The sequence below is a fragment of the Thalassophryne amazonica genome, chromosome 20 (genome assembly GCF_902500255.1).
Source record: "Thalassophryne amazonica chromosome 20, fThaAma1.1, whole genome shotgun sequence".
NCBI classification, from domain to species: Eukaryota; Metazoa; Chordata; class Actinopteri; order Batrachoidiformes; family Batrachoididae; genus Thalassophryne; species Thalassophryne amazonica.
Window position 1 is genome coordinate 6,204,076 of NC_047122.1, and position 136,199 is coordinate 6,340,274.

General features: G+C 41.7%; 2 protein-coding genes and 1 long non-coding RNA gene across 4 annotated transcripts; 2 read left to right on the forward strand and 1 right to left on the reverse strand.

The window, feature by feature from the left end:
- The first annotated feature begins 10,685 nt into the window (after positions 1-10,685).
- On the forward strand, positions 10,686-75,248 carry pdik1l (PDLIM1 interacting kinase 1 like). Of its 2 annotated transcripts, none has more exons than XM_034160559.1 (3): positions 10,686-10,779; positions 39,942-40,227; positions 72,188-75,248. In XM_034160559.1, the coding sequence occupies exons 2-3, from the start codon at positions 39,943-39,945 to the stop codon at positions 72,926-72,928; spliced, it is 1,026 nt and encodes a 341-aa protein (XP_034016450.1). In that variant the 5' UTR covers positions 10,686-10,779; position 39,942; the 3' UTR covers positions 72,929-75,248. The 2 variants fall into 2 exon arrangements, with proteins under 2 accessions (XP_034016450.1, XP_034016451.1); XM_034160560.1 differs by having other exon boundaries at positions 10,692-10,779; positions 39,936-40,227.
- Positions 75,249-85,775: 10,527 nt separating this feature from the next.
- LOC117501638 (replication protein A 32 kDa subunit-A-like) lies at positions 85,776-112,443 on the forward strand. Its single transcript, XM_034160561.1, has 8 exons — positions 85,776-85,825; positions 85,924-86,025; positions 94,358-94,471; positions 94,550-94,618; positions 95,895-96,002; positions 99,020-99,142; positions 111,257-111,351; positions 112,362-112,443. Exons 1-8 carry the CDS (start codon positions 85,796-85,798, stop codon positions 112,441-112,443), a joined length of 723 nt encoding a protein of 240 aa, XP_034016452.1. The 5' UTR covers positions 85,776-85,795.
- A 3,453-nt stretch (positions 112,444-115,896) lies between these two features.
- Positions 115,897-120,606, reverse strand: LOC117501639. Its single transcript, XR_004558056.1, has 3 exons — positions 120,580-120,606; positions 116,971-117,169; positions 115,897-116,903 (listed from the first exon to the last, which is right to left on the reverse strand). It is a non-coding gene; the product is annotated as an uncharacterized LOC117501639 (long non-coding RNA).
- Between the last annotated feature and the right edge of the window lie 15,593 nt (positions 120,607-136,199).

Below are 136,199 nucleotides of genomic sequence, written 5' to 3' on the forward strand. Positions count from 1 at the left end.
CTTGTTCTTTCAGGAGCTTTTTGATGGGGTGGTATTCTTTCCTTTTTTTCCATAACAGCTGTTGCATAATTGTGATTAAAAAAAAAAAACACTTTCCTTCCTTCAGCAGTGATGGTCTTGTTCCATGCAGTGAAAAGGATCTTTTCTTTAATGGCAAATTTCAAAAATTTCACCACAATTGACTGGGGGGCGTTTTCAACGGGCTTCGGCCCCAGGGCTCTGTGTGCTCTTTCAATACCGAGCTCAGTCAAGTCGACACTCTCCGCCAGCTCCTCAGACATTTTCAGTGTATCCTGAAAAGTGCTGTAAGATATTCATATTTCGTAATATATATCACTATGGACAAAAGAAATTGCAATGTCCTATGCCCTAGTGTTGCATATCAAAATGTTCAAAATATTCTCAGCATTCTGGATGTGAGACATATTTTGCCTAGAATACTGTGGCAGGAGGTTGGGATGAGTTGACCAGCCAGAAAAAACTCATCTGCCAACACACAGCACTCCGTGATGTAGGTGTTGGCCATAACTGCATGTACCTGAGGGGGGAGTTGCCAAAAGAAGAGGTGAATGAAGAGGAAATCGGGCTAGTTGTCCCCCAGGAGCTGTAGCATTCTGTCTATAATAATCTGTCAAATATGATCTATTAATAGAAAATTATGAAAAATTGACCAGGACACAGAAGAACATCACGAGGACTCTGAGAGTTAAAGTGTTTATTCAGATAATTCTTAAAACTGTTGACACTGTCTGCCATCACCACATCTTCTGGGAGGCTGTTCCACCAATTTGTGACACACTACATGAAGATGTGAGCGTGTCAGTACATGCAATCGTCAGTTTTACCTTGTGGCTCTGGCTTCTGGTCTGTTTGTTTCCATCTGTGGGAAATGTGTTCGTTCCTGTTTCATAAATTCTATTAACATATTTAAATGCATTGATTAGGTCATGTCTTAACATCCTGTATATCAGGGATGTCAACTACATTTTCTGAAGTATTTTTTTCTCAAGTAAGATTTGCAAGAGATATGGTTGGTAAGCCGTTGCACCTTTAACAGTTCTGCCAATTTCACATATGGCACCATCCTGGTGCGGTATATGAAGAGTTAAGAAGCAAAACCAGTATCTTCAAAACCACAAATTTTGCAGTCAACATGCTGCTTAGCTAACTATTAATGTGCAAAATATTAAAGAATCTGAACATACCACTTTCATTTTATTTATGGATATCCAAGCATTTTCCTTAAATTCCTATTTTAAATTGTGTTCTTGTCCCATTTACAAAAATGGAAAAATTGCGTTTTGCATCTGAACCCTTCATGTTCAGAGTGAGATCAACCCATTCGTTGTCTTTTATACAGTAGTGCTGTGAACATTTCTTCATCCATGTATTGAACCATTTGCCATAATAAGCCAGACATTTGGTTCCTTTTTCTTAGCAATGGTCTGGATGTGATAATCAGTTTTCAAAAGACTGTCCATGTACACTGAAGATCATTTTCTAATTCTGACTTCTTACTTCTTTGGCCTGACTTGAGTTTTACCTTTTATCATGATATATTCAAAATCAGGATGAATTCTAGCAAGTTGAAGAACAGTGTGTTTTTGTGTGAATGTTCAGTTTCCACACTCAGGCCCACTCTGAGGTCCTCTTCACACATAGTACGAATAAATACAAATCAAGGTGAATCGCAGTGGAACAGCTTGTAGGAGTGAACCACGAAAACATGGACCCACATTTAGCATAGTAGAAACACAAGCTGGTTTCAGGATGCTGCTGAGGGAAAACAGGTGCCATTGCCATCAGTGTTGCAGCACCTAGGAGCAGTGCAGGCATATGAAAGGCTGGGGCAGATGTGGCGGTGTGGGTTGGGATGAGTGCCACAGCAGCCATGCCGTGGTGTTGACCAGCCAGAAAAAATTTGTCCGCTTCATCTGCCGGCACACAGCAGTCCGTGATGTAGGTGTTGGCCATAACTGCAATAAGCTCAGAGGGTTTGTCTCCTAAGCCGTGCAGAGAAAAAAGCCTACTGGCCGTCTCAGCATCAGAAAGTTCAAATGTCTTTAAAAGGTGAGCCTTGAGAGCTGCATATTTATTCACTGCAGGGGGAGTATGCAGGAGACTAACCAGCCTTGTCGCTGTGGAACTGCTGAGGGCCTACATGATATAATAGAACTTGGTGTCCTCTGCAGTGATCTCCCACAGTGAAAACTGCACCTCCGTTTGGGTGAACCAAACTGAAGCTGATGACTCTGGTCTATTTGAAGAGTTTCAGTCAGGTTTTAGAATTCATCATAGTACAGAAACAGCATTAGTGAAGGTTACAAATGATCTTCTTATGGCCTCGGACAGTGGACTCATCTCTGTGCTTGTTCTGTTAGACCTCAGTGCTGCTTTTGATACTGTTGACCATAAAATTTTATTACAGAGATTAGAGCATGCCATAGGTATTAAAGGCACTGCGCTGCGGTGGTTTGAATCATATTTGTCTAATAGATTACAATTTGTTCATGTAAATGGGGAATCTTCTTCACAGACTAAAGTTAATTATGGAGTTCCACAAGGTTCTGTGCTAGGACCAGTTTTATTCACTTTATACATGCTTCCCTTAGGCAGTATTATTAGACGGTATTGCTTAAATTTTCATTGTTACGCAGATGATACCCAGCTTTATCTATCCATGAAGCCAGAGGACACACACCAATTAGCTAAACTACAGGATTGTCTTACAGACATAAAGACATGGATGACCTCTAATTTCCTGCTTTTAAACTCAGATAGAACTGAAGTTATTGTACTTGGCCCCACAAATCTTAGAAACATGGTGTCTAACCAGATCCTTACTCTGGATGGCATTACCCTGACCTCTAGTAATACTGTGAGAAATCTTGGAGTCATTTTTGATCAGGATATGTCATTCAAAGCGTATATTAAACAAATATGTAGGACTGCTTTTTTGCATTTACGCAATATCTCTAAAATCAGAAAGGTCTTGTCTCAGAGTGATGCTGAAAAACTAATTCATGCATTTATTTCCTCTAGGCTGGACTATTGTAATTCATTATTATCAGGTTGCCCTAAAAGTTCCCTAAAAAGCCTTCAGTTAATTCAAAATGCTGCAGCTAGAGTACTGACGGGGACTAGAAGGAGAGAGCATATCTCACCCATATTGGCCTCTCTTCATTGGCTTCCTGTTAATTCTAGAATAGAATTTAAAATTCTTCTTCTTACTTATAAGGTTTTGAATAATCAGGTCCCATCTTATCTTAGGGACCTCGTAGTACCATATCACCCCAATAGAGCGCTTCGCTCTCAGACTGCAGGCTTACTTGTAGTTCCTAGGGTTTGTAAGAGTAGAATGGGAGGCAGAGCCTTCAGCTTTCAGGCTCCTCTCCTGTGGAACCAGCTCCCAATTCAGATCAGGGAGACAGACACCCTCTCTACTTTTAAGATTAGGCTTAAAACTTTCCTTTTTGCTAAAGCTTATAGTTAGGGCTGGATCAGGTGACCCTGAACCATCCCTTAGTTATGCTGCTATAGACGTAGACTGCTGGGGGTTCCCATGATGCACTGTTTCTTTCTCTTTTTGCTCTATATGCACCACTCTGCATTTAATCATTAGTGATCGATCTCTGCTCCCCTCCACAGCATGTCTTTTTCCTGGTTCTCTCCCTCAGCCCCAACCAGTCCCAGCAGAAGACTGCCCCTCCCTGAGCCTGGTTCTGCTGGAGGTTTCTTCCTGTTAAAAGGGAGTTTTTCCTTCCCACTGTAGCCAAGTGTTTGCTCACAGGGGGTCGTTTTGACTGTTGGGGTTTTACATAATTATTGTATGGCCTTGCCTTACAATATAAATTTTGATTTGGCGCTATATAAAAAAATTGATTGATTGATTGATTGACTCCAAAACTCAAGAAGCTTCAAAGCCACAGCATTTGCCATCATGCTCACGTTGGAATGTCCTTTAAAGACATTTAAAAGACAGATGTAGGTGCAGTGTTGCCACAGTTACTTTGATAAAGTAATCCAATTACTGATTACTCCTTGAAAAAGTAACTTAGTTACTTTACTGATTACTCAATTGTAAAAGTAACTAAGTTAAATTACTAGTTACTTTTTTAGTTATTTTCCCCAGCTGTCGCCAACAACCCTCTGCCACCTCAACATGACAATGATACCTGTTTTGCTAAAACTCACTTTATAGTCACCCTTTTTTGACTTAGAGTAACGCGTTACTTAGTAACTAGCATCACTGCGTAGGTGTCAACCTGACTCCAGAAAGGATAGTGGGTGCAGGTTTCTTTGTAACCACCAACTCCACCAGGTGTTTGCTACGTGCATACTGTGTATGCACGTAGCATGACAAAGGCTTCATGACAGCCTTTGTCATGACAAGCTTCATGACAAAGACTGTGAATACAAATGTACATGTGATTTCGTAGGGTTTTTTTTATTTTTCATATAAATTTGCAAAAATTTCAAGTAAACTTTTTCACATTGTCATTATGGGGAATGTGTGTAGAATTATGGGGTACTGTGTGTAGAATTTTGAGGGGAAAAATTATTTCATCCATTTTGGAATAAGGGTGTAACATAACCAGTGTTGTCAAAGTAACTTTGTAAAGTTACTTTTTTAGTTACTGTTTTAGTTGCTTTATACAGTTACTTTATGCAGTTACTTCATTAGCAGCTTTATGCAATTACTTTATTAGAAGCTGCTGAAAACTTGCAGCAAATAAGTAATGTAACTAATAAGGTAACTAGTAATCTAACTTGGTTCTTCTTAAGATTGAGCAATCAGCAACTAATCAGCAAGGTAACTAATAGTTACTTTTTTGAGTACTAAAACTTAAAAATAACCAAGTTAGGTTATTAGACTTTATTAATTACATTCAGCAGCTGACGACAATTTGTCCACAGCTGCTAATGAAGTAACTGTATAAAGTAACTGTAAAATATAACTGTATAAAGTAACTAATGAAGGAACTTTTCAAAGTTACTTTAACAACACGAACATAACAAAATGTGGAAAAAATGAAGCGCTGCGAATGCTTTCTGGATGCACCGTAGATGAACCTAAATAGCTTCAAGAGAGAGAGAGAGAGAGAGAGAGAGAGAGAGAGAGAGAGAGAGAGAGAGAGAGAGAGAGAGAGAGAGAGAGTGAGAGTAGAGCCACTTAGGTGTCTGGTCTTGAGAACCAGGGATGTTCGGTTGAAAAGCTTTTTTATCCCATGGGAACTCTCACTACCCACCCAAATGGCTCAAGAATTTGGACAGCATGTATACGTATAAGTGACATTTACATGACAATTTATATGACAATATTGAGATATGATAATTTTGGCCATATTGTACAGCCCTAATGTCAACTAGCTGAAAAAGTGTCAGGGGGTTAAGAGGGCTGTAATTGGGGGGTCAGCTGAAAAGCAAAAAAGAAAAATGCTTAAAAAGGTGGGAAGCATGGTGGGGGGTGGGGTGGGGAGGGAGCAGAGCTCCCCAGAAGCTGAAAGGCAAAATAAGGAAAATGCTTAAAAAGGCGGGGAGTCGGGGGGGCGGAGCTCCCCCAGAAGCTGAAAGGTTGTAGTCATGCTCATGCTCCCAAGAACAATTTTACTGAAAAAAGTCTGAAGGAGCTAAAGGACATAGTTAGGAGATGAGGAGCTTTTCCAGGCATGTGAGAGGCAAAGAAAGGATTAAAAAGACGGGGGGGGGGGTCTACGGAGTGCGCAGCCCCCCCAGAAGCTGAAAGGTTTTTGCCATACTAATGCTCCCCTGAAGCATTTACTCAAAATAAAGTCTGAAGGACATAAATGACATGGTGAGATGCTGACAAGCTTCGTTGATTCATGTCCGCAACATATGCATATTATTAATCTTTTATACAAATTTACTCTCTCATCTAGTCTCACCTCTTGTTTTGTGTGAGCAATGAGTCTGGGTCTTTAATGCGCACAGGCGGCTGATGCGAGGATGTACTGTGGAGAGGAGCAAATGAAGCTCGTCCTCTACTTCCCTCTTTTTTGGTTGTCCCAAACTCTGTCTTCTCACTGGTAGATTTACGCACTAAAAATGTATCCATTTTGCTCCTGGCATGTTAGCTATCAATGTTTTGTTTTTCCTTTTTTCCCCTTCTTTTTTGTTGGTTAACAGTGTTTACTTATTTTTTGTGCTCCCCCCTGAAGAACTCTGGCGCCCCCTAGGGGGAGACAAATAAATGTTGTTGTTGGCAGTTTCCTCGTTTGCGAGGATAGTGGGAAGGCCTTTTTTTTTTTTTTTTTTTTTTTTTTTTAGTTTATTTTCTACAAGCCCTCTGGTGGCTGAAAAGTCCGATGCGGGATGCACAAGACCTGTTACACTTGGGGCAAATGAACACTTGAGTAGGCTGGGCATGTGCTACTGCCCGCTCTTTCTGTCTTTGACGCTTCTGGCGTGAGGCCTCACTTCTTTCTGCCTCAAACTTCAGGCTGGCGGATTTGATGCTGGAACACCAGCTGAGTCTATCTGTAGCTAGATGCTGCCATGACTGATGCTGAATGCTTCCAAGGGAGAGCTGTTTCTTCAGCTGGTCCTTATAGCGCTTTTTGGGGGCCCCTTGGTTTCATCTCCCTTCCTTGAGCTCACCAAAGAGAATTAATTTCGGCATGCGTGTATCATCCATCCTGGCTACGTGACCTGCCCAACAAAGCTGTTGTTTGAGTATAATAGACTCCATGCTGGGCAATTTGGCTCTGGTAAGGATGTCCTCATTTGAGACGCAGTCCTGCCACTTGATCCCGAAGATGTTTCGGAGACAACGCTGATGAAAGCGTTCCAGTAATCTGATCTGCTGGTGATACAGAACCCAGGTTTCAGCTCCATACAGGAGGGTAGGGACCACAATGGCTCTGTAGACCTGTACTTTTGTGGAAAGGCATGATTCTGCCAGACTTTCTTTGAGAGTCGACCAAAAGAACTGCTGGCCTTGGCAAGGTGACTATCTAGGTCCTTGGCAACAGATGCGTCGTTTGAGATAACACTACCGAGATACGTGAAGTGCTCTACTGCATTCAGGCTGGTACCCTCGATGTTGATTTGGGGTGGGGTATATGCTGTATGGGGGACCAGTTGATATAGCACTTCTGTCTTTCTCAGGCTGATGGTGAGGCCGAAGGCTCTTGCTGCTTCAGCAAAACAGTTGACAATGTGCTGCAAGGCTTGCTCCGTATGGGCGACGAGGGCGCAGTCATCTGCGAAGAGCAGCTCCATGATTAGGTGTTCTGTGATCTTAGTGTGGGACAGAAGGCACCGCAAGTTAAACAAACTTCCGTCGGTTCTGAAGCAGATATAGATGCCGTCTGTCAAGTCTTCTTTGGCCTCACGAAGCATCATGCTGAAGAAGATGGAGAACAGAGTGGGCACGAGGATGCAACCTTGTTTGATGCCATTTGAGATGGGGAAGCTGCCGGACAGAGTCCCATTGTACTTCACTTGTCCCATCTGGCCTTCATGCAGCTGGCGGATGATGGTGAGGAGCTTTGGAGGGCAGCCAAGGCGTGCAAGAATCTTCCACAAACCCTCACGACTGACCCTGTCAAAAGCCTTGGTTAGGTCTATGAAGGCTGCATAAATGGCCATGTTCTGTTCTCTGCACTTCTTCTGGATCTGTCTCAGGACGAAGATCATGTCGGTGGTTCCCCTGTTGGCCCGAAATCCGCACTGACTCTCGGGAGTATTTTCATGCGCTATGGTAGGGGTAAGTCTGGTGAGCAGCACTTGAGCCAAAATCTTACCTGCTATTGAGAGGAGAGTGATGCCCCGGTAATTAGAACAGTCAGACTTGTTGCCCTTGTTCTTGTACAGGGAGATAATGACCGCATCCCGAAGTTCATGTGGAACCATTATCTTTTCCCAGCAACTGGAGAAGAGAATCTGAAGCTTGTCGAGGACTGCCTCACCTCCATTTTGGTACACCTCTGCTGGGATGCCATCTATGCCAGGAGACTTCCCTGGATTCAGCTGCGTGGTGGCCTTTCAGATCTCTTCAAGTGTTGGGGGGTCATCAAGTTCCCATTTCACCTCCACCTGGGGAATCTTCTCGATTGATGACTCTTGCACAGTGCACTTGTCACTGAAAAGGTTTTCAACGTGTTCTGACCAACGCTGCATAATGGTTTCCTTGTCCGTCAGAAGGGTGGAGCCATCTGAGGAGCACAGGGGTGCTTGCACTTGATGTGCTGGCCCACGGATGGTCTTAAGGGCTTCATAAAAGGAGCGCATGTCTCCGGCATCGGCATGTTGTTGTGTCTTCTCCACAAAAGCTAGCCACCAGTCGTTCTGCAGTATGCGGAGCTTGCTTTGCAGTGTGGAGCAGGCATTTCTGTAAGCTGTCTTGGTAGAGTGGTCATCAGGTTTAGCTAAAAGAGTCTTGTGGCATGCACGTTTCTTTTCTAGTAGTTCCTGGATCTGTGCATCAGACTCATCAAACCAGTCTTTATTTTTCCTGGCTGAGAAGCCCACTACTTCTGCTGCCGTCTCCTGAAGGATGGTCTTTAATCTCATCCACTGTTGTTCAGGGTTGTCAGGCAGTCCTTCTTCTCCACCCAGTCTCTTCTCTAGTTTGGCCTGGAACTCCATTTTTGTGTCTATGTCTTGCAGCTTGTGGACTTGTAGCTTCTTAAACTGTGGGCCTTTCTTCTTAGGAGGGGGCTTGAACGTGAAAGCAATCTTGGAACGGACCAAGCGATGATCCGTATAGCAATCCAAACTAGGCATCACCCTGGTATGTAGTACGTCTCTTCTATCACGCTGTCGCGTCAGAATGTAGTCCAGAAGGTGCCAGTGTTTGGAGCGTGGGTGTCTCCAGGTTGCTTTGAATCTCTCTTTCTGTTGGAACAGGCTGTTGGTGATCGTCAAGTCATGTGCAGAGCAGAACTCCAGCAGCAGGCGGTTATTGTCATTACAGTTGCCTATGCCATGTTTCCCTAGCACGTCCTTCCATACATCAGAGTCGCGGCCCACTCTGGCGTTGAAATCTCCCATGATGAGGAGCTTGTCCTGGGTGTCGACGCGCTATAGAAGGTTGTGCAGATTGCTATAGAAAGCCTCCTTAACTCCGATGTCGGCCTGCATGGTTGGGGCATACACACTAACAATAGTGGCGAAATCCTTGTTGTTGATGGGGAGCCGGAGTGACATGAGTCGGTCAGAATGTCCAACTGGCAAACTGTGTAACCTATGTGCTATGGCACTCTTAATCATGAACCCGACCCCTGAGAGTCGACGATCTTCTTTAGCCTTCCCAGACCAGAACAGTGTGTAGCCTGTGCCTTCCTCTGTGAGTGACCCTTGGTCTGCAAAGCGCACCTCGCTGAGTGCAGCAATGTCTATGTCAAGCCTTGCTAGCTCTTTGGTGACTAAGGCTGAGCGTCTTCGAGGACGATCGCTGTTGTCTGAGTCTATCATTGTGCGTACATTCCAGCACACAATTTTCAGGTTCTTTGTTTTTCTTTTTGCACCGCGTGTAGTGATGCCCGTTGGCAGCGGTGAGCCAACCAAGTCTAGTGAGACAAGCCATGTTTAGACCACCTTTTCTAGGTCTGTCTCCATGTGGAGCAAGCAGGGCTATCCCTAAACAGGGCTGCTTGGTCACCCAGGGCCCTGCCGGATGATGCTGTTGTCTCGGGTCAGCAATCAAACGACCATAGCTCCTGAGCTGCCTGCATGCAGGCTCAAGACTGCAGCTCCCAGTGCCATCATGCACCTGCTGTTTTCGCCTCTTCCCATCGCTGCAGGGCTTTCCTTCCCGCCTGCGCTCGTTGCTTAAAGTGGGGATCAGCTCGCGCACACCAGTTCCACTCTTTAGGCAAGGTGGCACTCCACAGTGGCACAGACAAGCTGAGGCGGCTGTGGCGACCACCAGGCTGTAGGTTTTACATCAGAGTGACCTTCTCCTAGCCTCTGGCTAAAGAACCTTCCTCGGCGGCACGGGGGCAGTAACCCAGGCTGGGGGTTTAACATCAGGGTTTTCCTTCCCCTAGGTGGACCACCTTAACAGGGATAATGAGTCCCATCTACCCACTGCTATAACCCAGTCAGCTGGGAGGCTCGTGATGGCGGGAGCGCCTAGATCCCGTATAGGTCATGGACCTACCACTGCCATACTTGAATAAACAATATCTGTGTTGTAAAACAACAACAACAAAAACACAAAGCCAACCTAGTCAAAACCAAAGTGAGTGTAGCTCCAGGAAAACCTACCTGAAACAATCTAAAACTGACTGAAAATAAATCTTACTCAATCTAAACCGAAAACAATTCAGTTTTGTCAAAGTTGACAATAATAATAACAAAAAATATTTGTTTATTATGTAAAGAAGAAAACAGAGAAGACTGGGAATAAAAGAGAAAACTACTCTGGTTGCATTAAAATAAAATAATTTTTAATTTTTTAAAACTAAAACTTAAAAATGAGACTTGATCTGGGTACCATATTTGGTCGCTTTATATCAAAACGTTGTTTTAAAAGATTTGAGGGGAAAAAATGAAGTAGAAATACATAAAAACTTCTCTGTCATCTTGCCTTGAAAACGCAACACCACCGGAAGTCGTTGTGTCTGTGCGTGCAGTGTTTCATTTCTGTCCGGCTGCACTTTATTTTGAAGGGTAACGGCTGTGTCCGCCGCTGCAGCAGCTGCACGTCCATAGTTTGACACACCTCTGATGGACTGCTGAACGTGTGCGGCGGTAATGGCTGCCAGGGAGAGTGAGGAAGACAACAAATGAACCCTGAGACACGATTCAAAGGTGAGAGACGCTTTAAGGGTGACAGTTTGTCCTTGTGCTCCAGTCTTTGTCATGTGTCTGTGTTGGTGCGGTTTGTGCGCTGCGGGGGCTGCGCTTGCGGGTCCGCAAGGTGTGTGTGTGTGTTTTCATGGATCTGCCTCACGCAGGACAATAAACTGTCAAAACCTGGTGTGTGTGTCACACGCCTCTCCCGTGTCCCACTCGGAGTTCTGACGGCGCCGACACTTGTTTTACGTCAGAGGTGTGTGAGCGGAATGGCGAACTTAGTGTGGGTTGTGCTGTTGGTGTCTGTGCTCTTTGTTAGCTGGTGTTAACGTCATTAGCCGCTGTTAGCAACAACACGGTTAATGCTGTTGGTCAGGCCACATAGCTGTTAGCTTGTTAGCCAATCAGCTAATTAGCCTATTAGCGCGGTCGCTCAGTCCGTGTTCATCCCTTTTGTAATTGTGTGACAGTGGCCTTTATCGTTACCCCCAAAGAGAACGTATTAATAACAGTTATTTCTGGCAAAACATGCGTAGTCACTCAATAAATGCAACTTATTGACAAGCAGCTACGTGACTTAATATATGACTTGAGGTTTTCTGAATTCGTTCATCAGTTTGCACTTTACGCTATGTTCTGTTCAGTAAACATGTCATTACTGTGTTACTGAAGCAGGCAGTTTTTCTAAAGTGCAGCTTTAACAGTTTGGCAGATGGTTTGATGTCTGACAGCTTGACTCTTTGAAGGACAACAGGCAGCCCTCCGCTTCTTTAGTGCTACTTCATATTTTATTGCATTGTTATAGGGTTCAACAATAAACTGTAAAACCAAAAATCCACAATAATTTGCATGCATTCAACTGGGGCTGCAACATTGACTACGAATTATATTGTCCAAATGTTTGTTTTTAATGTGATGACACAAAACGCAATGTACAAACATTAGGTGCAACAGTAAGGATGTGGAGACTTTATATTCTCAAGCCAATTTTTGAAGATTTCAAGTGGTATTGTTACAGCTGTGATGTGGGCTGTCTGATAGTGTATCACAATATGTATTGAATGTCAGCAGCATCATAAGAATACAGAACACTTGTTGAGCTCATTTTTACCTGATTCCATCAAATATAGCCATCAGGTATTGCGAGGACTTTGCGTCCAACCGTCCATCTGTTCATCCATCCATCTGTCTGTATTCAGCATAAACACAGTCCTATTACTGCCAGTCTTCAAATTGACAGGGAACATTCTTGGGACAGAGACCTTTGACAAGTTCAAAGATGGCTAACCTTGACCTATTTTAAGAAGTTAAAAGGTCACGTTGTTTTATTCTGTTCAGTTTTTTTTTTTTTTTTTTTTGAGGGGTGGGGGTGAGAGTCATTCAGAGTAGAGTGGCACCATGATGTCAGTGGCTGGTCTAACTTGTGCACACTGTTTCGTTTGTGTGTAAATATAACCTTTTTGTCATATATTATGTGAGAAATAAACTAGCTTGTGAGAAATAAACACTTCTAAAACTGAAAACACTTTTTGGAACCTGATAATAGGTCTGGAATGATTTGCAAGACATTCGCAGACGTCAGCGTGCACGCTAACGTCCTCTAACTCAAAGCTTACTTTCACTCTTGTCAGAAGCACAAGGCACGCCCTTCTACAGTCGCAGTTAAAATAGAAATATTGTTTGATTGACTGATTGAGGGGCTTTATTGAACTTGTACAAATTGTATGCAAGACAATAGGATCTTAGTAATTAATGTAAATAGCGAATGTATAATATATATATATATATATATATATATATATACACACACACACACAGAGTGAGGAAAATAAGTATTTGAACACCCTGCAAGTTTGCAAGTTCTCCCACTTAGAAATCATGGAGGGGTCTGAAATTTTCATCTTAGGTGCATGTCCACTGTGAGAGACATAATCTAAAAAAAAAAAAAAAAATCCGGAAATCGCAGTGCGATCGCAGTGCGACCTGTGAAAATCAGAGTTAATATTTGGTACAGTAGCCTTTGTTTGCAATTACAGAGGTCAAACGTTTTCTGTAGTTTTTTTTATACCAGGTTTGCACACACTGCAGCAGGGATTTTGGTCCACTCCTCCATACAGATCTTCTCCAAATCTTTCAGGTTTGGAGTTTCAGCTCCCTCCAAAGATTTTCTATTGAGTTCAGGTCTGGAGACTGGCCAGGCCACTCCAGGACCTTGAAATGCTTCTTACGGAGCCCCTCCTTAGTTGCGCTGGCTGTGTGTTTGGGGTCATTGTCATGCTGGAAGAGCCAGCCATGACCCACCTTCAATGCTCTTACTGAGGGAAGGGGGTTGTTTGCCAAAATCTCACAATACATGACCCCATCCATCCTCCCTTCAATACGGTGCAGTCGTCCTGTCCCCTTTGCAGAAGAGCACCCCCAGAGTATGATGTTTCCACCCCCATGCTTCACAGTTGGGATGGTTTTCTTGGGGTTGTTCTCATCCTCTAAACATGGTAAGTGGAGTTGATTCCAAAAAGCTCTATTTTGGTCTCATCTGACTAGATGACCTTCTCCCATGCTTCCTCTGGATCATCCAGATGGTCACTGGTGAACTTCAAACGGGCCTGGACATGTGCTGGCTTGAGCAGGGGGACCTTGCTGCCCTGCATGATTTTAAACCATGACAGCATCATGTGTTACTAATGTAATCTTTGTGACTGTGGTCCCAGCTCTCTTCAGGTCATTGACCAGGTCCTCCTGTGTAGTTCTGAGCTTTCTCAGAATCATCCTTACCCCACAAAGTGAGATTTTGCATGGAATCCCAGACCGAGGGAGATTGACAGTCATCTTGTGTTTCTTCCACTTTCTAATAAATAATCATAACAGTTGTTGTCTTCTACCAAGCTGCTTGCCTGTTGTCCTGTAGTCCATCCCAGCCTTGTGCAGGTCTACAGTTTTGTCCCTGGTGTCCTTAGACAGCTCTTTGGTCTTGGCTATGGTGGACAGGTTGGAGTGTGATTGATTTTAGTGTGAACAGGTGTCTTTTATACAGGTAACAAGTTCAAACAGGTGCAATTAATACAGGTAAAGAGTGCAGAATAAGAGGTCTTCTTAAAGAAAAATTAACAGGTCTGTGTGAGCCAGAGTTCTTGCTGGTTGGTAGGTGTTCAAATACTTATTTGCAGCAGGGCGATTCTATGGTAACGGAATTATAATCTGAGCACGTTTTTAATGGGGAGCTAAAATATGGCCAGATTTTCCCGTTGTCGTACTTCCGTTACCATAGAATCACCCAGCAGTAACATACAAATAAATTATTAAAAAAAATCATACATTGTGATTTCCGGATTTTTTTTTTTTTTAGATTATGTCTATCACAGTGGAGATGCACCTAAGATGAAAATTTCAGACCCCTCCATGATTTCTAAGTGGGAGAACTTGCAAAAACGCAGGGTGTTCAAATACTTATTTTCCTAACTGTGTATACATATATATATATATATATATATATGTGTGTGTGTGTGTGTGTGTATGTATGTATACGAGGTCTGTTAGAAAAGTATCCGACCTTTTTATTTTTTGCAAAAACCTGATGGATTTGAATCACGTGTGCTTGCATGAGCCAACCTTGAACCTTTGTGTGCATGCGTGAATTTTTTTCACGCCAGTCGATTGCATCATTTGCTGGTAAGCAGCCTTTGTGTGAGGATGGGTGTAGTCTCTCGTCGGATTTTCTTTGCAAGGAAAATGGCGGAATGACTGGAGCGGCGCGACTGCATCAAATTTTGCCAGAAACTGGGCGACAGCCAGGTGGAAACCATTCGGATTATTCAGACGGCTTTCGGTGACGATCCTCTGGGCGTCACACAGATTAAGGAGCGGTACAACCGGTTTAAAGACGTCCGCACAACGGTGGAGAGCGAGCCACGCTCCGGTCGGTCATCAACATGCTGAAATTACTGGATCATTTCCAAAGTGAACGCTGTGGTGATGTGGGACCGTCGTGTGACTATCCGAGAAATTGCGGAAGAGGTGGACATCAGCACTTTTTCAGCACATTCCGCTGTGAAAGAAGATTTGGCCATGAAAAGAGTTGCAGCGAAATTCATGCAGATGGCTTCGGCACGAAGCTGCTGACGGAGCAAAAGCATCTCCGTGTTGAAGTCTCACAGGACATGCTGGACTCCGAAAAATGATGCCCACCTCCTCCACCATTCGGAAGATTCAGACGGCTTTCGGTGGCTTTTCAGTCGTGTGACTGACTATCCAAGAAATTGTGGAAGAGGTGGGCATGTCACAGCATGTAGCCCAGTTTCTGGCAAAATTTGATGCAGTCGCGCCGCTCCAGTCATTCCGCCATTTTCCTTGCAAAGAAAATCCGACGAGAGACTACACCCATCCTCACACAAAGGCTGCTTACCAGCAAATGATGCAATCGACTGGCATGAAAAAAATTCACGCATGCACACGAAGGTTCAAGGTTGGCTCATGCAAGCACACGTGATTCAAATCCATCAGGTTTTTGAAAAAATAAAAAGGTTGAATACTTTTCTAACAGACCTGTGTGTGTGTGTGTGTGTGTGTATATATATATATATATATATATATATATATATACGTGGTCTATTAGATAATAAACCAACCCTTTTATTTTTTAACTATATGGATTTGAATGACGTGCGATTACACCAATCATGCTTGAACCCTCGTGCGCATGTGTGAGTTTTTTCATGCGTGTCGGTGACGTCATTTCCCTGTGGGCAGGCCTTGAGTGAGATGTGGTCCCGCCCTCTCGGCTGAATTCCTTTGTTTCACACGCTGCTCGAGACGGCGCGCGTTGCTTTATCAACATTTTTTCTGGACCTGTGAGGAATATCCGAGTGGACACTATTCGAGAAATTAAGCTGGTTTTCGGTGAAAAGTTTAACGGCTGATGAGAGATTATGGGGTGTTTCTGTCGGTGTAAGGACTTCCCACAGAGCAGGATGTCGTGCAGCGCTTCCAGGCTCCATCGTCGGCCTGTTTCGACCTGAAAACATCCTAATTTAAGGCTTAATTCACCCAGGACGTCGTGAGAGAACAGAGAAGATTCAGAAGAGGCCGGCATGAGGACTTTATGCGGACATTCCACTGTTTAAGGACATTTTTTTAATGAAAGACGTGCGCACAAATTCGCCGAGTCGTTTCCGTGACGACTCTGCAAATCTGTGTGCGCCGCGACAGGAAAAACACCTCCGTGTTGAAAACCATTTGTAAAATTCAGGCGGCTTTTGATGGCTTTCAACAAGTGAGTAACTGAGAAATTGTTTAACAGCTTGAGCATGTTCCAACTTGCCCGTTAAGGATTCCAACGGAGGTGTTTTTCCTGTCGCGACCCCCCGCGGTCGGGTCCGGCCCGACACGCGACTCTGCCCGCACGTTCTTTCATTACAAAATGTCCGTTAACAATGGAATGTCCGAATAAACTCCTCATGCCGACTTCTTCTGAAAGTTCTCTGTTCTCTGACGACTTCCTGGATCAACAGAGCCTGAAATGTGGAAGCTTTCAAGTTGAAACGGTGAGACGCTGCCGCCTCGAAGCGCAGATTGCCGTCAGGCACCGTGGGCCGTCCTTAAAGCAACGCTACTGGACCAAAATCTCTCATCAGCCGTTAAAATTTTTACCGAAAACCAGCTGAATTCATCGAATGGTGTCCACTCAGTTGTGCCTTACAGTTTTGAAAAAAATTTTATCAAACAAACAGCAGTCTCTGAGCCATTCCTAAACAATGAAAAAATGACGAGGGGGTGGGCCGCTCCTCACTCAAAGACTGCCCACAGGCGAATGACATAACCGACAGGCGTGAAGAAACTCTCGCATGCCCACAAAGGTTCAAGCATGTCTGATGTAATCACACGTGATTCAAATCCATATGGTTTTGAAAAAATAATAAGGTGGGATACTTTTCTAATAGACCTTGTGTGTGTGTATATATATATATATGTGTATATGTATATATGTGTGTATGTATATGTATGTGTATATATACTCAACAAAAATATAAACGCAACACTTTTGGTTTTGCTCCCATTTTGCATGAGATTAACTCAAAGATCTAAAACTTTTTCCACATACACAATATCACCATTTCCCTCAAATATTGTTCACAAACCAGTCTAAATCTGTGATAGTGAGCACTTCTCCTTTGCTGAGATAATCCATCCCACCTCACAGGTGTGCCATATCAAGATGCTGATGAGACACCATGATTAGTGCACAGGTGTGCCTTAGACTGCCCACAATAAAAGGCCACTCTGAAAGGTGCAGTTTTGTTTTACTGGGGGGGGGGAAACCAGTCAGTATCTGGTGTGACCACCATTTGCCTCATGCAGTGCAACACATCTCCTTCGCATCATCCGTGAAGAGAACACCTCTCCAACGTGCCAAATGGCAGCGAATGTGAGCATTTGCCCACTCAAATCGGTTACAACGACGAACTGGAGTCAGGTCGAGACCCAGATGAGGACGACGAGCATGCAGATGAGCTTCCCTGAGACAGTTTCTGACAGTTTGTGCAGAAATTCTTTGGTTATGCAAACCGATTGTTCCAGCAGCTGTCCGAGTGGCTGGTCTCAGACGATCTTGGAGGTGAACATGCTGGATGTGGAGGTTCTGGGCTGGTGTGGTTACACGTGGTCTGCGGTTGTGAGGCTGGTTGGATGTACTGCCAAATTCTCTGAAACGCCTTTGGAGACGGCTTATGGTAGAGAAATGAACATTCAATACACGAGCAACAGCTCTGGTTGACATTCCTGCTGTCAGCATGCCAATTGCACGCTCCCTCAAATCTTGCGACATCTGTGGCATTGTGCTGCGTGATAAAACTGCACCTTTCAGAGTGGCCTTTTATTGTGGGCAATCTAAGGCACACCTGTGCACTAATCATGGTGTCTAATCAGCATCTTGATATGGCACACCTGTGAGGTGGGATGGATTATCTCAGCAAAGGAGATGTGCTCACTATCACAGATTTAGACTGGTTTGTGAACAATATTTGAGAGAAATGGTGATATTGTATATGTGGAAAAAGTTTTAGATCTTTGAGTTCATCTCATACAAAATGGGAGCAAAACCAAAAGTGTTGCGTTTATATTTTTGTTGAGTGTATATATATAATATGTGTGTGTGTGTGTGCGCGTAGATTAGGCCTGGATGATATGGCCTACAATTCATATTAATGTGTTTCTGAATGGGTCCCTTTGCAAAAGTAAATTGATCAAAATAAATTAATAACAATGACAAAAAACAAAACAAAACCCAGACATAATGTAATTTTCAAAACATCTATTGTGCAGATCTCATAAAAAAACAGGTACATTTTGCTGGAAATGGTAAATGGACTGCATTTATACAAGGTCTATTAGAAAAGAAACCGACAGTTTTATTTAAAAAAAAAAAAACATATGGATTTGAATCAAGTGTGATTACATCAGCCAAGCTTGAACCCTCGTGCGCATGCGTGAGTTTTTTCACGCCTGTCGGTGACATCATTCGCCTGTGAGCACGCCTTGTGGAAGGAGTGGTCCAGCCCCCTCGTCGTATTTTCATTGTCTGAGAAGTTGCTGAGAGACTGGCGCTGTGCTTGATCAAAATTTTTTCAAAAACTGTGAGGCACATCCGAGTGGACACCATTAGAGAAATTCAGCTGGTTTTCGGTGAAAATTGTAACGGCTGATGAGAGATTTTGGATTGTTTCTATCGCTGTAAGGACTTCCCACAGAGCGGGACATCGCACAGTGCTCCGAGGCGCCGTCGTCAGCCTGTTTCGAGCTGAAAACCTCCAGATTTAAGCCTCTGTTGACCCAGGACGTCGTGAGAGAACAGAGAACTTTCAGAAGAGGTCAGAATCAGCAGTTTATCCGGACATTCCACTGTTAAAGGAGATTTTTTTAATGAAAGACGTGCGGACAGATTGGAGCCGACGTGGTGCGCCTGCCACAGGAAAAACACCTCCGTGTTGATAACCATTTGTAAAATCCAGGCGGCTTTTGGTTGCTTTCTGTTGAGTGAGTATCTGAGAAATTGTTTAACAGCAGGGCATGTTCCAACTTGTCCTTAAGGCTTCCAACGGAGGTGTCTTTCCTGTGGTGGGCACACCGCGCCGGCTGTGAGCCGACGCGCCAATCCGTCTGCACGTCTTTCATTAAAAAAAATCTCCTTTAACAGTGGAATGTCCGGATAAACTGCTGATTCCGACCTCAACAAATTTGGAGGTTTTCAGCTTGAAACAGGATGACGACGTCGCCTCGGAGCACTGCACGACGTCCCGCTCCGTGGGAAGTCCTTACAGCGATAGAAATAATCCAAAATCTCTCATCAGCCGTTAAAATTTTCACCAAAAACCAGCTGAATTTCTCGAATGGTGTCCACTCGGATGTGCCTCACAGTTTTTGAAAAAATTTTGATCAAGCACAGCACCAGTCTCTCAGCAACTTCTCAGACAATGAAAATCCGACGAGGCGGCTGGACCACTCCTTCCACAAGGCGTGCTCACAGGCGAATGACGTCACCGACAGGCGTGAAAAAACTCTTGCATGCCCACGAGGGTTCAAGCTTGGCTGATGTAATCACACGTGATTCAAATCCATATGGTTTTTTAAAAAAATAATAAGGTCGGATACTTTTCTCACAGACCTCGTATAGCGTTTTTCCATCTGCATCAGACGCTCAATGCACTTTACAAATAATGCCTTACATTCACACCGATGTGAGGATGCTGCCATACAAGGCGCTCACTAAAAACAGGGAGCAAAGGTGGATTAAAGACCTTGCCCAAGGGCTCTTAGTGATTTTCCAGTCAGGCTGGGATTTGAACCGAGGATCTTCTGGTCTCAAGCCCAACACCTTAACCACTAAACCAGTGATTCTCAACCGATTCTCAATCGATCGTCAGGGGTGCCGTGGGCAATTATCAAATATCACCATTATCGGGTGTATGTGCTGTAATAGTGTGGCAGATGATGTAATGCTCTTTTATTCCAGTAGATGGCAGCAAAGCGCGCAGTAGCGCTGAGCCGTGTGCTGACAAGAAGGAGTGATCGCCATTTTAATTCCGGGCAAGTTAATGATTTGCGTGCATAGAAGTTCACTTAGTTTCGTCAAGAAACAGGTGGAATATGCCGGAAAGCTGCTCATGTTGGCAAAGTCACAAACGGAGGAACAAGGGAGAAAATATTTCCTTCTGTAAGTAAGTGGTTTTGGTTATTGTTGTCACTTTGACCGTGATATTTGGATGATAAACAGCTGTATGTCTCCTGCCGTACCTGTGTCGCCCGATGACACGGATCATTAATTTCACTTATGTCTAGTTGATATTTTCCACTGCTAGACCAATGTCTAGTTAAAATTATTGTCGTTAGTGACTAAAAATTGTTCGACAAGACTGGGGAGTTTTTTTTTTATTTGCACCTTAAAATAATGAGATTATAGTGACCCGCGCTGTGCCGCCACACACATAGAGATGTGCACACACACCGCTGACTTCATGAATGAACTCGGTCAATAAAGGATAATTGTGTAAAAATATAATATATAAATGTGTTGTAATGGTTTTTGGAGCCGCGCTGCGAACACAGCAGCAGCTCAACCCAGCAGCGTAGCTTATCAGCGCAGCTCCGTGTAACTTTCAACACTAATATTTGTGAATGTGTGTGTGTCAGAGTAAGTTTAATACTTTCCTGACATAATTTAATGTAATTTAATTTTACTGGCTCGATATCCAGGACAAAATGGCATTTTAACACGTATTTTGCGAGCATTTTTCTGAGTGTGTTCAGTCGAGAATCTCCATTGAAAATGCATTAACATCCGGGTACTTCATCAGTATTTTGCCCGGTTAGGAGGCGTCATGTGGCTGTCCATGAAGGGACATTTTTGCGTTTAGTGTGCAGCAATGGGACTGCGCTCTCTATTTCTTATATACAGCTCCATGACTATAGTATACTATGTTATGTCATATCTGTACCGCACGTGTTGCTAACGTGCTAATTCACCGTGTAGAGACAGTCGAGTTAGTCCTGCGTGACAACGTGACACATGACAGTGGTGTGCCGCAGGATTTTGTAAATATAAAAAGGGTGCCGCGGCTCAAAAAAGGTTGAAAATCACTGCACTAGACCATCACCTCCCCTGCCGGAAGGTACATCTAAGATCCGAGCTTAGATTTAATGTTTTGGTGAAAGAATTCAATTTATTTATTGTTAGGTCAGTGGCTGAATTTTGATCTCTTGTACACCGGCTCTGAATACATGAAGCATTTTCAGGATGGTGACTGGCGTGTTTCCTCATTTACAAAACTCAAAATGAAACCACTAAAACGTTTTCTAAAAAATACTTAATTTACTTATACATATGATTTTTGAAAAAAATAAAAAGGTCCGATACTTTTCTAACAGACCTCGTATTTGAAGTCAGTCTGGGTAAATTGACGTTACCTGGCTGATTTTGTCTTTCTAATCTGGTTAAAAAAATCCTTGCATTATTTAATGTGGCGCTTTCTCAAATGTTTGATTCAGGTCGTGAAGGAGCCGTCCGCCTTCTCCCAGTGCGTCCGCTGAAATAAATAAACAACGGTTTTGCAAATATCAGCAACAGAAGAGGCGTCTCACAAACTTCCATGAACAGCAGTGAGATTCACCTCAGCTCAGAGGAGTTTTCCTGGATCAAAAAACTCTGCTCGTGTTATCACAATTAGTTGGTGACATCCTAATAATGGATGGTAAGGAGTCCAACAATAGAGAAATATTGGATGAAGAAAAGTTATATTGGACGAGGCGTAGCTGAGTCCAATGTGTGTGTGTGTGTGTGTGTGTGTGTGTGTGTTGGCACTGAACAGTAGAAAATTAGGTAATAATTATTGGGGATGTCCCGATCCGATCACGTGGTTTCAGACTTGATCGAAATTGGACGTTGCATCCCTATCAGGAATCCGATACAGATTTTATCCTCATTATTTTGATCAGCGCTGTTTCAAGCTCATTATTACAGATTAATGGGCCTTTCACGCGTCGGAAGCATCAGAGGCGTTAAGAATCGGTCTAAAAAGCATTTTCAATGAGACGCGTTGCTTTTTAGAGGCGTCAGAAGCGTCATGTCAAAAGCTGAGCTAAAGCGACTCTTCTGACGGGAGCGCGGATTGCTGCTTGTCAGCAGGCTGACGCGGTCAAAGTTCAACCCAATCTTTTTTTTTTTTTATTGAACAAAAGAAAAAACATAAGTTCAACCCAATCCAGCTTTCGCTGCTCTGAGCTGTGACATAGCTTCGCGCTGTCCAATAGGAACGACGCGTCGGGCCAAAACACGGAAGACTAGTGGCAGAAACCACTGATCTCTACAAAACAGTGCAGTGCAGAAACCACTGATCTATACAAAACAGAAACATGTCACAGGACTGCTCATTTTTAGAGCAGTTTTCTGAAGAAAAAACCTTGGAAATGTTTTTTTGTTGTTGTTTGTTACCTCAAAATTTCTGATTACTGTTTTAAAAAGTTTAGAACACTTATAATTAAAATAGCTAAATCAATAAATGGTTCTTTAGAAACCTTTCATCTGTAAATTAAAACCACCTGTTATTTCAGATTAGATAATTTCTTGTTTAACGTAAGGAACCTTGGACATTTATTTTTAGACAAAATAATACAGAAATTTGTACATTTTTTAAGTCTGGTAGATTATTACTTGATTGTTCAAGATACCTCAAGGAGAAGTGCACTGTTTAAGCGATAAATAATAAAATAAGGTGATTAAAATGAAAATATTATATACTTACCATTTGTTCATTGTAGAGCCCGACCGATATATTGGCCGGCCGATATAAGCCCTCTTCAAAGTACTCACTATCGGCCGAAATTTTGCCGATAGAACGCTGATAATTTCTCATAAACAGAACAGTTACTGAAATAATGTTTGTGTCGGCAATGTAAAATGTTTGTCCAGTAGATAGAGCTCTGACTCCATTCAACTGAGAGCTGCTTACACCCCTGCTTAAATGTATTCATCACTGGCCCTGTAGTTCGCCGTCACACTGCACTGATCGGTTGACAAAAGCATACAAGTAAGTTTATAAGGATGTTGTTTGTAATAACGTTGCGATTACATTCACCCTACATTTCTCCCGTTTCAGTTTAACTAAGTTTGATTAACTCAGTTTATGTTGTAATGTGTCAAATGTGCTTCATTGCGTCGGTCACACTTTTTATTAAGCCCACGTTGTGTAGACCTTATTTCTAGCATGAAAAACTTTTGTTTACTGCTAAGAGGTTGAAACATTCAGATTCACTGGTCGTCCGGAAGGGTTCTGGGAATTACTGCCATTCGCCATTAACCCTCTGGGGCCGATGCTGTCGTATATGACGGCTGGGACCAAGCTTTACTAAATTGTAAATAACTTTTTAATGATTTGAGATAGAAACTTACTCTTTTTTTTTTTTTTTTGCTGAAAAGTTAACTCCGCGGACTTTCGATCCACTGTCGGCCATCTTGGTAACTCCTCATAGAAGACGTGTGATGACGTGCGCAATGTGAGTGTCCAATCGGAATTGGTTCTCCGTCACATGGTTTTCCAAAATCCAATCGTAGTGTTGGGAAAGTGTAGTGACACGGACCCACAACAGGGGGCGCAAATGAACGGTCAATAGATGAGCCAAAAAGTAACAATTTAATGTTGTGAATGTGCACAACGAACATACAGACAATCACAGAATATCATTACAGTCAATACACAGAGGTGACGTGTGGGCAGGCTCGAGGATAGAAGACGTCTGTCCTGAGAAGAGCCGGAACCACACGATTTCCGCCGCCCCAGAACCTGGTGAATACTGGAGCCGCCGAGTCCCGAATTCCCAGGTGATCACCATCCCCGACTGTCGGATCTGGTACTGCTGGCGAAGAACAAAGACAGTCAAGTGTGGGTGTGTGTACACCCAGTAACAACAACGGTGGGAATGCCACCTCCACCTCTCATTCAATATGTTGCAGCGGTCTCAGCTGAAAAGGAGCGCCGTCTTGCACAGCCTCCTCACAAACGACCGGTTGTCCTGCAAATTCTCACAATAACAGAGTTACAAATCTCACAAAAAGGCTGAGAGTATTACCTCCTATGAAGTATGATATCTCGGCAACGAGGTGGAGATGACGTCTGGTCTTTATGGAGTGAGATGATGTTGAGTAGATGGGTGACAGCTGTCAAGAGGTAATGAGCAACAGCTGTCACCCCCGGCTGTGTCCATGGCGGCAGCGCCCTCTCGTGCCTGAAGCCCGCACTTCAGGCAGGGCGCCCTCTGGTGGTGGGCCAGCAGTACCTCCTCTTCTGGCGGCCCACACAACACGTAGGGCAGATTTACCTCACATGATATGGCAAAGATCATTTTCAGGAATGATATCTTACTAGTTGGCCCGTTTGAGTAGCCCCCTAACTGCTCCAATTGCATTTTTGCATTTTTTGAACTTCAAAATTCTTCTCTGTTATAAATTTAATCAATATGAGGACAAAGCTTCAGCTTTTAGCTCATACCTTTTTGTTAAGGGTCCAAAAAAGAACATTTTATTCATTAAAAAAAATATCGGCTGATTTATTGGCTATCGGCTGATTTATCGGCTATCGGCAAATCAGCCGATTTATCGATTATCGGCATTTCTTTCATCCAAATATCGTTATCGGCATCGGCCTCAAAAAATCCAGATCGGTCGGGCTCTAGTTCATTGTTCATTTAGTTTTTTAAAGTATCGGATCGGGACTAGGTATCGGCAAATACTCAAAATCAGATGACTCGGAATTGGATCAGGGCCAAAAAACCTGATTGGAACATCCCTAATAATTATGTTTGGCTGTTTGCTTGTTTAGTGCTTTGAACGTGGAAGTGATTTAATTATTTGCAAAATCAACAAAAATTCTAAACTTTTGTCAAGCAGCCTGGTTCTAGTGCACATAGGTGTGCCTCACAGAGCCAGCAGATTTCAGATATGCACGAGAAGTTTGCAGATGTTTTTGTTTGTAGCAGTGGACTTCCTGCATCCAAAGTTGTAGAACTGTGAGACTTTGAGTGTTTAACATAAAATTCCAATTACATTTAACTGTAAAATGAAATGTTACCTACATAAATCATTTTTGCGCAGTAGATGTGACCCCTTTGCATGAACATCTACAAAAACTCAGTTGTCATTTATATCTATTATTAATTTTGTATAATTTTTTGTTCACTTTTGGGGGCTAATACAACCCCAGTTCCAGTGAAGTTGGGATGTTGTGATGTTGTGTGAAATGTAAATTAAAAACAGAATACAATGATTTGCAAATCCTCTTGAACCTATATTAAATTGAATACATGACAAAGCCAAGATAAATTGTTCAAACTGTTAAACTTTATTGTTTTTGTGCAAATATTTGCTCATTTTGAAATGGATGCCTGCAACACGTTTCAAAAAAGCTGGGACCTTGGTATGTTTACCACTGTGTTACATCACCTTTCCTTCTAACAACACTCAGTAAGTGTTCGGGAACTGAGGACACTAATTGTGAGTGTCATGATTAGGGCTGAAATGATTAGTCGAGTAATTCGAATAATTCAATTACAAAAAATTTTCGAGGCAAATTCTGTGCCTCGAAGCTTCGTTTAACATTGTAGTACATATGCCAGGCCTGTGTGTGACGCTGCAACGTCCCAAGAAAAACAAACAGAAGAAGACTAGAGCACAAGCACAGACTGTGTAAGAGCTAATCAAATTAGTACAAAAGCTACAGCTTTCCAACTCGACATACAGAGTAAATTAAAGCCTTTTAGGAGAAAGAGGGTCCACACTGATTATCTGAAATAGTTTATTGCACGTTTAAAGCGAAGCAGTGTTTGTCTGTTTTTAAAAGCACACCATTTCATCCGCTGCCTGCTCTCTGCTGTACGTGAGGAGTGGCTATTTGCACGGCTGCTGCCTCTCTCTGCCCGGTGTGAGAGGCTTACACCAGCGCCGGTCACACTGACAGTCTCTGAAAGAAAGAAGTCCACTGTTTCTTCTGTGTTTTGCTCAGACTCGCACTGAGTTTTTCACTTTTTAATTTTTGCTTTTTGGGCAACACACAATGCTTCACAAACATGGTTAACTTAAATTAAAAAATAAATAAATACATTTTTTAAAAAATGACTGTGAGGCATCTGCTGAATCGCAGAGAAAGGGGGATTTAAAAAAAAAAAAACACGCAGGAACCCAGTCCACCAACCTAAAAAAAGAACTTAAAAATGGTTCAATTTTACAAGTTGGGGGAAACAAAAACAAAGTCACATCCCATTGCAATTTCAGCAAAATGTCAAGACTTTGGCTGAGCTCCTGACACCGGGAAAGGTCCAAAACTTGTAAAGATGTGAAAAAATAATTACCCAGGAAAACAAAAAGGGATAGACTAAATTTGACAATTTGTGTGATGGCGCAGCAACATTGTCCCATTTCTTAGGGAGAACCCTGGACTGTTGATTTTTAAAAATGCAGAAGTACTTTTCATCCGATTACTTGAATAATCGCCAGAATAATCAGTAGAATACTAGATTACTAAAATAATCAATAGCTGCAGCCCTAGTCATGATAGAGTATAAAAGGAACATCCCCAAAAGGTTCAGCCGTTCACAAGCAAAGATGGAGTGAGGATCACCACTTTGTGAACAGCTGCGTGAAAAAATAGTCCAGCTGTTTAAGAACAATGTTTTTCAATGTTCATTTGCAAAGAATTTAGGGATTCCATCATCTACAGGCCATAATATAATCAGAAGACTCAGAGAATCTGGAGAACTTTCTACACATAAGCAGCAAGGCCAAAAACCAACATTGAATGCCTGTGACTTTCAATCCCTCAGGCGGGCACTGCATTAAAAACGGACATCATTATGTAAAGGATCTTACCGCGTGGGCTCAGGAACACTTCAGAAAACCATTGTCAGTTAACACAGTTCGTCGCTACATCTACAAGTGCAAGTTAAAACTCTACTGTGAAAAGCGAAAGCCAAACATCAACAACATCCAGAAACGCCGCCGCCTTCTCTGGGCCCGAGCTCATTTGAAATGGACAGACGCAAAGTGGAAAAGTGTTCACATTTCAAATTGTTTTTGGAAATCATGGACGTTGTGTCATCCGGACAAAAGACGAAAAAGGCCATCCAGATTGTTACCAGTGCAAAGTTCAAAAGCCAGCATCTGTGATGGTATGGGGTGTGTTAGTGCCCATGGCATTTGCAACTTACTAGGGATGTCCCGATCCGATCACGTGATTGGAAATCGGGCTCGATCACGTGGTTTCAAACTTGATCGAAATCGGACGTTGCATCCCGATCAGGACTCCGATATAGATTTTATCCTCATTATTTTGATCACTGTTTCAGGCTCATTATTGCAGATTAATGGGCCTTTCACACGTCGGAAGCATCAGAGGCGTGAGACACGTTGCTTTTTAGAGGCATCAGAAGCGTCACTTTAGCTCGGCTTTTGACGTGACGCTTCTGACGGGAGCGCGCATTGCCGCTTGTTGGCAGGCTGACGCGGTCAAAGTTCAACCCAATCTCTTTTTTTTTTTTTTTTTTTATTGAACAAAAGAAAAAACATAAGTTCAACCGGACAGAGGTGGGGGGAGTTACGCGCGCAAAGTTTCTTTTGCAGAACTGCTGTTTGTGTGTTTACATGCTCAACCTGACGCCTCAGAAAAAGCATCAGAGGGGTACACTGAGGACTGTCAGGACACAAATGTAAGTTGTTTTTTTTCCTTTTACTTTTCAAGTTGACTTTTGAACTTTCGACGCTCTGAGCTGTGACGTAGCTTCACGCTGTCCAATAGGAACGACACGTCCGGCCAAAACATGGAAGACTAGTGGCAGAAACCACTGATCTGTACAAATGGTAAATGGACTGCATTTATATAGCTCTTTTCCATCTGCATCAGACACTCAAAGGGCTTTACAATTATGCCTCACATTCACCCCGATGTCAGGGTGCTGCCATACAAGGCGCTCACTACACACCAGGAGCAATAGGGGATTAAAGACCTTGCCCAAGGGCCCTTAGTGATTTTCCAGTCAGGCTGGGATTTGAACCACAGATCAGTGCAGAAACCACGTGTCTGAAGAAAAATCCTTGGAAATGTTTGTTGTTGTTTGTTACCTCAAAATTTCTGATTGCTGTTTAAAAAAAGTTTAGAACACTTGTAATTAAAATAGCTAAATCAATAAATGGTTCTTTAGAAACCTTTCATCTATAAATTAAAACCACCTGTTATTTCAGATTAGATAATTTCTTGATTAACACCTTTGACATTTATTTTTAGACAAATAAAATAACATGGAAATTTGTACATTTTTTAAGTCTGGTAGATTATTACTTGATTGTTCAAGCTACCTCAAGGAGAAATGCACTGTTAATCAATCAATTCAATCAATTTTTTTTTTTATATAGCGCCAAATCACAACAAACAGTTGCCCCAAGGCGCTTTATATTGTAAGGCAAGGCCATACAATAATGATGTAAAACCCCAACGGTCAAAACGACCCCCTGTGAGCAAGCACTTGGCTACAGTGGGAAGGAAAAACTCCCTTTTAACAGGAAGAAACCTCCAGCAGAACCAGGCTCAGGGAGGGGCAGTCTTCTGCTGGGACTGGTTGGGGCTGAGGGAGAGAACCAGGAAAAAGACATGCTGTGGAGGGGAGCAGAGATCGATCACTAATGATTAAATGCAGAGTGGTGCATACAGAGCAAAAAGAGAAAGAAACAGTGCATCATGGGAACCCCCCAGCAGTCTACGTCTATAGCAGCATAACTAAGGGATGGTTCAGGGTCACCTGATCCAGCCCTAACTATAAGCTTTAGCAAAAAGGAAAGTTTTAAGCCTAATCTTAAAAGTAGAGAGGGTGTCTGTCTCCCTGATCTGAATTGGGAGCTGGTTCCACAGGAGAGGAGCCTGAAAGCTGAAGGCTCTGCCTCCCATTCTACTCTTACAAACCCTAGGAACTACAAGTAAGCCTGCAGTCTGAGAGCGAAGCGCTCTATTGGGGTGATATGGTACTACGAGGTCCCTAAGATAAGAAGGGACCTGATTATTCAAAACCTTATAAGTAAGAAGAAGAATTTTAAATTCTATTCTAGAATTAACAGGAAGCCAATGAAGAGAGGCCAATATGGGTGAGATATGCTCTCTCCTTCTAGTCCCCGTCAGCACTCTAGCTGCAGCATTTTGAATTAACTGAAGGCTTTTTAGGGAACTTTTAGGACAACCTGATAATAATGAATTACAATAGTCCAGCCTAGAGGAAATAAATGCATGAATTAGTTTTTCAGCATCACTCTGAGACAAGACCTTTCTGATTTTAGAGATATTGCGTAAATGCAAAAAAGCAGTCCTACATATTTGTTTAATATGCGCTTTGAATGACATATCCTGATCAAAAATGACTCCAAGATTTCTCACAGTATTACTAGAGGTCAGGGTAATGCCATCCAGAGTAAGAATCTGGTTAGACACCATGTTTCTAAGATTTGTGGGGCCAAGTACAATAACTTCAGTTTTATCTGAGTTTAAAAGCAGGAAATTAGAGGTCATCCATGTCTTTATGTCTGTAAGACAATCCTGCAGTTTAGCTAATTGGTGTGTGTCGTCTGGCTTCATGGATAGATAAAGCTGGGTATCATCTGCGTAACAATGAAAATTTAAGCAATACCGTCTAATAATACTGCCTAAGGGAAGCATATATAAAGTGAATAAAATTGGTCCTAGCACAGAACCTTGTGGAACTCCATAATTAACTTTAGTCTGTGAAGAAGATTCCCCATTTACATGAACAAATTGTAATCTATTAGACAAATATGATTCAAACCACCGCAGCGCAGTGCCTTTAATACCTATGGCATGCTCTAATCTCTGTAATAAATTTTATGGTCAACAGTATCAAAAGCAGCACTGAGGTCTAACAGAACAAGCACAGAGATGAGTCCACTGTCCGAGGTCATAAGAAGATCATTTGTAACCTTCACTAATGCTGTTTCTGTACTATGATGAATTCTAAAACCTGACTGAAACTCTTCAAATAGACCATTCCTCTGCAGATGATCAGTTAGCTGTTTTACAACTACCCTTTCAAGAATTTTTGAGAGAAAAGGAAGGTTGGAGATTGGCCTATAATTAGCTAAGATAGCTGGGTCAAGTGATGGCTTTTTAAGTAATGGTTTAATTACTGCCACCTTAAAAGCCTGTGGTACATAGCCAACTAACAAAGATAGATTGATCATATTTAAGATCGAAGCATTAAATAATGGTAGGGCTTCCTTGAGCAGCCTGGTAGGAATGGGGTCTAATAAACATGTTGATGGTTTGGATGAAGTAACTAATGAAAATAACTCAGACAGAACAATCGGAGAGAAAGAGTCTAACCAAATACCGGCATCACTGAAAGCAGCCAAAGATAACGATACGTCTTTGGGATGGTTATGAGTAATTTTTTCTCTAATAGTTAAAATTTTGTTAGCAAAGAAAGTCATGAACTCATTACTAGTTAAAGTTAATGGAATACTCAGCTCATAGAGCTCTGACTCTTTGTCAGCCTGGCTACAGTGCTGAAAAGAAACCTGGGGTTGTTCTTATTTTCTTCAATTAGTGATGAGTAGAAAGATGTCCTAGCTTTACGGAGGGCTTTTTTATAGAGCAACAGACTCTTTTTCCAGGCTAAGTGAAGATCTTCCAAATTAGTGAGACGCCATTTCCTCTCCAACTTACGGGTTATCTGCTTTAAGCTACGAGTTTGAGAGTTATACCATGGAGTCAGACACTTCTGATTTAAAGCTCTCTTTTTCAGAGGAGCTACAGCATCCAAAGCTGTCTTCAATGAGGATGTAAAACTATTGACGAGATACTCTATCTCCCTTACAGAGTTTAGGTAGCTATTCTGCACTGTGTTGTTATATGGCATTAGAGAACATAAAGAAGGAATCATATCCTTAAACCTAGTTACAGCGCTTTCTGAAAGACTTCTAGTGTAATGAAACTTATTCCCTACTGCTGGGTAGTCCATCAGAGTAAATGTAAATGTTATTAAAAAATGATCAGACAGAAGGGAGTTTTCAGGGAATACTGTTAAGTCTTCTATTTCCATACCATAAGTCAGAACAAGATCTAAGATATGATTAAAGTGGTGGGTGGACTCATTTACTTTTTGAGCAAAGCCAATAGAGTCTAATAATAGATTAAATGCAGTGTTGAGGCTGTCATTCTCAGCATCTGTGTGGATGTTAAAATCGCCCACTATAATTATCTTATCTGAGCTAAGCACTAAGTCAGACAAAAGGTCTGAAAATTCACAGAGAAACTCACAGTAACGACCAGGTGGACGATAGATAATAACAAATAAAACTGTTTTTTGGGACTTCCAATTTGGATGGACAAGACTAAGAGACAAGCTTTCAAATGAATTAAAGCTCTGTCTGGGTTTTTGATTAATTAATAAGCTGGAATGGAAGATTGCTGCTAATCCACCGCCCCGGCCCGTGCTACGAGCATTCTGACAGTTAGTGTGACTCGGGGGTGTTGACTCATTTAAACTACATATTCATCCTGCTGTAACCAGGTTTCTGTTAGGCAGAATAAATCAATATGTTGATCAATTATTATATCATTTACCAACAGGGACTTAGAAGAGAGAGACCTAATGTTTAATAGACCACATTTAACTGTTTTAGTCTGTGGTGCAGTAGAAGGTGCTATATTATTTTTTCTTTTTGAATTTTTATGCTTAAATAGATTTTTGCTGGTTATTGGTAGTCTGGGAGCAGGCACCGTCTCTACGGGGATGGGGTAATGAGGGGATGGCAGGGGGAGTGAAGCTGCAGAGAGGTGTGTAAGACTACAACTCTGCTTCCTGGTCCCAACCCTGGATAGTCACTGTTTGGAGGATTTAAGAAAATTAGCCAGATTTCTAGAAATGAGAGCTGCTCCATCCAAAGTGGGATGGATGCCGTCTCTCCTAACAAGACCAGGTTTTCCCCAGAAGCTTTGCCAATTATCTATGAAGCCCACCTCATTTTTGGACACCACTCAGACAGCCAGCAATTCAAGGAGAACATGCGGCTAAACATGTCACTCCCGGTCTGATTGGGGAGGGGCCCAGAGAAAACTACAGAGTCCGACATTGTTTTTGCAAAGTTACACACCGATTTAATGTTAATTTTAGTGACCTCCGATTGGCGTAACCGGGTGTCATTACTGCCGACGTGAATTACAATCTTACCAAATTTACGCTTAGCCTTAACCAGCAGTTTCAAATTTCCTTCAATGTCGCCTGCTCTGGCCCCCGGAAGACAATTGACTATGGTTGCTGGTGTCGCTAACTTCACATTTCTCAAAACAGAGTCGCCAATAACCAGAGTTTGATCCTCGGCGGGTGTGTCGTCGAGTGGGGAAAAACGGTTAGAGATGTGAACGGGTTGACGGTGTACACGGGGCTTCTGTTTAGGGCTACGCTTCCTCCTCACAGTCACCCAGTCAGCCTGCTTTCCCGGCTGCTCGGGATCTGCCAGGGGGGAACTAACGGCGGCTAAGCTACCTTGGTCCACACCGACTACAGGGGCCTGGCTAGCTGTAGAATTTTCCACGGTGCGGAGCCGAGTCTCCAATTCGCCCAGCCTGGCCTCCAAAGCTACGAATAAGCTACACTTATTACAAGTACCATTACTGCTAAAGGAGGCCGAGGAATAACTAAACATTTCACACCCAGAGCAGAAAAGTGCGGGAGAGACAGGAGAAGCCGCCATGCTAAATCGGCTAAGAGCTAGTAGCTACGCTAAGCTAGCGGATTCCTAAAAACACGCAAAGTGAATAATGTGTAAATAATTTAGAGGTGATTCAGCAGAAGGAGTGCTTTAGTTAAGGCATGTAAAGATTACACTGGGAAACAAATCGTAATCTAGATAACTAGATCAATCTAACTGCGCAGATTAAACAGCTAACAGATACAGAAAAACACCGCTGTGCTCCGGAACAGGAAGTGATACAATACCGCAGTGAGAGCCAACCACCAGTAGAGGCAAGCAAGCCAATTGTGGACTGTCATGTTAAGTGATAAATAATAAAATAAGGTGATTAAAATGAAATTATTATATATTTAGCATTTGTTCATTGTTCATTCAGTTTTTTAAAGTATCGAATCGGGACTCGGTATCGGCAGATACTCAAAATTACATGACTTGGAATCAGCTTGGGACCAAAAAACCTGATCGGGACATCCCTACAACTTACACATCTGTGATGGCACCATCAATGCTGAAAAGTACATCCAGGTTTTGGAGCAACACATGCTGTCATCCAAGCAACATCTTTTTCAGGGACGTCCCTGCTTATTTCAACAAGACAATGCCAAACCACTTTCTGCACATGTTACAACAGCGAGGCTTCATAGTAAGAGTGCGGGTACTAGACTGGCCTGCCTGCAGTCCAGACCTGTCACTCATTGAAACTGTGTGGCGCATTATGAAGCACAAAATACGACAACAGAGACCCCGGACTCAAGCAAGAAGGGAAAGAATTCCACCTACAAAGCTTCAGCAGTTAGTGTCCTCAGTTCCCAAACTCTTATTGTTATTGTTGTTAGAAGGAAAGGTGATGTAACACAGTGGTAAACATACCACTGTCCCAGCTTTTTTGAAACATGTTGCAGGCATCCATTTCAGAATGAGAAAATATTTGCACAAAAACAATAAAGTTTATCAGTTTGAACATTAAATATCTTGACTTTGTGGTGTATTCAATTGAATATAGGTTCAAGAGGATTTGCAAATCATGTTCTGTTTTTATTTACATTTTACACAGCATCCCAACTTCATTGGAATTGGGGTTGTAATTCCTCAGATAACTGAAGTAGTGTATTAATAATCCGATTTTCATGAAACTTGCAGAATTTGCTCCCATAACAGGGTAAAGGGGCCTCTGTAAGTTTGAGTGCAGTGGGCAAGCCATTCTGGCTGTAGGGTACCATCTGGTGGCCAAATAGGAACAAAACTGCAAACATAAACACTTTCAAATAACCATATATCTAATGAACCGTTTGTCCTATTCTCATCAAATTTTTATACATTTTTCACAAGAACCATGATTATAAACTCTGCTTTTGTTTCTTTTTTATTATGTGTTCAACTGTTTTCCCAATGAAGTCAAAAGGTTTGTCTAATTTGTAAAAACAGTGTTGGTTTGAGTTAGTGATGGGGCCGATCCAATCCTGGATTGGTATCAGGTTCTGATACCGACGTAATTCATGTATTGGAAAATACCGATCCAACCCGCAACATTTTCCGATATCGGAGAAGCGCGACTGTGAATCCTCTCAACTGCTGCTGTTTGCTCTCTACTTGTTTACTGCTGAGCGGGAGGAGGGGAGGTTTTCTGAAGCTGAGCTGTTTGAGAGAGAGCTCGCTTCTGCAGTGGTCTAGCTGCAGTTTGTGGCAAATTTCTGCCGGCTCTTGGACTCAGATTGTCTGTTCATTGAGCACGGATTTTCTGAAAAATTAACTGAATTGTTGCTGAAAATGTGTGCTAAAAAGTTAGCTGCTTCGCTGTCCTGAGGCTGTAAAATGCTATGAAAAGCCAGCTCAGCGTGCAACCGAGGAGGAGCTGAACAGAGATTCTGTCCCCTGAAAGGGAAAAAAGTCTCCATTAAAATCCTGCATGTGAGCGTCGATGATGATACACCAAAGTTTGTGCAGCATGAACACAGCGAGAGAGAAAGAAAAAGAGACAGAGGGAGAGCGAAAGCGGGAGAGCAAACGAGAGACAGAAAGAGAGGGAGAGAGACAGAGGGAGCTACAGTGTGTTACAGGGGGATTTTTTTACTCTGTAACACTTGCTTTGACAATGTAAACATATGTCTCCCATATCAATAAAGCGCCACTGAAATTGAAAATTGAGAAGGAGAGACAGACAGGCAGAGTGCTGTCTTTTCTCTTTAAGTCTATAAAATAAGGCTATAAAAATCTATAAGAAATAAAAGGACTTAATCCTTTCACCAAAACATCAAATCTAGGCGTTCACCTTGGATACTCCTTCTAGGAAATTGTAGCTGAACTTTCAGGTCTCCTTTTTAAGAAAATTCTGATATAAAACCAACGATAATGATGATAATAATAATAATAATATTAAAGCAATCAGAGCTCTGGTATTGAATCTGAAAAGTATCGGTATCGGCAGATATCCAAATTCAGGTATCGGGATTGGATTGGAAGTGAAAAATTGTGGATCGGTGCATCCCTAGTTTCAGTGATCACCAATAGGTGGCATTCTTGCCTAATCAGCCATTTGCAAGACAATACACTGTGACATGTGAGACCCCTTTACCCTGTTATGGGAGCAGATTCTGCAAGTTTCTTGAAAATCGGTGGAAGTTGCCAATTTACCATATTTGGCCTCTTCGTGAAGTGGTCCAACATAAACTGTGCAAATAGGGTCAATAGCAAAACCAGCCCCCAAACTCTCTTTACCACCTAAACTGGAGATGCTGACTGACAAAAAGAGCCATATTTCATCTCTTTTGACTTAGGGTGCATGGAGAAATCACTTTGCTAAAAAAGTGGTAATTTTGCATTTTGGCAGCAAAAAAAGCGCCCCCTATACTTGTGCACCCAAAGTCAGCTGCCAAAATTTTCATCAAAATTAAAGTAAGAGGTCCTAATCTATCATCACATACATAAAAGACCTTGGCTGACGAAGGACGAAGGCCACACCACCCCTGTCAAAATGTGCACAATTACAAAAAATAGCGAATTGCAGCGCCACCTATGGGCTGCGCCCTGAGTCACCCGCCAAAATTTTCACGTTTTTGGAGAGTCCATATCTGATACACTAACACAGATGAAAGTCAATTTGGCTCAATCAGGGCACACGGAAATATGAGCATTCGAAAACCTAAATTTTGTGATTTTTGCCATTTTGGCTCATTTTGACCGCAAATTTCCAGGACACCCTAAAAAGAAAAGGACCCTGTCAAGGATAAAAAAAAATATGATTTTTGTTCATTTCTAACATATGAGGTCTGTTAGAAAACTATCTGACCTTTTTATTTTTTTAAAAAACTATATGGATTTGAATCATGTGTGCTTGCATCAGCCAAGCTTGAACCTTTGTGCGCATGTGTGAGTTTTTTCACACCTGTCAGTTGCGTCATTCGCCTGTGGGCAGGCTTTGAGTGAGCACTGGTCCACCCCCCTCGTCGGATTTTCATTGTCGGAAATGGCTGAGCGATTGGAGCAGCGCTGAATCAAATTTTTCCAGAAACTGTGAGAGACAGCCAGGTGGAAACCATTCGGAAGATTCAGACGGCTTTCGGTGAGGATACTATGGGCATCACACAGATTAAGGAGCATTACAACCGGATTAAAGACGGCCCACAGCGGTGGAGGGTGCGCCACGCTCCAAGCGGCCATTGACAGGCTGAAACGACCAGATCATTTCCAAAGTGAAGGCTGTGTTGATCCGGGACGTCGTCTGACTACCAGAGAAATTGCAGAAGAGGTGTACATCAGCACTTTTGCGGCACATTCCACTGTTACAGGAGATTTTGTAATGAAAGACGTGCGGAGGAATTCGCGCATCGGGACGGAGCCGCAATGGCGCACAACAAAAAGCACGTCCGTGTTGGAAGTCTCACAGGACAAGTTGTGACATGCTCAGCTGTTACACAATTTCTCAGATACTCACTCGACTGAAAAGCCACCGAAAGCCGTCTGAATCTTCGTCTGTGGGCCGTCTTTAATCTGGTTGTAATGCTCCTTAATCTGTGTGACGCCCAGAGTATACTCACCGAAAGCCGTCTGAATCTTCCGAATGGTTTCCATCTGGCTGTCTATCACAGTTTCTGGAAAAATTTGATTCAGCGCTGCTCCAATTGCTCAGCCATTTCCCTGACAATGAAAATCCGACGACAGGGGTGGACCAGTGCTCACTCAAAGCCTGCCCACAGGTGAATGACGCAACCGACATGCGTGAAAAAACTCATGCATGTGCACGAAGGTTCAAGCTTGGCTGATGCAAGCGCACATGATTCAAATCCATATAGTTTTTGAAAAAAATAAAAAGGTCGGATACTTTTCTAACAGACCTCGTATATCTACCCCCAAAAAATTTGAGGCAAATCTGAAGGGGTCATAAACCACCACCTGCCTCTCATAAAAACTGGCTCTTCATGTTTGTAGTTGTGTATTTGGGCAACTATGGCAGATGGAACGTTATACAATATACAAATAGTGACTGGTTTGGAGGGCACCATAATGGAATGTTGCCCGAAGGCCTCGGGCAACGATGATCCCTCGGGGTGACATTCCATTATGCTGCCCGATAAACCAGTCACCATTTGTTTTATTATACGAGGTCTATTAGATAAGAAACCAACACTTAACTTAAATTAAAAAATAAATAAATACATTTTTTAAAAAGTGACTGCGAGGCTTGCATGTTCAACCTCCAGCTGAAATGCATTTGCTGAATCGCAGAGAAAGGGGGATTTAAAAAAAAAAATCACGCAGGAACCTAGTCCACCAACCTAAAAAAAGAACTTAAAAATGGTTCAATTTTACAAGTTGGGGAAAACAAAAACAAAGTCACATCCCATTGCAATTTCAGCAAAATGTCAAGACTTTGGCTGAGTTCCTGACACCGGGAAAGGTCCAAAACTTGTAAAGATGTGAAAAAATAATTACCCAGGAAAACAAAAAGGGATAGACTAAATTTGACAATTTGTGTGATGGCGCAGCAACATTGTCCCATTTCTTAGGGAGAACCCTGGACTGTTGATTTTTAAAAATGCAAAAGTACTTTTCATCCGATTACTCGATTAATCGCCAGAATAATCAGTAGAATACTAGATTACTAAAATAATCGATAGCTACAGCCCTAGTCATGATTGAGTATAAAAGGAACATCCCCAAAAGGTTCAGCCGTTCACAAGCAAAGATGGAGCGAGGATCACCACTTTGTGAACAACTGTGTGAAAAAATAGTCCAGCTGTTTAAGAACAATGTTTTTCAATGTTCATTTGCAAAGAATTTAGGGATTCCATCATCTACAGGCCATAATATAATCAGAAGACTCAGAGAATCTGGAGAACTTTCTACACGTAAGCAGCAAGGCCAAAAACCAACATTGAATGCCTGTGACTTTCAATCCCTCAGGCGGGCACTGCATTAAAAACGGACATCATTATGTAAAGGATCTTACCGCGTGGGCTCAGGAACACTTCAGAAAACCATTGTCAGTTAACACAGTTCGTCGCTACATCTACAAGTGCAAGTTAATACTCTACTATGCAAAGCAAAAGCCAAACATCAACATCATCCAGAAACGCCGCCGCCTTCTCTGGGCCCGAGCTCATTTGAAATGGACAGACGCAAAGTGGAAAAGTGTTCACATTTCAAATTGTTTTTGGAAATCATGGACGTTGTGTCATCCGGACAAAAGACGAAAAAGGCCATCCAGATTATTACCAGTGCAAAGTTCAAAAGCCAGCATCTGTGATGGTATGGGGTGTGTTAGTGCCCATGGCATTTGCAACTTACTTACGGAGCCGCAATGGCGCACAACAAAAAGCACGTCCGTGTTGGAAGTCTCACAGGACAAGTTGTGACATGCTCAGCTGTTACACAATTTCTCAGATACTCACTCGACTGAAAAGCCACCGAAAGCCGTCTGAATCTTCCGAATGGTTTCCCACACGGACGTGCTTTTTGTTGTGCGCCATTTTGTGTGCGCGGTCGGGTCCGGCCCGACATGCGACTCTGCCCTCACGTTCTTTCATTACAAAATGTCCGTTAACAATGGAATGTCCGAATAAACTCCTCATGCCGACTTCTTCTGAAAGTTCTCTGTTCTCTGACGACTTCCTGGGTCAACAGAGCCTGAAATGTGGAAGTTTTAAACTTGAAACGGCGAGACGCTGCCGCCTCGAAGTGCAGATCAGGCACCGTGGGCCGTCCTTACGGCGACACTACCAGACCAAAATCTCTCATCAGCCGTTAAAATTTTTACCGAAAACCAGCTGAATTTATCGAATGGTGTCCACTCAGTTGTGCCTTACAGTTTTGAAAAAATTTTGATCAAACAAAGCAGCAGTCTCTGAGCCATTCCTAAACAATGAAAAAATCAACGAGAGGGTGGGCCACTCCTCACTCAAAGACTGCCCACAGGCGAATGACGTAACCGACAGGCGTGAAAAAACTCTTGCATGCCCACGAGGGTTCAAGCATGTCTGATGTAATCACACGTGATTCAAATCCATATGGTTTTTGAAAAAAATAATAAGGTCGGATACTTTTCTAATAGACCTCGTACATCTGTGTAGTTAATAAATTTATCTTTACAATTGTGTGAAAAATTTCCTAAGCCATTTCTTTTATTCTTTTTATTTTTGGTTATTTTACTAGAAACAAATAATAAATTTAAATTTACTAGAAACAAATAATTAATTTAAATTTCATTGTTCAAATTCCCCATAATGTCAATACCCTTATCCTTAAGGTACCTCGATATCCCATACCGTAGTGAGTTCATGGTACTGTGTTTCAGCCTCTGGCCAGTCTTGGAGTGCACTGATGCGTAGAACTGTCCCAGTTCATGGTCGAGTGTGGCAGTGGGAAGCTTCTTGAACTCATGTGGTGAAACACCATCCAAATCTTTCCCGTCATCCTTTGCTAAAAACTCCTTGAACAGTGCGGAACATTTCTTGATACTTTTCGCGGTGCTCTCACTGTCTTTCTTGGGTAGAAGAGTGTTTATCTCATCAGTATCCACGGACGCAAACCTTCTGCTCTCTACCATGATGTCATCTGTAACGCATCACCCCTGCGCATGCGCGAAACATTGTTGCCCCGTTATGACAAAATTGGTCCGCAATCACTCATAATGTTGCCCAAAATGGTGCAGAATCAGTCAGTAATGTGGCTATTGTTAACTTTGGATGATTTATTGTGAAAAGTATTGCAATTATTACACGCGAATCAGCCAATCAGAACAAAGGATTTCAGTCAGATGTATAATCATGTAAAATGCACTACATCACCACACTTTAGAGCTTGATTACTAGCTTGCTGAATCTATGCAGTGTTATTGTGCAGAAAACAAAATCTTGCTCTATTAACACTCATATTCTGTGTCCATGGTGAGGAATAGGATGGTAAGCAGCCAGCCGAAGTACGAGCTGATCCAGGAGGTGGGGCGTGGCAGTTATGGTGTGGTCTATGAAGCAGTGGTAAAGCGCACTGGTGCCCGTGTGGCGGTAAAAAAGATCCGCTGCCACTCTCCAGAGAATGTAGAGCTTGCCTTGCGGGAGTTCTGGGCTCTGAGCAGCATCCAAAGCCAGCACCCAAACGTTATTCACCTGGAGGAGTGCATTCTGCAGCGGGACCAGCTGGCCCAGAGGATGAACCATGGTTCCTGTTCACCACTGTACCTCGAGGTGAGGAATTAACCCATCACATGAAAGGAATGTTGGTTTCAGTAAGATACAGTTTGACACCCTCATAAAATGAATCAAAGCTATCAAATAAAATCTTAGATACGAAAGACAGGATTCACACTTGAAAATACTTTCCTCTACTGGACACGTGTTGAATATGTTTTGGGTTCCGGGTGAAACTCTCATTACACCATTCATGTAGGACTCAGGTCTGTCTTTGGCATGCAAACTGTGCGTTTTTTATCTTAATTGCGTATTTACCCTGGGTATTGTAAATGAATGTTATGAGTGATGTTGAACATTTCCATTAATACTGAAAAACAAGTTCAGCCCTGAGAAGAATTATTGGCAATCCTGACATGCAGAATTTAAAATATGTTCTGAAATAAATTAACCCATTTCATATGGTCGCAGTTAGGGCTGTGTAATTTGATGATTTTGTGGTATGCGTTCCATTTTGCAAAACACTTTAATTTTGCCCGGTGGATAAAACAAGTGCACCCGCACACATTCGCCCAGTCCTAACAGGTTCTGTGTCAAGGGCAGCTGCAGATCACAGAGGACTAGAAGCTGAAAACTCAAGTGAAACCTCCAACATCATTCATTTAACAAAAAAATTGTTTTGCACATGGTTTCCAGATGTGGCTGCACATCTGGAAGCCATGTGGAAAACAAGGGCGCAAATTTTTGTTGTGACTCATTTCTGAATGATTCACAACAAAAAATTGTTGTGAATCATTCAGAAATTAACAGTTTTGTGCGGATGTTAACCCCTTCAGGGGCTCTCCCACTCTTTGTAGCTCCAGCAAACCGCAGTGTGCATTCCAGTCATGTGTGTTGGAGGCATGGCCTTAAAGGAGCGGAGTGGAGTAGGAGTTTAAATCTGTTTTAATGGTTAGCAGTTTTAATACAGTGAATGACTAGAGGCCTTGGGGTCGAGACGATCTCAACCTATTTTCAAACTTGTAATGGGTAAGAAGCTCAGATTGCTGGCTTGGAGCCAGGCATGGAATGTAGTCCACTTTTGGTAAGCAGATTTGGTGCTGCGGGATGAACGGAACACTGGATTAAGGCCAGTGTTTCCAGTGATGCCAACACTTATCAGACCCCAGAAAAGGTGTTGGTCGATATAGACCAGGGGTGCCCACCCTTTTTTGAACTGAGATCTGGCACAAAGATAAAATTTTAACAATAATAATGCATTATTGAAGTAAATGTGCAAAGAATAAGCACAAGTAGGATTAGGACTGGCCTGAAACAACACAACAACAAACAACTCAAATTACACAACACCTAATTAAAGTTGGAAAAGTTGTTTCCTACCTTAGTGGGACTTCTGGCACTGAGAGGAGGCAAGAGATAAGAAAGCTAAATCCAAAAGCTGTGCATATTCAGCACATATTCATGGTTTGAACGTTTCATAATTTTTTAGTTTTGGGCAACAATTCATTAAACCGTTCCAAACATTTACCTCTGCTGAGCCACCTAGATAGATAGATAGAAAGATAGCTTTTATTATCATTGTCATTACAACAATGAGATGTCCGCACACACATTCCACATACAACAGCAATTGATCTACAATTATTACTTGTTTACCATAATAATGGCACTCATCAGAATTAGGACAACACATACGAGGTCTGTTAGAAAAGTATCCAACCTTTTTATTTTTTTCAAAAACCTGATGGGTTTGAATCACGTGTGCTTGCATGAGCCAACCTTGAACCTTCGTGCGCATGCGTGATTTTTTTCACGCCTGTCGGTTGCATCATTTGCTTGTAAGCAGCCTTTGTGTGAGGATGGGTGGAGTCTCTCGTTTTTTTCTTTGCAAGGAAATGGTGTAATGACTGGAGCAGTGCGACTGCATCAAATTTTGCCACAAACTGAGCAATAGCCAGGTGGAAACCATTCGGATTATTCAGACGGCTTTCAGTGACAATCCTCTGGGCATCACACAGATAACCGGTTTAAAGACGGCTGCACAACGGTGGAGGGCACGCCGCGCTCCGATCGGCATCAACACGCTGAAACGACCGGATCATTTCCAAAGTGAACGCTGTGATGATGTGGGACCGTCATGTGATTATCCGAGAAATTGTGGAAGAGGTGGACATCAGCATTTTTTCGGCACATTCCACTGTGAAAGAAGATTTTGCAATGAAAAGAGTTGCTGCGAAATTCATCGGCACGAAGCTGATGGCGCAGCAACAGCGCCTCCGTGTTGAAGTCTCACAGGACATGTTGGAACATGCCCAGCTTGTCAACCATTCGGAAGATTCAGACGGCTTTCGGTGGCTTTTCAGTCGTGTGTCTATCCGAGAAATTGTGGACAAGACTTGTGCACTAAACTTGAAACAGTCCATTTCCCAATTGAGGCAATGTAAATGTGTTTGTAGCCGCTGCAACTGTCAAGTCGCGCCGCTAGGCCAGCTTGAGAGGACGAGGCCTGCCGCAGGGAGGGAGGGGCAGGAAGAGTGATAAGAGGAGAGGCTGGAGCATGCTTCAGTCCTTGTCTAAGTCTGTCAGTTTATTGTCCTTGTGGGTTGAGATAAGAATGGAGCCAAATAATCTCACCAGAGCCTGGATAAATTCCTCTGGAGGAAAAACAGTGGGCAATTGACCTTGATGTCTGTAATGTTGCAGCCGAGCAGTGAAAAACACTTTTTACAGTTCCACTCACTCAGCCAAATCCTAATTATGAATTAAGAATATTCCTAATTTTGAATTAAGAATATTCACCGGCCTCTGAAACCTTCAGCTTCAGCTGCAAGGCACGCATCAGCTCCAAGGTGTCATCCAATTTGCGTCTGAGTTCAAGAGTCAACGCAGTCTGAGAATGCACTGCCTTGCCGACCTTGTTAATCATAAAGCATAAGCGAGGGCCCGTGGTTCTTGATGCCGCCATCTTGCCAATTTTCCGGTAGATCAGGGCAGCACATAAGCCAAAAACTACCAGCCCTGCTACCATAAGACCAAAAATGAATAGGTCCTCGACGTCCTCCACAGAGAAAGGCGCCAAACATGCCACACGCCAGGAACTCCAGGAGTCGAGGACATAGCCAGCAGGATAAATTCCATCTGGGCAGGCAGGATCCCCTGGTCCCGACCTTGTAGAAAAAATGGTGCCAATAGCGTTCAGAGACCAGCTGATCAATTCCGTGGTTAATCCAATAGTAGTCCAATAGATCCAGAATCCAATATAGTTTTGAGGAATTCACAAGTCTGGTGAAGTAGGGACTTGAAGGTTAAAAGCAGAGAGATAAGGGAGAGTGGAGGAGATGCGACCACCCTCGTCGGAGTCCCAAGCTGGAAGAAAAAAAAAAAAGTCTAACGTCTGTGTGCAGCAGTTCTCCAGCTGAACATGGAATAATGAAAAAATAAATAAATAAAATAAAACCACAAACACTGCCATCTTTATCAAAAGCAGGAAATCACAGTATTAATAGTTAGTTTATCTCTGTATTTCAGTGGGGAAAATAAGTATTTGACCCCCTGTCAGTTTTGCACATTTCCCCACCTACAAAGAATGTAGAGGTCTGTAATTTTTATCGTAGGTACACTTCATCTGTGAGAGACAGAATAAAAAAAAAATCCAGAAAATCACATTGTATGATTTTTAAATAATTAATTTGCATTTTATTGCATAAATTAAGTATTTGACCCCCTACCAACCAGCAAGAATTCTGGCTCTCACAGACCTGTTAATTTTTCTTTAAGAAGCCCTCTTATTCTGCACTCTTTACCTGTATTAATTGCACCTGTTCGAACTTGTTACCTGTATAAAAGACACCTGTTCACACATTCAATCAATCACACTCCAACCTGTCCACCATAGCCAAGACCACAGAGCTGTCTAAGGACACCAGGGACAAAACTGTAGACCTGCACAAGGCTGGGATGGACTACAGGACAACAGGCAAGCAGCTTGGTAGAAGACAACAACTGTTGTGTTTCTTCCACTTTCTAATAAATAATCATAAGATGACTGTCAATCTCCCTCGGTCTGGGATTCCCTGCAAGATTTCACTTTGTGGGGTAAGGATGATTCTGAGAAAGATCAGAACTACACAGGAGGACCTGGTCAATGACCTGAAGAGAGCTGGGACCACAGTCACAAAGATTACATTAGTAACACATGATGCTGTCATGGTTTAAAATCCTGCAGGGCAGCAAGGTCCCCCTGCTCAAGCCAGCACATGTCCAGGCCCATTTGAAGTTCACCAGTGACCATCTGGATGATCCAGAGGAGACATGAGAGAAGGTCATGCGGTCAGATGAGACCAGAATAGAGCTTTTTGGAATCAACTCCACTTACCATGTTTAGAGGATGAGAACAACCCCAAGAAAACAATCCCAACCATGAAGCATGGGGGTGGAAATATCATACTCTGGGGGTGCTCTTCTGCAAAGGGGACAAGATGACTGCACCCTATTAAAGGGAGGATGGATGGGGTCATGTATTGCGAGATTTTGGCAAACAACCTCCTTCCCTCAGTAAGAGCATTGAAGATGGGTCATGGCTGGGTCTTCCAGCATGACAATGACCCCAAACACACAGCCAGGACAACTAAGGAGGGGCTCCGTAAGAAGCATTTCAATGTCCTGGAGTGGCCTGGCCAGTCTCCAGACCTGAACTCAATAGAAAATCTTTGGAGGGAGCTGAAACTCCAAACCTGAAAGATTTGGGGAAGATCTGTATGGAGGAGTGGACCACAATCTCTGCTGCAGTGTGTGAAAACCTGGTCAAGAACTACAGGAAACGTCTGACCTCTGTAATGGCAGACAAATGTTTCTGTACCAATTGTTAAGCTCTGTTTATCTAGGGGGTCAAATACTTATTTTATGCAATTAAATGCAAATTAATTATTTAAAAATCATACAGTGTGATTTATTGGACTTTTTTTTTAGATTCTGTCTCTCACAGTTGAAGTGTACCTACGATAAAAAATTACAGACCTTTCCATTCTTTGTAGGTGGGAAAACCTGCAAAACTGACAGGGCGTCAAATACTTTTTTCCCCACTGTATATTTATAAACTTTTGCAGAAACGGCTCAGGAATCATAATAGCGCTGCCAAAACTGCAAGCTGTCGAGCTGCATCTTTAACATGTCCAAAATTACCAAGAGAGGACGAAGACCACGTTAAAGACATCGATAGTGGTGTAAAAAAAAAAAAAAAAGGTTTAAATGGACATATTTGGAGTCGGAGGTGGATGTGGACCAAGTCAAGACTCTGTGAATTTGTTTGCAAGGTTGAGCTCCCCGGTAAAGTCCTCTGCACGCTATGTTCAGATTTCATCAACAAAACCTTGGAAGAACACTGCAAGATAAAGAAACATCATTAATATTAAAAGGACTAATGTTCCCGGGTCGAGTGGTGGGCAGAGTTCCGCTAACCGCTAATTATCGAAGCTAATGTTTTCATTATCAGATTAGCTTTTCAGATAACTTTGAAAACCATCATCGGACCAATTATCTTCCAATAAATTTTGGTACAATAATTTTTAGATCACTAACATGTTTTTGCAGGCATTGTGAATAAAGCTTTAACATTTAAACACATTTGTTAAGTCTTACATCAAAGATTTTAGTGCTTCTCTGTTCAGTGTTTTGTAACAGATAAACAGCTCTATTCTGTGTAAACAGAAGAGAGCTGGTTTCAGGAGAAACCACTCTAGCCTCTGCAGTCAAAGGAGAACTGGTCACAAGGTAAGGTCATTTTCACAGTATCGTAGAGCGCTGCGGTTGCACCGAAATTGGCCTTATATTTCCAGTATCTAAACATAATAGGTAAAATGTCATATATGGATAAATACATGATAGAATGAAGTACCTGTAAATAAAAAAATAACAAACAAAAACTTTTTGTTTATCTTGAAAATATATCAAGCAGTTGAATTTTGGACAGAAATGACTTTCCCATTTGAAAAATTCATAGTTTTCCAAGTTGAATAATTTCCAAGGCAGAATATTCACCACAAAAATATTCACTGGTAAAATACATTAGAATATGTACTTTTACTGAATGATGCAATAGTGGCTATATCCAGGATTTTTTCCGCACAGGGTAGAATTGAATCCGCATGAGTAAGTTTCCGTCCAAAATGTCCACTCCGACTTTTCCATCTGTTGCTCTAACAAGAAATACCTCTTTGTGAATCAGATACACTTTTAATAAAGTGCATCTATGTTTGTCAACTTAGGGCAAAATGTATCGGAACTAGCTTCTGAGACTTGGTATTGAGAAGCATGTGAACATCATTCCGTCCAAAAGTGTGCACTGTGAAATACAGTTTTAAGTCCTCGGTATGTTAACACTGTAAATATTTCTGCTAAGGCAAGGTAATAAAAAATATCCACGCACTTCATAGTATACATATTATGCACTTGGAAAATTATTGGCTGTTAATTTTGAATAAGACTCACAAGGAATGTGTCTAAAATATTTTGTCCACTCCGAAACCATTTGTTACAAATCTTAAAGTATCCTGTATCATTAATCTTTCCTGATTTTATTGATTTATTTCTCTAATATGAGGTCTGTCCAAAAAGTATTGGACCTTTTTATTTTTTGCAAAAACCATATGGATTTGAATCACGTGTGATTGCATCAGCCAAGCTTGAACCTTCGTGCGCATGCGTGAGTTTTTTCACGCCTGTCGGTTGCGTCATTCGCCTGTGAGCAGGCTTTGTGTGAGCAGTGGTCCACCCTCTCGTCGTTTTTTTATTGCGAATAAATGTCTGAACGATTTGGAGCTTTGCTGCATCAATTTTTTTCCAGAAACTGTGAGAGACCTCCAGGTGGACACCTTTTCGGAAAATTCTGTTGGCTTTCAGGGACAGTTTTATGAGGATTACACAGATTGAGTGCTCCAGCTGGTTTAAAGACTGCCCACAGCTGCTGAGAGCGCGCCGCGCTCCAAGCGCCGATCGACAGGCTGAATCAACCAGATCATTTCCAACGTGAAGGCTTTGTTGATCCGGGACGTCGTCTGACTTCCACAAATAAAGGAAAAAGGCGTGGACATCAGCACTTTTTTAGCACATTCCACTGTTAAAGGAGTTTTTTTTCATGGAAAGAAAAGTGGACCGATGCGCCATGGTGCGGGACAAAACCACCTCCGTGTTGGTCTCACAGGACTGCTTTGAGATGGCTTTCAGACGGCTGTCGGTGGGTTTTCAGTCATATGACTAACCATGTATATCAAGACACTTTGACATTATATACTTTTGAACTATTTCTGACAGTCTTGACATTGTTTTAATTTTTTGCAGCCTATTGACTTAATCTAATTATCCGAACTCCAACAAAAGATGCACAAATTGCTGGAATGCAGTACAAGAGTTATCACTTTGGGCCATGTATTATATTTTCTTGAAACTATGGATTAATACTTATAATAAAAACATAATTTGTTGTTATTCATACAAAAGAATAACATTTAGCTCTCATATTTGTCCCTTATGGGTCGAAAATTTTGGCACCAGAGGAGAATATTTCACTAAGGCTTTCACTTAGTGAAAATTTCAGCTTCTACATCAATATTAGTCATCCAGTAAATGATATAAATAATCTAGGTAAGTTTTACTAAGAAACTTGAACTTATTTTAACTTATGGCTATTTTAATTTATGGCTATTACTGACAGTGGTAATTTTCTTGTATTTTTAACCTTTTGGACATGTATACTTTGAAAGACCAGAACTTGAGAGAAAATAAAGTTATAGCCAAAATTTAAAAAGTTTCTGTAACCATAAAAGTTAGAGATATAAACTAATTACTAAAAACAGCAAATTGAACACATCAATTTTTGACCTCTTTGGGACTGAATGCTCTACAATATTGTGAAAATGCCCATAATTGCTCTTGACACCATACTAACTCACCAGCAATATCACCCAAGTCATCCAGAGGCATACAGTTTTAACTTTTGGTTAAAATTTTAACCAAACTAATTTCGGGCATGTTATTTAATTTAACGCCACTTCTGAAATTTTATAAAGTGAAAATATCAGCTATATGTTTTACTTTTAAAGTATTGCACTAATTTTGAAGGTTTTAGTGTGGACATGTCTCAGCAGTGCTAGTGCATCCAGTTGGGTAAAAGTTCACGACAGAAGAAATGCATTTGAGACGCTCTGATCAGGCTCCAACATTAAACTTTGTATATTGTGCCTAAAACGCTTGTGAATATATTCTCGGGGTTTTGTAGACATTGTTATTGTGTTTGTTTTATGTAAAAATGCCAGAAGAAGCTCAGGTTGCTTCTCCATTATTTCAGTTGGAATCACTGTGAGCTGCAATCGCTTCCTGTTTACTCTTTAACGTTGTGCTTATTGTCTATTACAACACTGTTTGTTGTCTTTGTTCCAGAGTAATATATATAAGATGTCTGAAATTTGGTTTGCGTTCATTAAATTCAACACACCTTAAATGTAGCAGACGCGGATTATTTGGGATTTGTTTTGGCAAGTTTTCACAGTCTCTACTGCCATATCCTGGCCAGTAGTGTTCATGGCAGTATTCACCCTAAGTATTGAGATTTCCCATAAAATCCTTTACCTTTGGTACCTTTCAGAACACAAAAGGATCAATCTTAGGGTCAAAGGTCAAGGTCACAGCAAGGTCAAACACAAAATTCAACAAAACAACTTTCATGGTCACAATTTTTGAAATTTTGCCTCCAATTTTGGCATGACATAGTGATAGGTCTTGCCCTTAAGCCATTCCCTGGGATAAACAATTGACCTTGACCTTCAGGGTTTTGCTTGAGGTCAAATGTCACATAAATTAGGTCAAACGTCAGATTACAGCAAAACATCTCGTGTAATACATCAAATTAAAGGGCTTGATGAGGAAATCCAGAATATAGCAAAGGTGTTATGTCATTTGATAACATCACAAAAATTTGCAAAATCTTTATTTTTTTTATTTATTTTTTTTAAGGGTGTGACAAAGCCTGTAAATCATCGTTGCAGACTCTTGTAAGATCACATGTTGCAGTCTTACAGATACCGTTGAGCACACAAAAGGGTCAATGTCGAGGTCAAAGGTCAAGGTCACAGTGATCACACTAATCACCAAAAAAAAAAAAAAAAAAACACCCTTTGCTGGTCACATTTTGTGCTTTTTTTTTGCCCTCAGATTTAGCATGAATATAGTATATTTCCTTGCCTGTCAGTCCCTCTTCATGGTGTTCTTTCCTCGTGGTAGTCTCTTTTGTTCACCTTTTGGCAAGATACTGGTCACTCTCAGGGTGACAGTTTTCTTTGCATTTTTTTTTTAATTTTGGTGAATTTCATAGACTGCACCACGGGGGACAGTCCTGTCTCCTTCCTGTTCACACTCTACTCCTCAAACATCTATGGGGTTAAAATTGTCTCATTAATATTTGTAAATGCACACAGGGTGATCTACAAATAATCATTGATTTGCAAATGTCTTCAGATATCCACAAATGCAAATTTCATATTTGTAACTTGCAAATTGTTTTTTGCAAATAATGTTGTATTTGCAAATATAAAACTTAATTTGTAAAAAAAAAAATTACATTTGTAAAACTGGAAATTGTATTTGTGAATTGAGTTTCAGCATTTGTGGATCACCAATTACACGCATTCATCGCTTTCCTCTGCGACGTAATTTTGAGATTTTGAGACATTCTTTTCGCGCACAGATCCACAAACAAATGCCGACTGATTCACAAATACACACTCACACCACTGGATATCCACTAGATGGCAGTGTGGTTCCATTCATTGATGTGGCAAACTGAAACTATATGCTCCCGGATGAGAGAAGACCAACATTTCAGAATAAATCATTTCACATTACCGTAATGGAGGTGTTTGATGGATGGGTTTGATGGATGGGTATGTATGTGGTGATATTGTCTGCAAGGTCAACTGTTTTTAAAATTATGATGTGTTGTATAAAATGATGACTGGTGTTTTACCAGAGCCACCTAGCTAGCATCAGGCTCTGGTAAAACACCCGTCATCGTGTCCGTCTTCTCTCATCCGGGAGCATGTAGTTCAGTCCAATTGAAAATCTTTGGTGGAAGTTCTAATCTATGGTCTAAAAAAGTAACCGTTACTGACTGCCACGATTTCTTATAGTGTTTCTTAAAGCCAGAAAGTTGCCATTTGAAATGACTTTAGTTTTGTGTCATGTCTGTGATCTGCTTTTTTTCTACAAAATTAAACAACTGAATGAACATCCGCCGAGGCCGGTGATTCCATAATTTTTGCCAGGGGTTGTAATAGCAACAACAATAATAGTCTACATAATAGACAGTAATAGTCAATAATAATAGACTAATAATGTTACAATACAATTTTAGAGAAAGACAAAAAGAACCTAATGAAACAAAACACAACAGAAAAGATAAAACCATCTAACAATGAAAAAAAAAACATACGAGGTCTGTCCAAAAAGTATCGTACCTTTTTATTTTTTTCAAAAACTATATGGATTTGAATCACATGTGATTACATCAGCCAAGCTTGAACCTTCGTGCGCATGCGTGAGTTTTTCCACGCCTGTCGGTTGCGTTATTCGCCTGTGGGCAGGCTTTGAGTGAGCACTGGTCCACCCCTCCCGTCGGATTTCTTTTGTCTGAGAACTTGCTGAGAGACTGCTGCTTTTTTTCAGAAACTGTTAGAGACAGGCAGTTGGAAACCATTCGATAGATTCAGTTGGATATCGGTGAAGATTCGGTCGGCGTCACGCGGATTATGGACTGTTAAAACCTTTTTAAAGACGGCCCACAGCGGTGGAGGGCGCGCGGCGCACCGAGCGGCCATTCGACAGGCTGGATCGACCAGATCATTTCTAAACTGAACGCTGTGTTGATCCGGGACATCATGTGACTACCACAGAAATGGCAGGAGAGCTGGACATAGCACTTTTGCGGCACATTCCACTGTTACAGGACATTTTGTAATGAAAGACGTGCGGAGGATTTCGCGCGTCGGCATGAAGCAGCTCAGGAGGCTCAGATTTTTCAATGTCTGCAAAATATGTTGCAGATGTTTTATCACTCTGTGGTCTCCAGCGTCATCTTCTCCACTGTAGTGTGCTGGGGCAGCAGGCTGAAGGCAGCTAATATGACCAAGCTCATCATGAGGGCTGGCTCTGTCCTGGGGGTGGAACTGGAGTCTTTGATGGAGGTGTCAGAGAGGAGGATGATGAGGAAACTGCTCACCATCCTGGACAACACCTCACACCCTCTGTATGCCACACTGACATTCTGTCAGCACCTTCAGTCATAGACTGAGACCACCGAGGTGCACCATTGGAGGTCTTTCCTATCTGTGGCAGTTGGGCTGTATAACACCTTCCCCTTCTACAGGTTGAATACATAAGTGAACAGAGTTATTCAGTTACTCAGAGTTCTATGCAACATTGTTGAACATCTTGTGCAAATGTCTTAAAAAAAGGTTTACTGTTGCTGTTTTGGTACTTTGGCAAAATAATTTTCTTTGGGATAAATGAAGTTGATCTTATTCTTAAATATATATATATATATATATATATATATATATATATAAAATATGCACACAGCTATATTCAGTTGTAATTATATATATTTTTACTTGTTTACATTAGATTTTTTCTGTAATAATGAAAATATATACCAAATTAAAAAAAATTGCAATGTTCTTCTTCTTCTTTGTCTTTCGGCTGTTCCCGTTAGGGGTCGCCACAGCAGATCAATCGTTTCCATCTCACCCTGTCTTCTGTATCTTCCTCTGTCACACCAACCACCTGCATGTCCTCTCTCAGCACATCCATGAACCTCCTCTTTGGTCTCCCTCTTCTCCTCCTGCCTGGTGGCTCCATCCTCAGCATCCTTCTCCCTATATACCCTGGGTCCCTCCTCTGCACATGTCCAAACCATCTCAATCTCGCCTCTGACTTTGTCTCCAAACCGTCCCACCTGAGCTGTCCCTCTGATATGTTCATTCCTAATCTTGTCCATTCTTGTCACTCCCAAAGAGAATCTCAACATCTTCAGCTCTGCCACCTCCAGCTCTGCCTCCTGTCTTTTTGTTAGTGCCACTGTCTCTAAACCATACAACATTGCTGGTCTCACTACTGTTTTGTAAACTTTCCCCTTCACTCTTGCTGATATTCTTCGGTCACAAATCACTCCTGCCACCTTTCTCCACCCACTCCACCCTGCCTGCACTCTCTTCTTTACCTCTCTACCACACTCTCCATTACTTTGAACAGTTGACCCCAAATATTTAAACTCATCTACTTTCACCACTTCTACTCCTTGTAACTGCACTATTCCACTGGGCTCCCTCTCATTCACACACATGTACTCAGTCTTGCTTCTACTGACTTTCATTCCCCTTCTCTCCAAAGCATATCTCCACTTCTCCAAACTAGACTCAACTTGCTCTCTCCTCTCACTACAGATCACAATGTCATCTGCAAACATCATAGTGCATGGGGACTCCTGTCTGATCTCATCTGTCAACCTGTCCATCACCACTGCAAACAAGAAAGGACTCAGAGCTGATCCTTGGTGTAATCCCACCTCCACCTTGAATGAGTCTGTCATTCCGACTGCGCATCTCACCGCTGTCACACATACTATAATTATTGTATGGCCTTGCCTTGCAATGTGGAGCGCCTTGGGGCAACTGTTTGTTGTGATTTGGCGCTATACAAGAAAAAAAAGTTGAAAGTTGAAGTTGAAGTTATTCTTGTACATGTCCTGCATTACCCTAACATTGCTTGCTCACAGGGGGTCGTTTTGACCGTTGGGGTTTTACATAATTATTGTATGGCCTTGCCTTACAATATAAAGCGCCTTGGGGCAACTGTTTGTTGTGATTTGGCGCTATATAAAAAAAAAAAAAAAATTGATTGATTGATTGATACTTCTCTGCCACTCCAGACTTCCTCATACAATGCCACAACTCTTCTCTTGGCACCCTATCATAAGCTTTTTCTAAGTCCACAAACACACAATGTAACTCTTTCTGTCCTTCTCTGTACTTTTCCAACAGTATTCTCAGAGCAAACATTGCATCTGTTTCTTGGCATGAAACCATATTGCTGCTCACAGATCTTCACCTGTTTTCTAAACCTAGCTTCTACTACTCTTTCCCATAACTTCATGCTGTGGCTGATCAGCTTTATGCCTCTGTAGTTACTGCAGCTCTGCACATCACCCTTGTTCTTGAAAATAGGAACCAGCACACTTCGTCTCCACTCCTCAGGCATCCTCTCACTTTCCAAGACTTTATTAAACAATCTGGTTGGAAACTCTACTGCCATCTCTCCTAGACATTTCCATGCTTCCACTGGAATGTCATCTGGACCAACTGTCTTTCCACTCTTCATCCTCTTCATAGCAGCCCTCACTTCTTCCTTGCTAATCTCTTTTACTTCCTGATTTACTCTCACCACATCATCCAGCCTTTTCTCTCGCTCATTTTCTTTATTCATCAACTCTTCGAAATATTCCCTCCACCTTCTCAGCACACACTCCTCACTTGTCAGCACATTACCATGTGCATCTTTTACCACCCTAACCTGCTGCACATCCTTTCCAGCTCTGTCCCTTTGTCTGGCCAATCGGTACAAGTCCTTTTCTCCTTCCTTACTATTCAACTTCTTGTACAGCTCGCAATATGCCTTTTCCTTTGCTTTTGCCACTTCTCTTCTCGCTTTACGCTTCATCTCCTTGTACTACTGTCTACTTTCTTCATCTCTCCGACTATCCCAAAACTTTTTCGCCAACCTCTTTCTCCTTATGGTTTCCTGGACCTCTTCATTCCACCACCAAGTCTCCTTGTCTTCCTTCCACTGTCCAGATGTCATACCCAGTACTGCCCTAGCTGTCTCCCTCACCACATCTGCAGTACTCTTCCAATTGTCCAAAATTGCTTCCCCTCCAACTAGTGCTTCTCTCACCTGCTCGCTAAATTTCACACAACAGTCTTCCTCCTTCAGCTTCCACCATCTGATCCTTTGTTGAGCTCTCACTCTCTTCTTCTTATTTACCTCTAAAGTCATCCTACAAACAACCATCCTATGCTGTCTAGTGACACTCTCTCCTGCTACCACCTTACAGTCTGTGATTTATTTTAGCTTGCATCTCCTATAAAGAATGTAGTCCACCTGTGTGCACCTTCCTCCACTCTTATATGTTACCCTGTGCTCCTCCCTTTTCTTAAAGTAGGTATTCACCACAGCCATTTCCATCCTTTTTGCAAAATCAACTACCATCTGTCCTTCCCTTTCCTATCCTTGATACCATATCTACCCATTACTTCCTCATCACCTCTGTTCCCTTCACCAACATGCCCATTGAAGTCTGCTCCTATCACCACTCTTTCATGCTTGGGCACACTCTCCACCACCTCATCTAACACACTCCAGAAATCTTCTTTCTCCTTCATCTCACAACCTACCTGTGGGGCATATGCACTGATGATATTCATCATCACCCCTTCAATTTCCAACTTCACACTCATCACCCTGTCAGACACTCGCTTAACCTCCAACACACTTTTAACATACTCTTCCTTTAAAATGACCCCAACACCATTTCTCTTTCTGTCCTCACCATGGTACAACAACTTGTACCCACTGCCGATGCTCCTGCTCTTACTTCCCTTCCACTTGGTCTCTTGCACACACAATATGTCTACCTTTCTCCTCTCCATCATATCAGCCAGCTCTCTCCCTTTACCAGTCATACTACCAACATTCAAAGTCCCCACTCTCATTTCCACCCTTCTAGTTTTCTTCTTCTCCCGCTGTTCGTGGCAACGTTTTCCTCCTGTTCTTCGTCGTCGTCTTCGCCCAGCAGTAGCCCAATTTCCACCGGCACCCTGTTGGGCAATAGCACCGGTGGCGGACGTTGTTAACCCGGGCCGCGACCGATTCGGTATGGGAATTCGATTCTGAGTCTGCATAGTTGGGTTGGCTTGTTTTACGCCCGATGCCCTTCCTGACGCAACCCTCCTCATTTATCCGGGCTTGGGACCGGCACTCAGAATGTACTGGCTGCACACCCCATGTGGCTGAGTTAAAAAAAAAAAAAAAAAAAAAAAATGCTATGTTAAAAGTGCATAAAAAAGATGTGCTGCTGTGTGGTAAATCTGTCTGGAGTGGGAAGTTCTCAAAAACCTAGTGACCTTGCAAGAAGAGGACTATTGAGGGAAGCCACCAAAACACATGTTCAACTCTGAAGGTGTTACAGGATTCTTCGGATTGATTGGAAACACTTGTATAGTGCAGGTTTTGTCTGTTATACAGCTTCATAGTGGAGTGGAACAAAGAACTTTATCATAATAAAACTGATCAAATGGATCCTGAAATTTGAAAGTGTTCATCCAAGGTGTATGAAAACAGATGATCTTTCTTCTTTTTGCCGCATGTTATAATTATTTAAAACTAAAACATTTTCCCAAGTTCTTATAAGAATATCAGGTCAGTTGGAAACTTAAAGAAAAACATGAATGGTGCGTTATATTCAGTTCTGTGTATGCGAGATGGCAGTTTGTGGCTGAGTGTGAGTGTTGTGCTCGGCCTCTGCAGTCACACGTGGGGCCCCAGCCGGTCTGTGTGCATGCAGCCTGTCACGTCAAGGGGCCTCTCGGCTGTCTGACTGCAGGCTCATTCCTCTGCCACGCTCTGATTGGAGCCTCTCATTCAGCTTTTTGCACTGTGTGCTCTGGACACTTTTCCAGAATCCTTTTGTGTCGTGTTCCACTTTGTGCACACAGAATGTGGCAGAATGATCTGACCTTATTGTGGCTGTGACATAACAGTGGATTCTGTGGGCAGCGTCACATCAAATTGCTCCCATTTGTTTCCAGCCATTATTACTTGCTCCACTTTAGGTCCAGATGAAACAAAATGTAAAGGTTTGCATTAGTGCTGCTGTAGTCCAAAGTCAAAACATCACGTGAGCTCTCTGGGCAAGAATGGGAGAAATCTGTTGTTAAAAAAAAAAAAGTCAGGTTTCAGAGACCATTTTCCACAGGTGACCTGAGCCTCCATTTGATTGTTCTTGTCTGTGCCACTCCACCGTGAAGGTGTAAAATTGGTGAAATAACAGACAAAAGTTAAACTTTGTCTGGTTTCTCTAATCACAGCCAGAGGAGCTGATAGTCAGGTCCATGAGTATTTGGACATCAACACATTTTTTTTTTCTTTTGTGGGGGTGGGTGGTTCTGATCGCCACCCTCATGAGATGAGAAGCACGTATTAGCACAAATAATTCATCCGATATATCTACGTCTCTCTTGGTATAGAAATATCCCTGTCCATCTTTCTCTATATGTACATGTATATTGGTTGAATTCTTTACTGAAACCTTGGCATCACAAATTTCTCAAGGGTCTGATTATACACAATCACCCTTGACATTGTGACCACTCAACTCAACCTTTATTTCTAAAGCATGTTTAAAACAACAGCAGTCAACCAAAGTGCTGTACATAATTAAAATGGGCACCAAGTTTCCCAAATCGTAAAATATACCTCAGTGCTAAAATGCTCTTGGCCATATGAGCCTTGTGTTCTTTCTAATTTGCAGTTGTTAATTATTTTGATCTTATTGTCTTACATACAATTTGTGCATGTTCGATAAAGCCCCTCTATTTATCAGTCAATCAAAAATGATATTTACAGATTGACGGCATCTGCAGGAGGCTATGCGTGTGCATGTACATGAGCTTTTGACAAAAGCGGAAGTTATGCAAAAGAAGGAATATTTGTAGATCATCCTCTGTGCATTTGCTGGTATTAATGAGACAAATTTAACTCCATAGGAAATTAGCTTTGAGTTAGCGGATGTTAGCATGCACGCTAATGCCACAAAAATGTGCTGTCTGGTTACAAAAAGAGCATTTTCAGTTTTAGAGGTGTTCATTTCTCGCTATAGATAATATATGATAAAGAGGATATATTTACACATAAATGAAACAGAGTTTTGCAGCTAGCCTGTGACGTCACCATGTTAACATCTGCAAAATAATCAAAAACAGCATTTTCGGTTTTAGAAGTATTTATTTTTCATGAGGTTTTACATAATATAAGAGAGACATTATAGAAACACAAAGCAAAGTGGTTTTGAAGAGACCACTGATGTCACAGTGGAGCTCTACTCTGATTGGCTGTCATCCCCCGTCACTCCAGAGCAGAACAGATTCAAACATAATGTGACTTTTTAACTTATTAAAATATGTCAAGGTTAGCCATCTTTGAACTTGTAAAAATGTTACCTGTGAATTTGAAGACTATGGCAGTAATAGGACTGGACTTACAGTAGCTTGCAAAAGTATTCAGCCCCTTGGTATTTCACGCATTTTAATATCTTTATGGCATTTTGAATACAAAAAGTAAATCAGGCTTCTCAATATAAAAATTTCTAAAATTATCTTCCTTAGACTCAAACTGAAAGTAAATCTCTACTAATTGATATAAATTAATTAAAAATATAAAAGCCAAGATTATGGGTTGCATAAGTAATTAGCCTCTTTGGTATAATACCTGTAAATAATCTGTTTCATTGGTAGTTTTCTTCAGACAAGTCAGGGGATGGATACATGAACATTTCCAAGTCACTGAATATGTCTTGGACTTTATTTACATCACTTATGAAGAAATACAAACAGTATGGCACTCTATGGTAAATGTGTGTGGAGTAGACAGTTCTCAAAACTGAGTGACTGTGCAAGAAGGAGAAGAGTGAGGAAAGCCACCAAGAGACCCAGACAACCTCGAAGAAGTTATAGGCTTCTGTGGCTGTAATTGGAGAAATTGTGCATGTTTTACATTTTGTACCCCCAGTTATACAGCTTCATTATTGAGCCAACCCTGTTTTTCAGAAGGAGCTGCATTCTCCTGTCTTTTCTGTATATTATATACATCCAAGTGCTCTCTGGAAAGTGACAGAAACTTCGTTTCAAAACACTCCACCTCATCAGACAAACTGTCCTCTTGGCTATGTTCAGCCACAACCCGCTCTGTTTCACCTTGAGTCTGAACCTGAGCTTGAGTGGCCACCATCTGATATCCTCCCGCCTTTTTTGCCGCAGTATCAGCTGCTGCATTACCCTATGCAATCTTAGAATTATTCTTCTGGTGTCCCTTACACTTCAAAATGGTCACCTGTTTGGGTTTCGCCAACGATTGATACAACTCTAGTAATAATTCAAGATGTTTAACAGGATCACCCCCTGAGGTAGCAAAGCCTTTTCTCCTCCAATGACACAAATCCACATGAACGACTTGCACAGCATATGCAGAATCAGTATATACATTCGCCACTTTCCTTTGCATAACTAAAGGCTGCAACTGCAATTCAGCTTTCTGTGCCGATGCTGAAGATAACAATTTATCTGCCACCACCGTTTCAAATCCTTCCACTGATCGCGCCACCACAGCATACGCTGCTACTACACCACACCGTGGGTCCGAATGACTGCCCACCACAAAAAAGAGTAACATCTGGGTCAACCAACGGTTCAGAAAAAACTGTATCATGTATCTTCATCTGCTTTTCTGTCTCTAACTCACAGTTGTGTACAGAACAATCACAATCCTGTCCAGGAAGAAGTTGATTCACTACATTCAGAGGTGTAATGCACATGAGATTGTTCCAGTAAATCACGCAAAGTCTGAGTACGATAGGGGGGGCAGAGTAAATGCTTGAGAGCTCATTATTCACCCCATGTTGAGTATGATCAATAGTTTGACTATTCATGGTTATGTGTGCGGTCTTCTTCAAAGCCAACGCAATGGCTGCAACATGTCGGACACACGATGGATGGCCCTTCTCTGTTGAGAAGGGCCATCCATCGTGGAGCTGTAATACATCAAAATCCTCTTGTCCATTTTGATGCCCCACATTCTTTTTGATACAGTACAGCCCTTAAGCCCCTTTCACACCGGGCCCACTTCCAGTTGCTTCGTGTTGCATCATGACAACACTTAACACAGTGATGAGAGAGTTTGAGTGGAGAACAAGAAACTAACTGCCTGCCTTTTTTCTTTCTTTCACATGTGCGCGCGTGAACAAACCGTCCATGAATAAATGTGGAGATGTCTGGAGTTATACTTGATGTGGACATGTCCTGTCTCTGGCAGTCAGTCGGTGAGCAGGACTTTTATGGACTTTATACAAACATATTTGTGAGAGAAAAGCGGAGCTGCTGCAGCTGCAGTCCGCATTTTTTTTCTGTGCTCTTTTTTGAGCGTGTAGTTTTTACTGCATTGTGTACACAGTATAGAAACAATCCTGCGTGATTTATACTGCGGGAACAATGGAACACAGCAGGAATCATAAATTGGCTTCGGGTAATGTTGTCTTGTGAGTGTGTGGCTTCCAGTCACGTTGAGTACCGTCCTGTTGCTCTGACTTGCGCTGAAACCACTTAATTCTGTGTTGAGCAGAGGACGCCAAAAATTAAACATGTTTAATTTTTGGCGTCCGATTTGCTTTGTCCTTTGTGTCCCTCGCGCTGTTGTGGTGCCGAGCTGCATCATCTCGGCACTAGGTTGCTTCCATGTGGCGTCGTCATGATGACACACAACGCAACTGGCAGCAGCCCTGGTGTGAAAGGGGTTTTACCACTCCCTGGTTTTCAGACACATCCAAATTTAAAGGCTTTCGATAATCCGGTTGCGCCAGTGTTTCAGCTGCTGCGAATGCCTGTTTCATATTAATAAATTCCTTTTCTGCCTCCATAGTCCAAACCAATGGAGAACCATCATTTCTATACCATACCCTGCCTTGGTAATCAATCCCCAAAGGGGATTGACCAATTCAGCATAAGCCGGTATGAAATTCTTAATAAAATTTGTCAAACCCAAAAACTGCATTATTTCCCGAACTGCTTTTGGCTGGGCATTGCACAAAATAGTCATTGACATCTCAGAAGCTTCCAATATCAACTCACTTGTCATAGCAGCAATCAAACAATCATCCACATAGTTACACCTCCAGGCAAAATCAACTGTTCAAAAGTTTGTTTTTTGTATAATAGTTGAATATGGACTGTGAGTCCACAAACCCTTGTGGCAGTCTGGTATAAGTATACTGCTTCCCGAAATAAGTAAAAGCGAAAACATCTTGAGAATCATAATCCAACGGGATCGAGAGAAATACATTCGACAAATCAATCTCTGTGAACCAGTGATATTCCGGTGACAAATTACTGAGTAAAGTGTACAGATTAGGTGCATCATAGAGAGAGGGTACCACAGGTTTGTTAACCAGCCTCAAAACATGAACCATACGGTGTTCAGGTTTATTTGTCTTAGGAACCGGCAAAATAGGCATGTTCTACTTCAAATTGGTAAGTCGCGACACTCCCTTTTCCAACAACCCTTCAATCATTGTCTGGATTCCCCGTTTCATGATCAGTTTTCAGAGGATATTGACGCTGCCAAATAGGCATGACTCCCTCTCGATGTTCCACCTTATATGGAGAAACATCCACTTTCCCAACATCCAAGGAACCAGCTGACCATAACCCCAGTGGAAGTGATTTCAAATTTCAACAACCTCTCTATTGTTGGTGATCTGTGTTTTCCCTACCATGAGTCCGACTCAAATGCTTCCTTTCAGGAACCAATTCCAGGACTTCGACATCCTGCGAAGGTTCCCAAGAAGAGGCCAATATCCGATAAGTACCAGTAGAAGGGGAAAACAACAGCTTATTGATTTGTGTGGAACCCCAGTCAGTGGCTTCCAGACATTTTTTCACCATGGGGCCTAAGTTCTTGACATCACCTCCCCGTGCCACCTTCAAGATAATATGGGGAGCCGATGTCTGTCCCAGAGCATACCGCGCTGTCAAATGGGCAGGTAGGACCACTGCAGCTGCAGTTCCCTCCTTGCACACAGATAATCCTGTGTAATTACTTCCAGATTGTCACCGGTCATAGTCAAATGCTCAACCAGTCTGTCCCACAACACATCATAATTCTCATTGCCCTCCAACTCATAGTTAAAAGTAACATATGGAGGATATGAAGGCGGATACGATAGACACACCACATCATTCCACCTTTCCCAAGCCCTAAACTGAGCTAGGAGTCGGGTACCAAAATGATTCTTTCCCAATCCCCACCATACAGTTGCCAAATCCGGGTTTTCTTCAGCCACAAAATTCCTGTTGTAACAACAGTTTTCCAATAGCGCTTCATAGTGGCACATCTCACCACCCTTCCTTAGGGAGGGTCAGATCCACATGACTAGGTGTCATCATTGTTGTGTGTTGGGGGGGGCGTGGCTGGATGTTTTGGTGTTCTTTTCTTTTCTTTGCTCTCCAGGTGGCATGAGGGCTGATTTGTCTGTGAAGAAGGTGCTGGCTGAAGAGTCTTCACCCTCATCAACATCATGGAAAGCACCTGTGCTTGGTGCTCACGTGCAACCTGGACGACTTGCAGCTGAAGCAGATAATTGGATGGCGTTCTGCATTTAAGTCATGTGTGATTCAAGCAGAACTGCCGGGAACTCGACCTTGTGACGTTCGTTTGTGAGACGCTGAGGACCGCGCCTGGGTTTGACACATCGAGCCCGTGAAGCAGGGAGGGGTGAGGACACATGCTGTCAGCACACACGAAAGGTAATTAAGTGTTTAAGTACTTGTTGATAGTAACTTGGTGTTTTGTTACACAGTGTACTGGAATTGTAAAGAGAATTGCGTAGTTTGCTTCTCACTGCTGTGGCGTGAAGGATAAGTGATCCTCCACTTGTTGTGAGAGGCTGCTCATTTGCATAAAGTAAAAAAAAAAAGGACACTGACCTGAGTGTGTTGCTGGCAGCGTGTGTTTATTGGAAGATATAGTTGTATCTGTTGATTTACCTCACCGTCTCTTTGCTTCACAGAGAATCAGTTTGTCGTGTCCACCTGGGGGGTGTTTGGCGGTGGTAGGAAGTCCAGGAGCGCCGGCTTTAATCCTTGCGGGCGCTGGAGAGCAAGCCGCGGATCACTCCACCAGAGGGACGTTGTTTTTTTTATGTTTTTACACTTTTAAACACAGGTGTATAATAAATAGTTTTTGTTTGGAACCGCTTTCTGGTTATTTTTAGCGCTGGGTCCTGTCTGACGCAGGTTCGCTCCTCAATCCGCGTCGACACATAACAGTAGTTCCCGGCCATTCCATAATGGACCCAGCGGCAGAAGCGGTTCCTTTTGTCGAAAAAGTTCAGGAACACTTGGAGAACATACGGGAGCAATTACAGCATCTCGCGAACCAAATTAAACAAACAGATGCCCGTGTTATGGAGCTTGCAGCACAAGCTGTTCTGCTTCCTGCTGCTCCAGCTGCGGCACTATCGATATCGGTGCCGATAACTCCGTCACCCACAGGTTGGAATGCCGCAGTTTTACGAGGCGTATTTGTGGACGGGTTAAATGAGTCATTAAAAGACGAGCTGGCAGTCCGTGATGAGCCAAACGATTTAGACGAGCTAATATCGTTGGTGATTCGTCTAGATGATCGGATGAAGGAGCGTGGACGCGAGAGAGGACGCCCATTAGAGCGGTTTTTTTTGTCTCGGGGCTTTCCCCGACACAAAGCTGGGCCGCCTCTTCTTCGCCCCACTGCGGCTCCTCCGACGGGACCTCCGGCTCCTCCTATTGACGAGCCCATGCAGCTCGGACGAGTCGAGATTCCTGTATTGCCCCCACACATAAGCGTCAAGAGAAATAACGGTGACGTAACTCCAAGTGTTCTGGGACAGGCAAAAGAACCCACATAAAAAAAAAAAATAAAAATAAAAATAAAAAAATTAAAAAAAAATTTCTACCACACGTAAATATTTGGTTTCTTTAATCAGGAGTTATACTTATTTGGGGAGGTAGGGGCGTATCTGGTGGAGTGATGGGCGGTTAGAAGCCCGCCTGGGCTCACTTACCTGTCAATTGTGTATGTGTTTTTAGGTATTTTCTGTTTGGGTTGTTGGGTCGTTTTGTTTTGTTGTTTTTATTTCTCTACATTCCTAACCCCAACCTCACTTGCCCTTAGACCGCTTGTCTTGTGGGTTGTGGGGTGGTGCAGGTTGGTCACGCTGAGCATTCTCAGAAGACCTCTGCACCTAGGGGGGGGGGTGTTAGAGGCGTTCTTTTTGGTTTGGTTAGGGCCCGGTTCCACTCCAGCCTCGGTGAGCCTTTGGACCAATTGTCATGGGTGTTGCCGGGGTGTGGTGCAGCGGAGACATGCCTCAGTCGGAGGGGTGGGCCGATCTGTTGCTGTTTGCCATTTCGGTAGTTCCACCCCTCCCGAGTGGCTGGGGTATGGTCGAGTTGGGGCGCCGGACGTATTTCCGGTTCTCCGCTGCACTTTGGGGTTGGAGCTGGGTTAGTTTTTACCTGTTCCCTTCTCCGGCTTACTATTTTGAGCCGTTTGCCAAAATAGAGCCGCCAAAGGGCTCTGGGAGGGACCTGGGGTCTTTCGGGGTGCCGGGGAGGGCAACGGGGTTTATGGTTGTTTTATATCCCCCCGGGGTTGTTTTTGGTTGTCCTCCGGGGGTTGGTTTTTGGTTTTATTTTATTTCCTTCCGGGTTCCGCCTCCAGGGTTGATGGGACGGTCCTCTGGGGGGGGAATTGGCTTGGGACCGACCGGCCAAGTGTGACCGGATCTGGGGTTCCGGGGTTGTGGGGAGGGTGCCTCCTGGGGTTGATGATACGGTCCCCTGGGGGGCACCGTTTCACTCCATGTATACCTGGGGACCTTTGTGGGATCACGGTTTTGGCTGTTCCTCCTGGAACTGGCAATGAAGGCCTTCTGAGGGGGGGTTGGGCTCTGCAGGTCATTCTGGGGGGGTTGTTTGTTATTTTTCTTTTATGCATCTACGTTTGTACTGTGTTGTGGGACTGTGTTGGGTTTTTGTGTTTTGGAGCTTTTCTTTTCGTCCCGGGGTTTGATGGGACGGTCCCCTGGGGAGGTTTTGGGTGGGTTTTATGTTTTTTTTGTGTGAGTGGACTTGTTCTGGGGAATGTTTTGGGGCGTTTGTTGATTCCAGCCGGCCTTCCAGCTGCGGTGCCTGTCTTGCCGTCTGCTTCCTGACGTGGACCCCCGAGGGATGGGCTATTCTCGGGCCTGGTCTGTTCGGTCGCCGGGAGGCTTCCCGTTGATGGGGGGGTACTGTTGTGTGTTGGGGGGGGCGTGGCTGGATGTTTTGGTGTTCTTTTCTTTTCTTTGCTCTCCAGGTGGCATGAGGGCTGATTTGTCTGTGAAGAAGGTGCTGGCTGAAGAGTCTTCACCCTCATCAACATCATGGAAAGCACCTGTGCTTGGTGCTCACGTGCAACCTGGACGACTTGCAGCTGAAGCAGATAATTGGATGGCGTTCTGCATTTAAGTCATGTGTGATTCAAGCAGAACTGCCGGGAACTCGACCTTGTGACGTTCGTTTGTGAGACGCTGAGGACCGCGCCTGGGTTTGACACATCGAGCCCGTGAAGCAGGGAGGGGTGAGGACACATGCTGTCAGCACACACGAAAGGTAATTAAGTGTTTAAGTACTTGTTGATAGTAACTTGGTGTTTTGTTACACAGTGTACTGGAATTGTAAAGAGAATTGCGTAGTTTGCTTCTCACTGCTGTGGCGTGAAGGATAAGTGATCCTCCACTTGTTGTGAGAGGCTGCTCATTTGCATAAAGTAAAAAAAAAAGGACACTGACCTGAGTGTGTTGCTGGCAGCGTGTGTTTATTGGAAGATATAGTTGTATCTGTTGATTTACCTCACCGTCTCTTTGCTTCACAGAGAATCAGTTTGTCGTGTCCACCTGGGGGGTGTTTGGCGGTGGTAGGAAGTCCAGGAGCGCCGGCTTTAATCCTTGCGGGCGCTGGAGAGCGAGCCGCGGATCACTCCACCAGAGGGACGTTGTTTTTTTTATGTTTTTACACTTTTAAACACAGGTGTATAATAAATAGTTTTTGTTTGGAACCGCTTTCTGGTTATTTTTAGCGCTGGGTCCTGTCTGACGCAGGTTCGCGCCTCAATCCGCGTCGACACATAACAATCATAATGGACACCTTGAGTTTTTCTAGAATATTTCTAGCCAATATATTGACTGGACTGTTCGAGGAGAGCAAAAAAGAATGCTCAAGCTTTAACGTTTCCCATTCCACCTGAATGGATGTTGAGATGGGCCACCATTGTTCTTTTCCCGAGAAACCCTCCACAGGTACAGTAATCATAGATGGCCTCAATGACTTTCAGTGTTGAATACCTAGCTCCGGTGTCAACCAACATACAGTGGACCTTACCCTCAAGGGTACAGAGAATATCCATACACCAGTACCTGCCCCATCATCTTTCTCAGTGGGCATTCACGTGCCTGATGTGTCATGGATACACAGAGATAATCCATTATCCCCTCGTAGACCTTCCATCCTATATCCAAATGGACGTCTACGTCTCCCAGGCATTCCCTGAGGGGGCCTAAACCAGTTATTGCCTATACCATATTGTGGCATTCTTGCACAAGGTGATGGAGGAACGTAAGGGATAAAGGGCAGGGGCATTCTCTTCCGGTACTCACTGTTGTGGGTTGAGGAGAAACTCCCTGCTGTACCAATTGCTTAGTGTCGGTTCTTTCCAACAGCTTGTCCCTTGTTTCCTTCAATTGCAATTTGGTTGCTTTTGAAGATCTGTCAATTCTCTGGCCTCTTTCTCTTTCTCCTGAAGATCACTGTCCATATATTTCACAATATGTGCCGCCCACATAGCCCTCAGTCATTTCACTTAGTCCAATCACTGAAGAGAGCATCTTTTTCACCCTGTTTGACATTGAATTCTCCACACTCCCTCTAAACAGTTGTAAAACTGGCTCACTTCTTCTGGGATCAGTCCCGGGTTTCTGCTGCCAAATAGTCCACATCCTTGTCAAATACGCTGCACCTTGCTCCCCTGAATTTGGGACAGATCAGCTGGATTCATCCACCTTATATTTAGTGGATATTGTCTCTGCAGCTCAGGCCATAACACTCTCACCTGTGTATGCAACAGATGTTCATCAGGAATATCCGTAGTTTGACATGCATCCTCAATATCAACCAGTTCTCCCATGCTGGTACATGCACCCTCCTCAGGTCACCCATAGCTGGGATATAACTGGTGCACAGTTCCAAAAAACAATTTATCCACCCTACTGCCCCATCATCAGTCTCAGAGATGGCTCTTGAGGTGTGGATGTCAATGGACCTAAGTAACACTAACACTAAGTATTAGTGAATGCTAGGCTACATTAGCCTTAGCTCAACTGCAACTAATCTAAGCGTACTCTAAAATTTAAAATCTGAGAAGCGAAATTATTATTTCTGTCCGCTAGATACTATGCGCTTAATCAACATCAGTCTGTACTACCTAATGTATCTGTGTCGTTTGTTTTAAACTCAGTTAGTCTAATTTAGCAGCTAACGCTAATTTAACATGGCACATGGAATTCGGAAATCAATGTCGCTGTCCGACTGAACAAAGACCGTACCAGTCACTGCAACAGTCCAAGTCAAAACAACAGAAAATACAAAGTCAGCTGATCATAACAAACATAAAAACTATAAAATTTTATACATAATTCAACAGACGAACATGGATCCAAACTAACATTATTTAAGTGGAATTTTGCATGCATTGAAATAATAAACGCTTATCACAAATTTATTACACAGAACAATCTCATTAGACAATGATACAGTGTCCAAACATGGGACTTGGGTGTGAATTTACATGAAGGACTATTTCATTCATGTTCACACCAGTCCCAACATGAAGGACTATTTCATTCATGTTCACACCAGTCCCAATATTTGTTTTAATTGTCAATCAGATAATCACTGTCCTAAAAGTAGCTTTTCATCGTCACACTCTCAGATTACCCCCACAGAACCAAACAGAGGCGTTCCAATTAATAGTGGAATTCGTCCTCAATCTACAGTTATCCAGAATACACACCATAAGGATACCTCTGTAATGGGAAACCACCCCATATCATATGGAAAATAACAAGCAGTCGGTACTTATTACCGAGGCGAATCACTCCTCGATAATGCATTCCTCATCGAGGCCTGCAACCCTAGCAACAGGAACCCTCTCTTCTCGGCTACAAGAACCCACACTTCTCGGCCTCAGTCGGAAGAACCACGGCTGGTCTTGTCCCCAACTAATAAAATTACCATAAATATTAGAGAAGAAGTGAAAAAGGAAGAGAGAGTTTTCACAGTGACGTTCAACAACGTCCAAAGTTAATAATGAGAATTTCGGACACAGACAATGTCAATTTCACAAAAGTCAGTATTGCCTAAATTCGATAAGCAGTTTTCTGCTCACCTTTCAAAGGCACCTTTTTGGTTGATTGTACAAAAACAAGTCCATCTTACCAGGTGGGTTCAACTAAACCTGGCTCATGGCACCAATTGTTACTCTCCCCGGCTTTTACTGTAATACTGTCCCTCACAAAGTACAAACTCAAACTATTTCGCACTTTTAAATTTATTCAAAATCACAATGAAAATCAAGCCTGGATTCTGAAGAACTTCTCTCACGTATGAGATCCATCCATTCAGAACCACGAACAATGGACACAAACAGTTTTTATGAAGTATATCATGGGTGTAGCAGAGGCGGACCTTATTTCACATAATCCTTCCCTTATTGGTTCCTGTGAGCATTTGAGGGAGGTCCTACCCCCTTGCCCATGACCCGCGTGAGGTAATGGGACATATGATTTATAATGTAACCTGAATCTCTTTGTTCTCAATCAATCAATCAATTTTTTATATAGCGCCAAATCACAACAAACAGTTGCCCCAAGGCGCTTTATATTGTAAGGCAAGGCCATACAATAATTATGTAAAACCCCAACGGTCAAAACGACCCCCTGTGAGCAAGCACTTGGCTACAGTGGGAAGGAAAAACTCCCTTTTAACAGGAAGAAACCTCCAGCAGAACCAGGCTCAGGGAGGGGCAGTCTTCTGCTGGGACTGGTTGGGGCTGAGGGAGAGAACCAGGAAAAAGACATGCTGTGGAGGGGAGCAGAGATTGATCACTAATGATTAAATGCAGAGTGGTGCATATAGAGCAAAAGAGAAAGAAACAGTGCATCATGGGAACCCCCCAGCAGTCTACGTCTATAGCAGCATAACTAAGGGATGGTTCAGGGTCACCTGATCCAGCCCTAACTATAAGCTTTAGCAAAAAGGAAAGTTTTAAGCCTAATCTTAAAAGTAGAGAGGGTGTCTGTCTCCCTGATCTGAATTGGGAGCCGGTTCCACAGGAGAGGAGCCTGAAAGCTGAAGGCTCTGCCTCCTATTCTACTCTTACAAACCCTACGAACTACAAGTAAGCCTGCAGTCTGAGAGCGAAGCGCTCTATTGGGGTGATATGGTACTACGAGGTCCCTAAGATAAGATGGGACCTGATTATTCAAAACCTTATAAGTAAGAAGAAGAATTTTAAATTCTATTCTAGAATTAACAGGAAGCCAATGAAGAGAGGCCAATATGGGTGAGATATGCTCTCTCCTTCTAGTCCCCGTCAGTACTCTAGCTGCAGCATTTTGAATTAACTGAAGGCTTTTTAGGGAACTTTTAGGACAACCTGATAATAATGAATTACAATAGTCCAGCCTAGAGGAAATAAATGCATGAATTAGTTTTTCAGCATCACTCTGAGACAAGACCTTTCTGATTTTAGAGATATTGCGTAAATGCAAAAAAGCAGTCCTACATATTTGTTTAATATGCGCTTTGAATGACATATCCTGATCAAAAATGACTCCAAGATTTCTCACAGTATTACTAGAGGTCAGGGTAATGCCATCCAGAGTAAGGATCTGGTTAGACACCATGTTTCTAAGATTTGTGGGGCCAAGTACAATAACTTCAGTTTTATCTGAGTTTAAAAGCAGGAAATTAGAGGTCATCCATGTCTTTATGTCTGTAAGACAATCCTGCAGTTTAGCTAATTGGTGTGTGTCCTCTGGCTTCATGGATAGATAAAGCTGGGTATCATCTGCGTAACAATGAAAATTTAAGCAATACCGTCTAATAATACTGCCTAAGGGAAGCATGTATAAAGTGAATAAAATTGGTCCTAGCACAGAACCTTGTGGAACTCCATAATTAACTTTAGTCTGTGAAGAAGAATCCCCATTTACATGAACAAATTGTAATCTATTAGACAAATATGATTCAAACCACCGCAGCGCAGTGCCTGTAATACCTATGGCATGCTCTAATCTCTGTAATAAAATTTTATGGTCAACAGTATCAAAAGCAGCACTGAGGTCTAACAGAACAAGCACAGAGATGAGTCCACTGTCCGAGGCCATAAGAAGATCATTTGTAACCTTCACTAATGCTGTTTCTGTACTATGATGAATTCTAAAACCTGACTGAAACTCTTCAAATAGACCATTCCTCTGCAGATGATCAGTTAGCTGTTTTACAACTACCCTTTCAAGAATTTTTGAGAGAAAAGGAAGGTTGGAGATTGGCCTATAATTAGCTAAGATAGCTGGGTCAAGTGATGGCTTTTTAAGTAATGGTTTAATTACTGCCACCTTAAAAGCCTGTGGTACATAGCCAACTAACAAAGATAGATTGATCATATTTAAGATCGAAGCATTAAATAATGGTAGGGCTTCCTTGAGCAGCCTGGTAGGAATGGGGTCTAATAAACATGTTGATGGTTTGGATGAAGTAACTAATGAAAATAACTCAGACAGAACAATCGGAGAGAAAGAGTCTAACCAAATACCGGCATCACTGAAAGCAGCCAAAGATAACGATACGTCTTTGGGATGGTTATGAGTAATTTTTTCTCTAATAGTTAAAATTTTGTTAGCAAAGAAAGTCATGAAGTCATTACTAGTTAAAGTTAATGGAATACTCAGCTCAATAGAGCTCTGACTCTTTGTCAGCCTGGCTACAGTGCTGAAAAGAAACCTGGGGTTGTTCTTATTTTCTTCAATTAGTGATGAGTAGAAAGATGTCCTAGCTTTACGGAGGGCTTTTTATAGAGCAACAGACTCTTTTTCCAGGCTAAGTGAAGATCTTCTAAATTAGTGAGACGCCATTTCCTCTCCAACTTACAGGTTATCTGCTTTAAGCTACGAGTTTGTGAGTTATACCACGGAGTCAGGCACTTCTGATTTAAAGCTCTCTTTTTTAGAGGAGCTACAGCATCCAAAGTTGTCTTCAATGAGGATGTAAAACTATTGACGAGATACTCTATCTCACTTACAGAGTTTAGGTAGCTACTCTGCACTGTGTTGGTATATGGCATTAGAGAACATAAAGAAGGAATCATATCCTTAAACCTAGTTACAGCGCTTTCTGAAAGACTTCTAGTGTAATGAAACTTATTCCCCACTGCTGGGTAGTCCATCAGAGTAAATGTAAATGTTATTAAGAAATGATCAGACAGAAGGGAGTTTTCAGGGAATACTGTTAAGTCTTCTATTTCCATACCATAAGTCAGAACAAGATCTAAGATATGATTAAAGTGGTGGGTGGACTCATTTACTTTTTGAGCAAAGCCAATAGAGTCTAATAATAGATTAAATGCAGTGTTGAGGCTGTCATTCTCAGCATCTGTGTGGATGTTAAAATCGCCCACTATAATTATCTTATCTGAGCTAAGCACTAAGTCAGACAAAAGGTCTGAAAATTCACAGAGAAACTCACAGTAACGACCAGGTGGACGATAGATAATAACAAATAAAACTGGTTTTTGGGACTTCCAATTTGGATGGACAAGACTAAGAGTCAAGCTTTCAAATGAATTAAAGCGCTGTCTGGGTTTTTGATTAATTAATAAGATGGAATGGAAGATTGCTGCTAATCCTCCGCCCCGGCCCGTGCTACGAGCATTCTGACAGTTAGTGTGACTTGGGGGTGTTGACTCATTTAAACTAACATATTCATCCTGCTGTAACCAGGTTTCTGTAAGGCAGAATAAATCAATATGTTGATCAATTATTATATCATTTACCAACAGGGACTTAGAAGAGAGAGACCTAATGTTTAATAGACCACATTTAACTGTTTTAGTCTGTGGTGCAGTTGAAGGTGCTATATTATTTTTTCTTTTTGAATTTTTATGCTTAAATAGATTTTTGCTGGTTATTGGTGGTCTGGGAGCAGGCACCGTCTCTACGGGGATGGGGTAATGAGGGGATGGCAGGGGGAGAGAAGCTGCAGAGAGGTGTGTAAGACTACAACTCTGCTTCCTGGTCCCAACCCTGGATAGTCACGGTTTGGAGGATTTAAGAAAATTGGCCAGATTTCTAGAAATGAGAGCTGCTCCATCCAAAGTGGGATGGATGCCGTCTCTCCTAACAAGACCAGGTTTTCCCCAGAAGCTTTGCCAATTATCTATGAAGCCCACCTCATTTTTTGGACTGAGTGGTAAAACTGGTTCACCCCAGTTCGACATGCACATTCCAACAAATAACAGACTAAAAGTATATGAAACTATGAATACAATCCTTAAACAAAATAACTACTTAATACCAAAACAAATAAAATAATAATAGTTCAAGATACAATATATCTAACAACTGCTTCTGTTTCAGGTGAGCTGAGCTGACAAAACTCCACCATGGAACCATGAAGCCATTGTCACCTAGAGTGACATTGGCTTGGCTAAGATAAGCTAACATTTAAACATTAACATGTTTTATCAAGAAGTGGCTTAGAAACATTTGAATGCCTTAAATGCATTTCAACACATGTTCTTAACGTAATCCATTCATTTTTATGACAGACAACAACAGCGGAACAAATTACACCACAAATTATGGAATGAAATTTACGAATAAAATGTTAAAACAGGAAAACGCTGCAAAGTGCGTCACTTGACACAAATCATAACGTAGAAGAAAAGCAGTCACCTGTTGAGGAATGCTGACTACAGCATTGTCCTGCTTTAATTGTCCTTTGTGTTTTTGCTCTAGCTTGTGGAGACGTCTCTTAAAGGTGAGATCACGTTTGACCCATGCTGTGCCTACTACCTGTGGTTTGTCATGGACTTCTGTGATGGAGGTGACATGAATGCCTACCTTTTGTCACGCAAGCCCAGTCGCAAGACCAACACCAGCTTCATGCTCCAGCTGGGCAGCGCCCTGGCCTTCCTGCACCGCAACCAGATCATCCACCGTGACCTCAAACCGGACAACATCCTTATCTCCCAGAGCTGCACGCCAGCCGGCTCACCGGAGCCAACCCTCAAAGTGGCCGACTTTGGATTGAGCAAGGTCTGCTCCACCTCTGGTCTCAACTCAGAGGAGCCGGCCAGTGTCAACAAGTGCTTCCTGTCCACAGCGTGTGGAACAGACTTCTACATGGCCCCGGAGGTCTGGGAGGGCCACTACACAGCAAAGGCAGATATCTTTGCCCTGGGGGTGATTATCTGGGCCATGGTTGAGCGCATCACTTTTGTGGATGTGGAGACTCAGAAGGAGCTGTTGGGGAGCTATGTGCAGCAAGGCTCAGAGATTGTCCCCTTAGGAGAGGCCCTGTTAGAGAACCCAAAAATGGAGCTGTTGATTCCTGCCAGAAAAAAGAGCATGAACAGCCACATGAAGCAGTTGATCAGAGAGATGCTGTCGGCTAACCCTCAGGAACGGCCGGACGCATTTGAACTGGAGCTTAGACTGGTCCGTATTGCCTGCAGAGAGCTGGACTGGGACACGTGATGGACCACAGGGGACGCCACAGATTCAACCCGCCAAGCACATGTACACATCAGTGACTACACGATCCCATATTGTGGTAAATGTTGTTTTTATTACCGGGGAACAATAATTTGAATCGTACTTGTCCTGTGTCATGACTTAAAGATCAGCTACTGTCATTCAGCACATGGAGGTGCTCCGCTCGCTGTATCTGTATATGGAGGAGGACAGGTGTGACGCGCACTGCTGCTACTGCTTGAAACTGCAGCTCAGTCTCAGGCAAATCACATCATGGCTTCCACTTGTCTCACACAGTCTTTGCAGCATGATGGAAGAGCAAAACAACCTCAGAAGGTTACAGGTTCAGTTTGTCTACAAAAACATCTTCAACTTGGTGCTAATTATTCCATTTAAATGCAGTATGAGACATTTTCCTGTGACTTCTCTCGGTATCAGAGTCGATATTGGATCACGGTCACGTGACGTGTAGCTCGCTGTCTTTCACACAGCCTGACCCGGTTAGACATATATCTCATCCCGGCCCCTCACCACCAGCATTAATCGCCTCACAGTTAATTCACGCTTTCATCAAATTCTGATTTGAAAGTCTTTAAATTTGCAGGAGTCGTGATTTGAATTTGGTGAATTGATGTTGCTTTTGTGAGCTGTCCAAAAAAAAACCCTCTGGACTGCGATGACGATTTCACCAAAGATACTTATTCCACATTTTTTGTGAGTTGTTCATCCCTTTGAATGGATGTGTGAAGGTAAATTCAGGCTGCATTTTATTTTATGTATTGATATTTTTTCTTTCTGTTCAGAAAGAAAAAGTGGTCCCTCTTTTTCTGCTTACACAATCTAGCATTAGGTGATCAGTCCTTATCTGATTTCGGTGGGATTGAAAGGCCAGTATCGATCCTGTCCTGAGTTTTCCCACATTTTGTTTTGGCACTCCAGTTGGGTTTTTGGTTCTGCTGCATGTGAGCAGTGACACACACACACACACACACACACACACACACACACACACACACACACACACACACACACACACAAAATCCATGGACCAAACAGGCGACTAAACAAAAACAAAAAGCTCTCCCTGCTCTGCTATGAGCTGATTGGCTCATTCAGGTGTCTGTTAGTACTTGATTGGTTGTGCAGTGCAATCATATTGAGAAGTACATTACTTGCCTGATCATAAATTTTCCAGAAAGATAGTTTGGACCATCTGTGACTGAAGGTTACGGGGTAAAAACTACAGAACACGGTGATAAAGGTCAATTTCAGTTTGTAGAGTGCAAAACAAGTTAAACTATTGGTTAAGTTAATGGGGTTTTAAACCAACATTCGTCATGGTCAAACTGTTCCATTCATTAATCCCATTAGCTCAGCCAATAATTTGCGTAACTTTATTTATTTATTTTTACCCAATTTTGAGCAGTGTTAACTTTTGACCTCTGTACATACTAAAATGTTTGTGGTTTATACCACATAACTCTATTATATTCAGTCTTTGCTCAAACTATACATTTCTGGCATCATTAGGATCAGACAAATAATGTGGTATACTTTGCAGTTTTTGTTTTTTATTTCATAATCTTGACCTCCACCTGCATGCCTAGCTGTAGCTGCCATGCTGGTGATGGCTGCCCATACGGTCAGTGTGTTGACCATGGTTTAGTGAAGCTGGATTGTGAGCATCATTTGAAAATTCTGTAACAGTTTTCTTTTCCAGCAGGCTGGAGCTCTTAAAAAAGGAACTGGTTTCCTTGAAAGCAGACTGGTGGTGTTAACCCTCTCACTCCTGTGTGAAACCATGAAGATGTTATATTTTGTTGCTGCTATTGTGTAGCACTAGATAATTAAATGTCTGCAATGTGATCATCCTGAATGTTGATCAGCTTCTTGTGCTACTTACAGCAGCTTAAAAGCAGCTGACTCTGTGGTGTCACACAGTGGAGACGCAGTTACCTCAGCAGAGACGTTCATGTCTGTGGGTCCTTGGAGATGGAGAGACACCTGGGAGAAGCTCATGGAGTCAGGAGGTTGCTGGACAGAGGTGTTTGGTGATGCCGATACCTTTTGCAGAAAAAAAAACAAATCCAGGTTTTTGGGTCCAGGTGCTTCTTGTTGTGCTGTAGATTTGAGACTTGGATGCTAACCAGAGGCCTAATGGGATGAATGAATGTGTTTGCTATGATGTTGACATCGTGCTTGACTCACTACTGACTAGTCGAGAAGTGTAGAAAATTGATTTAGATCAGTCAAAAAAAAAGAAACAAACAAAACATAATTGCAACATCTTTTCTAAATGGGACAGATGCCATGTCACGTCTCAGCCTAACCGCTCTCACCATTCAGTTTGTTTAGATAAACGTACTTTCTTGGTGACTTTTCTCAAATGGTAAGAAAAGACAAACCTGGTTCAACCAGATCACCAAGCTGCACCCATTTTTTTTCTCCCTCCCCTTTTCACAATTTTCATGTCATGTGTGACAATGCAGATTGCAGACATCTAATCCAATCTTCGAGTTTGATTTGTAGAAAATGCTACAAACCCTGTGCACTCTGCACACTGGAATACTAATATATACATTACATAATCACAGGTAGGTGTTCGCCTGCTATGGGATTTGCTCCCTAACGCACCTCCTCCGGTGCCTACGGGTTGGCCTGACGATGCTTGACGTTTCGCTCCTTTGAATCCAGAACATCTCCTGGTGGCGGGGCAGCGACTGGGACATCTCCCAGTCGCCCCCTGCAGCCTTCCCTTGAACTAGGTTGTGCCCCAGCATGTATCCCCCCTTTTGAGCCAAAGCCAGAAGCTGCTTCTCTCCGCCTCCTCTGCCAGGTCTTTCGTTGCTTTTCGGAGACCTGCCCCGCACACACCCACCTCCCTCAGGAGGTGGATGGCTGATGTTCCCACGAAGCCACAGCAGCCAACCTCCACAGGGTAAATAGGGTAAATAGCTAACTGACGCTGCTAATTCTTGTAAGATATATACACACACACACACACACAAAACAAATCCACTGTGCTGTCTGGAGGCTGTGAGCAGGAAGAGAGAAAGAAAAACTGGACTCATTTGTGGTGTGATTTTTTTTTTTTTTTTTCGCTGCACTGAGGACGTACACAGTCGACTGAGCTGGTTGCATGTGTGTGTGCACAGGGGTGGGGGGGACAATGACACAATGATTTGATTGAGCTAACTGACGCTGCTACACACACACACACACACACACACACACACACACACACACACACACACACACACACAAAAATCCACTCCGCTGTAAGCCATCTGGATGCATGAAGACCTGTTCACATGAAACACTGATGTGATTTTTGGTTGGACTGAGGAACTACACAAAGTTTTTTTTTATTTTTTAATGGAAGTCTGAAGTCAGTGCACAGCATCACTGGACTACACGTTACAATTTGGACTTTAGCACCGGTGGAACACCAAATTGTAAGTCCCTTTTCTGTTGTTTATAAATGAATAAAATATCAAATGACAAGGATGTATTTTAGCCATTTTATAAAACAAATAATGAATGTTTTTACATTCTTTCAATGGAACAAATATTTAATTCGGTGAAAGCTGGAACATACCATTCAAAGCCTCGTTGAATGGTATGTTCCAGCTTTCACCTCATGAAATGTCCGTACCATTGAACTCATAAACATTCATTATTTGTATAATATCTGCCCAAATAATATTCCCACAAGGTCTGATGAATATACATTCAGCAGTTTTTGTTTGTTTTTAACACCACCCCCCCCCCCCCCCCCCCCCCCCCCCCACACACACACACACACACACACACACACACACAGGTCTGATTACAAATTACGACCCGGGGGGGGGGGTCATAGTTGGATATCTTCCTCAAATAATTTAGCCATCTGTAATATTTCCATAAATATGTTTCTGTCTTGCCACTAAATGCAGTTATGGCCAAAATTGCTCAGGTAATAAACCCATGCAACTCCGTGGAATCTGTAGACAAACTGCTTTCTGGTCAGTTTTGTTCAGCCATCATGCATTTTGGGAGGCTGTTGAGGAGGAAATACCTAAATTTGGTGCTTTCAGAATAAGACCTTCTTTATTTTAAAGCATTGACCTGCATGGTTTGGGTGGAGACTGATACCAAGTATCCAGCCTGGTGCTTCTGATCAGTGTGAATCTCACCAGACCATCCCACAACCACTTCACCAGAATGTATAAACATCCATGAAACACATTTATTTCTATTACGCCTTAATTTAAAAAATAACTAAAATACAAAAAAAAAAATTGCGTGCCCTCCGCAAGTCACAGCAAACCAAAATTTGTGAGCACGCCTGCTCTCCAGAGGAACACCTGCTCAGTGCCAGTACAACTGAAGCTCCTCAAAGAACGTGAATATTCACAAATCTGCATCGACCTGAATGAGTAAAAGGGGTGAGGATGACTTTATTTTTCCTCTCTACCTGCTGTATCTTATTGAGGAGCTCTGCAAGGCTTTCATAATGGGTGAACACCATGTCTGCTGACAGCCTACTTATGTACACAGTGCCTGTTCACCTTCAGAGAGGAAGAACGAGAAGACAGCGGCACACAATCCCTGACACGTGGGAGGATCTCTGGGTCTTCTTTTTTTAATTTTAATGGCATTGTGTTGAAGCTGATCTCTTCTCGGGGTGTCGGTGCACCCCGTGTCCTCTGCTAATCCCTTTCTCCGTGCTTCCTGACAGCCTGATTCTAAGCCTATTAAGTTGTTGCAGCACTTGCCAGAGGTTTGTGCTCGTAACCCCTTTTGCCTTTCAGGTCGTAAATGATTTGTGCATTTGTACAATATTTAGGAGGAAGCCGTAAGCTGGTGCACTTCTTTTGATCTCCAAGACTAGCAGAAAATGTTTTCATTGATCCCGTTGCCAGTGTTGATCTCCTATATGGCTTTTATCAACTTGATAATCTCATTTATTTTACAGAGACATTTATATTTGCCTTATTCCTGAAATTTTGCACACCTGTATGTTTAGGTTTTGACGTTTGCATGTACTATCGCTGCCTTTTTCACACTGCACTCACACAAAATAGCCATTTGTGTTTCAGCTGATTTTAGTTGCCATAATTTTGTACAAATGGCATTACCACAAAATCTGACTCAGTATTAAGATTATTACTTTTTCTAGGAAAATAATCATTTACCATTTGTATGTCTTTCGGTATTTGCATTTTCCTGTCAAAGAATATAAGAACTTAAAAATGACTTTTAATTTAATATTGCCAAAATGGACAGTTTAAGTTAAAACTATTACATGAAATTTTTTTCCCCTTTGGACAATCTTGAGATGAGCGGTTCATTGCATCTAGACAAGACATTACATTGTTGTTATTCATGTGTTTCTGTTTGAGCTGTTTAATACAGAGGGTTTTTTTTTTAAATAATGGCAGAACATTGTGTTGTGAGCTCGCTCACAGATGTTGCACTTTTTTTCTTGTATTATCAGCTTTTATATTTGGGATTTTTGTGCATTGTTTATGTATTTATGTTTAACTTTTGGCATTCAATATTTAATTATTGGCATTTATTTTATTGTAGTGCTTTGATTCCTGGGAAACACAGATTATAAATAGTTGTTATAAATAATAATGAAAGCATGATTTTTAAATGACATTGAGTATACGGTGCATCTGGAAAGTATTCACAGCACTTCACTTTTCCCACATTTTATGTTACAGCCTTATTCCAAAATGGAGTAAATTATTTTTTTTCCCCTCAAAATTCTACACACAACATAGTAACAACATGAACAAAGTTTTTTTCTTTCTTTTTTTTTTTTTGCAAATTTATTAAAAATGAAAAAAAACTAAGAAATCGTGTTGACACCATTTTCTCAATATGTTCTTGATGCACCTTTGGGAGCAATTACAGCCTCAAGTCTTCTTGAATATGATGCCATACGCTTGGTGCACCTGTCTTTGGGCAGTTTTGTCCATTCCTCTTTGCAGCACCTCAAGCTCCGTCAGGTTGGATGGGGAGTGTCGGTGCACAGCCATTTTCAGATCTCTCCAGAGATGTTCAATCAGATTCAGGTCTGGGCTCTGGCTGGACCACTCAAGGACATTCACAAAGTTGTCCTGAAGCCACTCCTTTGATATCTTGGCTGTGGGTCATTGTCCTACTGAAAGATGAACTGTAACCCCGGTCTGAGGTCAAGAGCGCTCTGGAGCAGGTTTTCATCCAGGTTGTCTCTGTATGTTGCTGCATTCATCTTTCCCTCAATCCTGACTAGTCTCTCAGTTCGTGCCACTGAAACACATCCCCACAGCATGATGCTGCCACCACCATGCTTCACTGTAGGGATGGTGCCTGGATTCCTTCAAACGTGATGCCTGGAATTCACGCCAAAGTGTTCAGTCTTTGTCTCATCAGACCAGAGAATTTTGTTTCTCATGGTCTGAGAGTCCTTCAGATACCTTTTGTCAAACTCCAGGCCTGCTGTCATGTGCCTTTTACTAAGGAGTGGCTTCAGTCTGGCCACTCTACCATACATGCCTGATTGGTGGATTGCTGCAGAGAATGTTGTCCTTCTGGAAGGTTCTCCTCTCTCCACAGAGGAATGCTGGAGCTCTGACAGAGTGACCATCAGGTTCTTGGTCACCTCTCGGACTACGGTCCTTCTCCCCTGATTGCTCAGTTTAGATGGGCGGCCAGCTCTAGGAAGAGTGCTGGTACTGTGCTCATTGGGACCTTCAAAGCAGCAGAAATGTTTCTGTATCCTTCCCCAGATTTGCGCTTTGAGACAATCCTTTCTCGGAGGTCTACAGACAATTCCTTTGACTTCCTTTCCTTTCCTCTGCTTTCCATGCTTGGTTTGTGCTCTGACATGCACTGTCAACTGTGGGACCTCATATGTAGACAGGTGTGTGCCTTTCCAAATCAAGTTCAATCAACTGAATTTACCCCAGGTGAACCTCAAGGATGATCAGTGGAAACAGGATGCACCTGAGCTTAATTCTGAGCTTAATAGCAAAGGCTGTGAATACTTATGTACATGTGATTCCTTCATTTAAATTTTTTTTTTAATAAACTTGTAAAAAAAAAAAAAAAAAACTTCTTTCACATTGTCATTATGGGGTATTGTGTGTACAATTTTGAGGGGGAAAATGAATTTGCACCATTTTGGAATAAGGCTGTCACATAAAATGTTGAAAAGGTGAAGTGCTGTGAATACTTTCTGGATGTACTGTAAGCTGCAAACTAGCAAACACAAATGAACAAATAAAAACAGACCTGTTGGTGGAGGTAATAACAACACAACTTGTACTTAAACTGGTCTCTGCCATGTTTGCTGATGGAAGCTTTAAATTTCAGATTTGTACCTAAACAGAAAATTCAAATACCAAAAGAAACCTGCTGGATGGCAACGCTTTGCTTTGAGGGGTTTCTGTGGGCTCTGAGTGGGACACCTGTGTCCTTGGACCTTAGGTGGCGAGGACAGTGGGTGGAGTTATTTTCACACTGGTTGGCTGCTTCCAGACAGAAGTGGAGCAGAAAGACACTTGGCTTAAGGTTTTAGATTTTTTTTTGTTTGTTTGTTTCTTGTTGAGGTTTTGAGAATTCACTCTTTGTTCTCAGTTTCTTTGCACATGTGTAAATACTGTACAGGATCAACAGGGGACACCTGATTCTGGGACGGACGTTGGACTGGACGCGCTGTTTTCGAGCCCTGCTGATTTGTAAATTGCTGTGATGATTTGATTTTTCTTCAGCTCTTAGTTCAGCTTCAGTTGACTTCAGTCTTTGAGGAGATGTGCGATTTTTACAGTTAAACCTTTCTGTGCCGGCGGTTGCTTGCGGTCACACTGGCCTATCGTTTGTCGTTTAGTGAGCGAATCTGGTGCCTCCAAGAAGGGTATGCGGTCTTTTCTCTTTGGTTCTACGCTGTGGTAAACTAAAGAGGGTTTTTGTTTGTTCTGGGACATCAAACTTTTCTATGAGACTCGGATCACATCAGAACAGCTGGGAAAAATAAAGCTGTCACTTTTGTATGAATGATGTTTACCTTGATGCTGTTGTAAGATATTTTGGGGAGAGAAATGAAGTTTATCAAATGTTGTGTGAATACCTGTCAATCACTGTTGATGGATTTTTTTTTTTAAATAAATGGCTAAAATAATGTTTTGTGCAAATATTTAACATGTTTTATCTGTTCCCATAAGTATAATGAGCAAAATCTATTTTTTTTAATCTGTTGGACCACAGTCCATTGGACTAATGCCATCAAGATTTGTGCACAGAGTGATGATTTTCTGATAAACAGCTTTGGTTTTAATGAACTTTTGGTACAGACAGTCCTTGGGGGACTGTTTTATGACGAGTTGGACATTCTGATTAAATCCCTGTGAGCTCCCAGGTCCCCCAAGAAAGGATAAAACTGACATTTTTCACACTTCAATTTACTGCAGGAAAAACTTAAGATTTTTTTTCTGTAATTTTGCATAAATATTCTTTGGGAGGCTCCTACAGAAAAGAAAACTGTCAGTTGGTAAGTCATTCTAAGGCCTGGTTTACACTGCCCGTTCCAAATGGACTTATGGCAAATCTGATTTAGATCAGCTCTCACTGATGGACTGTCCAAATCAAGTGATCAGATCTGATCTGTGTGTCCACACGTGAACTCTGCTCGTTTTTGTCCAAAATGGTTCTGTGGAGTTGTTTGTAAGGAAATGACAGACACAGAAGAGATCACTGCGTTGTGCTGCCTCGCTCTGTCATTTTTGACAGTTTTCTTCCACTTATTTTGTTTCTCCAGAGCTACGGCTGCGGTTTTTATGTCGCACTGAGTGACACAGAGGACACTTTGAAATCCCGAAGCGACTGAGACGTTCAAGATTCAAACGGATTTGCAAAAATACGATTTGAATCACACTTCAAACCACATCCGTATGTGGTTTGAGTCCATGTTGGGAAAAATCTGATTTTGTGGTTTATCGTTGTCCAGACTGCCAAAAAAAAAAAAAAAATCAAGCTAGATACATTTTGAGTCGCAATGTGAACAAGACTGAAGGGCCGGCCAAAAAGGACATTTTGCACATCTTGATTCATAGCTTAAAAAAAAAAAAAAAAAAAAGCTCAGTTGCTTCTTTGGTAATTCTATATTTCTATATCACTTTTTTTTTTAACTCAATGTCGACCTACACAAAGATTTTCTTTTACTTTGAATCATTAATGCTACTTTCCCCATATTTGGTCAAAATTCCTGGCTCTTTGTCCAAAGTACTTTAGAGTCTTTTGAGCGTTTTTATTTTATGTATTTTATTATTTATTTTTGCTCTGTCTTGATCTTCTATGATAATAATGATTTATTTAAGATGTGGATGTTCAGATTACCTGAATCTGATCTTCCTGTTCTCACAGCACTGACACTGATAGAGACTGGATGTGAATCAGATGCAGGACCACATTTGCAGGTGGCTTTAATGTGACTGGGTAAAACCACAACTGGTTCGTCCAGTTCAGACACCTGAATCTGTGCCTGCATGAACATGCGGGTTGTAGCGTTTGCACATCATTAATGCACATCAGATCGGTGAGCATGTGAAATGTGCACGTTTGCATTTGCACGGACGGTTGAGTAAATGAGGGCGCTTGTTTGTTTTCTCGTGTGACCTTTAATATGTAAACAGAATGACAATGAATTATAATCCAGTTTGGACCAAACTCAGTGGAAGAACTGAAGGCCAAAGACAACCTCATCAGAGTGCGAAAAATCAGGTAAAAGTCAAATTCAGAGGCCAAAGGAGGAAAAACTAATATGAATTCATAAGTTCTTTTTCAGGCCATATGACCTTTGACCTTGAAAGGGGAGCTTTAACTTATAAGTGTGTGATTCTTAGACTATGGGCACTTATGTCCTTTGATCATATTGTATGAAAAACAAAAAAGGGGAAATGTCACACTTTTATAGTTATCTTTACAATGAAAGTGTGTTAAGAAATTTGTTCTAGTATATGATGACTTTTTCACCTTTTTTCAGCATCATCATATGCAAATATTGCCGTTTTGTGCTTGTCCCACACCCAGACTTTTGATCTTCAATGATAAAAATGAATGGTAAAGAAACGTTTTTTCTAATGTTTTAAAATATCTCTGAATAAAATATCAGTAAAATAATCAAAACATAATTGGGGTATTCAATGTCATGCAACTGTTGATTTTTTTTAAACAAAATGTAGTTGTCCCACACTATTGCCGTAATTTCCACCACAACACTGTAATGTCCCTTTAAACAGTTTGTATGAAAGATTGTTTGGGTAGTTTCTATGGAGATGAACAGTGACATCAGAGCACATGTATATAGCGCCAAATCACAACAAACTTGCCCCAAGGCGCTTTATACTGTAAGGCAATGGTGTGGTGGAAATTACATTTACAAGGCCAATAGTGCCCGTAGTTAAAGAATCACCCAAATGTTTATCTCAAAGAATTTGGTTCTAATTTGGATGGAACACAATAAGTCAGACACAAGCAACTCGCTCCGCCACCTCCACCGCACCACAAAGTCGTCTTGGGTCCTGATAGCAACCACGCGTTCCCACCCTTCTATCTGCTGTAGCCATGTGAAATGTGGGTGTCCCCCATTGGTCTTCTCCAGCTTCAAGACACTCAGACACCAGCATGCTGGATCATGCACAGAGAAATGCACCACACGACCAAAATGCTGAAGCTGATGCTCCTCCACAAGTGACATTCCTCATCTTGGTCTGTCTGAGTAACCACCCGTTTGACAAAACGTCATTCCAGCAGTACCCAAGAATCCTACGAAGTGACCTAGTGCCAAAGACATCCAGCCGTGGCACAGGTTAGCATCCAAGTCTCACAACCCTACAGCAAGACAGGTAGCACCAGAACCCTGAAGACTTGGACCTTTATTCTCCTGAAAATACATCAAGTTCAACACTGACCACATACAGATACACTTCTGATGGCTCAGTCCAGGACGTCATCGTATCCAGGGCAATCTCAAACCCAAACACTGTTTCCTCACTCAGCTTCTCAAGCGCTGTAATCCGAGTAAAGATCACGACATCATCTGCAAAATCAAGGTCAGTGAAAGTAGGTCACTGGCTCCCACAACCCAAACCAAGATCCAGTCCATGTAAGCACTGGACAGTGTAGGAACCAGAACACATCTTGGATGAATCCAGTTTTGACTTTTCTCTCTGTCCCCACTGGACAGAATTTCACAAATGTCCAGGTCCCACAGAATTCTATATTTAATGATCACTGAATCACAAAGAAATAATTTGCATGAACTGGTGTGACATGTGATGGAGCTCATGGTTCCATGGGATTGACGTTTTGAAGGATTACACATTTGAAGGATTTGCACTGAGTGTTTCTTTCTGCACTGAGTGTTTCTTTCTCTTTTTGCTCTGTATTCACCACTCTGCATTTAATCATTAGTGATTGATCTCTGCTCCCCTCCACAGTCTTTTTCCTGGTTCTCTCCCTCAGCCCCAACCAGTCCCAGCAGAAGACTGCCCCTCCCTGAGCCTGGTTCTGCTGGCGGTTTCTTCCTGTTAAAAGGGAGTTTTTCCTTCCCACTGTCGCCAAGTGCTTGCTCACAGGGGGTCGTTTTGACCTTTGGGGTTTTTACGTAATTATTGTATGGCCTTGCCTTACAATATAAAGCGCCTTGGGGCAACTGTTTGTTGTGATTTGGCGCTATATAAATGAAATTGATGAAAAGTGATGATGAAGGATTACCAGCATTATGTCCATTCCAGGTGTGTTTCAGACTACCTGTCCCTGGACAGCACTTCATCTCCATCATCCCAGTTCACAGAGAAGTAAATGAGTGTTGACCTTGGCTGAACAAGTAACCTTTGTCAGACCGGCGTCCCTTCCCCAGAGAGGCATACAATCAACCCCATCTGCTCCACACAGCAGTATCCGGGGATACGTGCCGGCCTGTTGAACCTCTGGGCCTGCAGGTGTCTCAGTTCCCATTCTATGTCTGTTCTAGTTTTTACACTTTTTAAAATCAGATTTGGACTAGATGTTTGTTGTCTTTGATCTGGTCTGTTTCTAGCAAAAGAACCACTGTAACATGAAGAGCTGTCAGCTTTGATCTTTTAGTGCACACAGGCTAAATCTGATTCTGTATACCCGTATTATTTTTGGATAATTTGTATTTGTCTTCCATGTTCACATTACACTTCACTGATCTGATTACACCCCCCGTGAACACTCTCTCTCTCTCTCACACACACACACACACACACACACACACACACACACACACACACACACACACACACACACACACACACACACACACACACACACACACACACAGTTTAGATTCATATTTGGTGATGTTAATCTGATTTGACTGTTCTCACAGGATTCAGATCTGAATCAGCCTGATAGTCATATGTGAAAGTTACAACAGTCACAACGGAAATATAATAGTTTGTTTTTGTACTACTTAAAAGATTGAAACCACACTTTAGTAAAACAAACAAAAAAGGAGCCAAACAAAAACAACATCAAAATGTAAATTGTGGTCACTTGGGGGGGAAACGAACACAAACACAGCCTGGTTGTGGTGTCTGATTGGTCGTCTGCCAACAGGTAAATGTCGTAATTGAAGTCACCTGCTGTCACGTGACTGTGAGTGATTTTAGTTCCAGCCTGATGACGTGTCGGTTTGTGATGTTTGAACTGTCGGCGTTTGCTGCAGCTGGAATTAGTTTGTTGTCTGACGTCACGTGGTCAGTAATTAACCCCCGTGTGTCATAATGTTTCACACGTGGGCTGTTTTTTTTTATTTTTGAAGCCTTTTATTTATTTGTTTTGGCAGTTTGTACTCAGTTTCCTGGAGGCATGACGAGCACAAAAGGGATGATGATAAAGGTCGGTGTTCCTCTTCTGCTGCTGAAATGGTGGAAAAAACAAACAAACTCTTAGTGTAATTATGAAACAAAAAGCCTTTTGTCTCTGCTCTGTCCCAGATGGCAGGTCTGCAGATTTTGCCCTGCACGGTCTCTCAGCTCTTTTCCGCTCTGCAGTTCAGCAGTGACTCCTTTGGAATTGATGACTGTGAACTCAACCAGGTACGACGTGTGTGTGTGAGACTCACTGCACACACACACACACCTATTTTACTGCGGCCACACGTGGCCGAATGCCTTTTGAGTGTGACAACGACGGGACGCTGCAATCTCCCAGAAACGTTGACACATTTGTTATTGTTGTAGAAAGTTCAGCGTGGATCATCACATTAACAATTCTACAAGTCCAGAATAAACCTTCTCACAGTCTCGCTCTCTTCCGGGTCTGGCGCGTGAGGTCAAAGAGCAAGAGGTGTAAACTGCAGTCTCGAGGCATCCTGACTGACTGACTGACTGGCAGGGAGAATCATAGACACTTTGATCATTTTTCCTGTTAGTGTTGGTTCCTTCAAAGATTTTTGTGAAAATGTGGCACTGGTGTCCAAAAAAAACTGAAGCTTATGCTGCACATGAACTAAAAGTTCAGGTTTTGGCCAAATTGACCCACTGACCCAGACAGTGTCTGTAATTATATAACAGCTGAGTGGATCCTTGTCATTTGATTGGTGCTCTGTATGTCATGTAACATGGATTATTCATCCCATTTATATTGCATTTAGAGTGCAAATTTGGTTCCATATGTTTGTGTTTGGTACCATTGCACTCTGTACAGGTATGCCCCCCCCACACAGACACACAACAAATCCACTGCACTGTAAACCATCTGGAGGCTGTTAGCAGGATGTTGCAATGAAAAGCTGTTTTTTTGTAATACACGCGGCACAAGTGCTGTCCCGGTTGTGTGCGTGCACACACGGGATGATTTCATTGAGCTAATTGTTGGTGGTAGTTCTTGTAACACCACACACATACAAAATCCACCGCGCTGTAAAGTGTCTGGATGCATGAAGAACTGTTCAGATGAAAAGCTGATCTGATTTTTTTTTTTGGCTGGACTGAGGAACTAGTGTTTTTTTTTGAAGTGCAAAGTCAGTGCACAGCATCACCAGACTACACATCAAAATTTGGACTCCTATTTAAAGATTGTGTTGGACTTTAGCAGCAGTGGAACACCAAAATGTAAGTCCCATTTCTGTTTGTAAATTAATTAAATATCAAATGACAAGGATCAATTTTAGCAACAAATAATGTATTGACATTTTTTCAATAGAACAAATATTTCAAGAAATATTTATACCATCGAACTGAAACATTATTTTTCTAACATAGAATCAGCTGATCACAACAGAGCAAGGTGACAGATTACGCTGCCCATTTAAAAGAAGACTTCGGCAAATCATTCCCAGACCTGACATCTCAACTCGAGTCCGGCTGGCTGGATAAGAGCAGGATGACTCGCTGGCACTGCCACGCATTTAAAATGTGCACTATTGCACAATTCGCCTGGTCAACAGGACCCGCTGGATGCTGTTAGGTGCTGCGTTACAGAAAATAATGATTTCATAGCGGCTTTCATTTGCTCTGAGATTGGCTGATAAAACCATCTCTAATCGCTCCAGAAGCACAGAGGAATTTTCTACAGCAGCTTGTCTTGTGCGCTTCTTGTGGTGGAAAAAGTGTTTGGGATAATCTCAAAGGTAATTATTTAGAATATTTATATTATGTCTCAGTAAAACAGTTACATTTTCTCTCCTTCTTATAAGCATCTATAAAACTATGTTTATTATGGATTCAGACAGTTGTTTGACTGATGCTGTTACTGACCAACCGAGCGTCTATTCACGTTTTTACACCTCCCGACCTCTGAACCAACCTGGTCGCACATGCGTGTTCCCAGTGTGTGAAAAGGCTTATAGGGCGAATAAGGTTGTCAGATTTCTTTGGGCATGTCACCTGTGATCTGGATTGAGACCAGATGATGCCACAGACTATGTAACAATCATTTCTTTTGGCTGCTACTGTTATGTTTGAGGATCTGGTGTGAATCTCTGAGCTGATTTCACACAATGTTTGGATGACCTTCCTGATGCAACTCCAGATATGTTGGAAAAAAAAAGGTGCACAAGTGGACTTGAACTGGGGACATTCTTATCTGCTGAATTGATGATGGATTAGAAGCAGGTGTGGATGTTAGTGAGACACAGACATCCACTGACATACTAAAACAACAAAGTAAACTACTGTTGTAATTGTTTCGCACTGGTTATAGTCTAAAACTCAAATAACATGGCTGTACCTCCACAACACAGAGGAAAGGAGTTATGAATTTGGCAACAAAAAGAGGCAAATGGCTGAGTGAGTGATGCCTAGATGTGAGTGAGAGAAGCTTTTCTGCACATACCCCTGGCAAAAATTATGGAATCACCGGCCTCGGAGGATGTTCATTCAGTTGTTTAATTTTGTAGGAAAAAAGCAGATCACAGACATGACACAAAACTAAAGTCATTTCAAATGGCAACTTTCTGGCTTTAAGAAATCAGGAAAATAAATTGTGGCAGTCAGTAACGGTTACTTTTTTAGACCAAGCAGAGGGAAAAAAATATGGAATCACTCAATTCTGAGGAAAAAATTATGGAATCATGAAAAACAAAAGAACGCTCCAACACATCACTAGTATTTTGTTGCATCACCTCTGGCTTTTATAACACCTTGCAGTCTCTAAGGCATGGACTTAATGAGTGACAAACAGTACTCTTCATCAATCTGGCTCCAACTTTCTCTGATTGCTGTTGCCAGATCAGCTTTGCAGGTTGGAGCCTTGTCATGGACCATTTTCTTCAACTTCCACCAAAGATTTTCAATTGGATTAAGATCCGGACTATTTGCAGGCCATGACATTGACCCTATGTGTCTTTTTGCAAGGAATGTTTTCACAGTTTTTGCTCTATGGCAAGATGCATTATCATTTTGAAAAATGATTTCATCATCCTCAAACATCCTTTCAATTGATGGGATAAGAAAAGTGTCCAAAATATCAACGTAAACTTGTGCATTTATTGATGATGTAATGACAGCCATCTCCCCAGTGCCTTTACCTGACATGCAGCCCCATATCATCAATGACTGTGGACATGTTCTCTTCAGGCAGTCATCTTTATAAATCTCATTGGAACGGCACCAAACAAAAGTTCCAGCATCATCACCTTGCCCAATGCAGATTCGAGATTCATCACTGAATATGACTTTCATCCACAGTCGACGATTGTAACCTTGTTTTTTTTCTGTTTAGGTGTTAATGATGGCTTTCGTGATTAACCCTCTTTTAAGAGTTTGATAATCCTCTCCTTTGTTTCAATTGACATCTCTCGTGTTGGAGCCATGATTCATGTCAGTCCACTTGGGGCAACAGCTCTCCAAGGTGTGATCACTCCTTTTTAGATGCAGACTAACGAGCAGATCTGATTTGATCCAGGTGTTAGTTTTGGGGATGAAAATGTACAGGGTGATTACATAATTTATTCCTCAGAACTGAGTGATTCTATATTTTATTTTTCCCTCTGCTTGGTCTAAAAAAGTAACCGTTACTGACTGCCACAAATTTTTTTTTCTGATTTCTTATAGTGTTTCTTAAAGCCAGAAAGTTGCCATTTGAAATGACTTTAGTTTTGTGTCATGTCTGTGATCTGCTTTTTTTCTACAAAATTAAACTGAATGAACATCCTCCGAGGCCGATGATTCCATAATTTTTGCCAGGGGTTGTAGATTTACTAGATCTGAGCAACAAATGGCTATATTCTGAAACTGAAATGTCAGAGGTCCACACAACCCTGCAGAAATGATGTTGGGGTGAAACAGCATTCAGTGCAGAAATGTAATGCGGAAGCAAATTTGACACTTGCACGTCTTTTCAGGACACCTGAGTCAGTCACACTCACAGACGAGTGGAAACAGCAATCTCTGAGAGCTAGAGGACCCATGTTTATTATCACCATAGAAGTAGAAACTGGAATGCCAACTCAAGATCTCGTTCCACTAAGTTCTGTTTGTGAGCTTGCGACCCCGAGATTTCAGCCACTTGGCTACGAGAGTTGGGGTAATTTACTTCTGGTCATCTGCCAGCAGCAACACCAGATGCCGTTGTAAAGGACAGTTTCTGCATGTTTTCTTGCATTTTCTGCCATGGCTTCAGCAAGTTATCCTCTCAAAGTGTAGCTTGAATGAAGTTCTTGTGGATTTTACATCATATTCAGGACAAAATTTGCTAATATTACTGATAAGAGCATGCAGACTGTCAGCAACTGTGGTGCAAAGTCACGGTCAATAATCATTATTCATAAAACGTGTATAAAACACAAGTACACATCATTCCTCATTTAAAAAGGCATCATAGTAAAACTCATGAATAGAACCATATAAAACTCATAAATAGCACAGTAAAAGTCAAACATCAAAATAAAATCGTCAATCAATAAAAATCAAACACCATAAAATAATCATAGTATTCCTTTGAAGTAATAAACTTGGAGCATTTACCACATGAGGGAGGCTTTTCCACAAAGTTAGAACTAAATATCAAATATTTTCTTGAGTCATATCTGCATATTTGCACCTCAAAAATATGAGAGTGGCCTCCCAAATCTAAATTCTATTTTGGCAAAAAAATGGCCTGAAGGGAGGGGGGGGGAATATATATATATATATATATATATATATATATATATATATATATATATATATATATATATATATATATATATATATATATATATATATATATATATATATATATATATGCGAGGGAATTTTTGACAGTCCAACGGGAACATGCAGCCAATATTGGCTGACATCAATCTTGAAGATCCTGATATTGTTGCAGAAGAACCACATTCTTTTGCTGAACAACAAATCTCATTAAGAACAGTTCACATTTTATTTTCAGTCCTAAAATATTTTGATGTCACTGAGGTATCACGCAATCAATACGATAAAATATGCATCACTTATTTGTCCACACAAATCAAAGAAAATATGAGAGGTATCATGAAGGACCAGACACCTGCCTTCAGTTTCTATCAAGCTGCCAAAAGTGTGGAAAAATCACCAGCAAACCCAGTGGGTTTGTATGATATTACATGATTTAAATTTACATGAAATGTTTGTAGTTTCAGAACTGTGCACATTGCTAGAGTAGCATCTGAGTTCTTGCATCATGAAGATGTCCAGGATATCTGGGATCAACTGCAAGGCCTCACAGGCGGCATTCTACCAGATGGCGGCTGACAGGATGTTGCAGGTGACAGACCACCAGCTGACTTTTGGATGCCGAGTCAAGCAGTTCTCAGTCTGGCAACATGGACAGCCTTGTTCCCTCATATAAAATGGTATTTAGAGTAAAACAAAAATCAGTACTTACAGAACTGATTAAGTTAATTTTGTAAAATCAATGTTAAAAACAGAGGTGAATATATCAATGATACACAGATGACACAATAAAACAAACTACTGAACATGTAAAGATTGCAAGGACATATCAATAATAGTAAGTAGAGCTCCTTAGTGTTAGGTTTTAGCCTCACATGGACCACAATGAAAATGTTTGTTTTTTATTGTCATCGGTGTATTATTGATATATTCACCTTTGTGTTTATATTGATTTTACAAAATTAACTCAATCGGTCAACTGAATTGAATTTCACTCGGATACAACAGAACTCAAACAAAATAGTCAAACAAAAAAGACAGCAAAATAAACAATGTACACGGTGCCTAAAGGCGTAGGCAGAAGCAAAACTTATCAACGCCTACACCCCTCCATGAAGTCAAAGCAAACCAGGCATACAGTGGGGAAAATAAGTATTTGACCCCCTGTCAGTTTTGCAGGTTTTCCCACCTACAAAGAATGGAGAGGTCTGTAATTTTTATCGTAGGTACACTTCAACTGTGAGAGACAGAATCTAAAAAAAATCCAAAAAAATCACATTGTATGATTTTTAAACAATTAATTAGCATTTTATTGCATAAAATAAGTATTTGACCCCCTACCAACCAGTAAGAATTCTGGCTCTCACAGACCTGTTAATTTTTCTTTAAGAAGCCCTCTTATTCTGCACTCTTTACCTGTATTAATTGCACCTGTTTGAACTTGTTACCTGTATAAAAGACACCTGTTCACACACTCAGTCAATCACACTCCAACCTTTCCATCATAACCAAGACCAAAGAGCTTTCACAATATTTTCTACTAAGCTTTTTTGGTTAAATTTGCCTAAGAATTGTTTTCCTTTTATTATAGACTAGCTGGGGTACCCGGCGCTGCCCAGGTTAACCTGTTTTAGACACAAGCCAAATGCCAATCATTTTAATCAAAACAATTGCCCAACATTTGTTTTTGTAATGCTGATGTCTTATAAATATAATATTTAATGGGCTAAAGTTTGTCCAGCAGAACTATAAGAGGTGGACTCCCCAAACTACGTGGAAATACTTGGTTAAAAGACAAACACATTTGAAATCCTTCATGCAGACTTTGTTTTACAATCAAATTTATAACAAAATTACACAAATATTTACAGTTACTGTAGCTAACAGTAAATATCAATGAATCAAAATTGAGGTAGTGGTGTACTTCAGTTTTTACATTACAATTTTACAAACATAAAATTAATGTATTCAGACAGGAAGGCAAGCTGGGTTGTACAGGACAGTCAGGTACTTAACAGCTGAGAACATAAAGTAGCTGAAGAAAGGGATTAAATAAACAGAGATGGCCAACACATATACAGGGCTGGAAATTTGAATCTCCCTGGTCATACCCACAGCCGGCTATTTTGGGGGGTAATTTTCAGTTCAACTTAAAAAAAAAAAAAATGGTACTAGTTTGTTCCCCATGTCATGAGGATTCAGTATGTATGTATGTGTGTGTGTATATATATATATATATATATATATATATATATATATATATATATATATATATATATATATATAATTAGTTTTTAGGGCTACATATTATAGTTTGGGAGTTTATCACAGACAGACGTAGCCGTTTATGGTTATAGATTGTCATTGTGACCTGCAGAACTTTTCAAATAACTTTAGAAGCCAACATACTTTATGATGAGCAATGGCAGATATACATATGATATTACAAGTTGGATTTCAGTTTCACAACAGTACACCATTTCAGTTGGCCAAAATAAGTTATTCTTATTGCAAATGTCACATTATATTTATACTTTAGAGATGTCCATGAACAATTTGATATGTCATATGTATGGACTGAGTGACATTTGAGTGGATTATGATGTTACCAAAATAACGAATGGTATGAACATGGAGCGAAAACATGAATTTGACGGTAGTATTAAAAATGATACCCAAACGTACTGGTGCAAATGAGTTTACAGACTGCTACCTTCTAATTTGGCATTGTGGACATGCTCGGGGTTCAAAGAAAAATGTTTCGCTTTACTGTGTGTGTGTGGGGTGCTAAGGAGTATTTCAGTTTGGGTCTAAGAAAGATGAATTTTAAAATTTTTACATTGAGAACCCCGATTTATTTTTTTGTATTTGAAATGCCATGAACAAATTAAAATGCATGAAATACCAAGGGGCTGAACATGTGATTTCTTATTTTTAAAGAATTTGCAAAAATTTAAACTTTTCATCTTGTCATTATGAGGTGCTGCAAGTAGAATTTTGGGGGGAAAATAATGTACTTTATTTTGTTAAAAGGCTGTAACATACAAAATGTAGGAAAAGTGAAACGCTGTGAATACTTTCCAGAGGTACTGTAGATCGATTCTGGATGTAGAGTTTCTTTCCCATCTGGGAATTGACTTTAATTTATGTCACACCAAATCACAACAAAGCTGCCTCAAGGCTCTTCACATGATTAAGGTCTAACCTTACCAGCCCCTAGAGCAATCACACAGGCAACAGTGGTAAGAAAAATGTCCTCTGTTGGTACTGAGGAAGAAACTTCAAGCAGACCAGACTCCGATGGGTGACCTACTGCTTAGGCCATTCTAAGTTGCAAGGTTTTTTTTTTTTCTTTTTCAAAGCTGAAGAAATGGGAAACCAAACAAGAAATAAATGGGTGCAAATGTTGAGATGACCACACAAGCATTTACGTCACCAGGCGGGTCATCAGCACCCTGGCGTGCAGGGCCAGCGTTTAGTCATCATGCTATCTGTGGGTCTGTCATAAGCATGTATTCCTAACAGAGACTGCATTGTGCTGCATCAGCTTCATGGTATCTCGCGGTCAGTCCAGCATCCCGTGGTCCACAGTTGTGACCATAGTTGTGAACTTGCATGTAGCTGGACATGAACTTTGTCTACTTTGAAAAGCAGAGCCTGATGTTCACCAAGACCACTGCTGCTTGTGAAATCGTTGAGTTATTGTGCAGAAACTTTACAAACAAAAAAGCCCCTGACATGATTTTAACTGTCCCACTTCATGTTGTGTAACGGCAGCTTTTGTTTGATGCAGGTCTCTGTTGTGGGCATCATCAGAGGACTTGCTCCCTTTGTGACCTTCGTGCAGTATTCTGTGGATGACATGACCGGCCCCCCTCTGGCTGTGAAGCAGTGGGTCAGTGCTGAGGCCGTTGGCACAAACGCACTCGTGTCTCAAATTATAGCTGCACTGATTTGTTGACTGATCTTTTGATATGTTTGACAGGACTGTCCGCCGTCATTGGCATCTCCTGGAGATTATGTCAAAGTTACAGGAAGTCTGCGCAATATTAAGGCAAGTTTAAAAAACAAAAAAAAACAATATATATATATATATATATATATATATATATATATATATATATATATATATATATATATATATATATATATATATATATATATATATATATATATATATATATATATATATATATATATATATATATATATATATATATATAGGACTGTTAGAAAACTATCCAACCTTTTTATTTTTTTAAAACTATATGGATTTGAATCATGTGCGCTTGCATCAGCCAAGCTTGAAGCTTCTTGCGCATGCGTGAGTTTCCAAAGTGAAGGCTGTGTTGATCCGGCACGTCGTGTGACTACCAGAGAAATTGCAGAAGAGGTGGACATCAGCACTTTAGCGGCACATTCCACTGTCACAGGAGATTTTGTAATGAAAGACGTGCAGAGGAATTCGCGCGTCAGGATGGAGCCGCAATGGTGCACAACAAAAAGCACGTCCCTGTTGGAAACCATTCAGAAGATTCAGACGGCTTTCAGTGGCTTTTCAGTCGAGTGAGTATCCGAGAAATTGTGTAACAGCTAGGCATGTCACAACTTGTCCTATGAGACTTCCAACACGGACGTGCTTTTTGTTGTGCACCATTGCGGCTCCGTCCCAAAGCGCGAATTCCTCCGCACGTCTTTCATTACAAAATCTCCTGTAACAGTGAAATGTGCCGCAAAAGTGCTGATGTACACCTCTTCTGCAGTTTCTCTGGTAGTCAAACGACGTCCCGGATCAACACAGCCTTCACTTTGGAAATGATCTGGTCGTTTCAGCCTGTCAATGGCCGCTCGGAGTGCGGCGCGCCCTCCGCCACTGTGGGCCGTCTTTAATCCATTTGTAATGCTCCTTAATCTGTGTGACGCCCATAGTATCCTCACCGAAAGCCGTCTGAATCTTCCGAATAGTTTCCACCTGGCTGTCTCTCAGTTTCTGGAAAAATTTGATTCAGTGCTGCTCCAATCGCTCAGCCATTTCCCTGACAATGAAAATCCAACGAGGGGGGTGGACCAGTGCTCACTCAAAGCCTGCCCACAGGCAAATGACGCAACCGACAGGAGTGAAAAAACTCACACATGCGCACGAAGGTTCATGCTTGGCTGATGCAAGCACACGTGATTCAAATCCATATAGTTTTTGAAAAAATAAAAAGGTCTGATGGTTTTCTAACAGACCTTTTATATATATATATATATATATATATATATATATATATATATCTCATAATGGAAGGTGATCCACTTTGTAATGAAATACATGTTATGCCACATAGGGTCAAAGGTCACTGCTGGCATGCTATATTCGTTGTATTAAGGACCTGAATGAGATCACATCCCACATGTTGGAAGTGGTACAAGCCCACATGCAGCTGTTTGGAAAGGTACTGCTGTTATCTAAAGGTTTGAAGGCCACTAACAAGAAATTAAACTTCCATTTTCCATGCTTCAGTTCAACACTGAAAGCATTGTAATCTTCATTTTACCATACAGTGTTATGCCTTAATCTGTGTGTGTGTGTGTGTGTGGGGGGGGGTTTAAATGTGTGTTTTGTGGAAATTATCTGATTGGCCAAGAGGAGTTAAGGTGGTGTCACCAGAAACGGACTATTTGAGGTGATGTTAGGGTGTTTTTTTTTTTATATATAATAATAATAATAAACAGTAATTTGTGCACTGGGCACTTCAACTCCGGGTGGCACAGTGGCTTAGTGGTTAGCTAGTGCCTCACACCAAGAAGGTCGTGTGATCACTTCCCACCCTTTCTGTGTGGACTTTGCATGTTCTCTCCATGTCTGCGTGGATTTCGTCGTTTCCTCCCACAATCAAAAACATGCTTATTTAGGGTCTGCTCCTTTTTCTGCCCCTGACCAAGGCAGAGTCTCTATATCTGGAGTTGGACCCCGGGTGCCAGACTGGCTGCTCACTGTCCCTAGTGGTTGAATGGTGCCTAACTGTAATTAGGATGGTTAAATGCAGAGGACAAATTTCCTTGTCTTCCTATATGGCCTCACAAAGAAACGGGTTAAACTCCAAAAGCTACAAAATGTGGCAGCCAGGATAGTGTTTTAGCTAAAAAAAAAAAGTGAGAGAATAACACAGAAATTACATAACATGGCTCCAGAATATATTGAAAAACAGATGAAAAATAAAAGCAAAGATGAGAACACAAAGATCACATTGATACTGGAAAACCCAGAAATGAAGCTGAAAACGTATGGTGACAGATCCTTCACTAAGGCAGTACCAGTATGTCTCCTGAGATAAACAGTCATTATTTTAAAGAGGCATCAACTGGATGGTTGGGACAGTTCAGTGATGCTCTGTATGCAGAAAATGGGGCTGTACAGATGCGACGGCTTGCATTAGCTATCATGCTGTTTAAGGAATGTTTGAGTGCAATGGAAAGAATATTTCATGAGGTGAAAGATGGACTGTTGATCCTTTGAGGTCAAAGTTCCAAACAGTCCGACATGAACTTTAAATCGCAGTCCAGTCAAAAATTGTTCTGTCATTTTGCAAAAAGTTATAGTTCAAAAACAATCCAAAATTGTTCATTATAACTGTAAACTCCAAACCCAGTTGTGCCGTGATATCAAACACATCAGAAGCAAAAAATCTTGGCCATATCTTCCTGACTGATTAGACTTTTGTACTGAACATATCCCTTTCCTGCCTGCATTACTTTGTTTGCTTTGTGACTATGATGAAACTTACCAGCTTTGGTCATATCAACATCTCTCATGGTCTCAAAATGATGTAGTCTGTACCTGAGGCCGTGCACTGATCTCTTCATGTACAGACTACCGTCTGCTTTCCTCAGTCCAGCAAAAAATCACAACAGAAATTTGTAGAGCTCTTCACCTGACAGCACTTCTACTTCAGCTCAAGATGTCATGGCAAATACTGCAAATGCCTCCAGACAGCTTGCAATTTGGGTTCCATACGTTTTGTACCATTGCATGCAGTGACCACCACATGCACACACTAGCGGTGATGGCAGCTTAGCTCATTCTTCTAACGCAAAAGAACCAACAAATCAAATACAAGCTGTCTGGAGGCATTTGCAACATTCGCTGTTGTTAGATAATATCTGTGCTAATTCTTTGTTTTATGTTATCTACTAAGTATTTGTGGTGTTTGTTTGGAAGTTCTGAGAAATATGTTAAGTTTTACTCTATCATCTATCCAAGTTTCAGATACAGGGAGAGCTCCCCCTGTTGGTGAGAGCCAGTAACATTAGAAATATGAGACTAAACCACACCCATGTTAACACCCACAAGGTATAAAAAGTGTTTTATGACTCATTTTAGGGGCCTTTCACAAGATGGACTCTGTCTGTGAGGGTCCCAGGCCTGGTTTCTAACGTGACCTAGAATAAACTCAAAATGAGGAATACAATGGTTTGGTTTTTGGTAAGGGGCAGAATTTTACATAAAAAGAACAAGGTAGAAATAACACTGACGCAAGTAGAACTGCTGTCTAATGAAGAGCTCGACAAATTACACTGACGCAAGTAGAACTGCTGTCTAATGAAGAGCTCGACAAATTACACTGACGCAAGTAGAACTGCTGTCTAATGAAGAGCTCGACAAATTACACTGACGCAAGTAGAACTGCTGTCTAATGAAGAGCTCGACAAATTACACTGACGCAAGTAGAACTGCTGTCTAATGAAGAGCTCGACAAATTGTTGCTGGACTGAGAAAAGCAGACAAGAAGACAGTCACACAGCATCAGGTACGAACTACATCATCAGGATTGTTTTTGAACTGTCTGTTATTTGCAAGTGACAGAACAATTTTGGATTGGACTGTTGTTTAAAGTTTTGTTTTGGACTGTTTGGAATCTGACATCAGAGGAGCAGTGACGCACACCAAAATGCGAGTCCCTTTTCTCTTGTTTAGAAATGATCAAATGACAAGGATCTATTTTAAGCATTATATAAAACAAATTTGTCAGTGCTTGATTATTGCATGCACACAAATGCAAAATCTTGTGTTTTTACATTAAGGTGGTGGCGAAGTGCAATGGTGCAAAACGTAAGGAACCAAAACTGCACAGTAAATGGAACAAAATTGCAAATGGGACAAATGATCACTATCACGTGATGCACAAACCACCAATCAAATGACATGGATCTATTTAGGCGTTTATATAAAAGGAGTATATTTCACCTGGGGTCTGATCAGACCCTGGAAGAACAGTTTCAACTTTAAAGCCATTTCATGTTGTGTGCAGGATTTTGTTCTCTCTGTATATCTATCTATCTTTGGTAGAAGAATGGACAGAGTGTCCAGGGTCCAGTCAGACCCCACATGGTAGGATGAGGATTGAAGCTATAAAGACTGCCACAGCAGTGTGATGATCCAAAATCCTCTGTCCTGTTTTTGTTAATCCAGAGTGACATGAATATGAACACTGTTACTGCGTCTGGGATGGGGAGACACCAGAGTCGGAAGAGAGATGTCAGTGGATGTTCTGTGGCTCGATTGCCATATAATTTGTCAACGATCCAGGATCAGGTGTGTGTCTGCAGTGTTGAAACATAATTTTGACTTTAAATGTGTTGCATTTATTTAGCTTTTACACATCCTCTTTATAATGACGCCTCACGTTCACACTGCTCATGATGTCCCAGTTTAAGGCAGATGATCTGTGGGCCAGACCCACCAAGTTTGGTTCATAGCCATCGTTTGTCTGTTGTTGGGGTGGGGGGGCTTACCAAAGGTTTCTGAAAACTATACATCTCTAGAGTTCATTTCAGCATGATGGCAATCAATATCATGTAGCTTCTTGATTTTACAACCTTTCAAAATAACCCCTTGTCGTTCATATTTCTTCAGCTCAGTCATTTTCTTGACAAACTGTGTCTCTGCACTCAGTCATTACTTCCAGTTGTGAAAAGTTAAAACCCGGGTTGCTCTTTTTGCTGTTAGAAAAAGTAAATCTTTAACTTTCAGTAGCACATGTAAAATTATGGGTTTATAATAAACAAAACTATGAATCTGTAAGTCACCACTTCCACAGGTCAATCTATCTGACCTTCTGTTTAAATGTAGTGGCTCTCTTCTTGTAGAAGTGATTATTGGGTGGTATTGATTCTACAACAGAAGTCCGTTTTAATTTTTTTTTTGTTTTTTATCTGTATGTGGGCTTTAGTTTCTTTACACAGCCTAGTCTTCAGTATCAGTCACTCTCCCTCTTTCTTTAGGGACCCTTCACACAGTGCAAATTTGGTCGATTTGTGCAAAAAGTGCGCATGAAGCAGGAATCGTATGCAAAACCTCGTACACCTGTTGCTACAACTATTTGCGCACACCAGCGGCTGAAAGACAGTGTGCACTGTGTGAGCTCATCAAACCCTGTCGCCACAGGTGTCGGCCAAATTCCAGGTGACACACGAACATCTAACACCGCTCACATGGCACCTACAAAATGTGTGGCCATTCATGCTATCATCACAAAAACAGTCAGCAGACGATCACTGTTGAAGTGGATGTGAAATTTGGCTGACAGGAGCAGCTGTGGATCTGGACGTCACAGCTGAGGACATCAGAACGTCGTGGCTGACCTGCGGCGCGCCGTCCATAAGACATGCATGTCGGGCAGCACACGCACGTGGGCCACCTGAACACGCGGACAGCGCATTGCTTCTCATTTGTCATTTGACACATCTGTGACCATGGGTCATCTACAGAGGAACAGATGTATCATACGAGGTCTGTGAGAAAAGTAACGGACCTTTTTATTTTTTTTCAAAAACTATATGGATTTGATATGTTTTTATGTCAGCCAAGCTTGAACCTTTGTGCGCATGCGTGAGTTTTTTCACGCCTGTTGGTTGCGTCATTCGCCTGTGAGCACGCCTTGTGGGAGGAGTGGTCCAGCCCCCTCGTCGGATTTTCATTGTCAGGAAATGGCAGAATGATTTGGGCTTTTTTTCCCATCAGAATTTTTTCAGAAACTGTTAGACAAGCAGCTGGAAATCATTCAAAAAAATATATCTGGCCTTCGGTGAAAATTTTACGGGCTTCACAGAGAATGACTGTTAATACAGCTTTAAGGACGCCCCACAATGGCACACAGCGCCCCATGCTCCGAGCCGCCATCGAGAGGCAGAAAACATCACATCACTTCTAAACGGATGGCTGTGTGGAACCGGGACCATCGTGTGCAATTTCTCTGGTTATCACAAGAGCTGGACATCAGCCATTTTCCGGCAGATTTCACTTTTAACGAGATTTTGTCATGGAAAGCCGCGCAGAGGCTTTGCGCATCACGACCGATTCGCTGATCGAGCGAGACAAAGAAACACCTCCGTTTCGGGGTGCCAGGGGACAAGTTGGGACATGCCTATCTCGGCTTTCAATGCTTACCAGCGCAGTGAGTATAAGAGAAATTGTGGAGAGCTTTGCCTCTACTGGTGGTTGGCTCTCACTGCGATATTGTATCACTTCCTGTTCCGGAGCACAGCGGTGTTTTTCTGTATCTGTTAGCTGTTTAATCTGCGCAGTTAGATTGATCTAGTTATCTAGATTACGATTTGTTTCCCAGTGTAATCTTTACGTGCCTTAACTAAAGCACTCCTTCTGCTGAATCACCTCTAAATTATTTACACATTATTCACTTTGCGTGTTTTTAGGAATCCGCTAGCTTAGCGTAGCTACTAGCTCTTAGCCGATTTAGCATGGCGGATTCTCCTGTCTCTCCCGCACTTTTCTGCTCTGGGTGTGAAATGTTTAGTTATTCCTCGGCCTCCTTTAGCAGTAATGGTACTTGTAATAAGTGTAGCTTATTCGTAGCTTTGGAGGCCAGGCTGGGCGAATTGGAGACTCGGCTCCGCACCGTGGAAAATTCTACAGCTAGCCAGGCCCCTGTAGTCGGTGCGGACCAAGGTAGCTTAGCCGCCGTTAGCTACCCCCTGGCAGATCCCGAGCAGCCGGGAAAGCAGGCTGACTGGGTGACTGTGAGGAGGAAGCGTAGCCCTAAACAGAAGCCCCGTGTACACCGCCAACCCGTTCACATCTCTAACCGTTTTTCCCCACTCGACGACACACCCGCCGAGGATCAAACTCTGGTTATTGGCGACTCTGTTTTGCGAAATGTGAAGTTAGCGACACCAGCAACCATAGTCAATTGTCTTCCGGGGGCCAGAGCAGGCGACATTGAAGGAAATTTGAAACTGCTGGCTAAGGCTAAGCGTAAATTTGGTAAGATTGTAATTCACGTCGGCAGTAATGACACCCGGTTACGCCAATCGGAGGTCACTAAAATTAACATTAAATCGGTGTGTAACTTTGCAAAAACAATGTCGGACTCTGTAGTTTTCTCTGGGCCCCTCCCCAGTTGGACCGGGAGTGACATGTTTAGCCGCATGTTCTCCTTGAATTGCTGGCTGTCTGAGTGGTGTCCAAAAAATGAGGTGGGCTTCATAGATAATTGGCAAAGCTTCTGGGGAAAACCTGGTCTTGTTAGGAGAGATGGCATCCATCCCACTTTGGATGGAAGCGGCTCTCATTTCTAGAAATCTGGCCAATTTTCTTAAATCCTCCAAACCGTGACTGTCCAGGGTTGGGACCAGGAAGCAGAGTTGTAGTCTTACACACCTCTCTGCAGCTTCTCTCCCCCTGCCATCCCCTCATTACCCCATCCCCGTAGAGACGGTGCCTGCTCCCAGACTACCAATAACCAGCAAAAATCTATTTAAGCATAAAAATTAAAAAAGAAAAAATAATATAGCACCTTCAACTGCACCACAGACTAAAACAGTTAAATGTGGTCTATTAAACATTAGGTCTCTCTCTTCTAAGTCCCTGTTGGAAAAATGATATAATAATTGATCAACATATTGATTTATTCTGCCTTACAGAAACCTGGTTACAGCAGGATGAATATGTTAGTTTAAATGAGTCAACACCCCCGAGTCACACTAACTGTCAGAATGCTCGTAGCACGGGCCGGGGCGGTGGATTAGCAGCAATCTTCCATTCCAGCTTATTAATTAATCAAAAACCCAGACAGAGCTTTAATTCATTTGAAAGCTTGACTCTTAGTCTTGTCCATCCAAATTGGAAGTCCCAAAAACCAGTTTTATTTGTTATTATCTATCGTCCACCTGGTCGTTACTGTGAGTTTCTCTGTGAATTTTCAGACCTTTGTCTGACTTAGTGCTTAGCTCAGATAAGATAATTATAGTGGGCGATTTTAACATCCACACAGATGCTGAGAATGACAGCCTCAACACTGCATTTAATCTATTATTAGACTCTATTGGCTTTGCTCAAAAAGTAAATGAGTCCACCCACCACTTTAATAGCCTGGAAAAAGTCTGTTGCTCTATAAAAAGCCCTCCGTAAAGCTAGGACATCTTTCTACTCATCACTAATTGAAGAAAATAAGAACAACCCCAGGTTTCTTTTCAGCTCTGTAGCCAGGCTGACAGAGTCAGAGCTCTATTGAGCTGAGTATTCCATTAACTTTAACTAGTAATGACTTCATGACTTTCTTTGCTAACAAAATTTTAACTATTAGAGAAAAAAATTACTCATAACCATCCCAAAGACGTATCGTTATCTTTGGCTGCTTTCAGTGATGCCTGGTATTTGGTTAGACTTTCTCTCCGATTGTTCTGTCTGAGTTAATTTCATTAGTTACTTCATCCAAACCATCAACATGTTTATTAGACCCCATTCCTACCAGGCTGCTCAAGGAAGCCCTACCATTATTTAATGCTTCGATCTTAAATATGATCAATCTATCTTTGTAGTTGGCTATGTACACAGGCTTTTAAGGTGGCAGTAATTAAACCATTACTTAAAAAGCCATCACTTGACCCAGCTATCTTAGCTAACTATAGGCCAATCTCCAACCTTCCTTTTCTCTCAAAAATTCTTGAAAGGGTAGTTGTAAAACAGCTAACTGATCTGCAGAGGAATGGTCTATTTGAAGAGTTTCAGTCAGGTTTTAGAATTCATCATAGTACAGTAACGGCATTAGTGAAGGTTACAAATGATCTTCTTATGGCCTCGGACAGTGGACTCATCTCTGTGCTTGTTCTGTTAGACCTCAGTGCTGCTTTTGATACTGTTGACCATAAAATTTTATTACAGAGATTAGAGCATGCCATAGGTATTAAAGGCACTGCGCTGCGGTGGTTTGAATCATATTTGTCTAATAGATTACAATTTGTTCATGTAAATGGGGAATCTTCTTCACAGACTAAAGTTAATTATGGAGTTCTCTCCCTCAGCCCCAACCAGTCCCAGCAGAAGACTGCCCCTCCCTGAGCCTGGTTCTGCTGGAGGTTTCTTCCTGTTAAAAGGGAGTTTTTCCTTCCCACTGTAGCCAAGTGCTTGCTCACAGGGGGTCGTTTTGACCGTTGGGGTTTTACATAATTATTGTATGGCCTTGCCTTACAATATAAAGCGCCTTGGGGCAACTGTTTGTTGTGATTTGGCGCTATATAAAAAAAATTGATTGATTGATTGATTGTGATAACCAGCGAAATTGCACACGATGGTCCCGGCTCCACACAGCCATCCGTTTAGAAATGATGTGGTGGTTTCTGCCTCTCGATGGTGGCTCAGAGCGCGGCGTGCCATACGCCATTGTGGGGCGTCCTTAAAGCTGTAGTAACACTCCTTATTCTCTGTGAAGCCCGTAAAATTTTCACCGAAAGCCAGATAAATTTTTCGAATGGTTTCCAGCTGCTTCTCTGAAAAAACTCTGATTGGGGAAAAAAAAAAAAGCCCAAATCATTCCGCCACTTACTCGCAATGAAACGACCAATGGGGTGGACCACTCCTCCCACAAGGCGTGCTCAGAGGCGAATGCCGCAACCGACAGGCGTGGAAAAACCTACGCATGCGCACGAAGGTTCAAGCTTGGCTGATGTAAAAACATATGAATCAAATCCATATACCGTATTTTCCGGACTATAAGTCGCACTTTTTTACATGTTTTGGCCGGGGGTGCGACCTATACTCCGGTGCGACTTATAAATGAAAAATATACCGGTAGGATCTCAATTAATTTACTGTAACAAAACAATTTTACGTGACAGAGTCGATCTATGTTTTAAAATGGCCACCAGAAAAGGAAATGCAATGCATCATGGACACTGTAGTATGGCGGCCGTCCTATAAGTCACGCTGGTCGCAATAACCAATCAGAGAACAGAACGTTGGACGCGTATTCCTCACTTCACCCACAGCGTGTGAAGCTGACGAACACGGTGCTTGCTGTTATTCCGGCATGGCGAACACAACAGCTTCAACCCTTGGATGTCAGTGTGAGCAGAGTGTTTAAGTTGACGCTGAGAGCTGCGTGGGAGCATTGGGTGAGCGACGGCGGAGGATTAGTGTGTGCACTTGGAAGGAGCTGGCGTCGAAGATTGTGAATAGCGTTTGAAGCAGACGAACATGGTGTTTATTCCAGGACGGCTAACAAAACAGCTTCAACCCTTGGATATCAGTGTGAGCAGAGTTGACGCTGAGAGCTGCATGGGAGCACTGAGCGACGGCGGAGGATTAGCGTCTGCACTTGGAAGGAGCTGGATCGACAACGCTGGGTGGTCATGAGCTGCGCAGGTAGGTGCTGCATGGTTCGGCTCGCAATGTGGTCCGCAAAATACAAACATATCTGTAGGTAAAATGCAGCTCAAGAGAGGGCACTCGAGGCTTGTGTGACTGTTCCTGCGACTTCTGACTACCATAGAAAAATAAAAATTTCAACGTTACTGATAACTTAACAAGACAACGGAGAAGGCCCGAAAAAATGCCACCAAAAAGAAAATCATACTCAGCAGATTGTAAGTTACGACTGGTGAAATATGCATCTGAAAACAGTAGCCGTCACAATATTATCATCTGAACTTTTCATGTTAAGTTAACATACCTGTATGTCCATGGGACTTATAGTCCAGTGCAACTTATTTATGGTTTATTTTTCTTTATAATGATAAAGTGGCTGGTGCGACTTATACTCCGGTGCGACTTATTTATGGTTTATTTTTCTTTATAATGGATAAAGTGGCTGGTGCGACTTATACTCCGGTGCGACTTATAGTCCGGAAAATACGGTAGTTTTTGAAAAAATTAAAAGGTACGATACTTTTCTCACAGACCCCGTATTTGTATTGCTTGCTTGATAAGAGGGATTCAGTAAAATGCAGTATTTTATATGGTGCGTTTTTAAAAATTTATTTATTTTTTTTTATAAATACGTCCATCTCCTTCCTGATTGTAGGCCGTTTCCCGTACCTTTCACAGGACAGTGATGGTTGCTCAGTGGTAAGGTTTCTGGCTGGCAGGCAGAGCTTTTGGAAAGTGCAGGGTCAGTTCCTGTGGATGGCATGTAATTTTTAATTTCACAGCAGCTGCACATAACCACATCGTGTAGCTGCTGGCACTGTGTTCCTGCATGCACGAACCATTGCAGCGGCATCGTGCACGCCTGCCTGTTGGCGCGATGTTTGTGTGGTTCGCTCATACGAGCTGTTACGACGTGAGTCGTCCTGAGTTGTACATAATCGCACTGTGTGAAGGGGCCCTTACATTGTCCATCCACATCTACATTTTCCTTCTGTCATCCTTTGTACTTCCATGCTCATCAATCTTTTGTTGATTTATATTTTTATCTGTCCTCACCACTTGAAGCTGCTTCACTGGCCATTTCCTGCTTGTTGTATTTCTGATTCCCCTGCACCCCTTATTTTATTGATGGTAATTCCACATATCTACCTGCACATCTTTGTTTATATTTTATTAGTAAATGGAGCGGTCCGTGGCCTGAACTCTAAAGTCTGGGTCTTTTAGTGAAGCTTACAGTGGGGCCAAAAAGTATTTAGTCAGCCCCTGATTGTGCAAGTTCTCCTACTTAGAAAGATGAGAGAGGTCTGTAATTTTCATCATAGGTACACTTTAGCTGTGAGAGACAAAATGAGGGGAAAAAAATCCAGAAAATCACATTGTAGGATTTTTAAAGAATTTATTTGTAAATTATGGTGGAAAATATTATTATAACAAAAGTTAAACTCAGTACTTTATAACATAATCTTCGTTGGCAACGTTTCCTGTAAGTCTTCACTAGGTTTGCACACACTGTAGCTGGTATTTTGGCCCATTCCTCCATGCAGATCTCCTCTAGAACAGTGATGTTTTGGGGCTGTCACTGAGCAACACGGACTTTCAACTCCCTCAACAAATTTTCTATGGGCTTGAGGTCTGGAGACCTGCTTGGCCACTCCAGGACTTTGAAATGCTTTTTACGGAGCCACTCCTTCATTGCCCGAGTGGTGTCTTTGGGATCATTGTCATGCTGGAAGACCCAGCCACGTGGCATCTTCAATGCTCTCACTGATGGAAGGAGGTTTTGGCTTAAAATCTCATGATACATGGCCCCGTTTGTTTTTCCCTTAACACGGATCAGTCATCCTGTCCCATTTGCACAAAACAGCCCCAAAGCATGATGTTTCCACCCCCATGCTTCCTCCAAACACGAGTTGAGTTTTTACCAAAATGTTCTATTTTGGTTTCATCTGACCACATGATATTCTCCCAGTCTTCTTCTGGATCATCCATATGCTCTCTGGCAAACTTCAGATGGGCCTGGACATGTACTGGCTTAAGCAGGGGGACACACCTGGCACTGCAGGATTTGAGTCCCTCTCTGCGTAGTGTGTAGCCTTTGTTACTTTGGTCCCAGGTCTCTGCAGGTCATTCATCAGGTCCCTCCGTGTAGTTCTGGGATTTTTGTTCACCGTTCTCTTGATCATTTTGACCCCACGGAATGACATCTTGCGTGGAGCCCCAGATTGAGGGAGATTATCAATGGTCTTGTATGTCTTCCATTTTCTTACAATTGCTCCCACAGTTGATTTATTCACACCAACCTGCTTGACTATTGTAAATTCACTCTTCCCAGCCTGGTGCATATCTACAGTTTTCTTCCTGGTGTCCTTCAACAGCTCTTTGGTCTTGGCCCTGGTTGAGTTTGGAGTCTATTTGAGGCTGTGGATAGGTGTATTTTATACAGATAACGAGTTCCAACAGGTGCCAGTAATACAGGTGGAGGATAGAAGAGCTTCTTGAAGAAGTTACAGGTCTGAGAGCCAGAAATCTTGCTTGTTTGTGGGTGATCAGTTATTTTCCACCATAATTTACAAATAAATTCTTTAAAAATCCTACAATGTGATTTCCTGGATCTTTTTTTTTCTTATTTTGTCTGCCATAGTTGAAGTGATGAAAATTACAGACCTCTCATCTTTCTAAGTAAAACTTGCACAATCAGGTGCTGACTAAATACTTTTTTGCCCCACTGTAGGTCTAGTGGCCGGCGATCACATTTATTTTTTCTTGTTGCTTAATGCTGACAAATTATACTGTATTTGTCTTTCTGATTCCTGATTCCGTTGTGTGTGTGTGTGTGTGTGTGTTTTTTTGTTTCGTTTTTTTTTTTTTTTTCTCTCTGTTTGAGGTGTGGCTCCATCCACAGATGGGAGTGGTGTCTACTTCTGCAACCCTCCTGTGCTGTGCGCCGGCGAAATTTCCTGTATACAACCCCTGGCAAAAATTATGGAATCACCGGCCTCGGATGTTCATTCAGTTGTTTAATTTTGTAGAAAAAAGCAGATCACAGACATGACACAAAACTAAAGTCATTTCAAATGGCAACTTTCTGGCTTTAAGAAACACTATAAGAAATCAGGAAAAATAATTGTGGCAGTCAGTAACGGTTACTTTTTTACACCAAGCAGAGGGAAAAAATATGGACTCACTCAATTCTGAGGAATAAATTATGGAATCACCCTGTAAATTTTCATCCCCAAAACTAACACCTGCATCAAATCAGATCTGCTCATTAGTCTGCATCTAAAAAGGAGTGATCACACCTTGGAGAGCTGTTGCACCAAGTGGACTGACATGAATCATGGCTCCAACACGAGAGATGTCAATTGAAACAAAGGAGAGGATTATCAAACTCTTAAAAGAGGGTAAATCATCACGCAATGTTGCAAAAGATGTTGGTTGTTCACAGTCAGCTGTGTCTAAACTCTGGACCAAATACAAACATGGGAAGGTTGTTAAAGGCAAACATACTGGTAGACCAAGGAACACATCAAAGCGTCAAGACAAACGTAAAGCAATATGTCTCAAAAATCGAAAATGCACAACCAAACAAATGAGGAACAAATGGGAGGAAACTGGAGTCAACGTCTGTGACCGAACTGTAAGAAACCGCCTAAAGGAAATGGGATTTACATACAGAAAAGCTAAGCGAAAGCCATCATTAACACCTACACAGAAAAAACAAGGTTACAATGGGCTAAGGAAAAGCAATCGTGGACTGTGGATGACTGGATGAACGTCATATTCAGTGATGAATCTCGAATCTGCATTGGGCAAGGTGATGATGCTGGAACTTTTGTTTGGTGCCGTTCCAATGAGATTTATAAAGATGACTGCCTGAAGAGAACATGTAAATTTCCACAGTCATTGATGATATGGGGCTGCATGTCAGGTAAAGGCACTGGGGAGATGGCTGTTATTACATCATCAATAAATGCACAAGTTTACGTTGATATTTTGGACACTTTTCTTATCCCATCAATTGAAAGGATGTTTGGGGATGATGAAATCATTTTTCAAGATGATAATGCATCTTGCCATAGAGCAAAAACTGTGAAAACATTCCTTGCAAAAAGACACATAGGGTCAATGTCATGGCCTGCAAATAGTCCGGATCTTAATCCAAGAGTTTCACTCATTAAGTCCATGCCTCAGAGACTGCAAGCTGTTATAAAAGCCAGAGGTGGTGCAACAAAATACTAGTGATGTCTTGGAGCGTTCTTTTGTTCTTCATGATTCCATAATTTTTTTTCCTCAGAATTGAGTGATTCCATAATTTTTTCCCTCTGCTTGGTCTAAAAAAAGTAACTGTTACTGACTGCCACAATGTGTTTTTCTTGATTTCTTGTAGTGTTTCTTAAAGCCAGAAAGTTGCCATTTGAAATGACTTTAGTTTTGTGTCATGTCTGTGATCTGCTTTTTTTCCCTACAAAATTAAACAATGAATGAACATCCTCAGAGGCCAGTGATTCCATAATTTTTGCCAGGGGTTGTAGAAGAAATGCTGTTGGTGCACAGGACAGGAGGGTCACCAACACAAATACAACTCCCATCTCTGGATGGAGCTGCACCTGGGGGGTTTTCATGTTCTTGGACAAATGGTGAGATTGTAAACCTTTCTTCACTCGATGCCAAATTGTTAATCCTGGATTTCTTATTCCTGCCTACTTTCTTCATCTCTGACTATCCCAGCTCTTTTTCACCAACCTCTTTCTCCTTATGCTTTCCTGGGCATCTTTTTTCCACCACCAGGTCTCCTTGTCTCACTTCTGCTGTCCAGATGTCACACCCAGTACCTTTGTAGCTCTCTTCCTCATCACATCTGCAGTACTTTTCCAGTTGTCCAAAATTGCTTCCCCTCCATCCAGTGCCTCTCTCACCTGCTCACTGAATTTCACACATCAGTCTTCCTCCTTCAGCTTCCACCATCTGATCCTTTTGAGCTCTGACTCTCTTCCTCTTCTTAACCTACAAACCAGATGCTGTTTAACTACACTCTCTTGCCACCACCTTAAATCTTAAATTTCTTTTAGTTTGCATCTCCACCTCATAATGTAGTCCACCTGTGTGCACCTTCCTCCACGCGTATGTCACCCTCTGCTCTTTCCTTTCCCTAAAGTAGGTATTCACCACAGCCATTTCCATCCTTTTGCAAAATAAACTACCATCTGTCTTTGCATATTCCTGTCCTTGATGCTATATCTACCCATTACTAATGCATCACCTCTGTTCTCTTGGCCATCATGCCCATTGAGGTCCGCTCCAGACTCTCACTATTCCCTCATCTAACTCACTCCAGGAATTTTCTTTCTCCTTTGTCACGCAACCTACCTGTTGGGCATATGCACTGATATTCATCATCACCTCTTCAGTTTTCAACTTCACAATCATCACCCTGTCAGACACTCTTAACCTCCAACACACTCGTAACATACTCTTCCTTTAAAATGACCCCAACACCATTTATGTTCCTATTCAAAACAAATATGGATCAATTTATTTACTTATTTTAAATGGACTATTTTGCAAATAGTGAGTCAAAGGCGCAGTCTCTTTCAGATGTCTTTGTATGCGCCTCCATGCCAGACAAATTGTGAAAAACTCCTTTCACACAAATGCTTGAACTTTTGTGATTTCAAATCTCTGTTGTGAACTCATTGTATTTGTGGTGCACCTGTGGGTTTTATATTTTTAAGTTAAGCCTTCTGTTGCACTGCTACCAAATTAAGACACAAATGTTTGGGTGAATTTTGTGTGTGTCAGCTGTGCTGTGAGTGGGTTCACCAAGTTAGTCACACTGACACATTGCTTTAATTTGTACTATTCCTCACTTGCTTGACTTAAAGGTAGACAATTTTTGTTTGGTCATAAATGTGTTCTGCAGACACATGGGCATGAAATGGTTTCATTTTTGTCTACTCAAAAGTGAAAAAACTAAAATGAAGCAAACATGAATTATGCATTGATAGTGTCAGGATGTTATGTTAATATACTTTTCTTCCATGTTAGGTTTTACATACAGTAAGGAGGCTTTCTGCCCATGAAGGGATCTGTTTCAGTGACCTGAGGGAACAGCTCAATTATATCAGTCTGGATGACATTAGGTATGGCACTTCATTCCTCTCCTCAGCAGTTGTAGTGTTCCTTTCAAGAAGTTTAAAAAGTACATGTACTAGATGTTTTTCAGCCAATACCTCATTGAGTTATGGGTTTTAAAGGTTGTGGCAATGAATTATTTAAAATGACTGACACCACCGGGACATAAATGGCTCATTGGGGACACAGTCATCTAATATTTTCACATATCGAGCCTTGATGTGCTATGTTGAAACATTCCGCAACAAGGGTTGGTGAATGTGACCAGTATTTGAGGGGAACCTGTTATGGCCCCTTCACATGTATCACAAATGAAGTCGAATGGTGCACGAAGGAGGATTCGAATGGCACTCGTGAAACATCAGAGCCACATCCATTTGGGCACATGCACTTTACGTGCATGTCGCTCATGCTGGAAACCCATTCGAACAGCGGGCAAGATGAGGTCGCACTGCCATGCTTGCAACATTCACACAGCATGGTCAGACATATCGTGCCACGTCAAAGCCTGGCCGAATGGTGCGATCGAAGCAGCTGAATGGCGTGCACGTGCCCATTCCACCCACTCTTGGCTGGAGTCCAGGTGCCACCCGCGAACATCCAACACCACTCGTGGATCACTTAGAAAAGGTGCGACCATTTGTGCAGCCACCACAAAAGTGGACCGCTGGCTGTGCGAATGGCCACGCATTTTCGGAGTGCCACGTGAGTGTGCTGTCCCCCCCCCACACACACACCACGAGCCTACAATGTGACTGAGGTGGCGAAGGCTCGAACGGTGGCTGCAGTGCCATTGCTGTCAGCGCAGCATGTACATCTGGACAGCTGTCATGTCCATGATGGAACAGCTGTGGAACACCCATCATGACACATCCAGTTCCTCCTGCTGGAGGTGGAATCACCGGCCAGCAGTATTCCCACTCCACCACAACAGAGATAGAAATAAAAACTCAGCCGCTCCGGCTGCGTGTGTGAAGGGGTCCTTAAAGTCTTAAACTTGTGACCTGTCCGTTCACAGAAAGTCCTTGGAGTTCCTGCTGAATGAGGGACATGTCTTCTATACTACTGATGAGCATCACTTTAAGGCAGCAGAAAATTAGGAAACTGCCATTTATTTTCCAGTAAGGTGCTGATCAGGAATGAATACTCAGTCAGCATTGTGAGGTGGCCTGTATTATTTGGATGATGGCTCTCATTCACTGACATAAGAATTTACCCGGTACAAGTGTTTTTTTTTTTTTTTTTTTGGGGGGGCCACTGCTTCAGATGGGTGTGATGATGTTGGCTGACACCATCCAAACCATGTCATGATTATATAAAGATTGCATTGTAAAAAATCAAACATCTTTCTCATTGAGTTTGTCAGATTGATGTTATTGGTCTTGTCTTGTTACATAAAAAAAAAAACTTTATTAGGGCCATGTGTATACAATACCCCCCCCCCCCCCCCAAAAAAAAAGATTTTAGTATGATTTTCAAACATTTCACGTTATCCTATTTCACTTTGCATGCTACTTTTGGAAGAAAGGAAAAGGAATCTGGTTGAATCTAATAAGTGGAACACATGTTGGATTTGCCCTTCATGCAGTAAATGGCACAAGTAGCTTGCATTTACTTCAAGGGTACCTATACTATAATACAACCCAATTCCAGTGATGTTGGGACGTTGTGTAAAATGCAAATAAAAACAGAATACAATGATTTGCAAATCCTCTTCAACCTATATTCAGTTGAATACACCACAAACAAGATATTTAATGTTCAAACTGATAGACTTTATTGTTTTTGTACAAATATTTGCTCATTTTGAAATGGATGCCTGCAACATGTTTCAAAAAAGCTGGGACAGTGGTATGTTTACCACTGTGTTACATCACCATTTCTTTTAACACTCAATAAGCATTTGGGAACTGAGGACACTAATTATAGAAGCTTTGTAGGTGGAATTCTTTCCCATTCATGCTTGATGTACGACTTCAGTTGTTCAACAGTCCGGGGTCTCCTTTGTCGTATTTTACACTTCATAATGCGCCACACATTTTCAATAGGCGACAGGTCTGGACTGCAGGCAGGTCAGTCTAGTACCTGCACTCTTTTACTACGAAGCCACGCTTTTGTAACACTACGAAGCCACGCTTTTGTAACACGTGCAGAATGTGTCTTGGCATTGTCTTGCTGAAATAAGCAGGGACGTCCCTGAAAAAGACGTTGCTTGGATGGCAGCATGTGTTGCTCCAAAACCTGGATGTACCTTTCAGCATTGATGGTGTCATCACAGATGTGTAAGTTGTCCATGCCATGGGCACTAACACACCCCCATACCATCACAGATGCTGACTTTTGAACTTTGTGCTGGTAACAATCTGGATGGTCTTTATCCTCTTTTGTCCAGAGGACATGACGTCCATGATTTCCAAAAACAATTTGAAATGTGGACTCATCAGACCACAGCACACTTTTCCACTTTGTTTCTGTCCATTTCAAATGAGCTCGGGCCCACAGAAGGCGGCGGCATTTCTGGATGTTGTTGATGTATGGCTTTCACTTTGCATGGTAGAGTTTTAACTTGCACTTGTAGCTGTAGCGACGAACTGTGTTAACTGACAATGGTTTTCTGAAGTGTTCCTGAGCCCAGGCGGTAAGATCCTTTACACAATGTCAGTTTTTAATGCAGTGCCGCCTGAGGGATTGGAGGTCACGGGCATTCAATGTTGGTTTTCGGCCTTGTTGCCGACATGTAGAAAGTTCTCCAGATTCTCTGAATCTTCTGATCATATTATGCACTTACATGATGGAATCCCTAAATTATTATTTTTTTTTCACACAGTTGTTCACAAAGTGGTGATCCTCACCCCATCTTTGCTTGTGAACGGCTGAGCCTTTTGGGGATGCTCCTTTTATACCCAAGCATGACACTCACCTGTTTCCAATTAACTTGTTCACCGGTGGAATGTTCCAAACAGGTGTTCTTTGAGCATCATCAACTTTCCCAGTCTTTTGTTGCCACTGTCCCAGCTTTTTTGAAACATGTTGCAGGCATCTGTTTCAAAATGAGCAAATATTTGCACAAAAACAATAAAGTCTATCAGTTTGAACATTAAATATCTTGTCTTTGTGGTGTATTCAATTGAATATAGGTTGAAGAGGATTTGCAAATCGTGTTTTTATTTACATTTCACACAATGTCCCAACTTTGGAATCAAGGTTGTATATTTGTGTTCTAATGCTAGTGGAGCGGATAACATGAATTTTACAGTAAAATCATGAAAATGTTGGTACAAGTACCAACCAATGTGGTTGACTGGCAACTTGAAAATCCAAGATGGCAATTTTCAAACTTGGCCACTAAAGTGACCTATTGAGAAAATTTTTTTTGCATTGAAATGCTCCAAATCACCATGGTGATCTTTGTCAAATTGTAGGTTTTCAGGCATGCTGGATTTAACTTTTCATGTTCCAATAACAATGACACTCTTTGTGGCATAAATTGCCATTTGTCAATGTTGCCTGCACATTTTACAAAACAAGAACAATTGGAGACATCCGCCAATCTGCATCTGGATCACCTCCAAAATTCAGTGGCGTCTTCCATGGCCTAATATCTGTGTGGTGCAAACTTGGGGAGAATCCGTGAAGTAGTTTTGACATAATTGTGATTTGGCGCTATATTAAAAAAAATTGATTGATTGATTGACATAATCCTTCAAAGCCTATATAAAGTGAAACTTGATCCACATCACATCCAAAATTTATTGAATATCGCTCTGTGATGAAAACTTAAAAATTCAAAATCTGTGCAGTAGTTTTGAAGTAATCCTGCTAACAGACGGACAAATAGTTTTTTTTTTTTTTTTTTTTTGTCCTTGGCAGACAATTGCAACAATATATTCAACATGTAAAAGTAGGTGACACTAAAAAATGAACACAAATGATCACAAAAAATAATGAAATGTTTTTTTTTCTTTTTTTTAAATCCTGAACTATAAAAGTCATTAAGTGCATGGTTGAAGGATAAACAGCTGTCTGAAGTTTGCGCTCTATTTCAGCCCTCAGCCATATTGTTGTGACATCATCGGGAGAATGTGACGTGCTGATTCAAGCCTAAATCAATTGTAAACGCAGCAGAAGTCGAGCTCTTTCTGGACAATTTTTGTTTTGTTTTTTCCTGGTGTGGAGTTTTTTTGTGAAGTCCCGTCTGAAAGTGATTGTGAAGAAGCTGTGTGGGATACAGCCTTATTGTTTTGAGTCTGATTTAGATGACAATGAGTAAGACTAAACCTTGGAGAAAGACCTTCAGACTGACAGCAGTGATGTCACTGGCAGAGTTCAGAACACAGAATGGTGATTATAAAATATATAATTGTGTGTGTGTGTATATATATATATGCCAGCTCTTTGGTCATAATTGACTAATAAATTTTTAAAGTTTATCTTATCGTCCTTGACATCAGAAAAAGCGATGAAGTGTTTTTTTTTTTTTTTTTCCTCAAACAGGTACATTTCAAATCTGAAAAAAAAAACCCAAAACCTGCGATGGACTAAAAATATCACTCACTCATTCACCGCTTACTCCAATTAAGGGTCACAGGAGGCTGGAACCTAGCCCAGCACTCATTGAGGGTGAGGTGGGGTCCACCCTGCACAGGACACATTCACACCTGCACACACACCTACGGACAATTTAAAGTTTCCAATCCACCTAACCTGTGTCTTTGGTTGTGGGAAGAAGCTGGAGCACCCGGAGAGAACCCACGCAACCGCGGTGAGAACATGCAAACTTCACACAAAAAGGCCACAGGTGGGAATCGAACCCATGACCTCCTTGCTGAGAGACAACAGTGCTAGCCTCTAAGCTGCTGTGCTGCCCCTGAATTTATTTTTTAAATAAATCTTGTTTTCTTCTTGCATTCAGTTAGTGTACTATACAGTAGTAGTGTGAGAAACATGCTATTATTAAATATTAAAAACATTCACACACGGAGTAAATGTGAAGTTTTACTTGTTCATTTCAGTGAGATTATCTTCAGTCTGTCAAAATCCTATCCATAATTCCTGATTTTGGAAAACATCTGTAAATACTTTAATTCCTTGTCCTGGCTGAAGAAAAGTCCATCCTACACTGGCAGTTTGCGCCACAGTTGCTCCATCAGGTTGCAGCGGCGGCACGGTCTACTTCAGGTGAAATCCATTGATTGGGTGTCTTTTGGTGCTGGTTCGAGTCTCTGCTGGGAGTGGAGCCTCTTCTTCCTCCACCAGTCCTCTGCGCTGCAAGTTGAAAGACTCACAGCGCTTCATTCATTACCATCTCAAGTTACCACAAGCATCAGTGGATTTGGTCTACACGTAATGAAATTATCTCACAAAAAAGTGAGAATACTCAGTTTTGCCTCTGGGTGGAGTGGAGAGGCCGTGTGCGCACTCAATGCCGTGCTTGTCACTACTATAAGGGTTCCACCTGCCAATCAAAAGGGTTCTGCCTGCCAGACTTGACCATTTTCACATGTATAATACCTTGCAGCACCGACCTGAACCACTCAGTAGAAACGGAGCTTTCAGTAACCTGTAAAAATCCATAAATTAGCCACATCATTTAAGCTGCAGTGTTCAGTGTGTGAAAACAGTAGCACCTGATGGTCCACAGCTGGCAAACTTCTGGTTCCAGCAGAAGTCTACCCTCCTCAATGGGACAATGTCGAAATGTGCGGCGGGCAGGACAGACGAGTCGCTGGGTGACCCACTTATGTTTAATTCATTCATTCCGAAGCACGTGATCCTTAGGAAACTGAAACCAGCTGACTCCTCCTGGAACAGTGTTTTAATAAAAGCCTGCAGCAAACACATCGAGTTGGCATAACTCCAGAAACAAAGCACGAACACAGAAATACGTTCGATCGCTAACTACACAAATGGGACTGCTAAAACAATGGTTCTCTTACTGATGTCACTTCTTCCTCCTCCAATTTCGTGACTCACCCAGATGTTCCTGGTTTTTAGTGGCACACAGTTCAAAATCCGAATATTTCTCTTCAGTAACCACACACCAGTAAAGCATTAATTTCAAACTGTTGTATAATTTGTCTTAAATACTCAAAAAACATTATATGGGTGATTCTTTAACTACGGGCACTATTGGCCTTGTAAATGTAATTTCCACCACACCATTGCCTTACAATATAAAGCGCCTTGGGGCAACTATTTGTTGTGATTTGGCGCTATATACATGTGCTCTGATGTCAGTTTATCTCCATAGAAACTACCCAAACAATCTTTCATACAAACTGTTTAAAGGGACATTAGTGTTGTGGTGGAAATTGCGGCAATAGTGTGGGACAACTACATTTTGTTTAAAAAAAAATAATCACAACGGTTGTATGACATTGAATACCCAAATTATGTTTTGATTATTTTACTGATTTTATTCAGAGATTTTAAAACATTAGAAAAAATATTTCTTTACCATTCATTTTTATCATTGAAGATCAAAAGTCTGGGTGTGGGACAAGCACAAAACGGCAATATTTGCATATAATGATGCTGAAAAAAGGTGAAAAAGTCATCATAGACTACTAGAACAAATTTCTTAACACACTTTCATTGTAAAGATAACTATAAAAGTGTGAAATTTCCCCTTTTTTCTGTTTTTTATACAATATGATCAAAGGACATAAGTGACCGTAGTCTAAGAATCACCCATATATCGTCTCACCTACACTTTAATACCTTTCTAATCAGATTACATGCAGTAGTTTTCAAGAGATGAACACTTTAATAGATGTAATGTCACACATAAGCAAAATGAACCATACTAAATACCATAAATGGCAAATTAAATAAAATAACTAAATGGAGTTTGACATCAATATCATTTCAATTGGTCAAGCATTTCTAAGCAAAATACACCCCCCCCACCCCCCCCCAAGGTCATTTTGGCAGCCATCTTGAATTTTCAAGTGGACAATCCACCAGATATGCTGATTAACATGAGAATCACTTTGCCAGACCAACTATGTGATCCCCCCCCCCCCCCCCCCACGCTCCTCTTGGGTGTTTGGACCGATTTCCACCAAACTCGGTTGGGCATCTAGATGACATCCAGAACTACTGTCCAGAGGTTTGCGTTGATAAAGGTCAAAGGTTTAGTAATATTTTTATTTTTTCCCTTGCACCATGGTCTACCAAACCTGTCACAGACACACCGGTGGATTCTAGAATTGCCAAGGCAACGCCAAATTTACCTGTCATTGGGGTTAAGGGTCAGAATTGAAGTCTTTAACTCCAATTTTCAGCAAACTTGGCACATATGGAGGTGGATTCTGGAATTGCCCAGATGAGGTCAAATGGCCAAAGGTCAGTCAGTGGGGTCAAGGTTTTGTCTGTCTGTTGACTATTGCAACAGCCTGTTCACTTGCCTGGGTAAGGAGGAGATAAATCGGTTGCAGTATGTCCAGAACTCTGCTGCGAGGCTTCTGACCCGCACCAACAGGAGAGCCCACATCACGCCTATCTTGGAATCCCTCCACTGGCTCCCTGTTGCCTCCAGAATTAATTTTAAAATCTTGGTTTTTACTTTCAGAGCACTACATGGTCAGGCTCCTGATTACATTGCTGACTTGATTCAGCCTTACACCTCAGCCCGCAGCCTCAGATCTTTAGGTCAGAACCTGTTGATGGTTCCTCGAACCTCCTTTAAAACTCGAGGAGACCGATCTTTTAAAGCCGTAGCGCCTCGTCTCTGGAACGAACTCCCTCTGTCCCTGCGATCCCTGGACTCTGTTGAGATGTTCAAAAAGCAACTAAAGACTCTACTTTTTAAACAGGCTTTTCATGGTCAATAATCTTTTAGTACTGAGTGTTTTACTGTATATTTTTATTGTTTTACCTTGTAAAGCACTTTGTGACCCCTGTCTGTGAAAGGCACTATATAAATAAAGTTTACTTACTTACTTACTGTTGGTCTTTTCCTCCCAGGAGCTTTTACAATATTCTAGCAAACCTGTTATGCAAATGAAGTGTGTTTCCAAAATTGCAGTTTAAAAAAAAATTGTCAAAGGCAAAGGAATTTGTGTGCTACCCCCCCCCCCCCCCCCCCCCCCCCCAAGCTCACTTTGGTCAGAATGGTTTCCAGAAGTGCCTGGGCATAATCAGCCTGAGGTCATGGTTATATCAAGGTCACTGGGGACAAATATATTGCTGTGACTGGCCCTGTGACAGATTCAATCAATCAATCAACTTTTTTCTTGTATAGCGCCAAATCACAACAAACAGTTGCCCCAAGGCGCTCGATTGGACTAAGCGGTTGAAGGTGTGTGTGTGTGTGTGTGTGTGTGTGTGTGTGTGTGTGTGTGTGTGTGTGTGTGTGTGTGTGTGTAAGTGACTGCCTTCATGCACACATCGAAAACTGCTCGTTTCAGTGCCCATGGAGTTCACGTCTGGACTCCTGCTTTATCTGAGACACACCCACCGTGCTGGTCTGTTTTCTGTATGATAAATCCACTTAATCATGGAGGAGAAAAGACAAATACTTTATCTCTTCCTCACCAGCAGCAGCTCCCTTCTGTTCAAATTAACATGTACAAAATGGGCCGGTTCTTTGAGACCTGACTATTTTAAGTTTTTGGGTACTGTCAAGCTATATATATTTTAAATTTTTGGTCTCGCTTGAAAGGACCGGGGGAGAAGCAGGACGCAAGGCCAACTCAGCATTTAACACTTATTGTTTTACCAGTGCAATATGCAGGTTGAAAACCTGACAAAAAGAAATGGAAAAGTAGAAAATGCAGATTAGAGCAAGAAGAGAGTAATCTATTTACAAAAAAAAAGTTTAATTTCTCGTTAGTTATGAACTCAAACATACTATTTTAATTTACAGAGTTTTAGCCTACAGTTTTCAAAGTTTCAACTGCAATCTGCAATTTGACATTAGACTTCTTAATCCAAAATTGTAACTTGCAATTTTAATTAAGTTTAATATATGATTTTATACACAAGATTTTCTATTTTACGATTCCACTATGAACGTTTTTAGGCATTTCAGTGGTATTTTTAACTATGGATTTTAAATACAAATTAATGAAATACTTTTGAAGATGTTTATTTCAAAGTGATCTTCATGTTTCCACTTCAATTATGAAATTAATTTTATCTAGAATCTTGCAGTAATACAAATACCCTGATCGTATTTCACGATTATAGTTGTTAAAGTAACAAATAAATTAGAAAGTTTGGCTCAAACTCACCAACAATGTCCCTGCTTGCTCCCACTGCACTGAATGGGTGTGTCGTCACACCTGCTCACTGTTACCCATCAGTGCAGAGTCAACATTCCAGGCCAAACTCCTGTACAGTGCTTCCATCTAGCGACGATTTAGGGACACTACACTAAATAAAAAGGTGAAAGAGGAACAGATGGAATTAAAGAAGTTTTAGTTATTCTTTTCTTCTTCTTTGGCTTGGCCACAACACCTCCCACTTGAGCTCCTGGTGGGAACCCAAGGAGATCAGTTTCTTAAGGGACTTGTCCGTCTTGTTCTTCATTCGGTAGCAGAATGATGAGACGTCTTACATCTCTTTGAAGAGTCGTAGCTGCGATTTTGTTCTTGCCTTTTTGTTTTGTAGGGGTTATTGGGACTGGATAGCTTGGGAATACTCTTACGTTGGCATCTCTAACAATTCCTTTTCTGTCTTTGTTAACCTTCACCACTCTTTCAAGCTTGTACTGGTTTCTTAGTGCATTTTGGTCAGCCACCCAGACTATATCACCGACAGCAATATTTCGCTCCTTTGTGTGCCATTTGCTCCTAATGAACAGATTTGGTCCTGCTAGTTAACACCACTTCTTCCAGAACTTGCTGACTTCTGATTGGATGCTTTGAAGTCTTTTGTGAGAGTAGTTGCCATAATCAAAGTCTGAAGAGTCACCTTTTGGATTAGCCCGACCAAAAAGCAGACTGTTGGTGCTGATATATTGAATGCAATCCTCTCTGCTCTGCACTTGTGCATCGATTGGTCTTTCGTTCACGAGATTGGCAGCTATGAACAAGAATGTTTGGAATTCACCCCAGGTAAAACTTCCATTGCCAGCCAGATTGTTTAAGGCTTTTTTCACCAGCCAAACTGCAGCGCCATTTCGGTGTGGTGAGTCTGCAGAGTGGATCTTCCAGGACCATTCTGTTCCATCTTTTGCAACTTTGTCCTCTACTTCAGTCTTGTCCAGACATTCTAGATATCTGTACAGCTGCTCTAGCGCAGGCCTACTTCCCACAAAGCTGGAACCTGGATCAGACCAAAGCTTTTTAGGATGACCTCTGAGCGTTTAAACCTCTGGTAGGCTAGAAGAAATCTTTCAGAGGACTGGTCACTAACAATGTCTATGTACAGCTCATGAAGCCATGCAACAGAAGACAATGCACCATACCTTAATTTTCACTCTTTTCCTTACTTCATCCTTTACCATGTATGGTCCAAAGAAGTCCAAAGTGGTGTATTCAAAGGCTTTGGCAGGTTTTACTCTCTCAGGAGGAAGATCACCCATTATTTGCTGACAGACCTTTGCTCTGACTTTCCTGCAGATTACACAGCAGTCAACAACTTGTTTAGCAAGTCTTCTTTCTCTGATCACCCAAGCTTTTCTCCTAATTCTTAAGAGTGTCCTTGCAATTCCTTCATGGATTGCATTGTGGGCTTTTTCTGGCAAGTAAAATGGAAATCCAGTGTTTGTATGGAAGGACTGGAACAGCACAATGCTCATCAGTGAAGAATTGGAACCGACCACCACACACCAGAAGTCCGTCACCGTCTTTGAACACAACCAACCTTTTTAGAGCTCTGTCTGGAAACATTTGACCTTCTTGGGCTGCCAGAAGTAGGTCTCTGAATGCATCCTGGCACTCAGTAGGAGTTAATCCAGCTATGTTTCTTGAGGTGTTGACTTTTACCTGCCCTTTTCTCAACCATGATTGAGCTGCCCGGCAGGTCCAAGCGACTACATCAGCAAGTCTTTCCAGATTGCTAAAGTTTTCTGGGGTTATGAGTTTTCTGACCCAGCCCCACAGAGCTCTGACGCCTCTCTTAATTTCTTTCTTCTGGGGTGTTGGCTGTGTGTCCTTCTTGGCCTGACTTCTGGTGGTGATGGCTGTAAAGGACTTCCTCTGGAGCTTGTTTACACTTTTACTGACGTGGGTTGCAACTTCTGCAGGTGATTTTGTGGGCCACTCACCCACTGGCAGTTTCAGAAAATCTTGGCCCTTTTTGCCATGCAGATTCCTCTTTCAGTTCCTCAACCGAGTTCCCCCTTGTTATGATGTCAGCAATGTTTAGCTCCGCTGGAATCCACCACCAATCTGTCGGGGGTGCAGACTTCTGGATCTCACCAACACAATTACCAAAAAGGTCTGATAGCCATAGCTGTCTCTTTGGATAGCTCCCAGTACTGTCTGGCTGTCCACTAAGTGAAACCACTGTTCCACATGAATCCTTGCATGTCTCTCAAAATGCTTGCGAAGTCGGGCAGCAAAAACAGCTCCACAGATTTCAGCTTTTACAGCTTCACCCTTCTGATCCAGGGGTGTTAATTTGGCCTTTGCCTCCACAAACTGGACATCAACTCCATTTGTTGTGCCATCGAAGATACATTACAGCCCCAAAAGTGCTGTCACTTCCATCAGAGAAGGTTATTGCTGTTGGACTGTCCATCCAGTCAGTCGGTGTGAAACTTCTGAGGAACTTGATGTTACTCAGGACCGCATACTCCTCAAAGAGTTTTATAGCTTCCTCTCTAAGGTCTTGAGATAGTGGTTTGTCCAGGTCTCATGAGTCATCCTTCCACCACCAGTTTCTTGGAAAGCCCTTCGTACCAGGATAGCACCTCTTTGTTTTAGTGGTGCAGCTAGACCGCTTGGGTCATAGAGTCCAGCCACCTGGCTTAACAGCTCTCTCCGGCTTAGAGGATTTGGTGCTCCTGACCTTATCTCCTCTCTTGTGAGATTCTTACCAAGTCTCATTTTCTTTTTTGAGAAATTGATTGAGGTAAGCATGTACAGTCTATCAATAGATGATCATCTATGTCGGCATCAATTTGATCAGCTAGCACTTAACTTAGGTTCGTGTGTTATACATCATACGGATAAAGTGAGGAACCTTGGAGTAATTTTTGAACCAACGTTGTCCTTTGATCTCCACATTAGAGACATTACGAGGACTGCTTTCTTCCATTTGTGAAATATAGCGAAGATTTGTCCCATCCTGTCTATGGCTGATGTTGAGACTTTGATTCATGCATTTGTCTCTTCTAGATTGGACTATTGTAATGCTCTATTTTCTGGCTTACCACAGTCCAGGATTAGGGGTCTTCAACTGGTTCAAAATGCTGCTGCCAGACTTTTGACACAAAGCAGAAAGTTTGACCACATTACGCCCGTTTTGGCGTCCCTGCACTGGCTTCCAGTTGCTGCAAGATCGGATTTTAAAGTTATTAGTTTATAAAATTGTTCATGGACTTGCACCTCCCTATCTGGCTGACCTGGTAAGCCCCTATGTACCGGCTCGGGCCCTGCGTTCTCAGGGTGCAGGACTTTTGTGTGTTCCCAGGGTGAATAAAAAGTCTGCCGGTCACAGAGCTTTCTCCTACCGTGCCCCAGCTCTGTGGAACAATCTCCCGGCACACATTCGGCATTCTGATACTGTGGAGACTTTTAAGTCATGTTTAAAGACTCATTTGTTTTCACTGTTTTATCATTAGTGTTATGATGTGTTTAGGTTAGGTTAAACTTTATTGTCCCCACAGGGGAAATTTGTCTTGGGCTCAGTGTTGTTTAACACATTCACAACATTTAACATCCGAACACACAGACATTACAACAGTCAGCTGGTCTGCACAATTTCAACAAAAGGAATATGACCATGTCATGATATTGCACAATCCCAAGTAAAGTGCATTTGCAAATAGTGACTTCAGTATATTGCACGTGCCCAATAAATAACATAATTACAATTCAACAATTAAAAAAACAAAACAAAACACATTCCTACTGTCTTGTCTTATTTAACAAAACCACTGACATGGGAACAAAAGAGAGTTTAAACCTGTTACTGCGGTGCTTGACCGCGCGATAGCGCCTCCCAGAAGGTAGCAGAGTGTATTCACTGTGCAGTGGATGGGCGGGTTCTCTGGTTCTGGCTTTGGCTTGTGCCAGGACAGAGGTTTCAAAAACTGTCTGGAGAGAAGGAAACTCCTTCTGTCCTATGATTTTCATTGCATTTTTTACAAGCTGTCCTATTTTGGTTTTACCCTGCACTGTGAGTGAGCCAAACCAGGCCACTATTTCACACCTAATGAGGCTCTTCAGCACCGCATTATAAAAACAAACCATGATTCGGGTGCTCACACCAAACAATCAGTCTTCTGAGGAAGTGGAGTCTTTGGGAAAGTTTCTTACATAAAAAATCCACATGCACATTCCACCTCAGAAGATTATCCACATAGACGCCCAGATATTTCACTGACTCCACCTGTTCTATCACCCTGTCTCCTGGGACAGGAGTCTTTTTGGATCAAATACCATTTCTTTGGTTTTAACCCCATTTAGAGTCAAGTGGTGCTCCTCACACCAAGACTGAAAGGAGTCGATTTCATTAAAATAAACTGATGGACTTTCACCAACTGAAAGTAAGCTCACAATAATTGTCGTCTGAAAATTTCAAGATTTTATTACTTGGATTTATGCTCCTACAGCCATTGGTGTATAGGTTGAAAAGAACAGGAGAGCTTACAGCCCCTTGAGGCACTCCCGTACTACAGGATTGTGCTTTAGACAAAGAGTTGTTTACGCTAACTTGCTGTGACCTATTAGTTAAAAAAGAGTAAAACCACCTAACAAGGGAGGAGCTAACATTAAGGTCTCTCAGTTTTTGGACTAAAAGATGAGGGCGAACTGTGTCAAAGGCCGACGAGAAATCAGCAAATAACACACGTGCGTAACAATCAGCATTCTCTAAGTGCTTATAAATCATGTGTGACATACACACAATGGCATCTGTAGTGCCAAGTCCCTGCTTATATGCAAATTGCATCGGATCAAGAGACTTGGACACTTCCAACTTGAGTCTATTGACCATTACCTTCTCAAAGCATTTCATAACAATGCTGGTTAAAGCCACGGGCCTATAATCTTTATTAGTGGCCGGGGCTGAAATTTTTGGTATGGGTATAATGGTCGACCGCTTCCAGCATAGAGGAACAGAACAACTCAAAGCTGACATTTGGAAAATAGGGCACCATGCCTCCGAAAGTTCCTGTACACAGTTTTTCAGTAAAAAAGCTGACAGGCCGTCCGGTCCTGCAGCTTTGGTAGAAGACACTTTACTAAAAATGGCTTGGATACATTGCTGATCAATATCAAAGCTACTCATTTTAGATTCATGCCCCAAGTCAGCTACTGGTTCACACTCAACATCATTCTCCCTGTTAAATCTCAAGAAAAAAAAATCATTTAAGATGTTGGCAAAATCTTCATCATTCCTTGTAATTAATTGCTGTTTATGTTGATGCCCGTCATCCTTTTCATAGAGTCCCAGAGTTTTTTGTTGTCCAAGGACTTAAGCCCATGTTCTAAGCGGTCCCGTTCCCTTTTCCGTGCATTGACCAGCACAACATTAAGTTCCTTCTGGGCCTGGGCTGCTGCAGCTCTGTCATTGTCTCTAAAAGCCATTCGCTTTTTGTTGATACTGGCTTTCACCTCCCTGGTTATATGACTCTTCTTGTTTGGGAAAACCACAATGTCTTTTTTTGGCACCACAATATCCACACAAAAATGTATATAATCCGTAATAGTCTCTGTGGCTGTGGTTTTTATTCTTGTATTCTTTTATGGTCATCGTTTTATTGTTTAAAATTTTTAATTCAGTTTTTTTGTTGTTGTATGTTGTGTGAAGCGCCTTGAGACGAGTTTGTTGTGAATTGGCGAAATTAATAAATTTGACTTTGTCAATCACAGATGATCCCAAGGGCCTTGTTATCATCATCCCTTATCTGATTTGGAAGGATGATAGCTGAGCTTGATTCTGGAGGTCTTTATCTTGTGTTTGGATCTGTCCAGTATTCACTTGCCTCCCACTTTGGCCAGACCATCCCAGGGTTTCAGAGAGAAGCCACCTGCCTTCAGGATCTCACTCACTCCTTGAGTGATCTTGCCCAGAGGCTCTAGACTGTTGTGGGATGTGAGTATATCGTCCACATAACTGTCTTCTTCAAGGACTCTCCGTTCCTCTTCCCGATTAATAAAGGCAGGTAACTTAGCCATCTCTCTCATGGCCAGTTGTGCGATGCACCCTGCTGGTCTGTCACCCATATTTACTCTTGTAATGGCATACTCTTCAATCTTTCTAGCAGGGTGGTCTCGCCAGAGAAATCGGTGTAAGTGCATCTCACGGTCTTCCAATCAGACAGAGGTGTACATTTTTTTAATGTCACCTAAAGCAGCATGCACACCTCATCTAAATCGTAGCAGAACAGCTCGGATGGGATAGAGTACATCCGGTCCTTTGAGCAGTATGTCGTTCATGCTTTGTCCTTTGAACTTCTGACTGCTATTCCACACTAGTCGGACGGGAGTCGTGACGGAGTGGGGATTTGGGGCAAGCAGATGGCTTACATACCAGACAGGGCCTGTCCAATCATGTATCATTCTCTCTGTGAGCTTTATGGCTGCATGTCGTTCTACCATTTTGTGTACTTGGCCAGTATATGCTGCTTTCCACTCTGGATCCCTATTTAGCTGTGGTTCTGTTCTTAGGAACGTAGCTGTTTGGTAATGAGGCAGGGTCTTGTGTCTATGGGTACTTTGTGTCCCAGTGAAGGGCGTCAATGTGAACATGACATAAGTGAGACCCTCTTTAATTATTTCCAGCTCCTTTTCCTCAGCCAGTGTTATGTCCTTGCCACCCGGCTGCCAATTACCACACCGACAACCTCCGCATTTAGGCTCACAGGAAGCACCAATGCTCTCCCATCTCCACCATTCCAGAAAGCCTTTGGTAGAGCCTGTGACCAATGTGTTTGCAGTCTTATGCAACAGAGATGCTTTCAGCTTTGGGCAGTCTTTGCTTATTTCCTCATATCTGATTGCAGCTGTTCACATTGATCGTGCAAAATGGGTCTTTGATTGGTGTGTTGCCATTTCAATTGCTCAAATAAGTCAGGGTGGGCTCCCCCAACAGTCTTGCCCAGTGGACTGTCCCACAAGACAAGGTCTCCAACAACTTTCACTCTTTGGGGGCAAGTCTTCCTTCACGGTGGCCGATTAGCAACTTGACGTCCCTTGGCCGTCTTAACTCTTCCAGGTCAACTTCAGGAAAGAAGTTTTGAAGTTTCAATTCAATTTCAGTTCAGTTTCTTGATGGACTTTTGCAATTTCATCCAATCCATAGCAAACAAGTTCATGTGACCTTTCTTCACCTGAGACGGTCTGAGTACGCACCCTGAGGAGATATCGCTTCGTGTTAACAGTCAGTCATACCACCGACGCCATACAGGACAAGGACCACTTTTCACTTCGCAAGCTGAGCCAATCAGCAGTTTTGTGCGTGATGTGTTGCCTCTACTGGTGGTTGGCTCTCACTGCGGTATTGTATCACTTCCTGTTCCGGAGCACAGCGGTGTTTTGCTGTATCTGTTACCTTTTAATCTGCGCAGTTAGATTGATCTAGTTATCTAGATTACGATTTGTTTCCCAGTGTAATCTTTACGTGCCTTAACTAAAGCACTCCTTCTGCTGAATCACCTCTAAATTATTTACACATTATTCACTTTGCATGTTTTTAGGAATCCGCTAGCTTAGCGTAGCTACTAGCTCTTAGCCGATTTAGCATGGCGGCTTCTCCTGTCTCTCCCGCGCTTTTCTGCTCTGGGTGTGAAATGTTTAGTTATTCCTCGGCCTCCTTTAGCATTAACGGTACTTGTAATAAGTGTAGCTTATTCGTAGCTTTGGAGGCCAGGCTAGGCGAATTGGAGACTCGGCTCCGCACCGTGGAAAATTCTACAGCTAGCCAGGCCCCTGTAGTCGGTGCGGACCAAGGTAGCTTAGCCGCCGTTAGTTACCCCCTGGCAGATCCTGAGCAGCCGGGAAAGCAGGCTGACTGGGTGACTGTGAGGAGGAAGCGTAGCCCTAAACAGAAGCCCCATGTACACCGCCAACCCGTTCACATCTCTAACCGTTTTTTTCCCACTCGACGACACACCCGCCGAGGATCAAACTCTGGTTATTGGCGACTCTGTTTTGCGAAATGTGAAGTTAGCGACACCAGCAACCATAGTCAATTGTCTTCCGGGGGCCAGAGCAGGCGACATTGAAGGAAATTTGAAACTGCTGGCTAAGGCTAAGCGTAAATTTGGTAAGATTGTAATTCACGTCGGCAGTAATGACACCCGGTTACGCCAATCGGAGGTCACTAAAATTAACATTAAATCGGTGTGTAACTTTGCAAAAACAATGTCGGACTCTGTAGTTTTCTCTGGGCCCCTCCCCAATCAGACCGGGAGTGACATGTTTAGCCGCATGTTCTCCTTGAATTGCTGGCTGTCTGAGTGGTGTCCAAAAAATGAGGTGGGCTTCATAGATAATTGGCAAAGCTTCTGGGGAAAACCTGGTCTTGTTAGGAGAGACGGCATCCATCCCACTTTGGATGGAGCAGCTCTCATTTCTAGAAATCTGGCCAATTTTCTTAAATCCTCCAAACCATGACTATCCAGCGTTGGGACCAGGAAGCAGAGTTGTAGTCTTACACACCTCTCTGCAGCTTCTCTCCCCCTGCCATCCCCTCATTACCCCATCCCCATAGAGACGGTGCCTGCTCCCAGACTACCAATAACCAGCAAAAATCTATTTAAGCATAAAAATTCAAAAAGAAAAAATAATATAGCACCTTCAACTGCACCACAGACTAAAACAGTTAAATGTGGTCTATTAAACATTAGGTCTCTCTCTTCTAAGTCCCTGTTGGTAAATGATATAATAATTGATCAACATATTGATTTATTCTGCCTTACAGAAACCTGGTTACAGCAGGATGAATATGTTAGTTTAAATGAGTCAACACCACCGAGTCACACTAACTGTCAGAATGCTCGTAGCACGGGCCGGGGCGGAGGATTAGCAGCAATCTTCCATTCCAGCTTATTAATTAATCAAAAACCCAGACAGAGCTTTAATTCATTCGAAACCTTGACTCTTAGTCTTGTCCATCCAAATTGGAAGTCCCAAAAACAAGTTTTATTTGTTATTATCTATCGTCCACCTGGTCGTTACTGTGAGTTTCTCTGTGAATTTTCAGACCTTTTGTCTGACTTAGTGCTTAGCTCAGATAAGATAATTATAGTGGGCGATTTTAACATCCACACAGATGCTGAGAATGACAGCCTCAACACTGCATTTACTCTATTATTAGACTCTATTGGCTTTGCTCAAAAAGTAAATGAGTCCACCCACCACTTTAATCATATCTTAGATCTTGTTCTGACTTATGGTATGGAAATAGAAGACTTAACAGTATTCCCTGAAAACTCCCTTCTGTCTGATCATTTCTTATAACATTTACATTTACTCTGATGGACTACCCAGCAGTGGGGAATAAGTTTCATTACACTAGGTCTTTCAGAAAGCGCTGTAACTAGGTTTAAGGATATGATTCCTTCTTTATGTTCTCTAATGCCATATACCAACACAGTGCAGAGTAGCTACCTAAACTCTGTAAGTGAGATAGAGTATCTCGTCAATAGTTTTACATCCTCATTGAAGACAACTTTGGATGCTGTAGCTCCTCTAAAAAAGAGAGCTTTAAATCAGAAGTGCCTGACTCCGTGGTATAACTCACAAACTCGTAGCTTAAAGCAAGTTGGAGAGGAAATGGCGTCTCGCTAATTTAGAAGATCTTCACTTAGCCTGGAAAAAGAGTCTGTTGCTCTATAAAAAAGCCCTCCGTAAAGCTAGGACATCTTTCTACTCATCACTATTGAAGAAAATAAGAACAACCCCAGGTTTCTTTTCAGCACTGTAGCCAGGCTGACAAAGAGTCAGAGCTCTATTGAGCTGAGTATTCCATTAACTTTAACTAGTAATGACTTCATGACTTTCTTTGCTAACAAAATTTTAACTATTAGAGAAAAAATTACTCATAACCATCCCAAAGACGTATCGTTATCTTTGGCTGCTTTCAGTGATGCCGGTATTTGGTTAGACTCTTTCTCTCCGATTGTTCTGTCTGAGTTATTTTCATTAGTTAGTTCATCCAAACCATCAACATGTTTATTAGACCCCATTCCTACCAGGCTGCTCAAGGAAGCCATACCATTATTTAATGCTTCGATCTTAAATATGATCAATCTATCTTTGTTAGTTGGCTATGTACCACAGGCTTTTAAGGTGGCAGTAATTAAACCATTACTTAAAAAGCCATCACTTGACCCAGCTATCTTAGCTAATTATAGGCCAATCTCCAACCTTCCTTTTCTCTCAAAAATTCTTGAAAGGGTAGTTGTAAAACAGCTAACTGATCATCTGCAGAGGAATGGTCTATTTGAAGAGTTTGTCAGGTTTTAGAATTCATCATAGTACAGAAACAGCATTAGTGAAGGTTACAAATGATCTTCTTATGGCCTCGGACAGTGGACTCATCTCTGTGCTTGTTCTGTTAGACCTCAGTGCTGCTTTTGATACTGTTGACCATAAAATTATTACAGAGATTAGAGCATGCCATAGGTATTAAAGGCACTGCGCTGCGGTGGTTTGAATCATATTTGTCTAATAGATTACAATTTGTTCATGTAAATGGGGAATCTTCTTCACAGACTAAAGTTAATTATGGAGTTCCACAAGGTTCTGTGCTAGGACCAATTTTATTCACTTTATACATGCTTCCCTTAGGCAGTATTAGACGGTATTGCTTAAATTTTCATTGTTACGCAGATGATACCCAGCTTTATCTATCCATGAAGCCAGAGGACACACACCAATTAGCTAAACTGCCGGATTGTCTTACAGACATAAAGACATGGATGACCTCTAATTTCCTGCTTTTAAACTCAGATAAAACTGAAGTTATTGTACTTGGCCCCACAAATCTTAGAAACATGGTGTCTAACCAGATCCTTACTCTGGATGGCATTACCCTGACCTCTAGTAATACTGTGAGAAATCTTGGAGTCATTTTTGATCAGGATATGTCATTCAAAGCGCATATTAAACAAATATGTAGGACTGCTTTTTTGCATTTACGCAATATCTCTAAAATCAGAAAGGTCTTGTCTCAGAGTGATGCTGAAAAACTTATTCATGCATTTATTTCCTCTAGGCTGGACTATTGTAATTCATTATTATCAGGTTGTCCTAAAAGTTCCCTAAAAAGCCTTCAGTTAATTCAAAATGCTGCAGCTAGAGTACTGACGGGGACTAGAAGGAGAGAGCATATCTCACCCATATTGGCCTCTCTTCATTGGCTTCCTGTTAATTCTAGAATAGAATTTAAAATTCTTCTTCTTACTTATAAGTTTTGAATAATCAGGTCCCATCTTATCTTAGGGACCTCGTAGTACCATATCACCCCAATAGAGCGCTTCGCTCTCAGACTGCAGGCTTACTTGTAGTTCCTAGGGTTTGTAAGAGTAGAATGGGAGGCAGAGCCTTCAGCTTTCAGGCTCCTCTCCTGTGGAACCAGCTCCCAATTCAGATCAGGGAGACAGACACCCTCTCTACTTTTAAGTTTAGGCTTAAAACTTTCCTTTTTGCTAAAGCTTATAGTTAGGGCTGGATCAGGTGACCCTGAACCATCCCTTAGTTATGCTGCTATAGACGTAGACTGCTGGGGGGTTCCCATGATGCACTGTTTCTTTCTCTTTTTGCTCTGTATGCACCACTCTGCATTTAATCATTAGTGATCGATCTCTGCTCCCCTCCACAGCATGTCTTTTTCCTGGTTCTCTCCCTCAGCCCCAACCAGTCCCAGCAGAAGACTGCCCCTCCCTGAGCCTGGTTCTGCTGGAGGTTTCTTCCTGTTAAAAGGGAGTTTTTCCTTCCCACTGTAGCCAGTGCTTGCTCACAGGGGGTCGTTTTGACCGTTGGGGTTTTACATAATTATTGTATGGCCTTGCCTTACAATATAAAGCGCCTTGGGGCAACTGTTTGTTGTGATTTAGCGCTATATAAAAAAATTGATTGATTGATTGAATTTTAACCAGACTTATTTCAGACAAGTTATTTAAATTAACGTAACTTCTGAAGTTTTATAAAGTGAAAATATCAGATGTATGTTTTAGTTTTAAAGTAATGCGCTAATTTTTAAGGTTTTAGTGTGGTCATGCTGTGCCCAGCAGTGCATTATGGGTAGGATAGGGTAATCTCAATACGGTAATCTTAGTATGTTCACGACAGGAGAATGCATTTGAGACACTCTGATCAGGACAACAGCATTAAACTCTAGTACCTAAAACTCTCGTGAATATTTTCTCTGGGTTTATAGATGTTGTTTTGTGTTTCATCATCATCTATTTTATTTGAGCAGAGGATAAGAAATACAGAAAACAGAAAAAAAAAAAACAGAAAACCATTTAACAATAACATAAAAAACAAAAAACTGAATTTAGTTTTTAAGTTTGACAAAGTTTTTTTAATTCGGCACACAAAATATTCAAATAGAAAAAAATGAACAATTCCACAAACAAACACAGACAAAACTAGTGAGTCCGAAAGGGTGTGGGCTGAAGCAAAGCTTATTAGCGCCCACCCCTACAAGTCCAACAATTCTAATCAGTCATATTTACATAAATATAAATTCACTACTACATGTCGACACACAGACATACACATCAATATACTATTCACTTATAATTATATTTATATAGTACCAGATCATAAGAAAGTCGAATCAAGGCACTTTACGCCAGTAAGGACTAACCTTACCAAACCTTTACTATTAACTCAGGACATTGAATCTGCTCAAAAAGGAGTGGGAGGAAGAAAACTTGTTTAATCCCACCCCTTTATTCAAATTTAACATAAAGTGCATAGCTGCTTCCCGTCAATTAGATAGAAAATTAAGAAAATAATACATTTAAATACTTGTAAATTCCCACAATAGATACCAACAGCAGCAAGAAAACAATACCAATATAATAAACAAGCGACAAGCACATACAATGGTAAGAAAACAACAATACCAATTACGGTAAGAAAGCAAACATATAAAAAACATACCAACAATGATAAGAGACAACAATACCAATTATGATAAAGAACCAAACATATGAAAGAAAAGAAACATATAATGCACAAACCAACAATTGTGATACAGAGTCATGAGCCATGAATGTAAAATGGCTTTTATTGTTAAGTCTCAATCATTCTATACCGATCCCAGACCCTCTGTTTATAATGTGACTTGAATTCATGAATGTTTTGGCATTGCTTGAGTCTGACGTCCAAACCATTCCATAACTTTGCCCCACATAGAGACACACAAAAAATTTTCCGAGTGGTTCTAACTTTTAATAATGTGAATTTTGCAAAACCTCTAAGATTATGAACACACTCTTTAACTGAGAAGAACTTTAGAATGTTACTTGGCAGTGACTTGTTAAATACCTTAAATAGAATCTGTAATGTAGAATATTTTACAAGATCATGAAATTTAAGCAATTTTGATTGCATAAAAAGATTATTGCTATGTTCTAAAAATCAAACTTTATGTATGATCCTTATTGCTCGTTTTTGTTGTATAAATAGTGGTTGTGTTGAACATTGATAGTTGTTACCCCACACTTCAACACAATATGTTAAGTATGGGAGAACTAAGGAACAGTATAATGTACGGAGTGCATTATTATCAAGAAATTGCTTTACCTTATTCATAATAGAGAGGCTTTTTGAAATTTTCATTTTTATGTGTCTGATGTGGGCTTTCCATGTTAATTTACTGTCTATTATTACTCCTAAAAATTTGTTTTCAGCTGAATTGTCAATTTGGACACTGTCTATGCATATTTGTAATTTAGATTTAACCTTATAATTACCAAATATCATTGCTTTTGTTTTATTTAAATTTAATGATAATTTGTTACTGTCCATCCATTTTTTTATTTTACTTAGTTCGTCATTTACAGTATTTATAAGTTCATTATAATTGTCACTACTGTAGAATATATTTGTATCATCAGCGAATAATATTAGTTTCAGTGATCTAGATGCATTAAAAATGTCATTAATATACATATTAAACAATTTGGGACAATTTGTTTGCTTTTATTAAATTCCATGCAACTTAAACGTAGCAAGTAGCAACACAGATTATCTGGAATTTTGTTTTGGCAAGTTTTCAAGGTCTCTACTACCATCTACTGGCCAGTAGTGTTCATGGCAGTACTCAAACTCAAGATGGGCAGACACTGTACCAAGTTCAGAGTGCCCGATTTATGTTCTCACACACATTGTACGTTCAAAAACCACACGACACACTCATGTTTCCAGAAGCAAAACATAAACAGATGCTTTTTTTTCCAAACTTAATTTACAAAAACTCTCAATGGGAGTCATCAAAGTTTAAAAAAAAAAATGACAGGACAACTCTGCAGTGTTTGCACAGGCACAAGAATATCAAACACGTTTGATTTTCATCTGACCATATGATCAGCGATCAGGAGGTGGTCGTGACTCCTGAGATGTTAAACGCAGCTCGTTACTCCATGTATACTAAACGATGCAGGATGCATGATTAACCTGAAACTCGGTGCGATCCAAAAATTCTCACACAAATGGAAAAATCAGCTGAAAAAGGGCCAAAACTTGCTCTGGCACCAGTAGTTGGCAGTGTTCTATTTGACACCGGTTATATCAGACGGTTATCTAATTACAACTTGGCTTTTTTTTTTTTTTTTTTTTTTGAAAATGGCTTCTTCTTTTTTTTTTTTTTTTTTTTACAAATAAAAAATGGCTTATTTTCAAAAGCACATTTATCTGTAAACACCAATACACGACACACCTCACATTAACGTGTTTGTTTACACAGAATTAATCAACCAATCAGTGTAGTAGAGGCACATTTTACCCAGAATGCCATGTCTGTTTGTTACAAACTTCAGAATTAGTGCATTATTCAACATTAAAAGATATAGGTTATATCTTAACTTTGCACAAATGACAGAATTGACATTAATGGAGTTATTCTATCAGTATTCATTTTATTTATACACCAAACCACAAGTCAGCAGGGCTTTATTTTCCAAGACCTCGGCCTGATGGCAGTGCAGTGATTGGGCAGAGTTGAGCTTTCTGGCTTCTCTCAGTGGTGTCTGTGCTGGAAGCCATGTAGTAAACTGGAGCTTCCAGCAGGGGGCAAGATGCTGAAAGACAAAAGTGCTGACTCATTGTTTGGGTCTGTTGTCACTTTTGATGGTTCTAGAAGCGATTGCGGTGTTAAAACTCAAAATCAGCTTGTTAGTAGTTGCAATTATACCTATAATTATTCCAGTATTAGACCAATACTGGAATTTATCTTATATACTGGAATTATTAATACTGGAAGTTATCGGTTATCTGTAACTTCCGATACATTTTTGGGTGGTTTATCATTTTATGTTTATTGAAGATAACTTTTCAGTTATCTGATTATCTGTTATCGAAGGTCATTTTTTGGTTATCTGTGCCCACCACTGCCTGATGCCATCCTACTCATTTATCAGGGCTTGGGACCAGCACTTAGAATGTACTGGCTGCTCACACCATGTGGCTGAGTTTAAGATAGTAAGTTCTTTTGGCTTCGCTCTTTTCGCTTTGGGGTCACCCACAGCAAATTCTTTATGGATCTGCATGTTGATTTA

Bases quoted from the DNA above. Each gene is read 5' to 3' on its own strand.
- pdik1l (XM_034160559.1), top strand. From the start codon at position 39,943: ATGGTAAGCAGCCAGCCGAAGTACGAGCTGATCCAGGAGGTGGGGCGT. The intron at 40,228-72,187 runs GTGAGGAATTAA...TTTTTGCTCTAG, and splicing joins GTTCACCACTGTACCTCGAG to CTTGTGGAGACGTCTCTTAA.
- LOC117501638 (XM_034160561.1), top strand. From the start codon at position 85,796: ATGACGAGCACAAAAGGGATGATGATAAAG. The intron at 86,026-94,357 runs GTACGACGTGTG...TGTTTGATGCAG, and splicing joins ATGACTGTGAACTCAACCAG to GTCTCTGTTGTGGGCATCAT. The intron at 99,143-111,256 runs GTGTGTGTCTGC...CTTCCATGTTAG, and splicing joins TGTCAACGATCCAGGATCAG to GTTTTACATACAGTAAGGAG.